The sequence below is a fragment of the Camellia sinensis genome, chromosome 13 (genome assembly GCF_055761805.1).
Source record: "Camellia sinensis isolate YWXY chromosome 13, ASM5576180v1, whole genome shotgun sequence".
Classification (NCBI taxonomy): domain Eukaryota; kingdom Viridiplantae; phylum Streptophyta; class Magnoliopsida; order Ericales; family Theaceae; genus Camellia; species Camellia sinensis.
In genome coordinates, this window is record NC_138973.1 from 145,621,485 (window position 1) to 145,765,663 (window position 144,179).

The 144,179-nt window shown below is 34.3% G+C and overlaps 2 protein-coding genes, 2 long non-coding RNA genes and 1 pseudogene across 14 annotated transcripts; all 5 read left to right on the top strand.

Moving 5' to 3' along the window:
- Nucleotides 1-32,926: 32,926 nt before the first annotated feature.
- Nucleotides 32,927-35,091, top strand: LOC114299781 (TMV resistance protein N-like). Its single transcript, XM_082900975.1, has 4 exons — nucleotides 32,927-33,439; nucleotides 33,728-33,890; nucleotides 34,187-34,287; nucleotides 34,576-35,091. The coding sequence occupies exons 1-4, from the start codon at nucleotides 32,927-32,929 to the stop codon at nucleotides 35,089-35,091; spliced, it is 1,293 nt and encodes a 430-aa protein (XP_082757101.1).
- A 7,850-nt stretch (nucleotides 35,092-42,941) lies between these two features.
- On the top strand, nucleotides 42,942-54,115 carry LOC114299772 (uncharacterized). 9 transcript variants are annotated; one of them, XR_014349744.1, is made up of 6 exons: nucleotides 42,942-43,178; nucleotides 48,876-49,247; nucleotides 49,386-49,654; nucleotides 50,518-50,571; nucleotides 52,624-52,723; nucleotides 53,772-54,115. It is a non-coding gene; the product is annotated as an uncharacterized LOC114299772 (long non-coding RNA). The 9 variants fall into 9 exon arrangements; XR_014349743.1 differs by having other exon boundaries at nucleotides 42,943-43,178; nucleotides 48,876-49,301; XR_014349742.1 differs by having other exon boundaries at nucleotides 42,943-43,178; nucleotides 49,373-49,654.
- Nucleotides 54,116-74,970: 20,855 nt separating this feature from the next.
- LOC145805772 (uncharacterized) lies at nucleotides 74,971-84,884 on the top strand. Its single transcript, XM_082900976.1, has 3 exons — nucleotides 74,971-75,366; nucleotides 75,454-76,110; nucleotides 84,792-84,884. Exons 1-3 carry the CDS (start codon nucleotides 75,295-75,297, stop codon nucleotides 84,882-84,884), a joined length of 822 nt encoding a protein of 273 aa, XP_082757102.1. The 5' UTR covers nucleotides 74,971-75,294.
- Nucleotides 84,885-84,920: 36 nt separating this feature from the next.
- LOC114299770 (TMV resistance protein N-like) lies at nucleotides 84,921-104,318 on the top strand (annotated as a pseudogene). Its single transcript, XR_014349753.1, has 6 exons — nucleotides 84,921-85,627; nucleotides 88,739-89,833; nucleotides 89,955-90,263; nucleotides 90,389-91,251; nucleotides 94,863-95,557; nucleotides 104,100-104,318. The product of XR_014349753.1 is annotated as a TMV resistance protein N-like (transcript).
- Nucleotides 104,319-107,606: 3,288 nt separating this feature from the next.
- On the top strand, nucleotides 107,607-112,486 carry LOC145806488 (uncharacterized). 2 transcript variants are annotated; one of them, XR_014349754.1, is made up of 5 exons: nucleotides 107,607-107,949; nucleotides 109,831-109,884; nucleotides 110,020-110,058; nucleotides 111,027-111,126; nucleotides 112,197-112,486. It is a non-coding gene; the product is annotated as an uncharacterized LOC145806488 (long non-coding RNA). The 2 variants fall into 2 exon arrangements; XR_014349755.1 differs by lacking the exon at nucleotides 107,607-107,949 and adding an exon at nucleotides 108,642-109,323.
- Nucleotides 112,487-144,179: the final 31,693 nt, after the last annotated feature.

Consider the following 144,179-nt stretch of genomic DNA (forward strand, 5'->3'; position numbering starts at 1 on the left):
GTTTTAAAATGAAATAATATGCCATTATTGTTTATAAATTAATAAGGAAATGTTTTCAAAAAATTTTACAATATAATCTTTTTAAAAATGCTTACACAAAAAATAAATTGATTTTTTAATTTCTAAATCCTTCTAAAAATGTTTATACAAAATATAATTTGTTTATATTTTTCTTATAAGAGTATTAGATAATTTATTTTTACATTAGGACAAATTACAGCAATGGTCTATATAGTTTATCTGTGGTTTCATTTTGGTCCTTGTACTTCTACTTGCATCAATTTTGCCTCTACAATTTGATTTTTGACTCTATGTGGTCCAATAATTAACAATCATCGACTTTTTGAACGGAAACCGGGATGAAACCAGTCAATCTGTAAATGAGACCACAGGGGAAGGTCTTTTTTTCTCTCTTTCCTCCATTTCTCTGATTTATTCTTTTTAGTTCTCTCTCTCTCTCTCTCTCTCTCTCTCTCTCTCAATCAAACACTTCTCTTTCCAAAGCCATCAATGGCAGTCTTTCAAAAGCCCATTGTCAAACATTTTCTTTGGCTGGTAAGTTTGTTTTGGTAGAAGAGATCAATCTCTCTGTTCTATTATATTCTTCATTATATATTTGTATATTTTGTATCTACTAAAATTTAAATTCCCACAAAACAAAACCCACCTCCCAAAATAAATATTATTCACAATATATTAAATTTTCACTTCCAACAAATCTCTCAAACCCAATCATTCACTTGTAGTCAAACTGAATTTAGCTTCAACAAAACATATAAATTTCTTTCCCTTCCTTTCTTTTTCCTCATGAATCTTCGAAAGTGTTGATGTAATTACTAGAAAACAGAAAGAACCTAAAAATCCTAAAACAAATCCAAAAAACAATCATTTGAATACAAATGGTAACATATATAAACTTCTTTTTATTTTTATAAACAGTCATTTGAATACAAATGGTAACAGATATAAACTTCCTTTTATCTTTATTTTTTTATTTTTAACAAACAATCAAATAATCATAACTAAAATCATACATACAAACCCATATAGGAAACTAAACTATAATCTCAAATCAAACACAAAAAGCAAAGACCTTGAATAACAATCTCAATCTACAGACAATATATAGTAGATATAATCCATGTATACAAAGGAAACAAACCAGGCCACATTGGGCTAATCTCATAGAACCACCCAGGTATAACAGAAGATATATAACCGGTCTCTTTATTGTTGTTATTATTCAGTGTGTTTGGTTTGAGTTTTTTGGATTAAGTTTTTTAAAAATTGAGTTTTTTAGTTTTTATTTTTTTTTTTAGTGAATATTTTTAAAATTTTAAATATTTTTTTTACTTTTTAGAGGCACCTTATTTAGATGTATCTAAAAAATAAAAAATTTGTGAAAAAATATTTTAAAAAATTAATAAATACATAAAAATACAAAAAAAATTGTACTGAATTCTCGTAATTTTTTTTTAATATTTTTGGTATTTAATGAATTTTTAAAAAAAAAATTCACAAATTTTTTATTTTTTAGGTATATTTATATTAGGTAGGTCTAAAAAGTAAAAAAAAAATGCTTAAAATATTAAAAAAATTCAGTAAAAACAAAAAAATTACGAAAAATAAGAAAGTAAAATTAATCTAAAAAGTGTTTTTTTGAAAAACCAAACCAAGCAAGCTGTTATTGATGTCATCCATATCTACAGAAAACATAGACTCCGTTTTCTTTGTCTTCTCTCGGCCTCTTCACTGCTCCATTCTCCTCCGCCATCTTCTCTTAGAAACAGAGACTCCATTTTCGGTGAAAGCAAATTCGATTTCTGATTCGAATTCGTCACAGAATTTGTTGAATGACTGAAACAAAGGGAAATTTGTATATTTTTCCAACAAGATAGAAGTAGAGAACACATCGGTATGAATACCCACACCTACAAAAGTGTAGATAAGGTTGTTGAGGAAGTCGAAGAGGGATTGGGGGATTTGGGGGAGTAGATGAGTTGAAAGATGAGGCATTGGCGGCCGACGCAGAGTTGGAGACTGGCTGTGGAGTTATTATGGAAACGGTTCTTGGGTCGCCACTCGATGTCGAGGCCGATGATGAGGCGGTGGAGAAAGGGACGATGGATGGCTGTGATTTCGGAGATCCAGGAGTCAACAAGGAAGGAAGAGCGAGTGACAAGGGTGTGGATTTGATTAGTGAAGAAGGTTACGTCGTGGGTGTCGTTGGGTAATAGGTAGTCGACAATGCTGAGATTTGTGGTTGCTGCTGCCATTGATGGCTTTGGAGAGAGAAGGGTTTCATTCACACACACGCACACAAAGGCCCTGTTTGGTAGAGCTGTGGGAAAGTACTTATAGCTTATGCCTAAACAGCTTATAGCTCATAACTATGAACATAAGCTGATTTCTGACTTATATATTAAGCATCTCCTGCCCCACTCAAAGAATAAGTTGATTTCTGACTTCCAAAAAGCTATAAGCTATAAGCTATAAGCTAAACCAAACACATCAAAATAGTTTAAATTAAGCTGAAAGCTGAAATAAGCTGCTTTTAAGTTCTGCCAAACAGGCACAAAGAGAGAAAAGACCTTCCCTGGTGGTTTCATTTATGGATTGACTGGTTTCATCCCGCAAGGCACGCATGGGTTTCCGTTTAAAAAGCAAACTACTGTTAATTATTGGACCACATAGAGCCAAAAAATAAATTGTTGGGGCAAAATTGGTGCAATTAGAAATATAGAGACCAAAATGATATCACGGGTAAACTATAAGGATCATTGCTGTAATTTGCCCTTTACATTATGTTTAATCATTGCATTAATTATGACATCATTTTTTTTTCCTCCCTAAATTACCTTACCATTTCAGAATTTTATAATATATATATATATATATATATATTTTTTCCCTTTCAAATACCACTATTATGCTCAGAGTCTTACATTTTTTATAATTTTTTTAACAGTTTTTCTCTGAAATATTTATTGTTCATAATAATACAGTAAGGTGAGATATGCAATGGTTTGATCAATTATATTAACTTAATATTACAATCTATCTAATAAAAAAATAAAAATCTATCTAATAAAAAAAATAAATGCTATGATTATTGTTTTTTTTTTTTTTGGAGAATGAAAAAAATAGAACTAATTATTTTATATAGACCATCTGTTATTTATAATTTAACTATTTTAGAAAGTAAATTTTGTTGGGTGTTGAATGTTAAAATTTTCAATCATTTTTTGTCATAATTTTGATATTGAAAATCTTATTAATTATGACCCATATTTATATCTACTAACTTGGTGTTTGGAATTAGCTTTTTTTAGTAGCTATTTTATTAACCTTTTTTTTTTTTTGGTGATTTTTTTTTTAAAAAATTTAAAAATTTTAAACGTCTAAGTAATATTAGACGAATCGAAAAAATAAAATTATTAAATACAAAAGAGTTAAAAAGAATTTTACTTTTTTAATTGATACCAAACAAAGACTAAGCCTGATTTGGGAAGTTAATATTTTAGCAAAAAAGTCAAAAAATATACAACAAAAAATTTCTTTCTCTATACTTTTTTACACATTTTTCACAAAAAGTAAAAAAATTCTTAAAAAAAATCAATTCTCAAAATTTTATTTTAAGTTTTCATTAAAGTTGGCATCTTAAAATATTATTTAAAAAATAAAATTACGTCAATGAGACAATGAGACAATCATTTTTATGGAAACTTTCATTTTTTTTTTAAATTTTAGAAGAAAAAATAATAATTAAGAATATTGATATAGCGATCCCGGGTTTGTCCCCTTTATGTACAGTGTTCCAGTCTTAGGTTCCGTGGAGTTGGTGGTTGTATGTCCTGTTGTTATCCTTTAGATTCCGTATGTCTGAGTTTTAGGATGTGTTGGGCTTGTTTCGAACAGGATGGTTGAGCCTTAGTCCCTTTCCTTGTTGCCCAGAGTTTTGATGGTACGCTCGAGCGGGTACCTTTACGCTCGAGCGGAGTTGGATTTTTGGTTGTACGCTCGAGCGGACCATATCACGCTCGAGCGGAGTTTTCACACTTCTAGTATCTGTGTCTCTACAAAACTTCTGCAGATGTGTTTTTCACGCTCGAGCGGGTCACGCTCGAGCGGGTCTGTTGGTGCTCGAGCGGGGTGTTCATTGTCTGCGAAAGTTCTGAGAGGGGGTAATCTACGCTCGAGCGAACTGGTTTTCGTGCTCGAGCGGATGTATTTTGTTCTTGTGTCTTAGCGCTCGAGCGGGTCCAGTTTTTGTGCTTGACGCTCGAGCGGATCATGCGTATATCAGTTGGCAGCTGTGCATTCTTGAATCACTTTTCAACTTCCACTCTCTCTCTTACTTTTCCGAAAAGCCATTTTTGAGAACTCCTCTCTCTAGAATCTCCCTTCTCTCTTAGGATTGATCTAGTTAGAGTGTTCTTCTACCCTTTGGCCTTTACAAAAAGTGTGTTGATCGTCGAGGGCTACGTTTTGATCCGAAAAGTTTGGAGTTTGGAGCACTTTGAGTTTGGTCCTCTCCTCCGTTTGAGCTCTAACTTCGAGGTAGGGATATCCTACTCCATCTTATGAGCTTTGTCTTTAAATTTTAGTATTTTGATATGTTGGGGGTTGTTGGGTAATTTTGAGAAAGTTTGGGGGCCTTTGTGTAATTTTCAAAAGATGGGTTTTCAAACATATAAACTCTTATGTATGTAATATATTGGAAAATGGACTTGGTGTTGGATTGTTGATGAAAAAGGAACCTTAGGGTTGGTATTTTGAATTTGGGAAAAAGCCCTAATTGCATGATAAATTAATTGGTATAATTAATTTTGGGAAATGAGAAATTGAGTAGGAAATATTCAAATTAGAATGGTGTGGGATTAAAGGGTGTAGTTGGATTAATTTATCGCTCACCTAAGTACATGTTGATATTTTATCCATTTGGTGCATTTATTTTCTGTTTATAAATAACTGCTTTGGGCTATCGGTGGAGGATAGTCTTGATTGTTGTAGACAATGCATGATGATTAGGCAAACTAAAACTAATCAATTGAGTACGTTATCGAATATAGCGGTTGGCATAATACACCAAATTTTGTATTGATTAATTGAATTTGTATATGATAATTGCTTATATACATTGTTTTGTGTGGGAGGAGATGGGGGATGTACTCCACGGTTTAGGGGAAGATGGGGGATGGACCTCTAGACCGGATCTTGTTTGACATTGATACAGCACTACAATGTGTATCGTTTGTGAAGTATAGAAGTGTTTCTATGTTTTATTGATGCAGCACCAAAATGTGTATCAATTGTGAAGTGTTCTTGTTTTATTGGTGCAGTACTGCAATGTGTATCATTTGTGAAGTACATAAGTGATTTTATGTGTTATTGATACAGTACCAAAATGTGTATCCATCATGAATTTCGAAAGTATTTTAATGATGAGTTATAATCTCATTAAATTGTTTGGCCAAGTTCTGAGCCTTGTTTTCAAACTTAGAGTTGAAAAAGAAATGGAAAATGAATTGTAACATGGACATGACTGTCATGAAACTGTAATACGATATAAGTTGGAGTCTAAGTATGAACCATCTATCGAATGCTGTTATTTTTGTCATTGTTTATAGTTGGTTTAGTATATTTCTACTGGGCTGTGGCTCACCCTATATGGGACATCATTTTCAGGTTCAAGTACTATGCCGCCCCCCAGATCTTAGCTTGGATGGTTGTGGGAATTAAAGACTCTTTTGTTAATTTTTTTGTTGTATTACATGTAAATTCAAGCCAAGGGCTTAATATGTATTTGAGTTAGTACTCTTCTTATTGTAACCAAGTGTTAACTTGGAAAGTTATAAGCCCGTAGGGCATTTGCTTTTGCTGTTAACATGTAATATATTTATAAGTAATACTCTGATGATTGTAATATACTATCTCTTTTCTATATCTTGATTGTATGATATTATGGGTTTATTTCCAGGGCGTTACAATTGATGACTCATTAATAGATATGACTAAAAAAAAAAAACCACTCAACTTAACTGGATTAGATTGGAATGAGTTTTAGCCTCCGTTTGGGAAGTGGGTTGGCTTTTTGGCTTTTTGATTTTTTGACTATTGTAGCTTGGGGCTAAAAAGCCTGGTTTAGGAAGGACTTTTTGACTTTTTTTGTGAGAGAGGAGTGTAATGATTATGGGTTGGATTTGATGTTTTGTTTTTTGTGGCTAAAATAGCCTATTTTGTTTTTTATGACTATTTTAGCTCCTAAGAGCATCTCCAACGGTAGTAGGCATTTTACCTATCTAAATATTTCTATAAAGTATATATTTTATTTTACCTATCAACTGTTTTATGTTTTTACTCCAACCATGCTCTTTATTTTAGCTATTTATCCAAATACTATTAATTTTATAGAATGACACGTCAACAACAAAGATGGAGGGAAATGATCCTAATGATTGAATACATTTTGCCTAGTGTTGAAGGCTAGCTACATGTAGCTAGTGAATATGAATTGAGCCAAAATGCCTAATCATATGCCTAGTGCATTGGAATTGAAAAAAGTGAATCACACTAGGCATTTTAACTAACAAGTATTATATGCCTAGTGCATTGGAGATGCTCTAACCCACCAAAACCAATTTCCCAAACTTGTTTTTTGTGGCTATTTCATACCGACCATGTTATTGTCCTTAATCACAAAATTTTTAATCACATAATTTTTTTATTCAAATGAGTAGATAGACAAAAATACTTTAATACAATTTTCCTTTATATGACAATTAAAAAAATTCTTAAATTAACATAAATCATTTTTTTTGTGTGTGTGTAAGTTTCGCTGTATTTATAGGTTCAATGCGAGAGTTATATACTAGTAACAATAAAAATTAAAATGCTCTGATTGTGACAATTTTCCCTCAAACTCAGACTAAATTTAATTCGAGTTGGTAAATTTTTCCCTTAGTGTTGACCAAATTTTAAAAAAAGTCTTAAGACTCTAAAATTTTACAAACTTAAAATTACTTAAGTTGGGTCAATCCAAATTGCACCTCGGCTAGGTTATAAGGTAAATTAGATGGGGCTCTAAATTTTATGATCTAAAAATCCATGCAATGTTAATAAATATTTTTATCATATATCTCTAAATTCAAAAATAAAAATAAATTTATAATCTAAAAATTCATAAAATATTAATATATATCATTATCATATACATTTAGCTGTGCATAACACATCGAATGCTAATATATTTATGTTTAAGTTTTATATGGGAATTTTTTTTCGAGCTTCCTTATTAGGATGCAGTGTGTCAGTACTGTGCACTTACAATTCGGTTCTCATTTTCATTTTAATGATGCAAAACAATTCACTTTTTAGTTTGCGTTGAATAGTACATTTCTATAAAATTTTAAGTTGATTGGACATTGAAAAATCTATGATTAGGTCAAATCTTAAACTTGTGATTTAATTTTAATTTGAACTATTTGTCTATTTTCATTAAATAAAATTGATGAAAATACAATGAAGATAAATATTTTAGACATTTTATATATACTTACATTGAGTTTAATGACTAATATATATATATATATATATTTTATTAGTTTTACTTAACAAAAATAAATAAATGGCTTAAATTGAAAACAAATCAAAAGTTTAAGGTTTAAATTGACAAAATTAAAAAATTTGAAATTATTTTGTTACAAGAGTTAAACTCTGGGATTTTTTTTCGTAATTATACCAAAAATATAATATTTGCTTTTTTTAATCAATAGAATTGTTTTTTCAAATTTGATATTCAATATGAGTTGTGCTACATGCACTAATTGATATACTAATTAGTGTACTAATAATACTATGAGATTTTCATTTCAAAATTATAGACCCCATCCATTATACAAATTACAAGATTCAAAACCTCTAAAATTATGACATATCATCTGTTAGTATATTAATTGGTATATCAATTGGTGCGTAGAGCTTTATTCATTCAATATTCATTGTCTTAAAAGATAAATTAATATATGAGTGGTGTTACATCCTCCTAATAATCACTCATTTTGATCTCTAATAAGATAGAAGCGAGAGAATAGAGAGAGATAGAGAAGAAGGATGAAGCGTGAGGAATGGGGTCTATTTCACATTATTAAGATAGATTAGGGGTGCTTAACTAGTACTCCCAAATATTTTTTTTAATATATATCAATTTTTTTTAAAACGAATTTATTAAACTAAAGTTATGTGATTTTAAAAAATTTAACACAAAATACAAAAAGCATAAAAATATTAACAACAATGATTCATCCCCCCTTTCCTCCCCACCCCCTTTGACCCCCTCTCTCTCTCATTGGTTACATTTTTTTTTTCTTTTTCTTTTTTTTCCTGCTCCTCCAATGACCCCCAAAAGGGGTCCCAAGCATTATTCAAATACCAATAATGTCCTTATCATCATATATTTAAAAGTGCCACGTGTCCTTTTTACCGACAAAGATGACCTCGGTCTTAAAACACTCTCACCAATTTTTCGTTAGGTTTATAACTATAAAATTGTGGGTAAATTATACTTCGCCCTTTTTATATCTAATCAATTTTTTTATTTTTTATTTTGGTTTTTAAAGTCTTTTTTATTTTTATTTTTTTATCACTTAGACCTTTCACATTTTAAATTATTTTTTAATTTACTCTTAAAATTAATTTATCTTTAAAATTAGATAAAAAATTTAACAATAATTATAAAATAATATTAAAAAAATATATTATTATATTAAAATTTGAATTTGTGTCAATGGTTTAAATTATATATAATAAAATATTTTTATGACATGTGATTGTTAATGTGTCATTTTCTTTAAAAATTTTAAGAGAAGTTAGCTTTTGGAGTAAATTGAGAAAAACTTGAAACATGAAGTGTCAAAATGAGAAAAAAATTAATTTTTAAATATCAAAGGGAGAAAGTGGCCAAATGTAAAGGGATAAATTGTAATTTATCCTAAAATTATTTAAAACGATGTTACGATATATGCAATGCAAGATATGATTCAAATATATATATATATATATATATTTGATTTGGAGGTATAGTCTTTGTGCAACTTAAATAAATATATAGAGAAATTCTACTATATACATGTTTGAACAATCTTCTGTATAAATAAAATAAACTAAAATAACTCAAACAAAATAAATAAATAACATACCGAATTTATTTCGTTGAACCGAATAAATAATTTAAGACCAAGTCGAGTGTGTGACACTCTGTCCTTAAGACAGATTCGACCCGCTACGGTACTTACGGTTGAGTGGCGTCTATCTCCTAGGATACAATGATCTTCACAAATTGTAGTAGTACTCCAAACAATTTGTTCGGTGAACCAAACCTGTGCTCTAACTCTCTGAATATTTATTCCTAAAACTAAAATGAAGAATAATTCACTTAAAAGAAAATGAACAGCAAAGGAACAAAATTTCAGCCTAAATTTTTCCTAACCCGGATGCTCTGGACTGCAGCAAAATGAATATATATATAGGCAACACAAAAGACCCGAACAGGTACCTATGTTTGAAGTGAAAAGGTACACCAATATGTTTAAACAGGAAACCAACTTTTCAAAGTTGGTTTCGACCGTTACACAAGAATTTGTTTGACCGTTGCACAAAGAAAACAAATTTGAAAAAGTTTTCATTGCTCAAACAAAGGAACAGTAGGTTGATTTATTAATTAAACTATTTCAAATATATATATATATATATATATTAAACTAATTAAATATATATATATTAAACTATTGAAATAGTTAAATAAATAAATAAATAAATAAAGAGGTACAAACTTTAGGAAACATTTAAGGAACCTAAAATTTAAATTTAGAATTAAATTAAATTTTAAAATTACACATTTTAAGAAACCACTTAGGAACTCAAAATTTGAATTTAGAATTAAATTAAATTCCCACAATAATTTTTATTGAAAAAATTCAAAAGAATTTTATCTAAAAAATTAATGTTAAACCCGAAAACGACGTCATCTTTCCATTCACTCATAAATGGTTTTGACGTTCCGTCTTCACCACTTCACCTCTTCGGACCCACCCCAAAAGACGTTTGGGGTCCACCCAAATTGGGTTAAAAAATATGCCTATATAAAATCATTTTTTCCAACAATCCCCCACATGAATGGAAGTTGACGGAGAGAAAATGCAACAACATGATCTAATCAGAGAGTACAGAAATTGAAAATATTTTGCAAAGGATAGGTAGCTTTTGGCTCTGAACCTTCCCTTGTGAGACACTATCGGATTTACTAGCTAACCAGTGAACATGATGTCTTGAACTGTTCAGCCGTTTGTGTAAACCAAGACAATAGAACTCACACAGTATATCTCCAGACACAGTTTAGTTCTCACTATTGTGTTCATTTTGACCCTGAACAACCTGGTCTTCATGAGTGCTTTAGAGAATTGTAGCCCTTCACAAATCTCATAGAACCGGCCCAGTTCACACTCATATAGGTGATTCTTATGAAAAGTATCCTGCCATACTCCACTAGGTTTACCTAGATATAAGAATCATTAAAAGTATTACTTAACCTAAATCGCTGCAGACATCACTTATTTCATCATAGAAATGGGTAGGAGGTGGACTCCACAGTGATCCTTCTGAGTCAATCACAACTCGGTTGTCCCTTTGAACCTAGATCTTGGGATCTCCAGTCAACTAGGTTGGGTTGCCGTTGTGATAACTCTTACTTAATAGGCTTAAGTCCCATTCCCCGCGATGAATTCTCAACTAACTCTTTTGCTAACCCTTTGGTTAGTGGATCCGCTATGTTGTCTTTAGACTTAACATATTCTATAGAAATAATTCCATTAGAGAGTAGTTGTCTTACGGTGTTATGTCGACGACGAATGTGTCGTGACTTACCGTTATACATATGACTCTGTGCTCTACCTATTGCAGATTGACTATCACAATGTATGCATATAGCAGGCACCGGTTTTGGCCATATTGGAATATCTTCAAGGAAGTGGCGAAGCCATTCTGCTTCTTCCCCTGCTTTGTCTAAGGCTATGAATTCAGATTCCATAGTAGACCTAGCAATACAAGTCTGTTTAGAAGATTTCCAAGATACAGCCGCCCCACCAAGAGCAGAGACATACCCACTAGTGGACTTTGAGTCTCTTGTATCCGATATCCAATTTACATCATAGTATCCTTCAAGTACTGCTGGATATCTAGTATAATTAAGCCCAATGTTACGAGTAAATCGGAGATATCTAAGAACCCTTATAATTGCTTTCCAGTGTTCTACTCCCGGATTACTCGTATACCTACTTAATTTACTTACTGCATAAGCTATATCTGGGCGAGTGCAGTTCATCAAGTACATTAAGCTTCCAATAATTTGGGCATACTCTAATTGAGAAATACTTTCCTGTACATTTTTAGAAAGATACAAATTAACATCTACAGGTGTTCTAGCTAGATGATCATCATCTTTGCTGAATTTGTCAAGTATTTTCTCAATGTAATGAGATTGTGACAAAGCATATCCTTCTGATGTTTTGGTAATTTTCATACCAAGAATTACATCAGCAATGCCCATGTCCTTCATGTCAAAATGTTTATTCAACATTTTCTTGGTAGTTTTAATGATATCATTATTACTACCTATGATGAGCATATCATCTACATAAAGACATACAATGACATAACCTTTATCTGTGTTTTTAATATAAACACATTTGTCACACTCATTAATTTTAAATCCATTTGACATCATTGCCTTGTCAAATTTCTCATGCCATTGCTTTAGCGCTTGTTTTAAACCATATAATGATTTAACCAATTTACACACTTTCTTTTCTTTTCCTGGAACAGAAAACCCTTCTGGTTGTTCCATGTAAATTTCTTCATTTAACTCACCATTTAAGAAAGCGATTTTAACATCCATTTGATGAATTTGTAGATTGTATAGAGATGCAATGGCAATTAGCATTCTATTTGATGTTATTCTAGTAACCGGTGAGTACGTGTCAAAGTAATCAAGACCTTCTTTTTGTCTAAATCCTTTGACTACAAGTCTTGCCTTGTATTTGTCAATTGTTTCATCCGCTTTCATTTTCCTTTTGAAAATCCACTTATATCCAAGAGGTTTACAACCTGGTGGTAAGTCCACTAATTCCCAAGTGTGATTTTGCAAGATGGATTCAACTTCACTGTTGACAGCTTCTTTCCATAAAGGAGCTTCAGGACTGGACATAGCCTCTTTAAAAGTTAAAGGCTCATTTTCTACTATATATGTTAGAAAATCTGGACCAAAAGATTTTGAGGTTCTAGCACGTTTACTACGCCTAGATTCTTCTTCTTTATTTTGATCTAACTCTTGTTCTTGATCATGTTCTTGATCATTACTAGTAATAGCATCAAAAGATCTTTTCTTATTACTAGTCTCTTGTCCAATCTTATTCGGAAATACATGTTCAAAGAATGATGCATTCCGAGATTCAATAATAGTATTTACATGCATTTCGGAATGTTCTGATTTATGAATCAAAAACCGATATGCACTACTATTCTTGGCATAACCAATGAAAATGCAATCAATGGTCTTAGGACCTATCTTAGTCTTTTTAGGACTAGAAATAGCCACTTTAGCCAAACACCCCCACACTTTTAAGTATTTGTAAGATGGTACTCTTCCATGCCACAATTCATAAGGTGTTTGATTTATTTTCTTTCGGGGTACTTTATTTAAAATATAATTAGCAGAAAGTATTGCTTCCCCCCACAAGTTCTGAGGTAATCCAGAACTGATTAACATGGCATTCATCATTTCTTTTAAAGTCCTATTTTTCCTTTCAGCAATTCCATTTTGCTGAGGTGAGTAAGGAGCAGTGGTTTGATGAATTATTCCATGTTCTTTACAAAATTCACCAAAAGGTGATTCATATTCACCACCTCTATCACTTCTAAGTTTCTTGATTTTCTTACCAAGTTGATTTTCAACTTCATTCTTATATTAAATGAAAGTTTCCAAAGCTTCATCCTTGGTTCGAATTAAATAAATATAACTATATCTAGTATAGTCATCTATAAAAGTGATTACATACTTTTTTCCACCTCTGGTTTGAATTGATTTAAAATCACAAATGTCACTATGAATTAATTCAATTGGTTCCGTACTTCTTTCAATTGAATGAAAAGGAGTTTTAGATAATTTTGCTCCAATACAAATTTCACATTTATGATTTGGATCAATGTCAAATTTAGGTAAACATTCCATATTAATTAATCTACGCAAAGATCCATAATTAACATGTCCTAGTTTACCATGCCATAAATTTGAAGACTCAAGCAAGTAAGAAGAAGATGTAGTATTATTAATAACTGAGGGTACAACGGTCATTACATTTAACTTGAAAAGGCCATCAGACATGTAACCTTTTCCTACATACATCCCGTTTTTGGTAAGTACAAACTTATCACTTTCAAAAACTAGCCTAAACCCATTCTTACTCAACAAAGATCCGGAAACTAAATTCTTGCGAATGTCCGGTACATGCAGCACATTGTTGAGAGTGAGTTCCTTTCCTGATGTCATCTTGAGTACAATCTTTCCTTGTCCTTCAACTTTAGAAGTTGAGGAGTTGCCCATAAAGAGTTGTTCACCATTATCTACTATAGAATAAGATGTGAACATCTTTTTGTCGGCACAGATATGGCGAGTAGCACCAGTGTCCACCCACCATTCTTTAGGATTTCCGACAAGATTTGCCTCGGAAACAACTGCAAAAAGATTGATGTCATCGACACCATTGGAAATATTGTCCACTTCAGTCATGTGGGCTTGAGCATGCTTCTTGCTTGTTCTTCTTTTGTTTTTGCCTTTGCTACGGCAATCTTTGGCCCGATGTCCCTCTTTGTCACAGATGTAACATTTGCCATTAAACTTGTACTTTTTATTTCCCCCCCCTTTAGAGCCTTGTGATGAACTTTCTCCAAAAGACTTTCGTTTCTTGGTTTTTGAAGTATGTTCCACCACATTTGCCTTAGACTCCATAGGAAGCTTACCAGCCCGCTTTTCAGAATTGCGGTTGTCCTCCTCAATCCTCAAACGCACAATTAACTCGTCCATAGAAATTTCTTTGCGCTTGTGTTTGAGGTAGTTCTTGAATTCCTTCCAACCTTTTGGTAATTTTTCAATTAAGGCTGCAACTTGAAAGGATTCACTGAGAGACATACCTTCTGCGTGAATGTCATGCAGGATGAGTTGGAAATCTTGAGCTTGGCTGATCACAGTTTTTGAATCAACCATTACAAAATCCAAGAATTTGCCAACCACAAATTTCTTTGAGCCGGCATCTTCCGTTTTGTACTTTTTCTCCAACGATTCCCAAAGTTCCTTTGCTGTCTTGATTGGACTGTAGACGTTGTATAATATGTTGTCAAGTCCGTTCAAGACATAATTCCGGCAAAGGAAATCGGCATGTTTCCAAGCATCAACCGCAGCAACCATTTGCCGGTCGGTTTCATCCTCTTTCAGGATAGGAGCATCTTCACGGAGAAAACGAGCCAGGTTCAGAGTTGTAAGATAAAACAACATTTTCTGTTGTCATCTTTTAAAGTCAGTTCCTAAGAACTTCTCTGACTTTTCACCGTGATTTACCGGTACTGTTACAACAGGAGAGGGGGTTGGCGTCATTGCAGCCACCACAGTTGTACTTGTTTGGGCATTTGTTTCAGTAACCATCAATTCGAATTTATAAAACAAAATTATAATTAGAATTTACACTACACAGAAAATTAAACCAAATTCACAGAATTAAATTCTGTAAAAATAAAAGAAACATGAATGTAACTTTTATTTTCCAATTAATTTGAAAATAAAATAAACTTTTATTTAAACAAATTAATTCCACACAGAAAATTAAATTCTGTAAAATAAAAGAAATAAAAACTATAACTTTTATTTTTCAATTAATTTGGAAATAAAATAAAATTTTATTTAACCAAATTAATTCCACACAAGAAATTAAATTCTGTAAAATAAAAGAAATAAAAACTATAACTTTTATTTTTCAATTAATTTGGAAATAAAATAAAATTTTATTTAACCAAATTAATTCCACACAGAAAATTAATTTCAGTAACACTTCAATAATTAAAATACTGAAAACAGAATTTTAATTAATGAAAACTCAGAAAAATAATTTCTAAAACCCAAAATTAATTTCTGAAAAAAAAAATCCACAAAAATATATTCTGAATTATTAATGACACCAGTATCGTACTACTAGTTGTTGTCAAAGAAAAGAGAGAGTATATTACTACTATCTGTCAAATAACATATAATCACTATTTGTTTTTCCAACCAGAATATTATTTTGTAAATCCACAGAAAATAATTTTCTTCCGAAATTATTTATGAAGAATGAAAAAGGAAAACAAACGAAAAATTCTGTAAACAGAATAATTCGAATCTGTCTTAAGATTGTTGGAACAATCTTCTGTGTAAATAAAATAAACTAAAATAACTCAAACAAAATAAATAAATAACATACCGAATTTATTTCGTTGAACTGAATAAATAATTTAAGACCAAGTCGAGTGTGTGACGCTCTGTCCTTAAGACAAATTCGCCCCGCTACGGTACTTACGGTTGAGTGGCGTCTATCTCCTAGGATACAATGATCTTCACAAATTGTAGTAGTACTCCAAACAATTTGTTCGGTGAACCAAACCTGTGCTCTAACTCTCTGAATATTTATTCCTAAAACTAAAATGAAGAATAATTCACTTAAAAGAAAATGAACAGCAAAGGAACAAAATTTCAGCCTAAATTTTCCTAACCCGGATGCTCTGGACTGCAGCAAAATGAATATATATATAGGCAACGCAAAAGACCCGAACAGGTACCTATGTTTGAAGTGAAAAGGTACACCAATATGTTTAAACAGGAAACCAACTTTTCAAAGTTGGTTTTGACCGTTACACAAGAATTGGTTTGACCGTTGCACAAAGAAAACAAATTTGAAAAAGTTTTCATTGCTCAAACAAAGGAACAGTAGGTTGATTTATTAATTAAACTATTTCAAATATATATATATATATATATATATTAAACTAATTAAATATATATATATATATATATATTAAACTATTGAAATAGTTAAATAAATAAATAAAGAGGTACAAACTTTAGGAAACATTTAAGGAACCTAAAATTTAAATTTAGAATTAAATTAAATTCTAAAATTACACATTTTAAGAAATCACTTAGGAACTCAAAATTTGAATTTAGAATTAAATTAAATTCCCACAATAATTTTTATTGAAAAAATTCAAAAGAATTTTATCTAAAAAATTAATGTTAAACCCGAAAACGACGTCATCTTTCCATTCACTCATAAATGGTTTTGACGTTCCGTCTTCACCACTTCACCTCTTCAGACCCACCCCAAAAGACGTTTAGGGTCCACCCAAATTGGGTTAAAAAATATGTCTATATAAAACCATTTTTTTCCAACAATACATGCCTTAAAAGGGATGTATCATATGCACTTTTAGTTATTCCTTTTTTTTTTAATTTTAATTATGGCTAATTTTCTTCTTTATTTATGATAATATTTTAGTTATGACTCATGAGATCTTTGGTTATACATCATATGGTGATTGGCATCATGTGGTGTTTGGTTATGATTTTTTTTTTAGTTATGACTAAAAAAAAGGAAAATTATGCTATTTTCTTCTTCAGTTATAAGATGTATATGGTACACATTTAAGGAGTGCATACCATAACCTTTTCCAAATATATAACATAGTTTTATATGATGTTGAATGTCATCATATTAAAAAATTAATCAGTTTGAAAGTAAAAATTGTTATTCATGAAACATTACAATATGCATGAAATAAGCGTTACCAAGTTGTCTAGTTTAATAACATTAATGAAAACGAAAAAATTGTCATCTAACCTACTCATAAACTGTGTTTGAATTTAGGATTTGGACAAAAATTTATGAAAGGAAATAAAAAGCTGAGAGGAATAATAGAAAAATTAACTTATATTTCATTTGTATTTTTTATATTTTTTTCTTTTTTCTCTACAAATTCTTATCAAAATCATAAATTCAAATATAACGGTAAAAGTTTTAAAGTTGAAAGACTAGAAATACAGTATACCTGTTGGATGTGGTGTAACGTCTTGAAATAATTATTATAAACTATCCACAATATTAATTACATAACAACACATGATAAGGTAATTATCTTCCATTAGTCCCAATCACTTTTATGGAAGAGTAACATATGCAAGTATACATTCACAAGGCTAACCCTGAATCTATAGCATATGTTATATAATGGAAAAATAGGATAAAAGTTAAACAAATAAGAAATGCCCTAAGGGCTTACAACTTCCCAAGTCAACACTTGATTACAACAAAAATGAATTTAAATCCAATATAGTTAAAGCCTTTGGCTTAAACAAAAATAAACACAATAAATACACAAAATGAAACTCTTGCTCTACGTCCTCCCAAGCTATTGCCTTGGCGGAGGTATGTCATCAGCACTTGAAAATGTTTTTCCCACATAGTATGAGCCAAAGTCCAGTAGAAATAATCCAACACAGTATATAAATCTTAACAAAGATATAAAATGAATGCATATGCAATACTCATACCAAAACATTTTATATCCCTTTCCAAAACCATGCAATGCCAAATTAATATCATAATTCATAAATTATTTCCTTTACAATAGAAAACATGGCAGTGAATCACGCTGTGGGAATCTCAAAACAAATACATCCTTTCAAGGAAATTTCATTCGCGGGAAACCGTAAACTAGCACCCATGTAAACGTAAGCTATACAAACACTACTATTGCCATTTCACAAAAATTTCGTCTGCAAAATTGACATCCATGTATACACGCGGTTTTTAGGACTTTCACCATAGATATTTAGGCCAACTTATTTCAATGAGACAACACATACTTCCCAGATTCACCAATTTTTCTCAAAACGATAAATATTTCTAATGTATAAATATGACATAATGCTCAATGCAAATGGATGAGATATTAGTTTCAATTCTCTTAATTCACATACAATTTTTACAACAATTTTTGCTATTATTCACCGATAGCCCAAAACAGATACCCCTAAATAGATAAACAATTTTCAATAAAGATAAGCTTTCCAAATTTCAAGATGTGAGTGATAATATATATCCAACTCTACCATCCTCATCAATATCAACCCAATTCCACATTTCCAACATCAATTTTATTTATCCTTTCAAAATCAACATTTGATATATTTAGGGTTGTCACGCCCCATTTTTTATGCTAACGGATACTAGGGGTGAGCATGGTCCGGATTGGATCGGATTGTGGTAAAACCAGGACCAATCCGTTATCTACAGGTTCTGAAAAATTGGAACCAATCCAATCCGTTTAAATCATGGAACCAATCCGAACCAATCCATTTAAACACATATCGGATCGGTTTAGGACCACGGATTCACATAATTAAATAACAAATATATATATATATATATTGAGAGGGAGATTTATGATCTGAGATTGGGCCGTGATGTTAGCCGGACAGATTTAGGCCGAGGTATTGGGCTCCAAGATCAGGCCGTGATATTGCTCGGTAATGGCAAAGCCCACGTGGAACCGAGTTATATGATCTCGGTTCCGCGAAGGCCGGACATGTGGAGGAACAACCTAGGTGAGGCTCCCCGGCTCACGCGTTGCAAGGTTGTAATGCACGCACCTTGACCCGGTAGGAAGGCCTGTGCTTGGAGCTTGGCCGAGAAGGTCTTTAGCTGACCGGCGTTACCAATCTCCAGCTCAGCTTCGCCAGAATACAGTTGAGCACGGCTGGAATTAAGCCCGGTAGTAGGAAACTACGACATCAACTGCACTTAGGCATGTTCAGTATAGCCGTTGATAGCCGAGATAATGTTGCCCGGCTGCCGTGCTCCCAGCAGAGTGGGCTGGCAGTTGGGTTAGGTGATGTATAGCAAGATTTGTGCTGACAGATGGGATAACAGAGCCACGTGTCGAGAGACCAATGGGAGTAGATTTGGGGTGCAGAAGGGTATATAAGCATGTCTGCGCCCCCCATACGCGATACAGGAACACTTTGTAAGGAAATTCTTACACTCAAACACTCCTCTCTCTCTCTCTATCCTGAGGTGTGCGCTAACTTGATCGTCGGAGGGTTTTTCCGGCCACACACCGCCGGGTAGCTCACCGTTATTTGCTCGCAGGTGACCGGATAGAAGCGGACCCTGGAAGAAAGGAGTGCGGGCTCGCCTGAATATTTGCTCCCCGTACATATATATATATATATAACACTTTAATTGCATAAAAACATAAACATAGCGCTATATTAGTTCCACAATAGCAATATGTTTTTCTATAATAGCAACATACTGTTCTAGAATTTAAACAACTATAAAAAAAACTAGTTTCACTATAAGTATTTAGACCATTACAAATTAAAACTAAAAACTAACAAACAAAAGTAATAAAAGAAGATATTATGCGGGTTTAGGTTTGAGTTTAGGTTTTATATGGAATAAGAGAAGATACTATGAGAGAGGATGTATAATAAAAATAAAGACTATTTGTATACAGTCTGGATCGGTTCTAATCTGGAACTGTAGAGTTCAATCCGGAACCAATTCGTAGACTACGAATTTTTAATTCTTCAATCTAGAACTGAACCACAGATTCAAAAAATCAATCCAAACCTACCGGATTGGACTGGACTGGATCGGATTACGAATTTCACGGATTCTTTGCTAAGTCCTAACGGATACCATTACCAAATCCTTTATTATAACACAATTTCAGAGATCATGCGCGGAAATTCAATACAATTTCAAAGATCATGCGCGGAAATTCTTTGGTTATGATTTTTTATTTTTATTTTTTAGTTATGACTAAAAAAAAGGAAAATTATGCTATTTTCTTCTTCAGTTATAAGGTGTATATGGTACACATTTAAGGAGTGCATTCCATAACCTTTTCCAAATATATAACATAGTTTTATATGATGTTGAATGGCATCATATTAAAAAATTAATCAGTTTGAAAGTAAAAATTGTTATTCATGAAACATTACAATATGCATGAAATAAGCGTTGCCAAGTTGTCTTTTTTTTTTGGGTAAGTAAGTCATAAAATAAAACAATGAAATTTACAAGTTTACAAGGGGCATACCCCAGGCATGCCCAAACAACAAATAAAAAACAAATAAAACCAACAAAATTACCATTACACCCCCTAAGAAAGGGGGTAAACAAGAAATTGAAAACACAATAACCCAACTTTGCCCATATATTCATTTTGTCCTTAAGTAACCCCTACCATCAGAGACAATAGAAGGGAACCTGAGGTGGATATATGGGCAAAGAAATACAAAAACATCACAAAGTTAAGAAACAAAACACACACAAAGACAAAGCAACAACCCTCAAGGCGAAACAAAGATGATGATCAACCCCACAAGCCCCCAGTCTCTATTGCAGAGAAAAACATGGAGTTCAGTAAGCGTCCCACTCCTCACAGCCGTGACATCCAAGCCACTTAACCAAAGCCGGGACGGAGGAAAAGATATACCCCAAGAGAAATCCCAGCAAAGTCACATGAAGCTAGCACGATCAAAAACCATATGCCACGAACTAGGGAGTTGAAGTAAAAGACAATAACCCCACAGCAACAAACCAATACACAGCCAACAAAATCATGAAATCAATCATCACATCCCCCAGTCCCTTCCTTGGTAGATCATAAGCCTCAAACCCCACGGCAGTGTGACCAGTACTCCATGTCAGGCGTGGCAATACGATCAATTAGGACGGGTCACATGAAGACAAGAAGCGACCAGAAAACCGATAGCTATCCTCCCGCTCATCTCCTAGTCTCTAACTCGGCTAGTTATTGAACCACTATTCTCCATAGCAGTGACTCCCCAATCACTCTTGGCGGAGATGGCTCAAAACCACCCTCATATCGAGTCACATGAGGATCACACGATCAATCACCATAAAATAATCAACTATAAAAGATCCGCCGCAAAGAGGTAAAACAAAAAGTTTCCAAAATAACCCAATTATGAACCCACACCTGTACGCATGCCTATTAGTGGCCCACAAGAAGAACTGAGGGCATTAAAGCACCAACACAAAACACGGCCCCAAAAACAAGATGATGGCTCCATTATATCATAAATAAAACCAATATACAGTGAGCCCAAGGAGTAGCCCAAAAAACGGACTGCCCACAGTGGGAAACAAGGGGCCCACCGCCCATTACCAAAATAACACCCAGCACAAGCAAACAGTCAATGAAAAGCCCCCTGAAAAGTTGACCATCCCAAGTGCTTCTCACCGAATTACATCATCAAAACCCACTTAATCAGGTTGCCCAGCCAATATATAAATATTTATTAAAATATATATATATATATATATAGAAGGCTACAAAAACCAAGGGCTAACAAGACAACCCACAGTCCCACAGAGTCCGGATCCTCGGCTGCCATTCTCAGCAGCCCTTCCCTGCAGCCCCCAAAACGACGTCGTTTTGGGGGCAAATTTTCACAAAAAAATGAAAAAAAGACCATGTTGTTGGTGTTGGTTTATGAATACTTGTGGATTGAAAATCTGAGGCTTTGACTCTGGGTTTTCAAGCTGGTAGATCAGATTGTTGATTGAAGAACCCAAAATGGGAATTTGTGTGTTGTTGTTGTTGAACCCAAGATTTGAAGCTCTGGGATTTCCTGTTTCAGAAGAAATTTTTGGCGTAGATGAAGATGAACGAGAACCACCATTAGAGACACCGTCCACGGCGGTGGAGCCTTGATCGACGACGGCGGCGAGGGCGACATTGCCGTCGTCGAATTCGGTTGCAATCCACCGGAGAATAGACTGATCTTGACCCGATTTAGACAACAAACTCTCCCAATCTTCCAACCCAATCCCAAATCTTTCGCCGCCGGAAACCTCCAGTGCCGCCGGAATCGGCTGATCTTGACCCATTAAATTGCATTCCTATCATCTAAACAAGTAAACACCCAAGAAAGCGAAGATCTGAAGGGTATGAAAGAGGGGGGGAAAATGGATTTGGGTGTTTCAGATCTGAAGGGTTTTTTGAAGTGTTGTTTAATGGGTTTTGAAAGGTTTAAGCTTTAAAACAACCTCAAAGCCATGAATCTGAGAAGAGACCCATTTACCCAGAGAGCTCACTCTGTTTTCTTTCCAGCCTTTTCTCTTCCTTTTGAGTGCCATATCACCATATGATGAGCTTCATTTACTTTGATTTTCTCCCTCCTCCTCCTCTCCCTTTGTTCTGGTTTTTTTTTTTTTTTTTTTTTGTGAAAATTTGCCCCAAAACGACATCGTTTTGGGGGCTGGGAAAGGCTGCCGAGAATGGCAGCCAAGGATCCGGTCCCACAAGCCTATGTGCTGCCGAAAAGGACCCCTGTGTGGTTCTTGAGCAGAGCAAAACATAGGTGATAGAAAAGAAAACCATGCAGGGCCCACCAACACCACCAAGTTCCAAACTAGCGGCGAAGCACAATTCAAACCAAAATATATATATAAAATATATAATGCTGATGAAGCTTTTACCTTCCCAACACACATCATGCACAGCCTGTATAAAGCAGACAGGCCATATCTCACGGCACAACCTTCAGAGCCACTCGCCCAGAGAGCGTGCAACTCAACCAGAGAAGCAAGTTTAGCACGAAGCTTCAACCTCGGCAGAGGATCAACGAACCCAGTAAATCACCATCGCTGGAACTGCGAACCAGCCATAATAACACGTTGGCAAGAGTTCCAATAGCAAGACGCCGGCGAGCAAACACCGACAGCCAAACGATAAATCACAAGAAATCAGGAACCCAGCGACACACCTAGAAAACATGCAGCTACCGCCAAAATTACAGCAACTGCAACCAGCATTGTAATAACGGCCCCTGTAACCCAGACGCTGGAAAACCTCGCTGCCATTGATGAAACATAAAGCTATCAAACAGCAAACTCGAAAATCGCCGATCACACCGCACCAGCATTGGCACCCATCATCGGCGTTAAACCTTCAGCAAGCCCAAAACTAGCACCGGTGAACAGACCAGTGCCAGGAAATGATCCATTCCGAAACGCTGGACTCCAGCCAAGAACACACACCGACTTCAAAGAAGACCGGTTGTAGCAACTTCAACATGGTCTGAACATTCCCTCTTGAAAACTCAAGCTGGACAGATCAAACATGTAAAGAATAACCCTCCAGCCAAACAATGAGATATGGCCGTAACAAAAGGCACTGAAACAGCACCATAACCTAAACTCACACAATTCACTCTATGGATAACAAACCAGCCCGAAAGATTTCACGAGACTGGTAACTCACACAGTACATTCTCCCTCAAGAGGTGAGAAAGACAATCGGACAGGGCACCATTTTCACTCCGGGGTGAGCTTTCTCTCTCTAGATTCTAGAGAGAGAGGCTCTGCTTTCTTCCCCTCTCTTTTGAACTTTTATCGATGCCAAGTTGTCTAGTTAAAGGGTCATGCTACATCCCCTAAAAACATCCCCCTAATCCCCTAATTTCCATATCAAGTAAAAAAAAAAAAAAAAAAAAAAAAGAAAAAGTTGCCTAAAATGGAAAATAGGGGGATTAGGGGATGTTTTTAGGGCTCCAAATCATTTCCCCTAGTTAAATAACATTAATGAAAACGAAAAAATTGTCATCTAACCTACTCATAAACTGTGTTTGAATTTATGATTTGGACAAAAATTTATGAAAGGAAATAAAAAGCTGAGAGGAATAGTAGAAAAATTAACTTATATTTCATTTGTATTTTTTATATTTTTTTCTTTATTTCTCTACAAATTCTTATCAAAATCATAAATTCAAATATAACGGTAAAAGTTTTAAAGTTGAAACACTAGAAATACAGTATAACTGTTTGATGTGGTGTAACGTCTTGAAATAATTATTATAAACCATCCACAATATTAATTACATAACAACACATGATAAGGTAATTATCTTCCATTAGTCCCAATCACTTTTACAGAAGAGTAATATATGCAAGTGTACATTCACAAGGCTAACCCTGAATCTATAGGATATATTATATAATAGAAAAATAGGATAAAAGTTAAACAAATAAGGAATGCCCTAAGGGCTTACAACTTCCCAAGTCAACACTTGATTACAACAAAAATGAATTTAAATCCAATATAGTTAAAGCCTTTGGCTTAAACAAAAATAAACACAATAAATACACAAAATGAAACTCTTGCTCTACATCCTCCCAAGCTATTGCCTTGGCGGATGCATGTCATCAGCACCTGAAAATGTTTTTCCCACATAGTATGAGCTAAAGTCCAGTAGAAATAATCCAACACAGTATATGAATCTTAACAAAGATATAAAATGAATGCATGTGCAATGCTCGTACCAAAACATTTTATATCCCTTTCCAAAACCATGCAATGTCAAGTTAATAGCATAATTCATAAATTATTTCCTTTAGAATAGAAAACGTGGCAGTGAATCACACTGTGAGAATCTCAAAACAAATACATCCTTTCAAGGAAATTTCGTCTGCAGGATACCGTAAACCGGCACCCATGTAAACATAGGCTATACAAACACTACTATTGCCATTTCACAAAAATTTCGTTCCCGAATCGGCATCCATGTATACACACGGTTTTTAGGACTTTCACCATAGATACTTAGGCCAACTTATTTCAATGAGACAACACATACTTCCCAGATTCACCCCTTTTTCTCAAAACGATAAACATTTCTAATGTATAAATATGAAATAATGCTCAATGCAAATGGATGAGATATTAGTTTCAATTCTCCTAATTCACATGCAATTTTTACAACAATTATTGCTATCATTCACCGATAGCCCAAAACAGATACCTCTAAATAGATAAACAATTTTTAATAAAGATAAGCTTTCCAAATTTTAAGATGTGAGTGATAATACATATCCAACTCTACCATCCTCATCAATATCAACCCAATTCCACATTTCCATCATTAATTTTATTTATCCTTTCAAAATCAACATTTGATATATTTAAGGTTGTCACGCCCCATTTTTTATGCTAACGGATACTAAGGGTGAGTATGGCCCAGATTGGGGTAAAACTAAGACCAATTCGTTATCTACAATTCCTGAAAAATTGGAACCAATCCAATCCGTTTAAATCATGGAACCAATCTGAACCAATTCATTTAAACACAGATCAGATCGGTTTAGGACCACGGATTCACATAATTAAATAACAAATATATATATATATATAACACTTTAATTTCATAAAAACATAAAGGGCAAATTATATATACCCCCTCGAGGTTTAGCTAAATTACAAATACCCCTCTGAGGTTTGAAAAATTATAAATTCTCCCTGAATGCTATATTTGCATAAGAAATTAGGGGGTAATTTGTTATGAAATATAAATCTCATGGGGCAAATTGTTATGAAAATACAAACCTCAGGGGGCGGGATGTAATTTCTGAAACCTTAGGGGGGTATTTGTAATTTAGCTAAACCTTGAGGGAGGTATATGTAATTTGCCCAAACATAAACATAGCGCTCTATTAGTTCCACAATAGCAACGTGTTTTTCTATAATAGCAACATACTGCTCTAGAATTTAAACAACCATAAGAAAACTGGTTTCACTATAAGTATTTAGACCATTACAAATTAAAACTAAAAACTAACAAACAAAAGTAATAAAAGAAGATATTATGCGAGTTTAGGTTTGAGTTTAGGTTTTATATAGAATAAGAGAAGATACTATGAGAGAGGATGTATAATAAAAATAAAGACTATTTGTATACAGTCTGGATCAGTTCTAATCTGGAACTGTAGAGTTCAATCCGGAACCAATCCGTGGACTACGAATTTTTGATTCTTCAATCTAGAACTGAACCACAGATTCAAAAAATCAATCCAAACCTACCGGATTGGACTGGACTGGATCGGATTATGGATTTCACGGATTCTTTACTCAGCCCTAACGGATACCATTACCAAATCCTTTATTATAACACAATTTCAGAGATCATGCGCGAAAATTCAATACAATAACGAGTACTATTATTAAGGGTTCTCTCATTCGAATATGCAATGAATACAACATGAGCTAAAATAAATAAATTGCCCATAGGCTTACATCTTTTAAATTAAAAGAGTGGGTTTAACCCTTTTACATCAATAGCATTTCGCCTACAAATAAAAGGCCCGTGGCCAACACATAAAAAGGATCCTCAATCTTAAAACACTTCTCGACGTTCACCTGAAAAGGAATTAGCAACGTGGGATGATCATAAAGTCTAGTAAGAATCCCAATATGATCTTAACAATAACAACAGACAGATAGTTATGATCACAAATGCTTTAAATCATATCACATACACAATGTGACGGTTTACACATAAATATACGTATATAAGAACTTTTCTCAAAATCATTCATTTCATTCAAGAATGCAAGCAATTCACTTTTCTTTTTTCTTGTTACCTTTTTCCTAAATTCTTCTAACAATAACAAATTTCTGAAAACAATTTCAAAAAGCCCATTTCGTTTTCTCTCACCTTTTGGACTTACACCTGGTTTGCCTTTTTGAAACATGTTCACAAGTATCCGATGTCCTTCACATTATTCATAATCTTAATACAGCACTTACGTCCATTTCTAACACATTTATATCTATGCATATATACCTTTAGTACAAAAGGAAAACAACAAGCAACCAGTAACTATTTACTCAACAAATGAGGCAACTCAGTCTTCTAGAACCATAACCATCATAACCCATAATATACACAGATACACTGAAACAATAATGATAAATAAGTTCTCCTCTACCTGCCTTAAACATGGTAAGCCAATGATACACATTTCCATAACAAAACACCAATTTACCAAACACCGGCTGGAAGGTAATGGTACCTCTGCCAAGTTTTCCAAGCGCTAGCTGGAAGGTACTAGTACCTTACATTCTAAGCGCGACCAATTCTCCAGGCGCTAGCTGGAAGGTTGTCACGACCCAAACCCGACCCTATGGGTTTAGCACCGTAATCGGCCAGTATTCCGTGATTACCGAAGGCCTGCTTAACAGTAATGACAGTAATATAGAGTAAAGGGGCTGGCGGAAGTCAAAACAGTAAATAAAAGATGTCCAATGAGCTGTAACAGTCTGAATACAAAAAGACTTTATATATATGCAACCAAAACATATATATATGCAACATATACACAAACATCCATGTCAGGGATCAAATCCTTAACTACAACTGTACAGTCAAGTCTTGTTCAACTATTACAAAACAGAAACAAAAGGGTGAATCTGAACGCCCCAAAACAGCCGTGGCTTGGACGGACTTGGAACCTCGAGGTGAGACACATAGGTTGGCTTGACAAAACAAGAGCTAACCCGACGCTCTTAGCTCCGGTCCGGTGCTTGGACACCTACATATATATATATATATAAACAGTGAGCTAAAGCCCAGTAAATAACAGTTATGTAAAGGGGTTAAGAATGAATGCCCTTTCAGTAATTAAACAGTCATATCAGTCACTTAGAAACCATAGCAATCATATGTGGTGCATCCCATAGCAAAACAGTACAGTAGGTCTTAACAGACCGAACAGTCAGTTGATGGCCATCATAACAGTAATAGTAATGGTTCCAAACATGGGAACCAATAGAGATCTCTGTGATAGTAGCAGTAACAGTACAGTAACAGTAAATTGCTATGGATGCCACAGATACAGTTTATAAATCGGACAAACATTCATTCATTAAACAATAACGTTTCCGTAAGTAGAACAGTTGATCATTCAGAAGATAATCAAAATTGAACATATCTTTACAACATTGTTACTCACAGAGCACTAAGCTATAGACAAGCTAACGAGCGTCCTCGGATGCCAACCCTACAGTTGCAGAACGAACACACACTCGGGATTAATAACTTAGCCCCTAATTATATATGGTGTGGTTCTATAACATTATCCTCATTAAGATGCCTTAAACTTGGCCTAGGAATGCCTAGGATAGAATGAGGATGCAAAAATGCACTTTAAAACACTTTTCAAATTTTTGCTGAAACAGAGGTCTTGCTCAAGCGTGGCTTTCTACGCTCGAGCGGACATGCAAACAAAGGAGCTCCGCTTGAGCATGACTTCCCTCGCTTGAGCGGACTGTAAACTCATGAAAAAGTACTGAATGCACGATTTTCATGCTCGACGGATGCTCGACCTCCGCTCGAGGGTGAGGCTCAGATCCTCGCTCGAGCATGAATTCTCTCGCTCGAGCGGACTGCAAAACATATGAACTTTTGGGCATATGCACTTCACGCTCGAGCGTGACTTTCTACGCTCGAGTGGAAGTACATGTACTCAGAGTGTATGCTCGAGCGTGAAGTCCTCTGCTCGAGCGTGGATCCAAAATCTGGAATTTCCAGATTGATCCTCAAGCACAAAATTCAACTTCTAAAGCTTCAAACTCGATTCTTTTAGGCTAATTTTCTGGAAAACACTTGAAGACTCATAGTATAACATGTCTTTGAAGATCAATTTGTAAAATCAAGCCCAAAGGTAAGCCAATTTGAACACAATTTCAAGGAAACTTGAAGAACAATGCAAGAATATTACATGCAAGTGTTCTAATGAATTCCAATGCTCCAAAATGTAACCAAATGCAAGTTTGAACTCCAAAACATGGTGAATTCATGGGTTACAACCAAGATGTGGACATGCATGTGAGGATTTCATGAAGAACAACTTCAAATTTCAAGAACATGTACATGCATGCAAGAATTCACTCTCAACTCAACACTTTAAATCAAATCTTGACTTAGATCACTAATTTTCCCATGAATCATGCAAGAACGACTTAAATTCACAACCAAGAAGGTGAATTCTTTACCTTAAGTCTTGAATTCCAAAAGTGCTAGCTCAATTTTGCAATTAACCTTCAAATCTTCTAAGTTCAAGCAAAATCTAGGTGAATTCAACCCTTTTCTTCTGCTCTTCTTCTCTCATACGGTTTGGGTCTAGAAAAGGCTGAGGAGATGATATGAAATGCAACAATTAAGTCCAAACAAAGTTTGTAGGAAATGGCCACTCAATAGCAATTTGGTAATAACCTCAAACTAATGTGATTTAACTATATTTAATCTAATTTAATCATTCCGAATCAAATTTCAATTAAACCTACCATAAAATCACATAAATTCTAATTAGCATAAAACACTAATCAATTTCTGGTTCAGTCGCTGATAAGACCTTCAATTCGCAGTTCAAAATTAAAACATGAATAGATTCATTCAGAAATCAAACAGATAGAAATGCATTCAAAATAATACACTCATACAATCAGTTCAGAATTTCATTCTCATCAGTTACTTATCATGCTTAATCATAGATTAGCACTAATCAGAGGTGAGGGTTGTCACAAAGGTAATGGTACTTCTCATTCGAAGCGCCAGCACATTTCCAACCATCTTAACATACTAGAATGCATAATAACACAAGTGTAATACATACACGATATTATTCAACACAACAATGCCATCCTTCACCGATGACTAAGGACAAAATCTCTAAATAAATGTATTAAATACTCGTAAAACAACAATCCAATTCTCGCAAGACTTTCAGTCCAATAACAATGATAATATATAAAGGTTCCAAAATTCGACCTCAAGTTCATTATCAATTTGTGAAGGGTGATGATTTCATTTTCTTTCAAAAAGACCACTTTTCTTTATTTTCCAATCCACACAACTCCAACCATTTTCTAAAAATTCATTCTCGTCATTTTACAAAACCAAAACCAAATCCATTCTCTTTATTTTACAAAACCAATTCCATCGGTATCAAAACCATAACTCAACTCAACTTCACATGATTAGTCTAAAACAATACCAATACTGTGGGTACTTCTCTTTTTATTTTCTTTTGATATAAACACAATTATACAATCCATATTAGCAAAATGCAAAGATTATTCAACTTCCTCCCTTTTAAATCCACTAAATCAATAACATTAAATTAGGGCTTTCCTCTCTCTTCACAAACATATTAAATCATTTCCCAATTAACCCAAACAACAAACAACTTAACAACTCCAATCACAAATATCAAACTCTAGATCTCCTTTCATGGCTTTCAAGAAAATCTATAATGAATATGATTTTTATGCAATAAAATCTACCACATATCTATCTATAGACGAGGTATTGGAAATGAGCAAAGAAATCCCTACCTCTTGAAGTGAAGAGGAGACAACCCAAAAATCACCAGCAACGAAACCACGAACTACTTGGATCAATAGAAAGCCCTTGACAAGATCTACAACCTTCCCAAAGGACCAAGGTGAAAGGATAGCTCTAGGTGAGTAGATTTGAAGATCCAAGTGCGAAAAATCAAGTTTTAGAGAGAGAAGAGAGAAATCATGGTTTGAGAGGAAAAAAGAATGAAAAGTAATGAGAGGAAAGTGTTTTGGAACCTATTTATAGTGGCTAGGCACTAATAAAACAATAGCCCCAAAGTCAAATGAAAAGAACAAGTCAAAAACCCCCCAAAAAGTAGGGCCAAAATTGACCCAAAAAGCTGAAATTTACATGCAGGGGTCAACCCTTCAAACAGAGGTGTCAACTCTTCAGGTAGAAAAGTAAAGTGTGCAATAGGCAAGGTGTCGACACCTCCCAGACTGGTGTCAACACTAAATTTCAACAAGCATTTCCAGATTCAACAATAGACAAGGGTCGACCCTTTCCAGACAAGTGTCGACTCTTAAGGCCAACAACAAAAGCAAGTGTCGACACCACCAAGATTGGTGTCGACCCCAAAATAAGATTTCTAAGATCCCAAACAACTTTTCAACGTAAACAAACGTGAACGAACAATCCCATTAAGTTTAAATTGATTTGTACTCCTCCAAAACTAAGATACAACAACACCAAGGATTCTCGAAATAAAATAAAATAAAGGATTCAGATACACTTTCCAAAAGTTTTAAAGGATACAAGTACTACAAGGGTGAAACCCCCATTTCTTTATAAACCAATTTCAAAGGTAAAAATTCACTAATTTATCACAACTCAATAATAAATACATTTTCTTAATCATTTTCAACAAAGCATTTGAAAACCCCTCTTTTGAAATCAAGCCAAACCCTAGGTTTGTCCAAAATTCCTCCAAATCACAATGTTGTTTTATAAAGACAAATATCTAAGTTGAAAATCATTAAAAAAAAAGTACGGAGAATCCCTACATCAAGCTTAGAAGATGAGAGAAAGAGTGAAGAAACTTCAACAATGCTCAAATCCCACTTCGTTCGGATCAAAAGGAAGTCCACGGCGTGCTCTATCTTTGTAACAAAGGGACACGGGTGAAGAACTCAACCGATCTAGGTGTATTTGTAGAGAGAAGTTGAGTTTTAGAGAGAGATGGTGTAGATCTAGGGTTTTCAGAATGTTTAGAGAGAGAGAAATGAAAAAGTGACTCAAAAATGATTTTTATGAGCTAATATACGCACAGATCGCTCGAGCGCAAGAAGTGTCGCTTGAGCGACCAAACACAATAAGTTGCACTGCTCAAGCAAAGAATACCAACTCCTAGAAGTTTTACAGAAAAAAGACCAACGCTTGAACTCAAGAAGGGTCCCTCGAGCCAACACCACTTGAGCGAAGAATACTACCTCCCAGTAGTTTTGCAGACCTACAAAAGTATTAAGAGTTCACAAAGACCACTTGAGTGCAAGAAGTGTCACTCGAGCGAAGGAGCAAAATTCTGGGCAACAATAGTTTGAAAAACAAGCTACCAACTTGTTCCAAATGCAACCAACACATCCCAATAGCCAAACTCAAAGAGAAATAAGGAAAAACAAGACATAAGCAACTATATAAGACAATAAAACCCGGATCCAAAACATCAAATGGATCGGGTCTAAACTAGAATCGCTATATGTGGCTTCTAACAAGCTAAAGCTAATAATCAAAAGCAGAAACTAAATACCTTTTCCCTTGCTTGTTAATAAAAAAATATTTTGACTATTTATGCCTCATAAGTTGGAAACAAAAGCTCACCAAACATTATTACACAAATTTTTAAAGTAGAAATAATTGAAAAGTAGAAACTAAAATACCTCTACCCTTGCTTGTTAATAATAACTTATTTAGACTATTTATGCCTAATAAGTTGTAGACAGAAGCTCAACAAACATTCTTACCCAAAATTTTAAAATAAAAACTTGTTGTAAACAATTCTATAAACTACACCAAACAGTTTTATTGAGGTTGGGGAGGCTTATGGGACACTTATCCTAAGTTCTCTAGTTCAATATCACCTCCAGACCAAAGAAGATATTAAAAAAAAAAGAAGATTAAAACCAAAAGGGGATAAAGAATAATAACAAATGAAAAAACTCAAAAATAAAAATCTTCATGAGGGTTTTTGACAATAAATTAAAGTAGAATTGAAAAAGTGCAGTTTAATAACTAGTAAAGTAGATCAATTGTGGGGAAATTTAGAAACCCAATGTGCCATTCAAATAAAGCAAATAAAGACTTTTCATGTTTTTCTTTCTATTAAAAAATATTTCAATTGCAATGAGTAAAATTAATCACTATTTTACCAAAATAAATTTTTCTTCTTATTGCTCTTTTGAGTTTTGATGAATAAATTTATTACTATCCCCCTAAATCTGTAGGTCTGAATCAATGTTCATTCGAGAAGTTATTAAGATACTTTTTACAAAATTAATTCGTACATATTCAAGCGTTGTCAAAGACCTAGTTGGGATGGATTCTCGTATGTAGAAGGTGATTGAATTGCTAGGTTTAGGGATGGGTGATGCTCGTGTTATAGGAATTTGGGGAATGGTTGGAATCAGTAAGACTACTATTTCTAGAGCTGTTTATGACTGTATCTCTTACCAATTTCAAGGCTGCAACTTTATTGAGAATGTTACAGAAGTATCAAAAAAATGTGGTTTAAAAACTTTGCAAGAACAATTAATTTCTGAAATCTTAATGGAAAAGGATTTGAAAGTAAGAAGTGATGGTTGTGCAGTACAGATGATAAGGCATATGGTATGCCATAAAAAGGTTCTTATAGTGCTTGATGATGTGGATGAATCAACCGACCTTGAAAAATTGGTAGAAGAGCACAATTGGTTTGGTTTTGGAAGTAGAATCATTATAACCACTCGAAATAAACATGCGTTAACTAGATATGGCATAAAACATGTCTATGAGGTTGAGCAATTAAGAGAAGATGAAGCTATAGAACTCTTTGTATCGAAAGCCTTCAAGAAACACCAACAAATGGGAGGCTATGAAGAGCTTGTACATCGTGCAGTAAAGTATGCAAAATGAGTTCCTTTAGCTCTCAAAGTTTTAGGTTCTTTCCTTTGTGGTCGAAACAAAGATGAATGGGAAAGTTCATTAAGCAGACTGAAAAAAATCCCTCTCAAGGAAGTTCGACAAGTACTTAGAATAAGTTATGATGCATTAGATTGGGAAGAGAAGGAAATATTCTTAAATATTGCATGTTTTTTCAAAGGGAATAACAAAAAGGATGTAACAAAAATTCTAGAAAGTTGTGGCTTCCACGCATTTATTGGAATAAATGTTCTTGTTGAAAAGTCTCTTGTAACTGTCTCATACAATAAGTTGTTGATGCATGATTTGATACAAGAACTAGGGCAGTATATTGTTTGGGAGCAATCACGTAAAGAGCCTGGAAAGCTCACTAGGTTATGGCTTAATGAAGATATAAAACGTGTATTGATGGACAATACGATAAGAGGTCTTATAAAAAAGCATGAACACTCAAAAATTGTTTAATTAACAAAAGCTAGTTCTGCATAATTTTGTCAGCCTTCTAATATTGTGTTCTTGTTATTTGCATGTGGTTATTAGGGAACAAACAAAGTGGAAGGCATATTTATGCAGTATAGTGACCTAGGAGTCTAGATCAATTGCAGTTGAGGCCTAAAGCTTTTGCAAAGATGTCAAGCTTAAGGATTCTCAAAATTTGTTGTACGCAACTCTCAGAAGAACTCAAATATCTTTCTAATAAGTTAAGTTATCTTGATTGGTTAGGATACCCCATGAAATACATGCCTTCGGCATTTCAACCAGAGCATCTTGTTGAACTTCACTTAACCCATAGCAGCATTGAACAACTTTGGGAGGGAACAATGGTATGAATATGCATTCTCTTTAATTACTTTGAATAAGATGCAAAGTCCTTGAAACAATTTAATTTCTGTAATTTATTTCTATTTAAGTTCTGTAATTTTTTTTTTCTTCAACAACGTCTAGGCAAGTTGAGGATCATGAATCTTAGTCACTCAACAATTCTAACGAAGAGCCCAGACTTTACAGGGGTCCCAAATCTTGAAAGACTAATTCTTGAAGGCTGTACAGGGTTGGTTAATCTTTATCCATCCATTGGAATTGTCAAAAGGCTTATTTTTTGAAACTTGAAGGACTGCAAAAGTCTCAAGACTCTTCCACATGGCCTTCAATTGGAATCTCTTGAAGTTTTTATTGTCTTTGGGTGCTCAAAGCTTGATAAAGTTTTGGTCAGCTTGGAAGATATGAGATGTTTATCAAAGCTTCGTTTAGATGGGACTAGTATCAGTGAATTTCGATCTTCAGTTGGACATCTTACCAATCTTTATTTCATTAGTTTGAGAGATTGTAAAAACTTGAGAAGTATTCCAGACAGCATTTGTCAGTTGAAAGATCTTAGATTTTTTATCCTTTCTAGTTGCTCCAAACTTGACAAATTGCCACAAGACTTGGGTGGTTTGGACCGTTTATTTGAGCTTTGTGCAGATTGGACTGCAATTAGACAACTCCCATCCTCCATTGGACTTCTGAAGAAGCTTGGAATACTAACGCTAAGAGGGTGTAAAGGAATATCATCTAATTCATGGAGTTCTTTCTTCTTGCCTTCATTTAATTCATGGAGTTCTTTCTTCTTGCCTTTGTTTTTATGAAAAGAGAGAGAGATAATTCCATGGCTTCTGGACTAGAAGCTTTGCCTGGGTTAGGGTCTTTATTTGAACTAGATCTCAGTTACTATAATTTAAAATCTATCCCCACAGCCATTGGTCACATCTACACCTTGGAAGAATTAAATCTTAGTGGAAACAATATGGAAAGTTTACCTGCAAGCATGAATCAACTTTTAAGGCTGTCAAAATTGTATTTGAATGGTTGCAAGAAGCTTCAAGAATTGCCAGAGATTTCATCTGAAATACAGAAACTACGAGTTGCTAATTGCCCATCATTAGGAATAATAAGGAGTCCGTCCAAATACAATAATTTTGCCGAACTGTCCTTCAAGAATTGCTTCAAATTGGTTTAGAATAAACAAAACCACAGGCTAATAGAAAAAATTCTTTCAAATCAATTTCATGTTCTCTCTCTCTCTCTCTCTCTCTCTCTCTGGTACTGTGAAACGGCGGCTCTACTCTTTTAGCTAATTAAACACCCTGATTTTTTTTTACTACTAATACATATATGTTCAACAAGTTCACTCATTTCAATTTTGAACACCCAGCCACTCCTACTTTGAACACCCAGCAATGAGTTTCTTAAATTTAAAAAAGAAAAAGAAAAAGAGCACTGGCATTTGAGTCCATTGTTTTCGTTTTTATTTGGATATATATAGGATAAATTACAATAATAGTCCCTAAAATTTTATACCTTTTTCATTTAAGTCTCTAAAGTTCAATTTTGTCAATTAAGTCTCTAAAGTATTTAATTTGAATCAATTTAGTCTTCAAAACAATATAAACATAAGCCTAAGGCTGTGTTTGGTACTTAATTTAGAAAGAGATTTGAAAAGGGAAGGAAAAAGATGTGGGAAACATATGTGAAATTTAGTTATATTTCACTTACATTTTACCTATTTTTCCTTTCTCTTTCCAAAACTCTCCCCATATCCATGAACCAAACACAGCATAAAGGTTATAAAAAATTGTGATTAGGCCTAGCTTTTAATTTATTGTTAACTTAATTATCCTCTGCATATGTATTTTTATAATTGGTATATTTCTCGCAGACTGATTAATTCTAATTGCTTATATAGGTCTTCTTCTATTTCTATTCTACTATTATTTATTTTTTTCTAATATATAATTATCCATTTTATCTGATTTTTTGACTATTTTTAATATTATTTTATATTTCATTTCATTATTTTTTTTCTTGTTCCACCATTATCTTTATAATTCATCTAGACTATAATTAATTAGATCTTTTTTTTTTTTTTCGTGATATTAATTTAAAAGATTCTTTTGGAGAGTTCCGTTGTAAGGATAATGATAATTATATGTATTATTTTCTATAGGAGCTAAGTGCTTAAATCATTAATAATTTTTTAAAAATAATTACAAATCGGTGATAAATTTATACATATTAATAATTAAAATTTTAATTTTTTTTGTATGAATTTGTAATTATTTTTTAAAATTTATACTAAATTATGAATTTTCAAAAAAAAAAAAAAAAAAAAAAGCCTCCAATCTCCAGACTAGGTGTGAGTCCTATAACTTATCAAAAACAATTTACATAGTATTGTATTTTGTTGGATTGAAACAAAAATATTAGAGATAATTACAAAAAAAAAAAACTCTAGTGTTTGAGTTTTGTAACAAAATAAATCATGAATTTTTTATTTTATTAATTTAAACTTTAATCTTTTATTTTATTTTTAATTTAAACAATTTGTTTATTTTTGTTAAGTAGAAAAGACAAAAAAACATTTAATCATTAAAATACTCATTTTTTTTTTTATTGATTTTACTTAATGATAGGCAAATGATTTAGATTAAAAATAAATCAAAATTTAAGATTTAAATTGGTAAAATTAAAAATTTAGGGTTAATTTTGTTATAAGGTTCAAATTCTAGTTTTTTTTTTTAATTTTAATTGTCCCAAAATATTAATATATTTATAAAAAAAAATAGCTATAATTTGAGAAGTTTAAAGGGTTAATTTTCTTGCATCTAAAAAATAATATATAAATTTCAAATACACCCTCTGCATTTTTCTTAAAATAGGGATTACTCTTTGTATTTTGAATAATTATAAATAGTCCCTTGCTAGAATTTTTTTATTTAATAGAATTAATTGAAAAATAAAATTTCCAAATGTTCATATATAAATAATAAAATTATTTGAATTAATAATTGAAATATATTTCTAATATCATTAAAAACTAGTAATTGATTTGATGATTTATGAATAAAATGAGCCATTTATTATGAAATTAGAAATATCAATGGGTGGAATATAATTTTCAAAACCGCAGGAGTGATTTGTATTTTAAGCAAAACTCAAGAAGTGTATTTGTAATTTATCTAAAAAAAAAAATTAAATTTCTCTCATGTTGACTATCAACATGACAGAATTTGAGGGGTTCATGAGGCCTACCATGAGTCATGTTTGATAATTCGAATTGTTTTTTTCGTAAGGCACTTAGGCCCCATTTGTTTTGGGAGATAGAATGAAGGGGATTGATAGTGAGGGGATTAATAGTGAGGAATTATTAAATTATTTTTATATAAAATAATAAAACAAATAAAAAATATAAAAATTAAACATTAATATTTAAAAAAAATTCCCAATATATAAAAAATAAAAAAATTTCTAATCCCTTCATTATTTTTCTAATACCATCTCTACCTGCTCCTTACCAATCCTCCTTCCTTCTCCTTACTAGTCCCAAGGGATTACTAGTCTCCTCCCTATCTCTCAAAACAAACACCGCATTCTCAATCCCCTCCTCACTATCAAACCCAATCCCCTCCCTATAACCCCAAACAAAGAGGCCTTAATGTAACGCCCTGGAATAATTACAATAAAACCATCCACAATATTAATAAATGACAATACTATTCTGAATACAATATCCTTTCCATTTCATATAATCACAATGTACAAAATGTAGCACATGCATTTATACATTTACAAGTCCTAACTCTGAATTTATAGCATGTGTTACAAGTTAAGAATATGAAATAAGAGTTAAACAAATAAGAAATATCCTAAAGGCTTACAACTTTCCAAGTCAATGCTTGGTTATAACAAAATGGATTTAAATCCAATACAGTTAAAACCCGTGGCTTGTACAAAAACATATACAACAAATAAACAAATGAAACCTTCAGCTCTAATGTCTTCCCAAGCTATTGCCTTGGCGGAGGCATATCATCAGCACCTGAAAATGGTTTTTCCACATAGGGTGAGCCAAAGCCTAGTAGAAATACTCTAACACAGTTTATGAATCTTAATAAAGATATAAGGTGTTATGCATATGCGATGCTCGTGTTAAAACATTTTATACCTCTTTCCAAAATCATGCAATGCCAAGTTTATATCTCAATTATGAAATTATGTCCTTTACAATAGAAAACAAGGCAATGAATACGACTCTGTGAATCTCTAGGTACGTGTTTGCAAGTAGACATACAAGTATTATCAATTTGCTATTTTTGCTGGTATTAACCGAAAGACTCGACACCTATCTGCGCGGGTTTCTAGTCTTTCACTAAGGACACACATGCCAACTTAATATTGTAACCACACTCCCTACCCAAATTCACCAAGTATTCAACCATTTTTCTCCAAACAATAACATTGTCAATGTTTTCAATATGCAACAATACTCAATGCAAATGGATGAGAGATTAGTTTCAATTCACCTAATTCTCATGCAATTTTTACAACAATCATAGCTATCCTCTACCGATAGCCCAAAACATATATCTCTAAATAGATAAATAATTTCCAAAAAGATAAACTTTCCAAATTTCAAGATATGAGTGGTAATACATACCCAACTCCACCATCCTCAACAATATAAACCAATTCCACATTTCCAACATCAATTCCATTTGTGATTTCAAAAGTAACATTTAACATTTCTAGGGCAAAACCCCCTCTCTCTTTGAAAACCAATTCTAAGGATGAAAACACATCATTTTATCATAACTTATCATCATTTACAATCTCATAAACCTTTTCAAGAATGAAAACTCCTATTTTTAATTTTAAACAAAAACCCTTGTTTGCTCAAAAACCTCCAAATCCTAATGCCGTTTTAGAAATAGCAAATAACTAAATTAAAAATTATAAGAAAGTGCGGAGAATTCCTACCTCAAGCTTAGAAGACAAGAGAAGAGATGAAGAAATTTCAACAACACCCAAACCCAACTTCGTTTGAATAAAAAAGAAGCCCCCGGCGTGCTCTACTTTTTAACAAAGGGAGTAGGGTGGAGAAATCAACGAATCTAGGTGTATTTGTAGAGAGAATGTGAGTTTTAGAGAAAGAGAAAGAGTGTAGATTTAGGGTTTTTAGAATGTTTAGAGAAAGAGAAGTGAAAAAATGACTCAGAAATGTAGCTTTATGAACTGATATACGCGCAGCTTGCTCGAGCGCAGGAAGTGTTGCTCGAACAACCAGACACAATAAGTTACACCACTCGAGCGTAAGAAGTATCGCTCAAGCGGAGAATACCATCTTTCAAAAGTTTTGCATACAGAAGACCACCGCTTGAGCTCAAAAAAGGCCACTCGAGCCAACACATCTTGTGCAAAAAGTGTCACTTGAGTGAAAAACACCACCTTCCAGTATCTCTGTAGGCCTGCAAAAGTACTGAGAGTTCTCAAGGAGCGCTCAAGCGCAAGAAGCTTCGCTTAAGCGAAGATGCAAAATTATAGGCAACACAATTTTGAAACACAAACTACTAACTTGTTCCAAACGCAATCAAGACATTCCAATAACCAAACTCAATAAGAAATAGGAAGGAATAAGACATGAACAACCATATGAGACAATGAAACCGGATCCAAACATCAATGGTTCGGGTCTAAACTAGAATCGCTATACTTAATGTATGTCATCTATGAAAAAAATTATGTCAGTCTGATAATCATAACATTTTCATTTTATCATATCTGTTTGTAAAAAATGAATAGTCTATTTTCAAAAATATATTTATCATCTATTTTTTCAAAGATAAATGTAAAAAAATGAAAATATTATGATCATCATATCAAACTAATTTTTTCATAAATAATATAATAAATTGAAAATTTTACAAAATGAATAGTTCAGATTATTGTCTGTGAGGCCAGACCGCTCAAATTCTCCCATATTAGAGAAACCAAACCAAAGTTTAAATTAACATGTTAACAGAAAGTGAATGATAGATATAGACAAGTGTGATTTTTTTGGGGGGTAAATTATGCTTTGCCCTATTTATATTTGGTCACTTTTTCATTTTGGTCGTTAATATTTATTTTTTTGCACTTTGGCCTTCAATTTGTTTCTTACCTTACTTGTAAAGTTAATTTCTGTTAAAAATTAGACAGAAAATGACACATTAATAGTCTCGTAGCATAAAAATATTTGATTATATATGATTCACACATCTGACATAAATTTAATAACTAATATAATAATATATTTTTATATTATGTGATAGTTATTGTTGTATTTTCTATTTAATTTTTAATAAAAATTAATTTCAGGATTAAAATAAAAAAATTCAAAAATAAAGTATCCAATTGAGGAAAAAATAAACTTTAAGAATCAAAGTGAGAAAGTTGCCACAAAAAAAAAAAAGATAAAATATCAGTATCCCTTTTTTTATATCTATTTATTCTATTATATAAAGAGAGGTCTTAAAAATATAAAATTATATTATGAGGGACTAAGATTTGATTAACATTGGCGGTGTTTGGGAACTTGGTTTTTAGATTTTTTTATTTTTTATTTTTTCACTAAAAGACAAATTGATTACAAAATTTAAAAAAAAAAAAAATTCAAACAATATATCACGTCAAATCCCATAATCATTTCATTTTTTCTCTTACAAACATCACATTCAACTATAAAAAAAACCAAACTATCTTCCCAAATACAAAAAATTTGTTCTCCAAGAATATCCTATAATTAAAAAAACCTACAAAAAAAATTCACTTTCCAAACACCTACATTATTACCACTTGAATAACACATTATATATGCAATTTTTTATTGTTATCATTATTCTTGTAATATTACTTAACATAAATTATAATTTAAGATTTTGCATGTGTAACCTAACATTGGGTTGATTTGGAATGAGATAAAAAAATCAATTTATTAGAGCTCGTTTGGAGAGTGGGTTGATTTTTTGACTATTTTAATTTTAAGCTAAAAATTTTTTTTTGGAATGAATTTTTTGAATTTTTTGAGAGAAAAAATATAATGATTAAGTTTGATGTGATATTTTATCTTATTATGCTAAAAAGCCTATTTTATTTTTTTTGTGACTATTTAAAAAAAAAAAAAAAACCTGAGGTTTTTTCTTTCCAAACGGAGGCGTTGTTTGAGGTGTCCTAAATAAGTACACTTTTTATCTTTTTAGACTAAAAAGTTGAGGAAAAAAATATAAATATTTGGGTTAACTTTTTGACTTTTTACGAAAAAATGTGTATTAAAAAATGTATAAGAGAAGTTAGTGATAGATCCTACAGCAGTCTGGCAGAGCATTGGCATATTAGGAAATAGGAAATTATTGCCTCCTTCTCGGGCTTAAACTGGCGGTGTTGTCCGGCCCTTGGGGGCCCACCACGAGTCACGTTTTGCTAATCAGAACTGTTGAATGTGTAGAACTCGTCGAGTACTATATTCTTGTAAAAAATCATGTTGATCGGATATCGATAACTATCTGATCGTGTTAATTTTTTGTCAATCGTTAATTATAATACCATCTATTTTTTATACAAAACTAATTTGATCATATAGTTAAGGATATCCGATTAATGTGATTTTTTACAGACATATAATACTCGACGAGTTCTACACCTTGTCGGTTCAAATTATCAAAAAGAGACCTGTGATAGCCCTCAATAGCCCAATATTACCCTCCAATTTAATAAATAGATATACTTAATTTTTTTTACCCATTGATAGCCCAATAAACTGCACCGCCACCACGGGTATCACCAGTCACGTCTTTGTATGGTAATAGTGAGTAAATTAATATTTTTATATTTTTAATTTATAAATAATAATAATTTTTTTTAATAACTTTTTGACTTTCTCTTGAGATATCAAACTTGGCCATAGTTTGTTTATGATACACCACTTCTTTATATTTTTTTATATATTTTTTTTTATAATGATAAAAATAACGACAATGCTACGTAGCTCAAATTTTGTGGCTCAAAAGTGGCTCAAATGGCCAAAACGACGTCGTTTTGAGTACAGAACAACATAAAAATGGCAAAAACGACGTCGTTTTGGCCATTTGAGCCACTTTTGAGCCACAAAATTTGAGTTACGAGACATTTTCCTAAAAATAAAATAAAGGTTGTTCAGGTCAGGCATCAAAGTAGTAGGGGGTCTTCTCTTGGGTATCTTTTCGGTTGCCTCAACTCAACATTGGTTTAACGACAGGTTCTTGGGATTTGCTTTCGCCCATGTTAGATTCAAAAAGGGTAAATCCGACTATTGGAGTTGGTGTATTGATATAAGCTTTAAGTGCCACGTTACTCCTCCGGGGATCATCAGAAGAAAGAGAGGGTCCGATTACTGCACCTGTTAATTTTGGAAATTTGGTGGTTATGGGTATCCCACGCGGTGCATTTAGGCGAATCATGGAAGATCGTTTGGAGCAATCAAATGAGGGTGGAATTGAATTTATACTGTGTTTAGTTGAAGAATTTGGGGAGGAATTTAAAAAGTGTAAAGAAAAAGATGTATGAAACTATGTGAAATTTAAGCATATTTTATTTTTATTTCACCTACTTTTTTTTCATTTCTCTTTTTAAATCCCTTCTCAAATCTCCAACCAAATACAGCATTAATGTTTCTTTTGAAAAAGCAAGTCGGTTTTCTTATAGAGATGATGAAACAGGGGAACGAGAGTTGTACTACGTGTTCCAATCCGGAGTGGTCGAAAATGTCGGTGTCCATGTCGTATACAAGGAAGCTGAAGAACAAGCATTGAGTAGTATATACTACAACTCCGAAGAAGATGATCAAAGAAGACCACCTCTACAACCTCAACAGCAAAAGGCGTAGGTAAGTATATGTCTCTTACAATTACAACTCAGTTACAGTTTCTTCCAAATAAGAAAATGCCTTCCAGCTCACACTCCCACTGCAAATTATAAATAAAATTATAATAGACATAACCCATTACATTTCAAATTACTCAAAATTGATCTAATTTCTAACGTACTGTCTATTATTTACTTATGGTTTTCTAATTTATGTGCACTCTGTATCACCTTTTTTCTTGAGTTTTTAGTTTTGTCTATTTGATTTGGTCCCTATACATATATGACTAAGGTGAAGCATGGCCTTATAGTGTTTAGGGGTGAAAATAATAAAATTGAAATTTTGGGACCAAAATGACACTTTAGGGAGATATTCGGTTAATGGTTTGGAGGACCATTTAAAATTGAACCGATTTGACTTGGATTGAAAATTTTATAGATGAAATTGACAAAATTGAAACTTGAAGTACTAAAGTAACATGGTAAACATACCTTATTGAGAATTTCCCTTTTGTGACCAAGAATTTTTCTTCAATGCTAACCTTTAGGGTATGTTTGGATGACATTGCTAGGATTAAAAATCACATGTCAATGTTATTCAAGTGTTTTGTTTGACTAGGAATTCTGTACGAGAGGATTATGAAATTTTAATTATTATGGGCCCATTTATTTATTTACTCTTAAGATTGTTTACATTATCAGTAATGCTAGGAACACAGAAACCAAACACAGAATGTGACACAAGGGGTGTGGGACTCACTCCTTGTGAGAAGGTTGTGTGCACATAGACTTATTGCTTCACCTAATTATGCATTGCTTATATATATATATATATATATATTCCTCTTGCTTTGTAGTGCTTTTATGGTTTTTTTTCTCGTTTTCTTTTCCCTTCCTTTTTATGGTTTGGGATTTTATTTATTTTTTTGTTCTTTTGTTTCTTGGAGTTCTTTGAGGAGGCTTCCTAAATTGAAATTAATTACGTCTTGTGTGACACCACAATGATGACAGACAAGCACATTTTTTAACTCCTTTTTGAGACTTGCAACTCAATTTTTATTTTCATTTTTTTCAGACTTACAATATAAAGAGAATTACATCCAGACAATTATAGTCCACTAATTTTATTTATCAAAAAAAAAAAATTATAGTCCACTAATTTTAGAACTTCAACAACTAGCATGATAAATAGTGCTATAATGGTGAAGCAACACCAACCCAATAATCAATCAACCTAAGAAAGGGTCCTGTAAAGAGGAAGAAATGAATTCTACAATAAAGAGTCCCCACAATGAAGATGGAATTATCAATCCTTGAACTCCTTTTGAGACTTGCAAATCAAACTTGATAGTACTATTATGCAAGAACGTTTAGGGGGCTTACTACTATTATCAACGTTTCCAACTGTTAAAATTAATGTATTATTGATTGATTTATATTGATATCTATTACAATGATTCATGATTCCTATATATAGAAGAGGGTGAGTGTGTAGTAGGTAAGGAGTAGGTGAAGTGGAGGTGGTAGTGGTGTAGTGGGTTAGGTTTAGTGGAGTAGGTGAGGTGGTAGTGGTGTAGTGGAGTAGGTTTAAGTGGGTGAAGGTTTAGTGGAGTAGGTGAGGTGGTAGTGGTGTAGTGGGTTAGGTTTAGTGGAGTAGGTTTAAGTGGGTGAAGGTTTAGTGGAGTAGGTGAGGTGGTAGTGGTGTAGTGGGTTAGGTTTAGTGGAGTAGGTTTAAGTGGGTGAAGTAGGTGGAGAGTAGGTGGATTTTAACAGCCCCCCGCAAACTCAAGGAGGATAGGAACTAACCAACTTGAGTTTGGAGAGAGTAACAAAACAAGAAAATACATAAAAATAAAAGAGGATAAGAGACACTGTATGGTCGTGTCAGACCATTGGTGAAGACACTGGATGGTGGTGTCATAACGTTGTAGAGGACACTGTATGGGGGTGTCATAACCATGTAGAGGACACTGTATGGTGGTGTCATAACGGTGTAGAGGACACTGGATGGCGGTGTCAGACCGATGTAGAAGACAGTTTATGGGGTCATGTCGGACCGTTGTAGCAGACAATGTTGTGACAGTTGTGGTGACAGTTTACGGAGTCTTGCTGGATCCTTGTAGAAACTAACCGGAATCAATGTCGGGACAGTTTACAGAGTCTTGTCGGACCCATGAAGGAGCTAACCGGAATCAATGTCGGGACAGTTTACAGAGTCTTGTCGGACCTATGAAGGAGCTAACCGGAATCAATGTCGGGACAGTTTACAGAGTCTTGTCGGACCCATGAAGGAGCTAACCGGAATCAATGTCGGGACAGTTTACAGAGTCTTGTCGGACCTATGAAGGAGCTAACCGGAATCAATGTCGGGACAGTTTACAGAGTCTTGTCGGACCCATGAAGGAGCTAACCGGAATCAATGTCGGGACATTTTACAGAGTCTTGTCGGACCCTTAAAAAGTCGCACCCTCAAAAGGTGTGCCCAATCTTTCAAAAGGCGTGCCCAATCCATAAAAAGGCGTGCCAGATATGATGGCGAGGCACGTGAGTGCCTTGGCTGGCGCGCCCATTTGTCGTCTGGCGTCAAGTGGCGCGCGATACGTGTGGCTGCCTCGGCTATTTAACCAAGACGGAGGCTGAGGCTGAGGCAGAAGCTGAGACAGAAAAACTGAGAGAAACCTCTGAAAAATTCTTCCTTTGCTGAGAGAGAAACTCTGTAATACGCTGTAACACTCTGTTGCCCAGAAAATGGCTTCGTCTTCCCGTGGGCTGCTCACTCTCTTTCCCGACCTCAATGAGTCAACAAGAGAGAGAACTGGTGCGGTGGCCAGTGAACCTCAACCAAACACCTCTGTGTTTGCTCCGTTGAACTTTCCGATGCGGTCGGTGGAGCAAAAAATGGCGGTGCAAACTGATATTGAGGCCAATCAGTATACTCTGAAGTCATGTGTGGAAACCATGACTGCAGTCACAAACTTGTCGCACCGGCTGCAGAGCAGGACAAATGAGGTGCAACAGTTAAACTCCCAGCTGGCTCTGCTCCAACGCATGTATAAGGATGCGCGAGCAGAGATAAGTGTTCTAAAGGCAGAAAACAAGGAGCTGAAGCGGAAGGCCACCGTGATGTTCCGATTCGGAGGTCCGCCATATGCTGTAGTGGAGGAGCAGGGAGGAGGCAACTTGCTTGGTGGTCTAGGAAGCACGGAGGCTGGGCAGTCACGGGACACCCAAGAGAAAAGCAAGAAGAAGAAACCGGTAGTAGAGTAGAGAAGGGAAAGAAAAATCCCGCCTGTTGGTGTGGTTGGTTGTGTATTTGGTTTTTTTTTTTTTTTTTTTTTTTTTCGGTGATGGTGGAACATGGTGATCGGGGTGAGCCCTGACATGAATAAAATGAGTTTGGTGTGCAGTTCTTCTTCTTCTTCTTTTTTGTTTGTTTGTTTGTTTTTTTGTTTTTTTTTTGTTTTTTGTTTGTTTTTTTTTTTTGTGTGAAAATAAAAGAAAATAACTTTGAAGAGAAGTATTTGAATGGGAAAGTAATAAAAAAAAAAAGAAAGAAAGAAAGGTGAGAGCCAAATTTGTAAAAGAAACAAAATAAATAAATAAATAATGGTGACAGTGTTGTGTTTGGGTAAGATAGTATAATAAAAAAAGATAGATATATAGATAGAAAATAAAGGAAGTTGGGTATTTAAAAAAGATTAAAAATAGTTTGAAGAAAATAAATAAAAATAATTGAATTTGAAATCAAACGGAAGAGAGAGAAAATACAAGCCCATGTGATAAAGTGGAGAGAGAGAGAGTGTGGTGCATTGTAAAGGAAGATTCAAGTTTGATTTTCCCGTTGATTTGGAGTGTATGGGAGGTTTTTAATACCGTGGGCCGGTTTTGGCTATCAAAATATAATATATTATATAAATATTATGTTAACTAAATATTATGTTAACTATTATATAATATAATATATTATATTTGTTTGTGGAAGTGTGCAACAGCTGGGCCACTTTCCTGATGAGTTTGAGTGGGATGGTAGATGCCTTCCCAATAGTATCACGTGGGAATGTTTATTTATTTATTTATTTATTTTTTTTTGGTTTGGTTTGCTAAAACCAGATATAGCCCGCACATGAGCCAAAGACGTGGAATCAAAACCTTGTAAGTTGGATACACCTGTCACCAGCCACAATAGCTCTGTAGAGGAGCTAGTTCCTAAGCTTGTCGGCATGATGGCCTCTCCCTTGATGGAAATCACCTTGGAAACAGAAAGAGCTTTGTCAACAAGGTTACAGCTCAAAAGCACCACTCCTGAGAGGCCTTGAAGGTCACAGCGTCTGTAGGAGGTGGAGCTGAGTTGCGCAGAGAGAGCCGAGAGGGAGATGCTCGACTTTCCATGGCTATCGACGTGCGAGGAAGCGGTTAGATCGACTAACAGGGCGGCGAGGACTCCGATTAGAGTGACGAGGTCGGAGAAGGGGAAGTCCTTCCAGGGGTGTTGAGACGCCACCTGGCAGTCGGCGAGGGCGTCGAAGGCGTCTGGGAGGACGTGGACGAGCGATGTAGAGAGAATCACTCCGGCCGCGAAGCACTTGATTATGAGGATCGCCTTGTCGTAGACCGACTTGCCGTGGAACAGCCGAGCTAGCATTACCGGCGATGATATGCCGATTACGCTTGTGAAGAAGATCACGAAGATCGAGATGAGTTTGAGGTTCGACGCGGCGTGGCTGTTTCGGCAGGAAAGGGCTCGAGTCGTGTCGGTGACGCACACAGCCATGGCTCTCTCTCTCTCTCCGATGATGAATTGAGTTGAGACCAGAAACAGAGTTTGAAGAATGGTGGTCCTGGTGCCGTGTGGACTGTGATTACTGCTTGCAGAGAGAGAGAGAGATTTGAATTGGTTGAGATCCGGCGAAGAACAACAAGAAAGGGAACTTGAAGGTAAGTGTAGAGAATTTTAGCAGACTAGGTTGAGGTCCGGCGGGCGGTCAAGGCGAGTTTGCCGCCGCCGGTGAAGCGAAAAATACTAGTTCTTAACCTTGCTCTGATACCATGTTAAAATTAATGTATTATTGATTGATTTATATTGATATCTATTACAATGATTCATGATTCCTATATATAGAAGAGGGTGAGTGTGTAGTAGGTAAGGAGTAGGTGAAGTGGAGGTGGTAGTGGTGTAGTGGGTTAGGTTTAGTGGAGTAGGTGAGGTGGTAGTGGTGTAGTGGGTTAGGTTTAGTGGAGTAGGTTTAAGTGGGTGAAGGTTTAGTGGAGTAGGTGAGGTGGTAGTGGTGTAGTGGGTTAGGTTTAGTGGACCAACCCAGATTGTCAGTAACAGCCTATGAATTTTTAAACAAGCTTTTCAATTTTTCTATTCCAGTGATCATCTTCCAAACGTTTTCTTTTGAACTAGTCAATTAAATTTGAAGGTTTTTTGTTTTTTGTTTTTTTATTCAAACTTTACAATGGTGAATGATGATTCCATTTTCCAACATTTTTTTTTTTTGATTGAATCAAACGTGAGAGTGGATGTTATGATGGAATGACCATTCCATTCCATATTCATTTCAATGAACCAAACAATATCTAAATTATTTATAATAGGTATCTGCCTTTCTTGCATCATATGTAATATATGCCCATTCATGATTCCATAATTCAAGTCATTAATTTACTGAGATATGTAAAACTCATCCATTTACTTCTCTTTTATTTTATGTTTCAGGTTGAATTCTGATTGAGATTCATGGATATTTTTGTGAATATTTGCAAAAGGAAGACTTTGTCTCATTATCTCATACAATTGAAGACTGTATAAATAGATTTGAAGGCATGTAAACTTTATTGGGATGTGTTTCTTGAGTAATGATGCTCCTTTCCAAGCAACTTTCTTGTGGGGGGACACAGAGTTAAAAAAAGAAATGTCCATATGTTCAATTGGAAGGAGGTGTCTACAAGCAAGGAACAAGGTGGGCTTTAGTTAGAAGAATTAGAGATGTAAATGATTGTTTGCTGGTGAAGTGGTGGAGGAGATTTGGATCTGAAGACTATGCTTTATGGAAACGTTTGATTTGCAGCATTTACAGAGTTGAGAGAGGTAGATGGTTCCCATCTTATAGAGCTAATTCTTCTTTTTCAAGGATTTGGAGTGGTATTATTTCTATTGCTTTTTCCAATCCTAATTTACTCTACTTTTTTTTCTTGCCAATACTGATGTGGTAGGTGATGGGAACAGAATTCGCTTCTGGATTGATAAATGGCTTGGCAATGTTAGCCTTAAAGATGAGTTTCCTAGACTTTTTAGCCTTTCAACAGATAAGGAGTGATCCTTGAGGATGTTTATCCAGAGGAAAGACAGCTCAGGCAAATGGAATCTTTGCTTTGGAAGATCTCACTTTGGTTGGGAGCATAATGGGGTGGTCAGAATTTATGGATTGCTGTGTGCAGCTCCATCGCTTAGAGTTGGTTTTGCTGATCACATTAGATGGGCTGCCTCATCCTCAGGTCAGTTCATGGTGCATTCAGTCTTTATGTGGTGTGAGTCTGCCCCTGGTTTGAATGTCTCTTGTCCTGGGATGGTATTGCATAATGTCATTCCTCATAAAGCTCAATTTTTTTGCTTGAATAGCATGCAAAGGAAGAATTAAGACTTCAGAGTTTTGCAAAGAATTGGTGTAGGGAATTTGGATGCTAACATTGCCTGTGTGTTTTGTAATTCTGATGCTGAAACTCTGAATCATATTCTGCTTTTCTGCCCTTTTGTTTGGAAAGTTTGGTCTGAAATGATCAGTTGGTGTTGGTTTCATTGGGTAATACTAGCGTCAATGGAAGGCTTACCACAATGGTGGCTGGGTTCAAGTTCAGTAAGTTGGAATTGTATATTTGGAACGCTGTTCCTATAGCAGTATTTGGTCTGTTTGGAAGCATAGAAATGATTGCATCTTTAATGGCCATTAACCGAATTTGGGTGAACTGTGTGAGCTTATAAAAGTAAGAGTAGCTTTATGGGTGAAGTTTCAATGATCTGATATATTCTTCTCAGTGAACACCTTAAAGTAAGAGTAGATTTGAGTTTGCGTCTTTTGATATTAGGGACTAGTGGGACTAGTTTTTCTTGCTTTGATATTCTTCTGGAGGTATAAATTCGTCAGAACACCTTAAAAAAACCAAACAATCTTTCAAAACTTCTCTTCTAATATTTGTCAGGTACTTTTTTTTTATAATAAAAAAACAAAAACAAAAATCTTTACCTGACAATAAAGGTATGCCCATGTATTGTGCATGACAGCTTTGTTTCATTTGTCCAATTCATTAAAAATAAAAACTAAAATAGCTATAAATTGACAGTTTTCATTAATGACAATCAAGTTGTACTGATGCTTTCAAAAATGGGATCTTGTTCGGTGGATGTTTTTAGAAGGGTAAGACTGCAATTCTTTATTCGTCATGGTACATTCCCCTATGGATGAACTGCATGATGGCCTTCTTAGTTAACTAGCTCTTGAAAAGTTTTATGGCTGGAGACCTTGTCTCTTATGAAGATCTCTGAGTTTTATATTAGGTTTTAAGATGTATTAGATAAATATAATTAAACTGCTTGCTACCTTAAAGTAAGAGTAGCTTTGAGTTGCATCCTTTGATATTAGGCACTGGAGGGACTAGTTTTCTTGCTTGATATTCTTCTATTGATTTAAATTCGTCAGAACACCTGAAAAAGACCAAATAATCTTTCAAAACCTCTCTTCTAATATATATCAGGTACCTTTTTTTTTTTTTGTAAATTAAAAACAAAAATCTTTACCTCGCAATAGAAGTATGCCCAAGTACTGTGCATGATTGCTTTGTTTCATTTGTCTAGTTCATTAAAAATAAAAACTGAAATACATTTAATTTGACGGTTTTCGTTAATGACAATCAGGTTGCACTGATGCTTTTAGGACTGGGATCTTCTTAGGTGGATGTTCTTAGAATGGTAAGACTGCAATTCCTTATTGGATGCTGTACATTCGCCCTTCGGATGAACTGAATGATGGCCTTCTTAGTTAACTAGCTCTTGGAAAGTTTTCTGGCAGGAGACCTTTCATGAAGATCTCTGAGATTTATGTATTAGGTTTTAAGAAGATCTATTAGATGAATATAATTAAACTGCTAGCATACTTAAATATTTTCATTATTAGTATATTTGATTTCTATTTTTCATCAAATTATTCCAAATGTGGCAGGCAACCTCTTAGTTAACTAGCTCTTAGTTAGTACATTCGCCCTTCGGATGAACTGAATGATGGCCTTCTTAGTTAACTAGCTCTTGGAAAGTTTTCTAGCAGGAGACCTTTCATGAAGATCTCTGAGATTTATATTAGGTTTTAAGAAGATCTATTAGATGAATATAATTTAACTGCTAGCATACTTAAATATTTTCAGTATTAGTATATTTGATTTCTATTTTTCATCAAATTATTCCAAATGTGGCAGGCAACCTCTTGATGGGAAAAGAGACAAGCGAAAATCTTCGCAAGAACTTTGATATATTTTTTATTTTTTTTCTACTTTGTTCATTTTCTTTTCCATTCCTTTCCTTCTATATTTTTTATTTTTTTGTCGGTTTTTCTGTATTGTACTTCAGCTATTATTTGGTGTCTCAATATTTTGCATTAGTTTTTTTTTTTTTTTTTTTTTTTTTTTTGGCTTATTATAAAAACCTTTTCTTGTTATCTTATTTATTCATTAGCAAAGCATGGTTAAGCTACATTGCTTAGAATTTCATATGTCAATTTGAATAACCTTTTGTCCCCAGAAAATGCCATTAGCTTTTTTTAGTAATTAGGCCATCTATCGGATACTTGCAGCAGTAACATATAAGTTCTGTTAAATCACTTAAAGTTCCTAGCATAAGGATACTTTTCTACACCTCTGGATATAGGGCACAGTCATGGTGCTAAATCTGCTGATCTGTATGACTTGGCTTCTATTTGGTCAATCAATGTGATCGATATATCATGTTCGACTACAAAATGTGGACAATAATTACAAGATTCCCAAGATAAAAGAACAAAGCCAATGAAACTATTTCATACTGAACTACAAATCAAAAGGAAGAGCATAGGAGTGTGTAATTCGAGAAATGAGAACTGCTCTTTCAAAAAATTCAAGAAATGAGAACCATGTTCCAGGAGCTTGGCCCAAGTTGTTTGATAACAGAGTAAATAGAAACAATTTTTGTATTAAGGAAGCAAATTCTAAACAAGCCACAAACACAAAATGGCAATAGAGTGATGGCATGCCAGTTGAGACACATATTTCATACCTACGATTTTCTTTATGGTTTGACCTTGGATATATTGTCTATAGCAATTTCATCTTTTAATGCTGCTCATATTTGTAATCACCGGGTGTAGTTGTTATATTCATTGATTTCTGTTATTATAACTGAAATTAGTGTTAGGTTTGACAAATGGCTTATACATTGTGTCCAGGAGAAAGCTAAAGTGAGGATGATGAAGCAGAATGCTTCTGATCAAACCGAATCATATTGGAACAATCTCTGGGGCAAACCCAGAGGCCATCAAAGTACAGGTATCAATAAAGAAAATTGCTAATTTATTAGTCCCGATATTTAAAATTATGGAAAGGGTTCCCTGTAGCATTCTACTTATTATTCTGATATAAATATTTTGTCAAGAACAGATGTCTGATTTGAAGGATTGAGCCTAATGAAAGCTTCCCTGTAAATATTGGGGAAAGGCTTAATTGTTACGGGTTTTTTTGAGTGAGAAGGTAGAAGTTGATGTTTAGAGTAGCTTTATGCTTGAATTTGGCCTAGTTTAGGATAGATAGTAGCAAGGTTAATGTTGTATGATTTATTTTCTAAGAAGCACAGCACCACACTCCAAGATTGGTGTTTTGTCAATGTTTGATAGACAGGACACGGGTGTCAATGTGTTCAACATGCCACATGGCGTTCAATTTTTTAATCTTTTTTGTAGAATATGCCGGGGATTTTTTATAGACACTCGTGTCTTGTGATTGGACACTCTTTAGCACACCTTTATTGTTTTTTATTTTTTTTGACTAAATAATTTTAGGAAGCTGATTTGGTGCCAAAGTAAATTATATTGAAATAAAGAGAGAAAAGGTAGGGGGGAAGAAAACAACACCCACATATGCCTCTCATATCTATGTATCCTAAATTTTCTATTAAAATAAATATTATATAAAAATATATATATCTCTTGCCGTATTCCCGCCTCATTCGTACCATAATTTTTTGAGAATCATGGTGTCCCGTGTCCGTGACTATGCTTTATAGCTTCCGCACATAGTATTGTCACTAGTTTTAGCATTTGTAAAGATCCAAAGAGGCTAGAACTCGAGGCACTTGAATCTTTAGTGTTCATTGGAAATACTAGGAAAAAAAAATTGAAATTGTAAATGTGCTACACTAGTGCATTTAGTAGAATAGAAATAAATTTTCGCTCCTTGAATGCTTATTATTGTGGTGACTATAGTAAATTATGTTGATGGTTGAATGGTTTCTGCATTAATACAAATCACATATACGACAGAAATTGCCTCACAATATGGCCAACACTTTTTACTTTAAAATTTTATGTGGTGGTTGCAGAGGAGGAAGCAAAAGAGAGAGAACGAAGAGCTGCAGCAGAATCTTGAAGATGAAGAGGGTACTCAAGAAGGGGTGTTGGTAAACCTCCCACCTTTAAACTTCTCGAGGCTGTGCTAAACAACGAAAAATAACCAGTAAATTCTGATCTTCTTGATTTTCTATTGTTAGATGTAATTCATGTATTCAAAATTTATTTATTGAAGACATGTACAATAATATTTAGATTTTATGTAAGATGCGTAAAATTCATATTGATCACACTGACTGTGTAACTGGGATTAGTTTAATTGCAGTGAAATTAGTAAATAATAAAAAATATGAAATATAGTACTAGTATGCTATTCTGTGGCATGTTCTTGCATGAATGAGTTATATTTATTTGGTTCTTGTTCGACCCTTTGTTTGGTTGTTGAGAGAAAACTTTGTTAAAGAGAAGAAAATAGAAGTTTACTGCTTTTAATATATAACACTTTCTGAAAAGATGAAATATGAACCGAGTGAATCAATTCCAAGAACTGTTCTCTATTAGGGGACTGTTTTGGCTGTTTTCATTTTTTTTGTTTTCATATGTCAATGTAGTCTGTCAATAAATAGATGTGGGTAAAACCATTGTGTACTTCCTAATTTATTTAATTTTAAGATTTAAACCAAGAAAATGATAATTTAAATGTGAGAAAAAAAAAATGCAGAGTGAAAATGATAGCAGTTTCAAGTGAAATTATTTATTTTTTAAGATGGAGTAATAATTTTCCGTAAATGGGTAAAATGATAATTTAATTGTGAGGAAAAAATGATTTTTGCTTTTCATATTTTTTTCTTATTTATTAATAATTTAGAAAAAGAAAAAAAAAATACTGTTTTTCAATTTTTTTTTCTTTTAGTTATCTATTTTCTATCCATAAATCTCTTTCCAAATTTCTGAACACAACTTATGTGACAGTTTAATGAAACCTTTATGGGTAAATTACACGAATACCTTCTGAAGTTTATGTTTATTATAGTTTTTCCCTCATATTTAGAAAATTACACTGACTTTCCTTGTCAGTGTAATTATTTAACGGTGTTAACTTTTAAGTTAAAATGATATATTTATCCTTAACTTTTACATATATTTTCAAAGGGTAAATTACATTAACACCCCTGAGGTTTCAATTTAATATGGATCCCCCCTGATATTTAAAAAAAAAAAAAAACTAATTTAATAAAAATAAATATGAAGAAATATGTTTAATTTGTAAAAAATTATTTCTAACCACTCGAAAGATAAAAATTATATAAAAATGATAATTATTTTTTATTTTTTATTTCTTAACCAAATTAATTTTTAATTTTTAATTTAAAAAAAATTTTAAAAATCAAACTATACATAGCCTAAGAATCTTTTGATATAAGTCATTTCTTACGTTGATAACTTATTTAATTATTTATTAATTTTATGATATTTTTACCATCTGAGACTTGTTTGGTAACCATTTCGTTTTTAGTTTTCAAATTATATTTATAAATTTTTTAAAAACTGTCATAAAAACTTGTTTGATAATTTTTTTGGTCTATAAATGGTTGTCTCAGTTTGTAAATTTGAAGAAAAAACGTAAATTCAAAAAATGAGTTTACGTTGGTTTTTAAATAGAAATTTAAAATTTTGAATAACAAAAATTTTTTCAATTAATTTTTTTTTAAATAAATTTTTTTTTCAAATAAATTTTTTTCCAATTAAATTTTTTTTTCAACTAATACTAATCGAAGGGGCAATTGGTAATGCTATTTTAAACTTTGGGGAGGGGATTGTAATTTCTAAAATATGAGGGGGTGTCAATGTAATTTACCCAGTGAGGGCAAAATTAATATTTAAAAAAAATAAATTGCTGACATCAGCAAAATCTGTTAGTTGACTTAACAGCCAACCATCTGAAGGAACAATCTATAATGAAACTTTAAACTTCAGGGAGGGGAATGTAATTTTCAAAAGGTGAAGGGGAATGGTAATAAATATAAACCTTAAGGGGTGTCAATGTAATTTACCCAACCTTTTATTGAAGGCTAATTTTGGAAAAATGGCTAAAATTCAAAAGTTAATTTTGAACTTATTTTGGATTATATCACCCTCTTTATTTTTTTACACGCTTTTTTAAAAAAAGTAAAAAAAAAATGGTCATTATTTTTTTACATTTTTTTTTATGAAAAAAAAAAGGTCAAAAGAATTAACTTTTAATTATCTTTCCAAATTAATCCTGAATGTGATAGTTTTTGAATATAAGGAACATTACTTAAAATAAAATAAAATAAAGAAAAGGCTACAGTTTATAAAAGTTCATAGTTTTTGAATATGATAAAATAGATATATTTACTGTATTTGGTTTTAATTTTCTGAATTTAGCTTTTTAAAAATTGAATTTTTTATTTTTTGTTTTTTTATTTTTATTTTTAGTGAATATTTTTTAAAGTTTAAACAATTTTTTTTTATTTTTTTAAATGCACCTTACTTGGATATATCTAAATAATAAAATATTTGTGAAAACATATTTTTAAAAATTAATAAGTACACAAAAATACAAAAAAAAAAATGCACTGAATTTTTTGTATTTTTTTTTATATTTTTTGGTATTTAGTGTATTTTTTCAAAAAAAAATTCACAAATATTATATTTTTTAAGTGTATTTATGTTAGGTGTGTCTAAAATTTTAAAAAATTCCTTAAAATATCAAAAAAATTCATTGAAAACATTAAAATATGAAAAATAAAAAAGTATAATTTTCTGAAAGCTCTTTTTTGAAAATCAGAATCAAATAAGTTGATTAATTAATTTTTTTTTGGTAAGTAGATATATTAATTTTACATTTTAGCACATTGATAAAAGATAGTATAAACTGTCAAAAAAAATATATATTAAAAAATTTAAAAAATATTATTTTTTGGTTTCCATGCAGAACGGCTGAAAAACTGGCGAAAAGATGAAATTGCCCTTTTTTTTGCAGGTTGTCAGATGTCATGTGGCAGCTGCTGAGCTCTGCTGCCAGCTGCTAAACCCTAAATAATAATAAAAATAAAGAAAATGAGTGAGATCTCTTTTTTGAAAACCTCTACAATTCTAAAGTGGTTCATACCATTTATGCATGTGTGGAGTTCATTCATGTGTAAAACTTATATCATGAGTATTGTGAATTACTTTGAGAATTGTGAGATCTCAAAAAAAAAAAAAAAAAAAAAAAAAAAAAAAAAAAAAAAAGTCTCTATTATTATTGTAAAAATAAATAAATTTGTCAGTGGACATTTGAAAAGTGCTGATTTGATTTAATAGGACATGACATTAGGAGTTATGTTATGCTTTGCCAACCACATGAAAAACTTTTTATTTATTTTGGTTCATATTATTTTTTATATTTTTTATTTATAAAAAGATATAATAGGTTAAAAAAGTTAAAAAATTAATTTTTTATTAACTTTTTAAAATACCACTTAATAATTTATCAAATTTTTTACAATAATAATAAAGACTCTTACAAAATATAACCCTCACAACTTTTAAAATTATCTGAATTATTCATGTCACTGTCAGACATAACTCTCTAAAAAAATTTAAACTCATCAATGGTCAATATATCAGTAAGGATTATGAGAGTCCTCCCAAACATTTTCCAACTTTTTATTTGAGTATAAGATCACTCATATATGTGGGTTTGTATGGAATTCACACAGATTTAAAAAAATTGATAAATTATTTGAGATTAATAACATTTCTCATGACATTAGGAGTAAAATTTTAAATTTTAAATTTATTTATTATTTTATATTATATTTTTTCAAAAAAAATAAAAAATTTATCTCAAACTTACAATTTTTTTATTTATTATTTTAATAAAAAAATTTAAAAATACACTTGTTTAAATTATTCCAAACAACTCTCTAAAAATAAAAGGCTATAATCTACATTTATGAGAAGAAAAATGCTTCATACCACTAATTTGGCACCACTAATGCACCACTAATGATGTGGCATTATGTGGATCACATCACTGATGTGATAGTTTGGCCTTTGTTTTGTTTTTTTTTTTTTTTCTTTACATTGCCATCTCATTAATGGTGTTTTAAAAACTTCAAATTTAGTGCTCTAAAATACCACTCTTATGAGAAACCTTAACAGAGGTAACGGTTATAAATTTTTTTATTTTTTATTTTTATTTTTATAATGATTGCTTTATTTGAAATTCAGAACATTCGAGGAAGTTATCAAGAGAAGTGGTCGCCTTTTTCTAAATTGCTTGCAAATAAAGCAAGAAATAGAGCTGGCAATTTTTTAGAGAAAAATACTTTGGAATTCTACTTTTTGAGTTCTAAAGTCCGCTTTAACAAGTTGGTAGTGGATTTCATTCATTGTGATATGATGTTTTGATCTTAATTTTTTTTTTTTCTCCGTATCATATCATTAGTGCTCCATTAAAACATCAAAATTAATGCTATAAATCATTACTGCTTTTTAAAACTGTTCCAGTGCAAATTGAAATAGTTTATGCCTATTGCATAAGAAATGATAATGGAAATAGCAAAGAAATGATGATGGAAATATATAGCACATCGATTTTTGTTTGCATTTTGGTTTATTTTTAATATTTTAATTAATTAATTTAATTTTTTAGATACATCTTGATTAACTGTATTTAATTTTTTAGATACATCTTGATTAACTGTATTTAAAACATATATAAAAAATTAATTAAAATATTAAAAAAAATCACTTAAAATAAATAAAAACTTATCTAAAAATAATTTTTAAAAAATAATACTAAACAGACACTGTGTTGAATATGAAAATTGGAAGAGAAAAATGAGACAAATATATATGTTCGAAAATTATGAACCGATCATGATAAATTTAAGGGTTCTTCTATAGTGTGCATCCCCATGGGAGTGTATATCATATGCATTTCTATTACAAAAAGTGTAATTTTATCACAAGATTCGTGACATCAATTACAAAAGGTGTGAAATCTCGCCATAAATTGATATAATAAAAAATATCATAATCAAATTATAAATTTTTATCACATCAACCACAAAATTGTGAATATTTTGTTATGTCAATTTGTAGTGACGTTACGCATTTTGTGGTTGATATTACAAAATTTTGTGGTAAAGTTACACCTTTTGTGGTAGGGTGCATAATAGTATGCATTCTAAAAAGGTGCACACCCTAACATTTCTAAGGTTTATCTAAAATACAGATTGCCCAATTAACAAAAAATTCTAATTTACTAAATTAATAATAATAACAAAATTCTAACTACTCTCCTTTGTAACAATAAAATTACTAAAATTATTAATTAAAATATATTTTTAATATTATTAAAAATTGTTAATCGACCTAGTAATATTAAATTTAATTATGACTTTAGCATTAATTTGAACCAAACTAACGGACACACATCTCCAGGCAAGGTTATTAATTGTTATGATACTCTCCAACTCGTTTGGAGGCTAACATTTTAGTTAAAAAGTTAAAAGATCACTATAAGTTGTTACATCACTCTCTCTATTTTTTTACGCGTTTTTTTATAAAAAGTCAAAAAGTTATTAAAATATTATGTTCCCAAACGAGGAGATCCAACTCTACGACCTCTTGTTTATCAAATAACACTGCTGCATTCCTTAATTTATCATTTCTAAATGATCTGTGACATTAAAATTATATATAATTTTTAGAGATAATAAATTAAATAACTTAAGTATTTTTTGTTTATTAAGGCCTGGTTTGGCATGTCTTCAAAAAGTTAAAAAGTCAAAAAGTTATTTAAAAAGCTAAAAAGTTATTCACCAAAAAAAAATACAAAAAAAAAATAAATTTACTCATAAAAAAATACAACTCAACTCTTTGCTGAAGTGATGGGCTGTCCGCGTGATTGGTCTGCTGTACTGGTCTAGAAATGATTGTCTCCTTCGCTAATAATCATTTAGACTGTGTTGTTCGGCCCGTGGGGGCCACCATGGGTCACATTTTGATATCTGAACCGTTCAATATATAGAACTCGTTGAGTACTATATGTCTGTAAAAAATCACGTTAATCGGATATCGCTAACTATATGATCAAATCAGTTTTGTATAAAAAAAAAAGATGGTGTTATAGTTATAACTGGTGAATAAAAACTAATCCGATCAATGTGATTTCGATATCCGATCAATGTGATTTTTTACAAACATATAGTACTCAACGAGTTCTACATATTAAAACGATTTAGATTATTAAAATGAGACTCATGGTGGGCCCCACGGACCGAACAACACAGTCCAAATGGTTGCCCGCGAAGGGGGTAATCATGTCCTTATCTCCTACACTCTGCCCAGAAAAAGGTGTCGTACAGCCTATTACACTTATTTTTCCTATACACTTATTTATACAATTTTTTATTACACATTTTTTCGTAAAAAGATAAAAAATTAATCAAAATATCCATCTTTTTTTCTTAACTTTTTAGTCTAAAAAGATAAAAAATATACTTATTTAGGACACCCCAAACAACCCTTTACTTGAGGGTTAACCCTTAATCACTGGGACATTACTATCGAGCACCATCAGATAGAGGTGGACATAGGTCGGATTGAAATCTAATCTTATTAGGCTCATCTTGTCATGTGAATTCCAACCACTTAACTTGAAATATGAATTTATAATATTTTTTAATTTTTTATAACTTTCAATTCATTCTATTATTTGATTTGTGAATCACTCACAACAGTCAGCATCTAAAATTTTGATTTTAATAACTTTGATTATTAGGTCGGTGACCATTCTGGGTTGTGTTTGGCTGATTATTTGCTGACATATGATGAATTTTTTTTGCTTGCTTTTACTTTTGCTTTTGCTTTTACTTTTGCTTTGCTATGCTTTATTCATTTTTTTATTTTTAAACAGGCTTTTGCTTTGTTTTATTGCTGCAACTTTTTAAGCCCCATATTCCTTTTGAGAAAGGAAACGCGTAATTGTAGAAATCAAGAAAGAGCAAGGAAGCAGAGGAATATATCTTATGAGGAAAAGAATAATATTATATGTACTAATTGGTATATTAATTAGTGTATTAATAGATTATATGACAAAATTTTAGAGGTTTTGGATATTTACAATTTATATAATGGGTAGAGTCAATAATAATATCATAATACATGTTAATATAATAATTGGTATACTAATTGGTGTATGTAGCACCACCGACCAAGAAAATAAGACAACACGCGTATTGCAGTACTACACTGTGTGCCTGTTTGGTAAAGTTTTTTTTTTTCCAGCTTATTTCAGCTTTTAGCTTAATTTAAGCTGTTTCATTGTGTTTGGTGTAACTTAATAATACAGATTATAACTTTTTGTAAGTGAAAAATCAGCTTTTTCTTGGAGTGCCTGTGGGGGTGCTAAACAGATTCAGCTTAAGCGGCAAGCTAGGAAGGGAGGGGTAAAATTACTTAAACGTCCTTCATCAACTTCAACTATTACCAAAAAACCAATATATATACCCACAACCAAACACTGTTCACTTTTGTAGAGAGAGAAAGATTAAGAGGTGATTTTCGGTGGTGTAAACCAAAACTAGCTCTCTCTCTCTCTCTTTTTTTGCGATCGCGACAGATCTCTCTCTTTCTCTCTCTCTCTCTCAGGCGTTGTTCGTGTTTGCGATCGAGCTAAAACCTTTCCATGCCTTCACGATCTCAAACCCTAGCGCCGCCACGTCGTCGTTGTGCCTTCGTCATCGTCCTTCATCTACCATCGCGATCGATGGAGAAGTGATCTCGGTGAAACTCCCTTTTTGGTGAACCAGAGCTCTCTTTCTCTCTCTTGTTGGCGTTGTTCCGTGTCTGCCGGAGCTAGGGTTTTCAGTGTTTTTTAATAAAAATAATAATAATAATAAAGCATTTTAAGCCATTAATGAAATAAATTTTATATTAATTAATACTAATTAATAATTTTATATTAATTGATAATAAATTAAATTAAAAAATATTAATAAATTGGTATATTTTGTAACAATTTTGTAATAATAAATTAAAAATATTAATTGGTATTTGTAACATTTTTCAATTAATTAAAAAATATCAATTAATATTCATATATTCATGAACTAAAATGAATATAAATTGAAAATTTTAATTGGGATTTCAGCATTTTTTTAAATTTTCTCATGATCAATCTCACCATGTATGCACCACTTCTAATTTGAAAAAATAAACTATAAACTAAAGAAAATAAAATAAAATGAAGAAAAAAAATTAAGAGAAGAAAAGAAAGAAAAGAAATAACGAAAGAAGAGAATAAAAAACAATTACGAGAAGAAAACAAGAGAAAAAAAAATAAAAAAGAAAGAAGAGAAAAGAAAATAAGGAGAAAAATAAAATAAAATAAAATAAAATGAAGAAAAAGAACAAGAAAAAAATAAAGATAAAAAGGACATTACATAGCAAAAAGTTATTTTACAGCTTATTCAACCAATTACTACTCTGCTAATTAAATCCATAATCTTATAACTGCACTGGTCCCGTTTGGTAGAGCTGTGGGAAAGTGATTATAATTTATACCCTAACAGTTTATAGCTTATAGTTGTGAACATAAGCTGATTTTTGACTTATAAATTAAGCTTCTCCTCCCCCACTCAAAGAATAAGTTGATTTTTGATTTACAAAAAGTTATAAGCTGTATTGTTAAGTTGAACCAAACACATCAAAATAGCTTAAATTAAGTTAAAAGCTGAAATAAGCTGGAAATAAGTCCTACCAAACAGGGCTACTAAACTGGTTAACAGCTTAAACCTATAATCTACAATCTATAATCTATTAAATTATAATCTATAATCACTTTCTCATAATTCTACCAAACGAGGCCACAGTGAATAGGATAGGAAAGTAGTTGCAGTGACCTCTCGTTTTCTTTGAATAATAAAGTCGGGCAAGTTGCAAAGAAAATAGTTGGCGTATTATGCTTTACTAGATAAAATAGGATTGTGTAAAATATCATTTAATTTGTTACAATTTTATCGATTTGTATTAATTTACATCTTTTTATCTGTTAATTACAGATTAAATTTTAAAATTTGTAATCTACCTTCAAAATTGTTCCACTCCGCTATAATTATTACATAAATATTTTTTAACTTCTAATGAAATATCAAAGTAAAAATGAGTATGAGAGATTTAAGATGTGAAATATATTACAAATTAATAATTATATGTATGAAATATTGGCAATTCTTAAGTGTACAAGTGAGTACCATATGCACTTGCGTAAGTTCTCACAAATATACGTAATTTACGTATATTTGTGAGAACTTACGCAAGTGTATATGGTATGCACCTTAGACACCCAAACACTTCCTATGAACATATTATATAAAATTACTTTGTGTTATATATATATATATATATAATATTATACAAATTAGTGTTATATATTATGTAAATATTTGATAATTTGTTAGAATATTCTTTAATCCGAAAATCCATCCAAGACCACTCAAATCGCAATTCGCCAATCCACTAATCCACTATTTGATTTGTAATTTTACTCCTAAACTGCACCACGTACACCTTATTTGCAAGTAACGCAAATGTCACATTACAAATAATAATAATAATATAAAAAACTAGAGAGAAAGGGAGAGATACTAATTTTTAGGATAAATTACACTTATCTCCTTGAAATTTTTGACAATTATGGGGAGTTATTTATTTATTTTTTTTTTTGTGGTTTTAACAATTATAATAACCTCTCTTACTCTTGAAATTATTATAAACATTTTCCCACTATTAGGATATTTAACAGAATTTGCTAATGTCATGCTGATATCATACCAAAAATGACGAAATTACCCATTAATTACTTTATCTATTCAAATGAGAAATTTCACTCATTTTTCTTGAGGTTTGCATATATATTATCAAAAATTTATACATATTTTACCATTAGTTAATAAAATTCTTATTTCATTCAATATTAAATACAATATTTAAATTGTTAAAACATTATTAAATCATTTAATGCAAAAAAATAAAAATAAATATATTGATTAAATACTTAAAAATAAATAATCTCTCTAAAATTAATGTATCCTAATAATTTAATCTAAGACTTATTTCATGGCACATAAATAATTTAAAATTTATTATTTTAAGTAATGCATTTATTATTTGATTTTTTTAAAAGTTAAAACAAATAGATTTATTTTTTCCCCGATAATTTGGATTACTTATTTATTCATATGTAAAAAAATTATTATTTGTCTTTTCTCAATCATCTATTATTCTCAAATTTTTATTTTTATCTTTGAGTTATTAAATTTCTAGTTGATGCATATTTAAAAAAACGCAAGTTAATATTTCTTACATGATTAAAAAAAATTTAATCGCCTCATAATAAAATAAAGGGCACTTGAGCAATAAATCCAATTGTCAATTTTCTTTAGCTAAAGATCTAGGCACTAAAATATTATGTCCTTAAGGACATCATTCTGCGAAATGACCAGAATATTCATGATATATACAGTCCAAACATATCCACACCACTCACTTTCTCTCTCTCTTTGCTTCTCTCTATTATCTCTATTCACCTCACCCACTTATCACTATCTCTCTAGAATTCGCGTAGAAATTTGCGATGAAGACTGAGCCGCCCACCACAGTTCCCCCACCCTAGCCGCATTAGGACTTTACGACAACGACATGGCTGACGATGCTGGCAACGTTTCTAGGGCGTGCGACAGAGCAGAGAGGAACCTTCTCTCTCTCTCTCTCTCTCTCATCCTCTCTCTCCTCTTCTCGCCACCGACTGACAACTACCTCATTCGCCACCGCCTCTCTCTTTCTCTCTCTCTCTCTCTCCTCTACTCGCCGCCAATTGACCACCACCTCCGCCTCTACCGCCTTTCTTTCTTTCTCCTCTAAGCGCATTGACAATCGATGTGTTAGTGGGTGTGCTAGTGTCAATGGCCAAATTTTGGCCAATTAAAAAATATTGTTTTGTGCTACAATGGAGCTGCTAACTTGTGTGTTAGTGTCAACCATTAGTGCTGTGTGTTAATTATGGCTAGCGTTCTAGCCACACACACACACACACACACACACAGAGGGTGTTGGGTTTGCTGCAAATCCAAAAAATATAATATTTTTTTTTCAATAACAACCCAGAAAATAGCATTAAAAAAAAACAAAAATGCAATAAAAAAAAAACACATTAAACATTAATGTTAAAAAAACAATGCCCAACGAGTTTTTTTTTTTTTTTTTTTAAAAAATTCAATTGATCGTTTGATCGGCCGAACGTCCAAGCAGATGTCTCGCGGACGACCCAATCCGTTGTGGTGCGCATTTATATATATATATATATATATATTCTTAGCACACACCTTAACCCATCCATTGCACCACCACTCACTCTCTAAAATTAATAAACTCTTAACACACCTTAACACACATTTTTGGATTCCACTTTTATCACTTTTTGTCATATAACACAATTTAACAAACAATTTTAGCCATCCCATTGTGGATGCTCTAATCACCTACCGTACCACCATTCTCTCCCAAACCCCCATCGCTACTGCGCCGATATGAACCCTAATGATGATGGCGACAAAGAGAAGATCTGAACTGTAGTATTCACATCTTCCTCAACTCCGACATCTCAGCCTTCGCGACCTGAGCAATCTGAACCCTAGACTCAAAGTATTCTATAGATCCACATACTATCTATCTCTTCCTATTTCCAACTCTTCAAATTCTCTATCTGTTTATCTGTCTCTCTCTCTCTCGATTTTCAAGTTCTTGAAACAATCTCTCGAAGATAAATGGTAATCACTTTGATTCTATGTGAAAATCTCCAGTACTCATCTTGGTATACTATTTGTATGGAGTAAGTATTTCTAGTCTGCAGATCTAGATATTCTTTTAGATCTGAGTGATTTGATCTCTTTTTATTTTTTATTTTTTATTTTTATGGTAGTAGTTGATGAGGTAAAATCTAGATTTTCAACAAATTCCTCTTCTTTTTTTTTTCTTTTTTTTTCCTTTTTTGGTTGTAATTATTGTTGTTGTTGGTAGTGGGGCTGGTCGTGAAACATATTAAAATAAAAATTGACAGATAAGAAAGATTTGTTCAAAATTTGAAAAGATAGTGACTTTGTGTATTTCAATAATAAAGATTTGAATTTCAACAAATTACAAAAAAATAAATAAAAATTAAAAGGACTTTTCAATTGTAACGCCTCAAAATAATTGACATAAAGATAAAATCCTTTTGTTCCATTCGAACATAACATTTTCAACTCAAGAGGTGAAAATCTCTACAGCACCATTTCGTAGCTCAAAAGATTGAGGCTCGAGTTGGCCCGAGTTCTTTCTACACCCACCCTCATTTCTTTGTACAGATCAGCTGTGTTAGAATACAAAACTCAGACATTTCAGTTGAAATAAAAAAAGAAAAAGAAAAAAGAACAGAGTAGAGAGACTCAGAGAGAGGAGACCCATTAGCGCCGACGACGCTGTGTGTGCGAAAGGGTGCCGTCGATGAGGCTCTTACTGCTTCTACTAGTACCAACGGATGTTGCCGCTACTGCTGTGTGTGCAAAAGAGTGCTGCCGCTGCTGCTGTGTGCGCTGAAAGGTGTCGTCGATGCTCCTTGATTCATGCTGCCTATGATATTTTTATGTTGCTTATGATTCATGCTCCTTGATCCATTAGTTGGTTTTGTTTTGTATTTAGGGTTTTGCATTGGGAGATTAAGGATTGATAGCAGAAATGGATCACAAGCCCCAAAAATATGTTATTTGAATATATTCTGGGCATTGGGTGAATATATATGTTTGACAACTATATATGTTATGGGCATTGAATATTGAATATACTCTGGGCATTGAATATGTTCTTTGAATGTATATGTTTCTAAGAATTGGGTGAATATGTTATGCAAAAATCTGCTCTGTGTGTGGAAATATTTGACAAATAAAAATAAATGTTCTTTGAATATATTCTGGGCATTGGGGGAATATATATGTTTGACAAATATATATGTTCTGGGCATTGAATATGTTCTTTGAATGTATATGTTTCTAAGCATTGGGTGAATATGTTATGCAAAAATCTGCTGTGTGTGGAAATATTTGACAAATAAAAATAATTAAGAAGATGGCTGGTCATACTCATATGATTTTTGCACACATTGTTGATGAAATATGTTGAATCTTCTGTTAATAAGGAACACTGTGTGTGCAAAAATCTGTTAGACCCTATATTTTTAAATTTTCATAAGTCATTGATTAATCCTTACATATTTTGATGGGCAAAAAAAAAAAACAAATAGCCTTGATTTCCATTCTCATTGGTTCGCACAATGTACATGGCGGCTGTTCTTCCACAATCACACAATCTTGACTTTAATCTTATGTTGCTATTATAAGTGGAAGACGAAGCCATTTTTTTATCTGCATATAAAAAATACGAACACATTCAACTACCTAAACTGATGGACAAGCCTCATACTGATGCACCTTCTTGGTTTTGCAGTCAAGGAACAAGGAGGAAGGAAGGACACTATCCAGTTCTAATAATACTTGTCTGGCATTCTTTTAACTCTTAACAGCCAATCCACTCAACTCACATGTTATTGATTTTTTATTCTGTTTTTCCCTCCTTAAATTAAAACTCCAAGGTTCTTGCACCATATTGTTTCCAAGTTCATGCACCATATTTTATTCTGTTTTTTATTCTGATTTTTTATTCTGTTTTTCCCTCCTTAAATTAAATCTTTCATGTATTTTAATAAATATATCATGTTATTTTTTACTTCATTTGAACATTATATTATGATATTTTTGTCAATTTTGAAGTGTATCCAAGGGTGATAGTGAGGAGAGAAGAACAAGATGACTCATTCACATTGCCATATAACAGCAACTCCATTCCACTTCTTAAGAATGTTTCCCAATCTCCTTCTTTACATAGTTCCACTGGTACTTAGATTTTCATTCCTAGTTCACACAACACACACACACACACACACACACATATATATATGAATGGTTGAATTTCATTGTGTCATGATAATTAGGGAAACATCTAATCTTTTGCAGTGAAAGAAAATCAAAATGACTCTTTGCCATACTTTTGGCGGGTTTGTAGGAGTTAAAGCAACACCCACATTGTTTAAAGAACAAATTCAAAGAACAGCTTCACTAAACAGATTTTTGCACATGTTCAATTTAAAGCAACACCCACATTTCAAACAACCGATTCAACAAATTTCAGCAATAGATTTCCATACCAAATGCACAAAGTTCAGAAGTTACAAATTTGGTTTCAAATCAAAATCAGAATCAAAATAACAATGTGGAATTGAAGGGAAAACCCATAATAACAAAATCGACGAATTTGTATAGAAATTGAAGTCAAAACATAAACCCTAGTTTTGTTGAATTTGGGTTTACCTCAGATTCGTTTTCTTTTGGTATGTATTGACAAGTTTCCGGCGTTGTTAGCGTATGAGAGACATCGAGCTCGTAGGTGAGGAGTTTTAACCGAGCTCGTCGTTCGTCGTCACTCGTCGTTCGGCTCCGTTAGTGTATGAGTACAGAGGGAGGTTTAACAGAACTCCCAGAGGGAGGTTTAAGAAAGATGAGGATGAGAGGGATTAGAGGATTTCAGCGCACGGATGAGAGGGATTTGGGCATCGTCGTTATCGTATGAGTAGAGAGGGACCTGGATGATCAGCGATTCAGCGGGGAGAGGTTTGGTTTTTTGTTTTGGAGTGTCAGGCGGAGAGAGAATATAAGTCATGTTTTGGGCCATTTGAGTCTCGTTTTCTCGAGCTACAACATATTATTGAAATCTCTATATTTGTATTCTATCCATGTAAGAGATTTACAAAAGTGTTCATATGCAATACATATTCAATCTTTTAAAAGGATGAATTCATAGCATGTGTGGCAACTAGAATTAGGAAAAACAATAATAAAATAAATGGCCAAAGGCTACAAGTTCTAAAGCTTAAGCTTGGTTATACAAAAATGATTGTCAAAACCCATACAATCTAAGTCATTGGCTTGTCAAAAATAATCATAAAAGAAAAAGAGCCTCATGCTCTCAAAAGGCTTTCCACGCCTTCAGTTAGACTGTAATGACCCAGATTTTTTTTTTTTAAATAGTCAATGCATAATTTAATTGAGTAAATTTTTAGATTTGGAGTGCAGTGTATATTCTGTATGAAAACAGTGCGGTTTTGTATTTTTTTTTTAAATAGTTCCCAGTCTCAGAAAATTATGAAATGTTTATATGTTGTTCACATATGAGTCTAGCATGTTGGATAAAAATTTCAGAATTAAATGATGAGTATTTATTTTATGAAAATTCGTGAACTGATTGGTGTTCAATTTACTTTATAACAGAATTTTGTTATTTAATTTTGAATGTTTAGACCATGACTTGAGATAAATTTGTTGGGTCTATTTTGGTATATAATTGGGCCATGTTTGGCTTATGGGTGAGAATTTAATTCAAGACCCATGGCTTAGATTCAATTTAATTTGACATTGTTTATGACTCATGTTTAACTGTTTGGTCCTTTTTAATTATGTGATTGGTAGTGACCATATTGAGAGTTTTGATTATTTATTACATATGGTTATAATATATATTTGAAAGTTGAATTTATGGTGTGTACCATAGAAAAATTATATATTTTATAGTGAATGAAAATGTGTATATATTTTGTAGTGGACAAAATATTATATTTTGTTGTGTACAAAAATATTATATTTTTATGGTGAAAAAAATTATATCATGTTATATTTTATGTTATAAAATTTTAAGATATTACTATGAATTTATTTGTATCAATTGATAATTAAATAATACAATAATTAAAGTGGGTGACAAACCCACGAAGGGTTGCCCCCTACGCCCCATCTACTTGCCCTCTTTCCCATTTCTTCTTCTCTGCCAAGGCAGAGCAGACTCTTGACTTCCCTTACTATTTTTTTTTTCTTGGATAAATTATATTGGCATCTCTGAGATTTATATTTATTACAGTTCTCCTTCACCTTTTGAAAATTACATTATCTCCATGAGATTTAAAGTTTCATTACAGATTGCTCTCTCTAACAATTTAATTTTTTTAAATACCAATTTTGCCCTCACTAGGTAAATTACATTGACACCCCTTACATTTTAAAAATTACAATCCCCTCCCCAAGGTTTAAAGTAGCATTACCAATTATCCCATCGGTTAGTATTAGTTGAAAAAAAATTCATTGAAAAAAAATTTAATTGGAAAAAAATTATTAAAATTAGTTTGGACTTTTCAACAATTTTCTCTAAATTAAAATTAGTTGCTGGGGAATGAAAGATCAAGAAATCATTTGAGAATAATAAACAATTCAAACAATTTGTCATTTCTTACATCTAAAATTAAAATTAATCTTTACTTGAATGGAGAAATTATTTGAGAATAATAAAATACTCAATTAATTTGTTATGTATGATACTTAAAATCTATTACTCCATCTTAATTATCTCATTTAAACTATTTTTATTAAATTAGATCTTAAAATTTATTTCTCACTTTCATTAATGGTTGAATTTTTACTTCATTTTTTATTTATAAAAGTTCAAAAACTTGTTATGGAAAAAAATAGAGTCAAGAAATCTATTTCATTGTGTTTTTAAATTAATATTGGAGTTTGATTTCTCAATTTTATCAATAAAATTATAATAGGTATTAGATATATGGAAGAAATACAATTAGATAATTTAAATAATAACACTCGCCATAAATAATGATGGAACAAAATAAAGGTGAGAAATTAAAAAATAAAGTAAAAATTTAGTTATTAATGAAGGCGATAAATTAATTTTAAGATTTAATTTAATAAAATAGTTTAAAAGAGAAAAATAAAGATGGAAAATTATGTTTTAAGTATCATACAACAAATTAATTTAGTATTTTAATATTCTAAAATAATTTCTCCATTCAAGTAAAGATTAATTTTATTTTTAGGTGTGAGAACTAAGAAATTGTTTGAATAGTTTATTATTCTTAAATAATTTCTTAATCTTTCATTCCCTATTAACTAATTTTAATTTAGAGAGAATTGTTAAAAAGTCCAAACTAACAATTGCCTAAGGCATTAGGTCCAGTGAATATGTTTTGTTGGTGGCAAGTCCACACTTCGTGAAATAGTTTGCTGAAAAATCTTTTTGTTATTTTTTAAGAACATTTTGTTTCCAATTTTACTCTTCTCTCTATTGAAATTTTTTTATTCTATATGTTGAACTTTTTTTATCTGTTGAATTTTTTTTTTTCGATCTGTTGAAATTTTGATTCTATCTGTTGAAAATCTATCTATGTGAAATTCTATTAACTAAGGGGCAATATAGTCATTTTGGATAGAAAAGTAATGGCGTTTCTGCTAAATTAACCGATTGATATAATGTAAAGAATAATTTGTATTTTAAACACATATTGAGAAATATATTTGTAATTTAATTATGAATTTGGAAAATTTGGCCAAAACCCCTTGTGCCCAACATCTTAATCTGAAAAGGACAGTCCTATTTATATATTTATTTTTTATCTTTTAAACCCCCCTCAAATAGTCCCGTTTCTTTCCAGAAGGACAAAAAAAATTATTTTTAATTTTTTATAGACGATCTTACCCTTGATATATATATATATATATAGTATAGATCCTAGTGGACCTGTAAAATCACATAGCAAAAAAGCCTTCCCGTTTTCCCTCATCAAGCTTCGATTTGCAATCCGCAATTTTTCGGTTGCTTCATTCCTACTTACAACGTTCCAATTTGGTGGTTCCTATACCATTTCTTCATTTTCAATTTTTGAATTTTTATTAGGTTCTCGCATGTGTTGAGGAACAAATTAAAGAAGTTAAAGACATGGCATGAGTGACCTATTCACATGGCTATTGTTCTTTTTCCTCATAGTTCTCATCGTTATTTTTGTTGACCAGGTCATGTGCTTGGCTGATTTGGGATTCAATTACATTAAAACATATGACTCTGCATTTCCAATAAATAAAGTGGTTCTGCCAGAGTTTATCATTTAAGGAGTCTTGTGCTTTTTTTATCTAATAACTGGGCACTGGTTTATGTCACTGTTGAGTGTTGCATACCTGTACTACAATGTGTGATTGTAAGTCTTGTTCTTCCTCTTAGTAGGTTTTTTTTTTGTTTTTGTTTTTGTTATTGATGCTGTACGGGGAGGAAATAATTCTCCTCGTATAATCCTGTTGACCAAGTCCACGCTCCTCCGTACGACGTCGCTTTGTCACCTGAAAACACAAACGTGAGCTAGCCGGCGGGTGTGTGCCGGAAACCTCTCCGATGCCTAAGTCAGTAAGCTTGACAAACAGACAAAGATTTATGCTCTCAAAAAGATTGTGTTCAATTACCTCCTCCAAGGTGATGCTTGTGAGCTTTTATAAGTTTCATATGGCACAATCCTAGTAGGACTTGTATTTCTCCATACAGAGTCCTCCTAGGATTCAATCTCTTAAGGATAATGCTTATCCTTTTACACCCTCCCCCACTGCTTAAACCAAGTGGGATGGTTTTCTTTACGGCCGAACTTCCTTTTGACCGAAGTAAACTTGGCTATACCGAGCCACAGAAGGCCGAACTATCCTTAGTTCGGTCTTCTCCTCCAACTCTTTACTTCGGCTGCCCTGTTCGACCTTGATGCGCTTAGATCAAACTTCCAGGTAACAAGTTCGGACCGACCTAACCAATATAAGTCACGACCGGACTAATTCCGACACCGGCCTTCTTAGAACATACTGCGACCGGACTAACTCTGAGACCGGCCTAACTGTGAATTGCCTCCAGACCGGAGTAATTTTACTCTTCCTCGGGCTGAAGTAACGATCTCTTCTTGAACCGGAGTAATTTCGTCTCCTTGGGCCGAAGTAGCTTTGTCTTCCCAAGGCCGGAGTAATTTTGCCCTTCTGGGCCGGAGTATTCTGTATGGCCTTTTTACCTAGTCCACTGCGTTTTGGGCTTCAAAGCTCAACTTGCAGCTCGGCCCAATCTTTCCCAAAAATTACCCTCTCAATTGCCCCTTAATTCCATCTGCATAGCATGATTGGGATTACCAGTCCACTGGCCGAGCTAGTGTCGTTTTAAGCTTCTCCAGCCGAGCTAAAAAATACTTTAGCCTCTCCAGCCGAGCTAAAAACTCTCGAATTTTAAGCCGAGCTAACTTTACTCCTGGCCATGTTTTGTCCGGTCAAAAACGTCTCTTCAATCATAAGGTCTGTAACGCTTCCCATTCTTATGACACGTGGCATGTTTTGGTTGGCTAAGGACGGCTGTCACGCCGTCTTCGTGCTCCGTGATTTTGAAACAGTTCCCGCTTCTTCCTTTCCTTTTCCCTCTCTCATATTTCACAAAACATCCTTTCCTTTCTAAAACCTTCACCTGTATTCACATTCCCTATCTTCTCTCTCTGTCTTCATTTCTTTGCTTCCAAATCCGTGCTTTTCGTTGCTGCTACTGTTCCACCTTTAGCTTCTTCTACTCTAATCTGGTGAGTAAGCCTACCCTTTCTTGCTTTTTTGGTTGTTCTTCCATCTGTTTTTGTTTTGTATGCTTTTTGTGAACATTTTTCTCCTTCTATCTGCTTGGCTTTTGTACTTTTTTATGAAGAAACCAGTAGAACTCTATGTATGTATGAACTATTTCGTAGAAAAATAGTCTTAGATCCAAAATCACCTAGCAACCGGACTAGGAAACTGTTTGTGTTATGTATGTGGATAGATTCAGAACGTAACCGAACTAGAACTTGTAGGAATATCAGTAGTTTCTTCTGACCCACTCTAGCCAAGATAAGTTCACCGAACAAGCTTGCTCATACCGAACTAGGTACTTCGGTCTATAACCGAGCTAAGATTTTAGGGCTAAGCCGGCTTTCTTAGTCCTCAAACCGAACTCAGAAAGCCGCCCCTAAGAGCTCAACCGAAGTAATTATACTGTAATCGTTTTAGGCCTTGGGACTAAACCAGCTTTCTTAGTTTTTTTTAGACCGAACTCAGAAAAGCTGCCCCTAGACGTTAAACCGGTCTAAACTGCTCAAAACCGAGCTAAGAAACCTTCTGATGAGCCAAGGTAGAACCAGCCAACTAAGCCGAAGTAGGATTTGTATATCTTGCTTATAATTTGTAGCGCGGTCCAACGATCTGTGCTTAACCCCCTTGCTTTCTACTTTGCAGACTTAGGTTGCCCAGGCACTCCTGCGTGTGCTAAACCGAGCTACTGAGCCAAAATTTTGTACCGAAATAACTTATCCGTAATTTATACAACAAATGGGTAAGTATAGATATTTAGTCGAAACCCCTGGTGGCATAGCCGAATTCAGGCAGGACTACCAGATTCCTGATGATGTCCAACTGGAGTTGGCCAAGAAAGATGCTACTCCCTGGGACAATGAAGGCTTCGTCCCTTTCACCCTTCAATCCATAATAGAGACCGGACTACGGTTTCCTGTCCAGCCGTTAATTTGCGAATTTCTTAGACAGACTAGGTTATGTCCCACCCAACTATCCACCAACACATATCGTATTATAATGGGGATAGCCGCATTAAACCATCAAACCGGACTAAATCTTGGCCTAGCCGAAATATTCCATCAGTATTCCATCGGTTCGAAGAATGCTGGGTGGGTCTACTACCTTAGAATTCGTCGCCGTCGAGAGAAGATAATTAAACATACTCCGGATAAAGATCTAAATGATGATGATTTCTTTTGGGTCTCTGGGAACTTTGAGGATTTTCAAGCTCAAATTCCTGGCCGACCTATAAATTGGAAAATGGGAGAGCCAGGTAATTTTACTTTGGTCTTCTGCTTTGTAAGTTATCTCGGTTGTTTAGTCTGTTAGCCGAACTAACACTTCTCTTTTTTGCAGATTTTGCCCATCTCCATTCCCTGTATAGCTATCCTAACCTCGGAGTCTTGCGAGCCGCTTTTCGGGTTAAAGAAAGGGATTGGGCCAAGCTTCTAAATTTCGAACCGACCTACCGTTACAGCGGTCGACGAAAAGCAAAGGTGACTGACTTCCTTCTTGAAGAGGCACCGGAACCGGACCCAACTCTGCCCGAGATAAGACTTGTCCCTTTATCCGCAGAAGAAGAGATGGCGAAAAGGAGTAGAGTCAGGCCCTTCTCACCGAAACAGCTAGGCCCGAAGTGGCGCCTTCCAGCCAACCGCAGCCTGCTGTTGTCGCCCTTCCTTCCCAACAGCCATCCTCTTCCCGCCGAACCAAACGTGCCCGAACTTCCGAACCCGAACGGGTTTTGATTGATGAAGAAACTCCTATTCAGCCGAGCTTACCACCGAGCCCCCAACCGGAGTCTTCCGACCGAACCATCGGCTGCTGGGCACCGAAATTAACCTTCAACGACCGGGACATTCTAGACACAGACTCGGTCGTTGCTGAGAAAGACCACCTGTTGGCCATCAACCTGGCCAAGAGCGTGTGTCTGCCCAAAGACATGGAACATCACCAAAAACAGTTAACCACCGAGCTGAAGTCCATCCGGTCTGCTACTAAGTCCATGATTCTGGTTAGTGACTTCGGTTGCTTTTCTGTTTATGTTTCTTTTTCTTTTTAACTCTTTCTTCGGTTAAAGGGAAGTTGTTTGCTTTGTCAGGCCATTCAAAAGAACCAAATCACCCACAGGAGAGTACTGGAGCTGAGGAAAGTGACAAGGCAAGCGGCGGCCGAGGCAGAGGCGAAATCGGCCGAACTAGAGTCGGCCAGAAAGGAAATGGCCGAACTCCGAGGTGAGGTCGGTCGTTTGACCGGAATGGTTAGTTCGGCCGAGGCCGAAAAACAAAAGACTGCCATTGTGCTGAAGGACAAGTACTTGCGTGAGCTGGTGAAGCTTGAAAGAAAGAAAGACGCCGAAATGAAGGAGAAGGCGAAGGAGGCTGAGAAACAAGGTTTCAAGAGGGCTGAGGATGCTTACGCCCAACAATGTGACGCTGCAAAGGAGCTGTTCTTCAAATGCGGCTGGAGGGCGGCAGTGGAGAAGCTCGGTCAAGATCAACAGACCGAGGTCTTCAACCCTCCAGATTATTTTATACCGAAGTCCCTGGCGGAGTACGCGGCCGCTCTGCAACAACAGTTTTTGGAAGGCTCTGACTCTGATGATGCCTCTGATGAAGATACTCCGGCCGAAAATGTGGACCAGCCAGTTCGGTCGGTGCCCACTGCTGAAGACCTAACTGTTGATCCTCCCAGTGGAACCGTAGCCGAAGTGGCTCACCCTAGTGTGAATGAGCTCCCTTCGGAGACCGGTCTTCAAGTTGATGCCGATGCGGTTTTCGATGCTGAAATTGATGAACTTTTCTCTTGACTTTTTTACTTTTTCTCCTTTGTAACCGAACTAAGCCCCCTTGTAATTGACTTCTTTTTGAATGAAAATTTTGCTTTTCTTATTCCGGTTATTGTGTGTATGCTTGCCTTTTGTAATGTCTTCTATTACTCCAAGTGTTATTTCGGTTTTTGGTTGGTTAAACTATACTTACCAGCCAACCACTCCTTAGCCGACATAATTACTTCGGCTGAGGAGTATTAAGTGTTGGTTTAATCCAGCCAACCACTCTTCAGCCTTACACTTACTTCGGCTGAGGAGTATTAAGTGTTGGTTTAATCCAGCCAACCACTCTTCAGCCTTACACTTACTTCGGCTGAAGAGAAACAGGAGTTGGTTTATTCCAGCCAACCACTCTTCAGCCTTACACTTACTTCGGCTGAAGAGAAACAGGAGTTGGTTTATTCCAGCCAACCACTCTTCAGCCTTACACTTACTTCGGCTGAAGAGTAACAAGTGTTGGTTTATTCCAGCCAACCACTCTTTAGCCTTACACTTACTTCGGCTGAGGAGTATGAAGTGTTGGTTTAATCCAGCCAACCACTCTTCAGCCTTACACTTACTTCGGCTGAAGAGTAACAAGAGTTGGTTTATTCCAGCCAACCACTCTTCAGCCTCACACTTACTTCGGCTGAAGAGTAACAAGTGTTGGTTTATTCCAGCCAACCATTGAAGTTAGTTTTTCCAGCTAACTTGGAATAGAATGCTTGCAATAAACTTAGTCTCTAAAGCTAACTTTTACAAAGAATAATTTGTGCTAAAAAGAATCTCATTTTATTGAAGGAAGAGAAAATTACATAATGTTCGAAAGAGAAAAGCTAAAAGTAAAATATCTTGAGATTGGCCGTATTCCATGGCCTAGGGATTGCCTTGCCATCCTTGTCTTCTAGGTGGTATGCCCCTTTGCCGGCTAACCCAACCACTTTATAAGGACCTTCCCAATTTGGGCCTAACTTGCCGTCTCCTGGGACCAAGGTGTTTCCCATTACTTTGCGCAATACCCAATCGCCAATTTTGAATTGTCTTGGATGAACCTTTTTGCTGTATTTTTTGATTAACTCTCGTTGGTACGCGGCGATGTGGACCAATGCTCTTTCTCTTCTTTCTTCTGCAAGGTTGAGTTCTAAGGCTATGGCTTCTCCATTTAAGTCTGGATCAAAATTTTCGCTTCGAATTGTGGGGAGGCCAACTTCTAGTGGGATCACCGCTTCCATTCCATATGCTAAGGAGAATGGTGTTTCTCCTGTTGATCGCCGAGGTGTGGTGCGGTAGGCCCATAAAACATGAGGAAGTTCATCCGCCCACTTGCCTTTTGCTTTCTCTAGCCTTTTCTTTAGTCCATCCAAGACGACTTTATTTGATGCTTCTGCTTGCCCATTTGCTTGGGGATATGCCGGTGTGGAATTGTAGAACTCTATCTTGTACTCTTCACAAAAGCTTCTAAAGATCCTGCCGTCGAACTGAGTTCCATTGTCTGAGATCAGTACTTTTGGTATGCCAAACCGAGTGATAATATTTTGCCAAACAAACTTCTTCACATCTTTTTCTTTGATTGACGCCAATGCTTCTGCTTCTATCCACTTTGTGAAGTAGTCTGTTGCTGCGAGAAAGAATTTTCTGCCTCCGGGTGCTGTTGGAAGTGGTCCTACTATGTCTAAGCCCCACATTGCGAAAGGCCATGGGCTAGTTAAAGGTAGGAGTTCTCTTGCTGGTTGATGTATTTGGTGCGCGAATTTCTGGCATTTTTCACACTTCTTCACATATTTTTCTGAGTCTGCTTGCATATATGGCCACCAATATCCTTGCGAAATAGCCCTGTAGGCGAGCGACCTTCCCCCTTGATGACTTCCACATACCCCTTCATGTATTTCGAATAGGAAGGCTTCTACTTTGCTGGGATGAACGCACTTGAGGTAAGGCCCAGAGAATGACTTCTTGTATAATGCCAAAGATGGAGATAGCCAAAATCGCTGCGACTTTGCCCTTATTTTGTTGGCTTCTTTTTTCTCTGCTGGGAGGATGCCGTCTTTTAGGAACAGGATGATGGGATCCATCCAAGAGGGCCCTAATTCAGTGCAATATACTTCTTCTGCTTCGGGGTCTTCTATACTTGGTCTTGGTAAGAAGTTGATGAGTAATGGATGAGGGATCGATGTATCTGCCATTGAGGCCAGGCCTGCTAGCTCGTCCGCTCGGCTGTTTTCCTCCCTGCCAATTTGTTCTATCCTTACCACATCAAACTTCTTGATCTCTGTTCTGACTAACTCTTGGTACTTGGCCATTCTGTCGTCCTTTGCTTCGTATTCGCCCGAAATTTGGTTTACCACCAGCAGAGAGTCACTGTATACCATTAGTTCGGCTGCTTTCATGAAGTGTGCTGACTTGAGTCCTGCGATAAGCGCCTCATACTCTGCTTCATTGTTGGATGCTGGGAAGCCAAGGTTGATTGCTTGCTCTATAACCAGGCCGTCTGGAGAGATGAGGACTATGCCAAGCCCTGCACCATGTCGGTTGGATGCTCCGTCCACAAAGAGCTTCCACATCTCTCCAACGAATAGTTTCCAGCAAGTGGAAGGATCAGATGATGTCGTGAGGTCAAGAAGGGTGTTTTCTTCAAAGTCCTGGTTGGCTGTCTGCCCTTCGTCCTCTGTTTGAACTGCTGGTGAGCCTTTATTCGTCTCTTCCTTGTTGTCCTTGGTGTGGTCTGCCTTGGTGTTTGATTGACTACCTTCCACTAGGGGTTGCGATATTCCGGCGTCAACTTCCGTCCCTAGTTCGGTTAAGTCAGTCAGGTCGACTGGGCAGATATGATGACTTCCAGGAGTAAACTCTGCGACGAAGTCTGCCAAAGATTGAGCTTTTATTGCGGTCTTTGGTTGGAACTTGATATCGAATTGTCCCAACTCTACTGCCCATTTCAAAATTCGCCCACTGAAGTTCGCCCTTTCAAACAGAGCTTTTAATGGAAAGGCCGTGAGGACGACTATGGTGTGGGCATGAAAGTAGTGCGCCAATTTCCTGGATGCCATCATTAATGCTAATGCTAGTTTCTCCAATGGTAAGTACCTTGTTTCGGCTCCCAACAATGTCTTGCTGACATAAAAGATGGGCAAGTGTTGTATTCCTTCTGCACGAACCAACACTGCGCTGACTGCGTGTTGAGAGACTGCTAGGTATAAAAAGAGTTCTTCACCAGGTACTAGAGTGACAAGTAGTGGTGGGGAAGACATGTATTCCTTCAAGCTTTCCAGAGCTCGGTCGCATTCTTCATCCCACTCAAACTTGGCCTTTAAAGCTTGGAAGAACGGTCGTAGTCTGTCCGACGATCTGCTTATGAACCGGTTGAGTGCAGCCGCCATACCAGTAAGATGCTGCACTTCTTTGACTGAGTTTGGTCTCTCCAACTCCTGGATCGCTTTGATCTGAGAGGGGTCGGCTTCTATACCTCGGTTGGTCACCAGGAAGCCCAAGAATTTGCCAGATCCAACTCCGAATGCGCATTTGGACGCATTGAGGCGTAGCTTGTGTTTCTTCAGGATCTGGAACATCTCGCCTAAGTCTTTCAGATGGTCATTCTTATCCTTGCTTTTGACCACCATGTCGTCGATGTACGCCTCCATTGTTCTGCCTAACAATGGTTCAAACATCTTGGTGACCATCCTTTGGAATGTCGCCCCTGCGTTCTTTAGGCCAAAGGGCATGACCTTGTAGCAATATAACCCCCTTGGTGTTGTGAAGGAAGTGACCTCTTGGTCTGGTTCGTGCATGGCGATCTGGTGGTAGCCTCTGTATGCATCCAAAAAGCTAAGTCGGTTATGTCCTGCCGTTAAGTCCACCAGTTGATCTATCCTTGGTAGAGGGAAGCTATCTTTTGGGCACGCCTTGTTGACTGTTTTGTAGTCGACGCAGACGCGCCATTTACCATTCTTTTTTGGCACTACGACGGTGTTGGAGATCCATTTTGGGTAGTGCACTTCCCTTATTGCTCCTGCCTCCAGCAGGTTGCCCACCTCTTCAGCCACTATTTCGGCGTGGTGGAGTGCCGATCTGCGTGTACGTTGAATAACTGGTCTGGCGGATGGGTGGACATTGAGTTGGTGACTGATGAAGTTTGGATCAATGCCTGGCATGTCGTACGGTGTCCAGGCAAATACTTCGATATTAGAGGTCAAGAATTCCATGACCTCTAATCTCTCAGCGCTGGACAATGATGAGCCAAGCAAGAAGAACTTATCCGGGTTCTTCTCATCTATTTTTACCTCCACCAAGTCTTCCACCGCTTTCTGATCAGCTTCTTTGCCGACGTCAGCGAATAGTTCATTACTCTCTGGTTCTTCCACCGAATGAACGTATCCTTTGGCAGCTCGGCTTCCATTTGCTGTGGCGAAGCACTGTTTTGACATGATCTGATCGCCATAGACTTCTTCAATTATACCGGCGTCATTGGGGAACCGCATTACCTGATGGTATGATGACGCCACCGAACGCATGGCATGCAGCCATGTTCTGCCCAGGATGATGTTGTAGGTGGAGGGGACCTTCAATACCCAGAACTCCACCTGTTTTGATACACTTCCAGCTCTGACTGGAAGGATTATTTTGCCGACAGGCCACTCTGGCATGGAGTTGAATCCAATCAAGGGAGAAACTGCGGGTGCCAAGTCTTTGTCCTGCAGCTTTAGTTGCTTGAATGTGTCGTAATACATGATCTCACATGAACTACCCTGGTCAATCAGAATCCGCTTGACGTCAAAATCCTTGACTCGGAGAGTGACAACCAGGGCATCATTATGGGGGCAGTAAATTCGCTCCAAGTCCTTATCCGAAAAGGACATGACGTTTGTTGCCTCTGTCCTCCCCTTCTTGATGGCGGGTTGGGAACTTAATACTTCCCTAAAGTGTTCAGCCTTCTTGATTGAACCTCTAAGCTCGCATACGCGCTCAGGTTCAAAAACTCCATGAATTACATTGATAATGCCTTGCGGTGGTGCGTCGTTTGGCATTCTGTTGGGTTGGTCATGATCTTGGGGGGCCGGTTGCGCTCCTCCTTCAATGTATTCGTCCAAGTGGCCTGCTGCCACCAATTCTCTAAATGTTGTCTTAGGGGCGTGCAATTCTCAGTTCGGTGCCCCTTTTCTTTGTGGAAGGTGCACCGTGATCTGTCGTCGTAATTCTTCTGAGCTTCCCCAAGCTTGGCTGGCCACTTGACAAAAGGCTCATCCTTGATTTCGCTCAGAATCCGATATATTGGTTTTTTGAACACCGTGGTTATGGCAGTGCGAATTCTCAGCCATCTTTTGTCTGGGTCTTCTCCGTTATCTCGTCTGCCACGTCCGTTTTTGTTACTTCGGTCCACCGTATTAACCTTTGTTGAGGTTTTCTTTTCTGGTACCGTGGCCGTACTTGTTTTGGCTTTGGAACGTGCGCCATCTTCTTCTACCCTGATGTGCTGATGCACTCTCTCCATCAAGGCTTCCATGGTGAGGGGTGGCGTCATTGTAATTGAATCCCTTAGTCTATTCCCTACTGGTAGACCTCTTTTATACTGCGCAATGGCTAGATTGGTTGGGCAGTCTCCAATTTGGTTGAATGTCTCCCAGTAGCGACTGTTGTAAGATCTGAGGGTCTCTTTTTCACCCATGTCGATGGAGAGTAACTGGTCTATTTCCACCGGTGTTTTTGTGTTTGTCCGAAACCTTGTTACGAACGCTTCTGCCAATTGGGCCCAGGAGGCTATGCTACCCTCTGGGAGCTTTTCGAACCAAGTCAGGCCCAGGTCGCCCAGACTTGATGGGAAAAGTATGCACATTAAGGCCTCGTTTCGCCTGTATACGGCCATGACTTGGCGAAAGTGGCTCAAGTGTGAATACGGGTCCGTCTTCCCTTCATATGTATTGAACTTCGGCTGAAGGAAGCCTGATGGTAAGGGTGCGTTTTCGATCGCTGGGACAAACGGCGAGGTCTGTAGTCTTGCCAACCTCGACGCTTCCGTGCGTCCGAGGAGCCAACCGTTGTAAGGCCGAAACTCGGTGTGGATCCCTTGCCCTGGCATCTTCTTTGCATCGTGCTTTTTCTTCTAGCACGGTTCGTAAGTCGGATGACCTGGGTAGCTCGGTTTGTCTGGATCTGGTTTGGTGTGAATGTGAAGGCCAATACGTGCTTCCTTCAGTGTATGATCTTTCGGATCTCGTCCTCTCAGACCTGGAGTGACGAGTCCTTGAAGATAAGGAGTGAGTGTCGCCTGTCCTGAGGCTTCTGCTCTCTCCTTGAGAGGGTGTAGTATTCCTACTACGACTTTCTGAGTGGCGAGGGGGCGTCTTGTGCTTGCGCCCCTCTCCTGTCGCCACATCTTTGGTCTTCATCTGGCGTTTCAAGGCCTCCATGTCCGCCGCCATCCTTCGAATTAGTTCATCTTGTTCCTTTACGCGATCTTCCAGGGCTTGAGGATCAATCCTCCTCCTTTGCCTGTCGGGACTTTGAGAGTGACGAGGGCTGCCATTCCGCCTTCCTCTGCCACCCCTCCTGGAATTATGTTGTTGGGGCTCCAAGTCCGCCATGGGAGGGACGGCAGGTAATCCTTCACGCCTTGCGCCCCCTTCTGGAGTTAGTCCGTCGACGGCGGACTGCGGCAAGTCTTCAATGTGTGCCATTGAATGAGAAAAGGAGAAGCTTAGTCAAGAGGTTTTTGTTCTTGTCTGTTATTCCCACAAACGGCGCCAATTGTACGGGGAGGAAATAATTCTCCTCGTATAATCCTGTTGACCAAGTCCACGCTCCTCCGTACGACGTCGCTTTGTCACCTGAAAACACAAACGTGAGCTAGCCGGCGGGTGTGTGCCGGAAACCTCTCCGATGCCTAAGTCAGTAAGCTTGACAAACAGACAAAGATTTATGCTCTCAAAAAGATTGTGTTCAATTACCTCCTCCAAGGTGATGCTTGTGAGCTTTTATAAGTTTCATATGGCACAATCCTAGTAGGACTTGTATTTCTCCATACAGAGTCCTCCTAGGATTCAATCTCTTAAGGATAATGCTTATCCTTTTACACCCTCCCCCACTGCTTAAACCAAGTGGGATGGTTTTCTTTACGGCCGAACTTCCTTTTGACCGAAGTAAACTTGGCTATACCGAGCCACAGAAGGCCGAACTATCCTTAGTTCGGTCTTCTCCTCCAACTCTTTACTTCGGCTGCCCTGTTCGACCTTGATGCGCTTAGATCAAACTTCCAGGTAACAAGTTCGGACCGACCTAACCAATATAAGTCACGACCGGACTAATTCCGACACCGGCCTTCTTAGAACATACTGCGACCGGACTAACTCTGAGACCGGCCTAACTGTGAATTGCCTCCAGACCGGAGTAATTTTACTCTTCCTCGGGCTGAAGTAACGATCTCTTCTTGAACCGGAGTAATTTCGTCTCCTTGGGCCGAAGTAGCTTTGTCTTCCCAAGGCCGGAGTAATTTTGCCCTTCTGGGCCGGAGTATTCTGTATGGCCTTTTTACCTAGTCCACTGCGTTTTGGGCTTCAAAGCTCAACTTGCAGCTCGGCCCAATCTTTCCCAAAAATTACCCTCTCAGATGCTCTGTTTAGAACATATAGTAAAATAGTGCTGTTAACTAGAGTAACATTTTACTCTAGTTATAATGATCTTAAATAGAGTAATATGTTATTGTCAAACAGAATAACATGTTACTGTTTACGTCAATTTCAAATGAATTTTTTTTTATTTAAGAATTTCATAGTCAACATGAATCTTGTTTGATAGATTTTGATAAGAGAATTCTAAAAATACTAATTTTATTTAAAATCAACATTTAAATCAAAAGTTGTATCATTTTAAAATATTAAACTACTTATTAAGGATATTTTGATAATAGTGATGTGTGCTAAACTTATCAATAATTTTTTTTTAATACTTGTTGTTAATGCATTGAAATTCTTAATTCAAACCAAACTAATCGATGCACATCTCCAGTTAAGATCATTATAATTGGTACGAGTCACTTTAACAACTACCAAGAAATTTGAATTCTACAACCTCTTATTTATCAAATTAATTGAGGGTTAACCCTTATTACCATCAAGTACCATTGAGTAGAAATGAACATAAACCGAGTTTAAGTCTAATCTTATTGTGTGAAGCCTAACTACTTAACTTGGTATATGAATTAATAATTATTTTATTTTATTTTGTATTAAAAATAAAATTTTATCATTTTTAATTTGATTATACAATTGGATTTGATTTATCACTTTCTTCCAACAATTCCGTCTAAAATGAACCATTTCTACCATTGCATCGTGTTTGGCTGATTATTTGCGGATATGTAACAAAAAAAATTTTGTTCTTACTTTTGCTTTCTTTTATAAAGAAGCGATACCTGTGCGAGAGTTGAGAAAAAAAAAAAAAAAAGGAAAATACATAAATGTCTTGTTCACATCAGTTGGGAGTTATGAGAATCATTCATTTTTTTTTTTTTGGGAGTCCCACGCATTAATCATAAAGAAACCATTACATGTCAATGCATTTTTTAAAATAAATTATAAAATAATAATAAAATTTATTAGTTTTAATAATTGAATAGCTGCTTTTTAAACCCTGTTCATAAGGAAACCAAGAAAAAGCAAAGAAGTAGAGCAATAATACCCTACCAACAACAACAAGACGCGTACTGCAGTACTACTACACAGCAAATAGGATAGGAACCTTTTCAAAAAAAAGAAAAAAAGAAAAGCAAATAGGATAGGAATGTAGCCTCCGTGGACCTTCTCGCTTTCTTTGAAGAATTCGTGGAAGTTACAAAGAAAATTGGTTGTTTATCTGTACCAAATTGCTTGCAAACAACGCAAATCTCACATTACAAAAAAGGCCACAAAGACCCCAGTTTCTACTTGTGTTTTCAATTTCCCAATTTTATCTCTCTCTACTAATTTCTTACACCAAACAGTTAAACAATGGTTTCCTCCTCTGTTCCATGTTCGTCTCAATCTCGATACACATACGATGTGTTCTTGAGCTTTAGAGGCGAAGACACTCGCAATAACTTGGTCAGTCATCTCCACACTGCGTTGGTTCAAAAGGGGATTAACACCTTCATAGACGATGAAAAGCTCGAGAGAGGAAAAGTGATTTCGCCAGAGCTCCGGAGGGCTATTCGAGAATCGAGGTTTTCAATTGTGGTTTTATCGAAGAATTACGCTTCTTCAAGATGGTGTTTGGATGAACTCGTGGAGGCACTTGAATGCAGCAACACAACTGTTATCCCGATATTCTATTATGTGGATCCATCGGATGTGAGAAGGCAAAAAGAGAGTTTTGGAAAGGGATTTGATGAATTGGTTTCCAAACAGGGAGCATCGGAGATGGAAAATGTTCGTAGTTGGAGGGAGGCTTTGGAGCAAGTTGGCAATATATCAGGATGCCATTACCCCAGTGATACCATCAGGTAACTAAGAGCAATACTAGGTATCATGAAAAGTTTTTCATGAAAATGATCATGAAAAATTTGTGACTTTTGGATTACACTTACAATAAAGCACCACACACTAATCAAGGTAATCTAAGGGTTACAAATTTTTCATGATCCTTTTCATAATAAAATTTTCATGATCTCTAACATTTCTCGCTAACTAATAATTAGCCAAAGGCGACTTTTTATATCATCTTTCATCACCGCATTATTTTTTATATTTTTTACATTTAAACAAAAACAAAAAACAAAAAAATCCAAAAATAGTCAAAAAAAAAAAAAAAAAGTTTTTAACTATTTTTTTTTTTCAAATTAACCTTAAAAAAAAATAGCATATGAACTGCACCGGCTAAATAAATGATTACAAATAATTTTAAAATTAAATAATAATATAAACTTTATTTTAAAAATATAGAAAAATATTTTAAAATGAATTAGATTTTAACTATTTTATTAGAGTATATATTGGAATTATTATGTCATTAATTATATATTTTATGTTCGTAATAAGAATAACTGTAACAATTTAATTAATAAAGATAAAAAAAATAGAATAAATTGAAAAATACATATATTTATGATAAAATAAAAATAAATTCGTTTTATAATTTTTTTAGTTTTAATCTATTTTATGTTACAAACAATATATATATTTTGATAAAAAAAGACTAATTAACTTACAAAAAAATTAATTAATTAAATTTTTTTAATTTAATTTAATTTTAAAATTTAAACTATTTTTAACTGAAACATGCACAATACTACAATATTAAATGTGAGCATAAATTTACTTTATATACGTAAACAACTCATTTTTCCCCCTCCCTTTTTTTTTTTTTTTTTTTCTTCTGATATGAGATTGTGTATAAAAATTAACAATTGTTCAGGTGGAAAATTTATTTAAAATCAAACAATATCAATCATTTAATCTTTAATTAAGTTTTTTTCGAATCAAACAAATCTAATAAATATATTTTGATAAAACCACTAAAATTGTGGTTAAATCAGCGAATCAGTAAATTGAAAACGGTTTAGCCTAATCGATTAAGTCAAAAGACCAACCAACTTATACAAAAATTAATTAATTAAACTTTTAAATATTATTTTAATTTTAAAATTTAAACTGTTTTGAATTAAATTATGCATAACACTAAAATATTAATTGGGAGCATAAAGTTCACTTTATATAAGTGAACAATTCATTTTTTCCTCATTTTTTTTTTGATGTTGGATTATAAAATAAAAATTAACAATTGTTTGAGCAAGAAATTTATTTCTAATTAAGCAATCTTAGTCATTCAATCTTTAATTAGATCAAATTTTGGTTTATTTTGAATCAAACAAATCTAACTAATATATTTTGATAAAATCGTTAAAATCGCAGTTAAACTACTGAATCACTCAAACCAAAAATGATTCAGAGCTAGGTCAAAAGACCAACCAACTTACACAAAAATTAATTAATTAAAATTTTTAAATTTAAACTATATTGAATTGAAACATGTACAACACTACAATATTAAATGAGAATATAAAATTCACTTTATATAAGTGAAACAACTTACTTTTATCTTCTTTTCTCGATGTGGGATTATCAAATAGATTATAGACTAATTAGAGTATTATTTTTATATGATTAAATAGAAACTAACTAATGAAGATTTTTTTAATTGTTTAAAATTTAGAAAATTAGTATGATGAGTTATTGAAACTCTCATAATACTTTTCACTAAAATCCCTCTTTTGCTTATACAATATATAAATAGATTATGAGTAATGATATACATCTCGCAAATTCATTCAAAATAATGCAACAAGAAATTGTATCATTGTGGGTAAATCGTGACAGTTGAAACATTTTTCAAAATACAGTCACTTTATATCAATATATATATATATATATTTGATACGAATATTGATCTTGAAACATCTCAAAAAGTTAAATTCACATATATTAATTTTGTTAAAAATAGATTTGTAGAATTAAACTTATTAGAATTTTTTTTTTAAAAAAGTACAAAATATACGAAGAGTAAAAATATCAAAAATTATTCTTATCACCGTGTATTTGAACTTAATAAGGAAGTGCTATGTGTCCTTGTAACCATCAAAGCTGACCTTCCTTTCAAAACAGTTTCACCAATTTTTCCTTATGTTTATGCAGATATAATTATAAAATTATTTAAAAAGAGGTTGCAACATATGCGATGCAAGATGTGATTAAAAAGAAAGAAAGAAAAAAAACATATGTGATTTCGAAGGATAATCTTAGTGCAACTGAAATAACTCTATAACATAATTTTATATTTTGTTTAATATTATCATATTCAAGAAATAATTAGTCTGATCGTAAAAATAATGATTTTAAGAAACATTATAAGTGTGAAATAAGTGTTGCCAAGTTTAATAATTAAATAACATTAATGAAAAAGGAAATCATCATCTAACCTTTGTGTTTGGATAGGGTTTGGACATGAATTTATGGAGAAAAGAAAAAGATAAGAGGAATAAAATTTAACTTATATTTCATTTGCATTTCTTGCACTTTTTCCTTTTCCTCTACAAATCCCTACTAAACTCATAAATTCAAAAACAACTTTAAGGTCTTAAAGTTGAAGGGCTAGAAATATATAGTCTAACTGATTTCATGCGGTTTCTAGCAAACTAAAAGTTGATAATCGAAATCTCTTCCCTTGTTAATAATAATTTATTTAAACTATTTGTAAACAAATGCTTCATCAAACACTCTTACACAAATTTTTAAAATAAAAAATACCATAAACAATTCTATAAATAGAAATCTTCCTAAGGGTTTCTGACAACAAATTAAAGTAGAATTGAACAAATGTAGTTCAGTAACTAATAAAGTTGATCAATTGTGGGAAAATTTAGAAACCCAATGTGCCATTCAAATTTCATGTTTTTCTTTATGATCATATCAAATACAGGAAAATTGTATTTATATGTCCTATTCAATTACAATGAGTAAAATTAATCACCATTTTACCGAAATAATGACACTTTTCCTTCTTATAGCTCTTTTGAGTTTTGATGAATGAATTTATTATTGTCCCCCTAAATCTACAGGTCTGAGTCAATGTTTATCCAAGAAGTTGTTGAGATACTTTTTACAAAATTAAATCGTACATATTCAAGCGTTGTCAAAGACCTAGTTGGGATGGATTCTCGTATGCAAAAAGTGATTGAATTGCTAGGTTTAGGGATGGGTGATGCTCGTGTTGTAGGAATTTGGGGAATGGGTGGAATAGGCAAGACTACTATTTCCAGAGCTGTTTATGACTGTATCTGTTACCAATTTCAAGGCTGTAGCTTTATTGAGAATGTTAGAGAAGTTTCAGAAAAATGGGGTTTAAAAACTTTGCAAGAACAACTCATTTCTGAAATCTTAATGGAAAATGATTTGAAAGTACGAAGTGACGGCCATGCAGTACATATGATAAGGAATATGGTATGTCGTAAAAAGGTTCTTATCGTGCTTGATGATGTGGATGAATCAATTGACCTTGAAAACTTAGTAGGTGAGCACAATTGTTTGAATTCTGGAAGTAGAATCATTATAACCACTCGAAATAAACATGTGTTAACTAGATATGGCATAACACATATTTATGAGGTTGAGGAATTAAGAGAAGATGAAGCTATATGGAGCTCTTTAAATCGAAAGCCTTCGGTAAACACCAACATATGGAAGGTTATCAAGAACTTGTACTTCATGCAATAAATTATGCTAAAGGAGTTCCTTTAGCTCTGAAAGTTTTAGGTTCTTTTCTTTGTGGGCGAAACAAAGATAAATGGGAAAGTTTATTGAACAGACTAAAAGAAAGCCCTATGAAGGAAGTTCAAGAAGTACTTAGAATGAGTTATGATGCATTGGATTGGCAAGAGCAGCAAATATTCTTAGATATTGCATGTTTTTTCAAATGGAAGGACAAAAATGAGGTTATAAAAATACTACAAAGTTGTGGCTTCCACCCAATTATTGGAATAGATGTTCTTGTTCAAAAGTCTCTTATCACTATCTTAGACAATAAGCTGTTGATGCATGATTTGATTCAACAACTAGGGTGGAGCATTGTTATCCAGCAATCACGTGAAGAGCCTGGAGAGCGCACTAGGTTATGGCGTGATGAAGATATACAAAATGTATTGATGAACAATACGGTAAGAGGTCTTATAGAAAAGCATAAACACTCTAAAACTTGTTTAATTAACAAAAGCTAGCTCTGCATAATTTTGTCAGCTTTTTAATATTGTGTCCTTTTTATTTGCTTGTGGTTGTTAGGGAACAAACAAAGTGGAAGGCATGGTTATGCAGTATAGTGACCTAAGCAGTCTAGATCCAAAGGACATTCGGTTTCTAAAACAATTGAAGTTGAGGCCTGAAGCTTTTGCAAAGATGTCGAACTTAAGGATTCTCAAAATTTGTTGTATGCACCTCTCAAAAGACCTCAAATATCTTTCTAACAATTTAAGGTATCTTGATTGGTTAGGATACCCTATGAAATGCATGCCTTCAACATTTCAACCAGAGCATCTTGTTGAACTTCACTTAACCTATAGCAGAATTGAACAACTTTGGAAGGGAACAATGGTATGAATATGCATTCTCTTTATTTACTTTGAATAAGATGCAAAATCCTTGACATAATATAATTTCGGTAATTTATTTCTATATAATTTCTATAATTTATTTATATTTTAATTTGTCTTCAATAGCATCTAGGCAAGTTAAGGATCATGAATCTTAGTCACTCGACATACCTAACCAAGAGCCCATACTTTGCCGGCGTCCCAAATCTTGAAAGACTGATTCTTGAAGGCTGTACAGGTTTGGTTAATCTTCATCCATCCATTGGAGTTCTCAGAAGGCTTATTTGTTTGAACTTGAAGGATTGCAAAAGGCTCAAGAGTCTTCCCGACAACATTTGTCAGTTGAAAGATCTTGGAACTTTGAATTTTTCTGGTTGCTCCAAACTTGACAAATTGTCGCAAGACTTGGGTGTTTTGGACTGTTTATATGAGCTTCATGCAGATTGGACTACAATTAGACAACTCCCATCCTCCATTGGACGTCTGAAGAATCTTGGAATACTAACGCTACAAGGGTGTAAAGGACTATCATCTAATTTATGGAGTTCTTTCTTCTTGACTTCCATTTTACGAAGAGAGAGAGAGATATGGCTTCTAAAGTAGCAGCTTTGTCAGGGTTGAATTCTTTACGGAAACTAGATCTCAGTTACTGTAATTTAAAATCTATACCCACAACCATTTGTCACATCTACTCGTTGGAATGGTTAGATCTAAGTGGAAACAATATGGAAAGTTTACCTCCAAGCATGAATCAACTTTCAAGGCTGTGGGGTTTGTTTTTGGATGGTTGCAAGAAGCTTCAAGAATTGCCAGAGATTTCATCGGGAATAGATCTCCTAGTTGCTGAAAATTGCTCATCATTAAGAACAATATGCAGTCCATCCAAATACAATATTTTTGTCGTACTGTCCTTCGCCAATTGCTTCAAATTTATTGAGAATAAGCAAGACAGCATCCTGACAGAAAAATTTATTTCAAATCAATTTCAGGTTCTCTTTCTCTCTCTGGCACTGTGAAGCGGCAACTTTACTCTTTAGCTAATTGAACACCTTGAATTTTTTTTTTTTTAATACTAATATATATGTTCAACAAGTTCACTCATTGCAATTTTGAACACCCAGCAATGAGTTTTTTGAATTTGAAAAAATAAAAATCACGCAGCACTAGCATAGTCCACTGATTTCGTTTTTCTTTGTATATATGTATATATATGATAAATTACAATAATAGTCCCTAAAATTTTATATCCTCTTCATTTAACTCCCTAAAGTTTTAATTTTGTCAATTAAGTTTCTAAAGTATTTAATTCGAATCAATTTAGTCCCGAAGACAATATAAAAATAGAACAAAAGCCTAAGGTGGTGTTTGGTCTTTCATTATTTTCTTCTTGTTCTGTCATTATTCATAATTCATGTAGACTATAATTAATTAGATCTTTTTTTTTTTTGGGTGATATTAATTCAAAAAATTCCTTTTGAGAGTTCATTTGTAAAAATAAAGATAATTATATGTATTATTTTCTATAAGAGCTAACTGCTGAAATCATTAATAATTTTAAAAAAATAATTACAAATTAGTGATAAATTTATAAATATTAATAATTAAAAGTTAAAAAATTTTCATGATCTGTAATTATTTTTTAAAATTTATACTAAATTATAAATTTAAAAAAAAAATGCCTTTTAAGCTCTAGGCTAGGTGTGAGTCGTATAACCTATCAAAAACAATTTACATTTTTTATTTTGTTGGATTGAAACAAAAATAGTAGGGATAATTACAAAAAAAACTTCAGAGTTTGAGTTTTGTAACAAAAATAAATCTTGAATTTTTAATTTTGTTAATTTAAATTATAATCTTTTGATTTATTTTTAATTTAAACAATTTGTTTATTTTCATTAAAAAAATATTTATCATTAAACCTAATGTAAGTATACATAAAATGTCTAAAATATATTTTTCATTAAAATACTCATTTTTTCATTGATTTTACTTAATGAAAAAGACAAATAGTTTAGATTGAAAACAAATCAAAAGTTTAAGATTTAAATTGATAAAATTAAAAATTTAGGGTTAATTTTGTTATAAGGTTCAAACTATAATTTTTTTTTTTTTTTTTTTTTTTTTGTAATTGTTCCGAAATGTTAATATATTTATAAAAAAAAACTATATGTAATTTGAGAAGTTTAAAGGGTTAATTTTCTCCCATCTAAATATATATATATATATATATATATATATATATATAAATTTCAAGTACACCCTTGAATTTTGCTTAAATTACATATTACACTTTGTACTTTGAAAAATTATAAATAATCTCTTGTAAGAATTTTTTATTTAATAGAATTAACTAAAAAATAAAATTTCTAAATGTTTTATCACACAATAATAAAATTATCTAAATTATTAATTGAAATATATTTTTAATATCATTAAAAATTATTACTTGACTTTATAATTTATTTATAAAATAGGCCATTTATTATGAAATTAGAAATTTTAATTAGTGGAATATAATTTCCCCACAGGGGTGCTTTGTATTTTAATCAAAACTAAAGAGGTGTATTTCTAATTTAACCAAAAAAAAAAGAGATTAAATTTCTCTCATGTTCACTCTCAACAAGAGAGAATTAGAGCCGATAAAAAAAAAAAAATGAGAGAATTAGAGGAGCTTGTGGGGTTCACCACGGGTCATGTTTTGATGATCCAAACTGTTTATGAAAAACATTATGTCAATCTGATAATTGTAATATTTTTATTTTATCGTGTTTGTTTTTAAAAAAATAAATGGTCTATTTTCAAAAATATATTTATCATTTATTTTTTTAAAAATAAATACGATAAAATAAAAATATTACGATTATCATGTCAAATTAATTTTTTTTTTATGAATAATATAAATTAAAAATTTTATAAAATAAATAATTTGAATTATTGATAGTGAGGCTAGACCTCTCAAATTCTCTCGTATTTAGAGAAAGCAAACCAAAGTTTAAATTAACAAATTAACGAAAAGTCAATGATAGATATAGATTTGAGGGGGTGGGGCACTTCGTCCCGGGTAGGTTTGGGGCAAGCTTCCCACATTGGTAGGAAGGCCTCGTTTGTTTAGAGTTATACGGAGGAAATTGGGTTTGATAGTGAGGTGAGATTATTATATAGAGTGTTTGTTTTGAGAGATGGGAAGGAGACTCCTAATCCCTTGATATTAGTAAAGGCCTTGGAAGGGGGGATTGAGAAGGAGGAGATAGAGATGGTATTAGAAAAATAGCGAGGAGATTACAAATTTTTTTATTTTTTTATTTTTTATATATTGAGAATTTTTTTTAAAAATATTAATGTTTAATTTTTTATATTTGTTTTATTATTTTATATAAAAATAATTTAACAATTCCTACACTAACAACTATCATCAAAACAAACACAATTTTACTTAATCCCCTCACTATCAATCCCCTCACTAACAATCTATTCACTATTAATCCCCTCACTATGAATCCCTTCCATTCTATCTCTGAAAACAAACAGGCCGAAGGTGTGTGTATTTTAATGAGCCACTTCTCTCACCTGGTCAGCAATTGCACAGTGCGCAATTTGTGGATCTCTATCAAAAAAATAAAAATAAAAATAATAGATATAGATAAGTGTATTTTTTTTTTGTTTTGTAAATTATACTTTGCTCCTTTTATGTTTGGTTATTTTTTTATTTTGATTTTTAATGTTTATTTTTTTTTCTACTTTGATCCTTTATGTTTCAAATTTTTTTCACTTTATTCCCAAAGTTAATTTCTGTTAAAAATTAGACAGAAAATGGCACACTAATAGCCCCGTAACATAAAAATATTTGATTATATATAACTTATACTTTTGACTTGAATTTAATGACTAATATAATAATATATTTTTTATGTTATGTGACAGTTATTGTGATATTTTCTATTTAATTTTTAACAGAAATTAGTTTTAGGAGTAAAGTAGAAAAAATTTATAGCATAAATGGTCAAAATGAGAAAAAATAAATTTTAAAAATTAAAATGAAAAAGTGACCAAACATTAAAGGGTAAATTATCATTTATCCTTTTTATTTTATTTTTTATTTTATAATATTTATCTATTCTGTTATATAAAGAGAGATCTTAAAAATATAAAATTATGTTATGAGGTGACTAAGGTTTAAGGAATATGTTACCATTTGAACAATATGTTTATATGATTTTTTATCATTATTCTTATAAAATTACTTAATATAAATTATAGGGCAAATTACATATATCCTTTGAGGTTTAGTTAAATTACAGTTACTCCTTAAGGTTTGAGAAATTACAAATTTCCCCTGAAGGTTATATTTGCATAACAAATTAGAGGTAATTGATTATGAAAATATAAACCTCAGGAGTATCTGTAATTTAGTTAAACCTCAGGACATATCTTATTTGCCGTAAATTATAATTTAAGATTTTGAATTTGTACCTAACTTTGGGTTGGTAAGGAATGACCAAAAAAAAGTCAATTTATTAGTTTGTTGATGTGACATTACTTTTTTACATTTTTGTATATTTTTTTTACAACACTGATTGAGAGACCAATCTCTATTGTACAGAGAAATTCTAGTGGAATGAATTGTTTTGACATTCGTTTTCCTGGGAGAGAGATTCCAAAGTGGTTCAGCCATCAAAGTAGGGGGCCTTCGATATCTTTTCAGTTGCCTCCGCATTGGTTTAACAACAGGTTCTTGGGAGTTGCTTTTGCCGCTGTCGGATTCAAAAATGGTGAATTCGATGATTTTGGTATTGAGATGCGCTGGAAGTGCCACGTTACTCAGAGGATCATCACACCATTTAAGACAGTGTTGGGACGTCTGAATTTTGGAAATATTCTGGTTGAGGGTATCTCACGCGGTGAATTATTGCCATTCACGGAAGATTGTATGGAGGAATTAAACGAGGGTGGAATTGAAGCTGAAGTTTCTGCATGCTACCGCTTTTCCAAAGAAGTGGCCGAAAAGATCGGTGTCCACGTCATATACAAGGAAGCTGAAGAACAAGCACTCACTAGTATATACAACTCTCAAGATAGCAACAACATCAACATGGATGTGTTTCATGGAGATTTGGACAGATCAGCAGGAGTACAAGTTGGTAGTAGTAGTAGTTGTGCTACTACATCAAAGAGAAGACGCGATGATGACCTCAACGACAATCACTACGATGCAGCAGCAGCAGCAGCAGCAGCAGGAGCCAGTGGAAGTCCTGGAAATGATGATCAAGAGGACCACCTCAACAGCAAAAGGCTTAGGTAAGTGTATATCTCTTTCAACTCAGTTACAGTTTCCTCCAAATAAAATTGTCTTCCAACTCAAGCTCCCACTGCGAATTATGAAATGAATTTATAATAGACATAACCCATTTCGAAAGATTCAAAATTGTTCCAATTTCAAACGTACTATCTAATTCCTTAACACAAGCACAATAGTAATAAGAATAATACTAAGGATCATGAAAAAAATATCATGAAATGCTTCATGAAGATTTTTCATCCCTTGATTAGTGTGTGGTGTTTTTTTGTATGTGTAATCTAACGGTGGAAAATTTTTCATGATCATATTCATGATATTTTTTTCATGATACGTAGCATTACTTTAGTAATAATATTTACTTATGCTTTTGTGTCACCTTTTTTCTTAAGTTTTTAGTTTTGTCTCTTTGGTTTGGTCCCTAAACATATATGCGGAAGATGAAGCATGGTCTTATCAGCAAGGATCCCCTCTCCCCAAAAATCCCTATCCCCATGTTCCAAATCACTCACAACCATTGGATCATTTGAGAATTTATATCCAATGGTTGTGAGTGATTTGGAATATGGGGACAGGCGATCCTTGGGCTGGTCTTATAGTGTTTGGGGGTGAAATTAATAAAATTGAAATTTTGGGACCAAAATGACACGTAATGCACCCTTTAGGGAGAAATGTGTATTTTATAATTATTCGGTTAAAGGTTTAGAGGACAATTTAAAATTGGACCGATTTGACTTAGATTGAAAATTTTATAGATAAAATTGGCAAAATTGAAACGTGAAGGACTAAAGTAACATGGTAATATACTTTATTGAGAATTCCCCCAACAAATTTTTGGCAATGCTAAACTTTAGGGTATGTTTGGATGACATTACTAGGAATAAAAATCATGGGTCAATGTTATTCGAGTGCTTTGTTTGACTAGGAATTCTCTACAAGAAGATTATGAAATTTTAATTATTATGGGCCCATTTATTTATTTTACTCTTGAAATTGTTTACATTATGAGTAATGCGAGGAACACACAAACCAAACACAGAATGGAACACAACCCTTTCCCCATCCCTTGTGAAAGGATCGTGTCCCATTCTGTGTTTGGTTTCTGTGCACATAGACTTATTACTTTACCTAATTGTGCATTGCTTATATATACATATATATAACTTATCAAATATATATATATATATATATATATGTATTCCTCTTGCTTTGTAGTGCTTTTATGGTTTTTTTTCTTCTTCTTTTCCCTTCCTTTTTAGGTTGGTTTGGGATTTTATCTTTTATTTTTTTTTATTTTTTTTTATTTTTTTTCTTGTTCTTTTGTTTCTTGGAGTTCTTTGAGGAGGCTTACTAAATTGAAATTAATTGTCTTATGTGACACCACAATGATGACATGCAGGCACATTTTTTAACTACTTTTTGAGACTTGCAACTCGATTTTTTTTTATTTTTTTTGAGACTTACAATATATAGAGAATTACATCTGGACAATTATAGTCCACCAATTTTAGAACTTCAACAACTAGCAGGACAAATAGTCCTATAATGGTGAAGCAACACCAACCCAATAATCAATCGAACTAAGAAAGGGTCCTATAAAGAGGAAGAAATGAATTCTATAATATAGAGTCCCCATAATGAAGATGAAATTATCAATCCTTGAACTCCTTTTGAGACTTGCAAATCAAACTTGATAGTAGTATTATGCAAGAACGTTTAGAAGGCTTACTACTATTATCAACTATGAAGCATGGACACGGCAAAATTAGCGTCGTGGCGGTGTCGGACACAGGGATACGCCGGGGACACGTACGGGACACTCCATCTGCGGTGTCCCTTTAATTTAATTATTTTTCTTGTAGGGGACACGCGTGTCCAGATCTGGACACGGCGCGAGACACAGCAAGGAGGGAGAGACAAAGGAGAGAGTGTGTGAAGGAAGAGAGTGAAGAGACAAACCTGTCACATGATATCATGTTCGATCGGAGCTCCATCCGGTCGATCCAGTCGAAAGCTCCATCCAGTCGAAGATTGAAGACTTCCAGTCGAAGCTCCATCCAATCGATCCAGTCGAAGATTGAAGCTCCATCAGCCGATCGAACAATCAAACACCCTAGACGATCGCGATCTCTCTCTCTCTCTCTCTCTCTCTCTCTCTCTCTTTCTCCCTCGCGATCGTGATCGCGACCCTTCTCCCTCTCTCTCGCCTTCTCTCTCTCCCTCGCTTCTGTCGTTTTATCTGAGTTAGGGTTTAACTATTATATAATAACTATTGTTAAGCGATGCGCAGAGAAGAAGATGAAGACAGATAACTGATAAATAGATGGAATAATATGCACACAAAATAATTAAAAAAAAACAGTTTAATGACTTACAATTGTTTACTGGAAGTAACTGCAGAGAGTTGCTTCAAAATACATAACTTGTAATTCAGAAAATAGGTTTTGAATAGCAAAGATAGGTGTTGGTTCTCACTTAGAGTTCCCAATTTCCTAACTCCTGATGCAAATGACTAAAACATTACAATTTATAGAAAAATTAATCCAACTATGCAGCATGTGACTTAATGTTGATCATGAGAGCAGTTGGCAGCACATGGGACTAAGCAGGCTGTCGGATACTTTCGGCTGATTGACTAAAAGTTGATGTAGCTTTTGACTATTGTTGATTGATGAACAGTGAAAGTGAATAGTAACTTTTACTATTTATTACTTTCGGTGGAGACATGTGACCAAAGGAATCAATATAAATACAAATCAGCAGCTTTTCTCAAAAGAGTATTGATTGGAGCTAATTTGTGTTTATATGGAATCCAATGTAGGGCTAACTAGGCATATGGATCCTGTGCATCTTGAAACTCGGGTCCATATGGGTTTTGGGTAGTTGAACCTTCAGAAGAATTTGAACTGTCTAAACTCTCTTCTAAACTGGACTGTTGGGCCGGTTTAGGAGGCTCATCATCAGAAGGTTCATCTTTTAATGGGGCTTGGGCCTGATCCATCAGGAGACAGGCCATTTTGAGCAGATCATCACTGGTTGAACCGAGTTTAACCTTGGGCTTTGACTGAGCTGACTTGGATTTATCCTTGGGCTGAACTGGCACTGTAGGAACTTTGGACTTAGCCTTGGACTTGGGTTTATCAATTTTGAGCTTTGTTGACTTGGGCTTGGAAGAACTTGAAGATGGGCTTCCAAGGTTGACTGTAGGAAGTTGGCTTCCTTGAGTGACTGAAGCAGTTGGGATCTGCTGAGCTTTAACCATGGCAGGTGTAGGAGCATGAATGTTAATTGGAAATTCAGTTTGAACAATTTCAACAATGCGTTGAACCTTGAAGTTATCCCACCATGTAACCATATGTTGACGGTAAATAACATCATCAGAAATACCATATTGCCATTTGAATATCCATGGAATTTTGTGTTTGGATATAAAAATAAGCAGTTTAGGAAATTTCTTTTGTTGTGGAGTGAATGGGAAAACAGTTGAGAAATAGTTAATCTGTTCAATCAGAATATCAGGGAAGATATCTGAAATGGTGCTGTACTGAGACCACCATCGCAAAAACCAAGTGGGTAATTCTGATTTGAACTTTTGATCAAACTGGAGAAACTAGGAGTGACTATATGTTTCAGTTTGATATAAGAAAACTTTGAACCAGGCTTCAATATAGTCATAATAACTATACTAAAGAGAGTGATTAGGTAAATCTCGAAGTTAATAAGGAGAACCCCATTCAATTAAGGAAACAATATTGTGAATATAAAGTGAATGGTAGACAACTTTACTAGTGTAAGTACGATCATAAATGGGTTTAATCACAATGGATTGATGGTTAAACAGGATGTCTTTATAGAAAGTAATTGTTTTTGCAGGATGGAGAGGCACAAAATGCCATCCAAGAGGAAAATATGATTTAACCAAGTCATGAACATATTGACTTTTTGGGTGACTTGGTTCTTTGAAAAAGAGATTAGTAGTGGTAGATGTAACATAATCAGAACGGGCTAATTTAATAGGGTTAAAAGGATATGGAGTAATTGCTCGGCTGGATGAAGCAAAAGGAACAATAGCCAAAGCAGATGTATAACTAGGTTTAGGAATGTTACCAAGAATCTGGTAACGGTTAACCATTTCAATAGGATGATATTGGGTGACTAACTCCAAAGGAGGAGGAACAAAAGGTTGACTAGATGGAACTAGGGCTTTGGAAGGAGGCTTGGGGAGAAACATCTGTTTAATAGAAAAAAAGATTAGCAACATAGATTAACAACCACTAAGGAGATCTAAATAAGCTTGATGATAATCCAAACAGTTGTAAAAATCAGCAAGTAAATGGCGACGAGCTTGAATTTGGTGATAGTTAATATATTGAGCACGTGCAGTAGTTTTTCAGGCTAATTTTAGTCGGGCAATTCGATAAGCAGTTTGGTGAATAAGAGCACGATAATAGGTAATTTGGGTTTTATGGTAAGCAATAAATGGAGTGGTCATCCCTATCCTCCCTGTAAAAATTCGTAGGGTAAGAAAATCAGGAATAGAATTTTGACAACCATGTATATATTCAATATCAAAATAAAAAATACTTAATATAGATTGCCATCGGGCAAAAATTTGCTTACCAGCAAGATTTTGAACATCTTTTTCTAGAACATATTTAGCGGATTTGCAATCAACACAAAGTAAAAACTTTTGTTTTAATATGTCATCTTGAAATTTACTAATACATAAAACATAGATAAAATTTCTTTTTTAATAGTACTATAATTTAATTGTGCTTTATTCCAGACACCAGAATGATAGCGAACAATTTGTGACTTTCTGAGGAAGAATGCCACCATAACCAATATCAGAAGCATTAGTTTGAATAATCTTGAATGAATGTTAAGTAGGAATACCAAGACAAGGGAGAGACTTGACATATTGTTTGACTTTTTTAACAATAGCAGTATGAGCAGAAGACCAAGGAGGAGGATTATCCTTTAACCGATCAAACAAAGGTTGACAAGTTTTCCTAAGGTCTTTATAGAATTCAACAATATAATTAAGTGAACCTAAGAACCGTTGTAATTGGGTTTTATCTAAGATTTCATCAAGAAATTTAGACGCAAACTCAATGGAACGACTAATAGGAAAAATAGTATTTTGGTGGATATCATAACCTAAAAATCTGACTTTAGTCTGAAACAATTTAATATTAGGAGCAGAAATGACTAGACCATGACTTTGAATAGTGTAAAAGAATGCAGTTAAATGTTTCCAATGTTCACTAATAGATTTAGAAAAGATTAGTATATCATCAATATAGACTATAGAAAAGTGACTAAAGGGATTAAAAATATTATTCATTATATTTTGAAATTCACTAGGAGCATTTTTTAATCCAAATGGCATGACATTACGTTCATAATAACCAAAAGGTGTAGTAAAAGCAATTTTATACCTATCTTTAGGGTGAATTTGTATTTGCCAAAAATCACTTTTTAAATCAAATTTACTAAAAATAACAGTTTGACTAAGTCTTTTAATCAAATCTATTTTATTAGGAATTGGATATCTGATCCATTCTAAGACTTTATTTAATGGTTTATAATTGATGATTAAGCGAGGGACATCTCTTTCTAATTCAGCATTTTTATTAACATAAAAAGCAGGACAAGACCATGGTGATTTACTAGGACTAATAATCCGATTCTTTAATAATTCATTAATTTCTTTTTTACACATTTCAAGTAATTCATGATTCATTTGAATAGGTCTAGATTTAGTAGGAATTTGTCTTTCATTAAAATTCTTAATGTATGGTAAGGTGACTACATGTTTTTTCCTATGCCAAAATGCAGTAGGTAAAGTAGAACATACATTTGTTTCTAATTTTAACTTAAATTCATTAATTTGGGAAATAAGTACTGGATCAGTTAATTGTTGATCAATTCTTTTATAATTGACTTCTTCTTTGAGAAAACGTAATTGACGAGTTAATCGATTAATAGTTTGAGAAATAGAACAGTCTTTTAATTGATTTAATTCTAAAACTTCTGATGGAGATAAGAATTTAAAAGTAACTGTTTGACCAAAAGCCTGAGTTGTTATTCCTTCACTAGATGTAGTAAATGGATATAATAAAAATATAAATGGTGTTCCTAAAATAACTTTATCAGTCATGTTTTTGACTAAAACAAATGAGGTTTTAAAACAAACATTATTTTGACATATATGAGCTTTGGGTAATTTATATTTAATATGCATTTTACTACCATTAGCAGAAGTTAATTTTTCATGACATTTTTCATAATATTTAGTAGGGAGTAATCCTTCTTAGATACAGTTAAGATCAGCACCAGTATCAATTAAAGAAATAATATTTAATTCAAAATCACCAATAACCAGTTTAACTTTTGAATACCATTTTTGAATATGAATTTTATTGATTAGATTTAATCTTTTATCTTCATGATTAAGAGATTGATGGGATCGATTATCAAATAAAAGATTATCAGGGTTAGTATGTTCAGATTCATTTTCAGATGTATTAGGAGATTTATCATTGTTTTCGTGAAAATTATCTAAACTTTTATTAAGTTTTAAGGTAATAATTTCATCTTCTAATGCTCTATCTTTACTCTGTAAATCTTTAATAGTTTGTTTAATCTGATTGATCTCATGTTGTAAATCTTGAAGAGTAACTTTTTTTTGTTTATTTTTAAATCTTTCTAAGGTTTTGGATAGACTAATAATTGGTTTATCAAACTTAGGTTTTCTATCAGCATTGGTTAATAAAGATTTTAATTTATCAGTATATTTTTGTTTTAACTCTGGATCTTCTAATCGACTAATTAATTCAATAAGAGCAGTTTCTTCTTGATTTTGTTTAGTAAGAACAGTGATTTGTTTAACTAGTTAACAACAAACATCATTGCATCCTAATTCAATATTATTATCAGAATCATCACTAGGTGAATGGTAATCAGATGACGTACTAGGATTATTAGAAGAGGAATTACTAACAGATTGGTTTAATTGGAAAATTGCGAATAATTGATTCTTAGATTCTTCATTAATTTGTAACTGATTAACATTATCTTTTAGTTTTTGTTTTTCTTTACATTTATTAGAATAATGGCCTTTTTGACCACAATTATAACATATAATATCTTTATTAGATTTAGATTTTGTATGCGATTTCTTACAATATTTCTTTTTGGGTTTAGTATAAAATTTATCAGTTGATTTAGAAGGTGAATAATTCTTTTTATATTTATTAGAATATTTGTAAGATGAGTTATGTTTAGTGTATTTATGTTTTTTACGGCGAGAAGGGACAACAGGAGGTAAACCATATTGTTCACAGAAATTACCTAATTCGTATTTAACCTTATGTTTATCTTTAGCAGCTTTTTGACTAAGTTTAAGATCAATACACATTCGTAATCCTTCTTTTTGAATAGTACTAATGATATCACCATAAGTTAAATTATCATATTCAATAACACCTGTTGGTTGACTAAGAACATCTCTAATTTTATGAGCAAAAAGACTAGGTAATCCATTAATGATTTTTTCTTTCCAAAAAGATTTAGTACAGTCTTCTCTTAACATAACTCTAGAGGTGAATACATCTTTATACCATCTAAAATCACTTAATGTAGGGCAAGTAAGGTTACTAAGTTGATCATGTATGCGAGAATAAATATTAGTAGGAGTTCCTATGAAATGTCTAACTATGGTATAGATTAAAGTGTTAATACCATCAGGTTTATGATAGTCAATAGTTTTATCAAATATAGGTAAATCATTTTCATCTTTTTGAGTAGCATGGAAAATAGATTCTCGTTGATCTTCGGTAAGGTATTTTTCCCACCGAGATATGAGCATACCGGTGAAACTGGAAGTGATTAAGGAAACAATTTCAGGTTGACTATAATTAGGGTAGTTACTAAGATAACTATTTACAACCATAGATAAATGATTTAATTTTTGAAGTATTTGATCTTCACTAAGACCATCAATATTCCATTCGTATAATTTTTTAGCAGATACAGAAAATTGATTATTAAGATTAGTTTCTTCATATTGGAGGTCGGGAGGAGTAGGTCTAGAATACCAAATTTTAGTAAGAGAAGTAGGATTAGGTTTAGGATAATGAATTTTATTAAGATTAGAGGATTGAAATTGTTGAGCTAATTGATTAATTTCATTATCAGTGGGATCAAGTTCAGATTGAGTAGAAACAGTATCTTTATTAGGTTGTTGGTTTAAAACAGTAAGACCTTTTTCACTAGAAAGTGAACCTTATTCAGAAGTGGTTAACTTAGTAAGTAAGTGTTCGATAGCTTTAACAGTAGACTTATCTTGGGTAACTAAACTATTTCTTCTGGAACGATTACTAAGTAAGTTAAGCAAAGGTTGTTCTAAAGATTGTTTAGTAGATGTATGATTGGGTGAATAATCATCTAAATTAGTTTCTATCTTATCTAATTGTTTACCAATTGTTTTTAAATATTGATTAGTGTAATTATTTTGTTCAATAACGTTTTTAATTTCAGGGTTAGTACCGGGCAACTTAAAAGGAGAGACTGGAACATCAGATCCTGGGTGTTCAATAATAATATTAGATAGAGGAGGATGACTAGAGCTAACAGTTGTATTAGGAGAAGTTTTCCATTTATGTTTTGTGATTGTATTGACTTTTTTGTAATAATTGTTTAAGTATTCAAAGAAAGGAATTTCCATACTATATTCAATCATAAAATCATGCCATTTACGAGTAATTTTAGATTGTTGAGCAGAATCATATTTGGCTCTATAAGCATGTCTTTTAGTTCTATTTTCTTTAGCTTTAAATTCAATATGTAATTTATCAAGATCAGGAGTAAAAGATTTACTAATTGTCATTAATTGAGGATTTATTGGAGGTATTACTTCAAAATCAGTTTGAGTTGGGGAATCTTGAGATTCAGTATCATCTTCAGGTAAATGTGTATGAGTAGAATAAACAGGTTTACTAATTTGAGAAGTTGTGGAGTTATCAAAACCTTTGAGTTTACTATGGGAAGATTGACCAAGATTGATTTGACTATTTTTTCGGAACAAAGGAGTATTAAAGATTTCATCTTCTGTTTCAGTATCAGTAGGTATACTAGAAGTACTATGTCTAGAGGATTGACTACGATTAAATTTAATACGAACTGAACCATCAGTAAATTGTTGAATATTTTGGATATCCTGACTAGTTGATTGTTGTTGATTATGCTTTCATTGACAGTAATCCATTGATCAGGGAGAGTAACATTTTTCTATTCAATCATTTGAGGAATATTAATATTAGTATCACTGCTACTACTTTGACTTAGGACTTTTATGTAAGGCTTGAACATTTAAATTAGTTTTAATACACTTATAATGAACACGATAAATTAAAGCAATATTATGAACTTTATCCTTCATATTTGTAAATGAACCATTTAGTTGAATACTCAAAGTTAATGTACCTAATATGTGTGGATCTCTAAGACTAAGAGTAAAATCATGAAAACAATTAAAATGCACGGGTCCTTTGTGAAGACCAATTTCCATCATACCCATTAAATTATCATTATAACCAATAAATCGAGCATCTCTTAAACATAATAAAACTGAAGTATTTTTACCTTTAGGGGTTAATGGTTTAATTCCAACTTGAATTAATCCTAAATGAATAAAATTGTGACCAGTTTGTAAATGTCTTTTAATAGTGTTAGCATCAAATAATTCACAGGTTTCTCGGGGTTTTGATAAAGCATAAACTTGTTCGAAAGTTTTAAGATGCAGATTAACTTTAAAAGTAGATTGTAAAAAAATAGTTTTATAAATTTCTTTAACTGACAATTTTGGGATATTCCAACTTAAATCAATTTTATCATTTTGTATTTCTACATCTTCTTCATTAATTACTAATCCTTGATTAAGCGAGGGACAATTATATAATAACTATTATTATTATATATATTATATAATAGTATTATTATATATTATATAATATATTTATAAGATAATATATAATACATATTATAAGATAATATATACTCATGCATATTAATAAAAAAATAAATAAACACATGTATGTAAAATAAAATAAAAAAATTAATTAGAACAAATTACTTAAAAAATATAATAAATAAATAAAATAATTAATGTGTATTAAAATAAAAATATTTATAAAAAAATTAAAAATTTTGCCGTGTCTCCATTTTTTAGAAATTGCCGTGTTCAGTATCCATGTCCTGTGCCCGTGTCCGTATGCGTGTCCATGTCCGTGTCAGGGCCGTCCCTGAGTTCATCGGGGCCTAAGGCGAATTTCGAAAATTGAGGCCCTTTTATATTGAAAAAAAATTCATGAATAAAAACGATAAGTTACAATTTTTTTATTTGTTTGTAACCATAAAAAAATTTACTTACACATATAATCATTAAAATTATAAATAAAACAATTTAATAAAACAAAATTAGAACAAAAAAATTATGAAAAAATTATTCAATTAAAATTGATAAAGACCTAGGTAAAAAAATTTGAGCAAAATTATTTATTCCACTAAAATCTAATAGATAAAGAAGGTAAAAATAAAAAATAAAAAAATAGGGCCCATATATTGTATGTATTATTTTTCTTGAGCCCAAACACTTTTTTTTTAATAAATATGGACCAAACTACACTTATAAATAAATATGGAGTAAATCATACATGGACCCAAAAAAATATTTTGGGGCCCTTTAAATTGATCCTAAAACCAAAAAAAAAAAAACATTGAGCCTATAATATTTTACCAAATTTAGGGGCCCTATTTTTGGGCCAAATTTAGGGGCCCTATGTTATATATGTTTATATATTTTACCAAATTTAGGGGCCCTATTGTTTTTTATTTATTTACTTATATATTTTCATTTTAATAAATATGGGCCAAACACATTTATAAATAAATATAGGCTAAATTATACATGTGCCCAATAAAACATTTGGGGCCCTTTAAATTGATCTTAAAACCAAAAAAAAAAAAGGTTGAACCTATAACAATTTTTTAAATTTAGGGGTCCTATTTTTGGGCCAAAATATGGGGCCTAAGGCACAAGCCTTACCTGCCTTAGGGCAGGGCCGGCCCTGGTCCGTGTCCGTGTTTCATAGATTATCTACATTTCCAACCAACCCACATTGTCAGTAACAACCTTTTGAGTTTTTAAACAAGCTTTTCAATTTTTCTATTCCAGTGATCATCTTTCAAAAGTTTTTTTTTGAACTGGTCAATTAAATTTGAAGGGTTTTTTTTTCTTCAAAATTTACCATGTTGATTGATGATTCCATTTATAATACATTTTCCAACCCCTTTATTTTTTTTGATTGAATCAAACATGAGTGGATGTTATGATGGAATGAATTATCTAAATTATTTATAATAGGTATCTGCCTTTCCTGCATCATATGTAATCTATGCCCATTCATGATTCCATAATTCAAGTCATTAATTTACTGAGATATGCAAAACTCACCCCTTTACTTCTCTTTTATTTTATGTTTCAGGTTGAATTCTGATTAAGATTCATGGATATTTTTGTGAATATTTGCAAAAGGAGGACTTTGTCTCATTATCTCATACAATTAAAGACTTTTTTTTTTTTTTTTTTGAACGGATCATACAATTGAAGACTACATAAATAGATTTGAAGGCATGTGAACTTTATTGGGATGTGTTTTTTGAGTAATGATGCTCCTTTTCAAGAAACTTTCTTGTGGGGGGACACAGAGTCAAAAACAAATGTTCATATGTTCGTTAAAAAGAAATGTTCATATGTTCAATTGGAAGGAGGTGTCTACAGGCAAGGAACAAGGTGGGCTTTAGTTAGAAGAATTAGAGATGTAAATGATTGTTTGCTGGTGAAGTGGTGGAGGAGATTTGGATCTGAAGATAGTGCTTTATGGAAAAGTTTGATTTGTAGCATTCACAGTGTTGAGAGGAGTAGAAGGTTCCCATCTTATGGAGCTAATTCTTCTTTTGCAAGGAATTGGAGTGGTATTATTTCAATTGCTTTTTCCAATCCTAATTTACTCTACTTTTTTTTTTCTTGCCAATACTGATGTGGTAGGTGATGGGGACAGAATTCGCTTCTGGATTGATAAATGGCTTGGCAATGTTAGCCTTAAAGATGAGTTTTCTAGACTTTTTAGCCTTTCAACAGATAAGGAGTGATCCTTGAGGATGTTTATCCAGAGGAAAGACAGCTCAGGCAACTGGAATCTATGCTTTAGAAGATCTCACTTTGGTTGGGAGCGTAAGGAGGTGGTCAGACTTTATGGTTTGCTGTGTGCAGCTCCATCACTTAGAGTTGGTTTTGCTAATCACATTAGATGGGCTGCCTCATCCTCAGGTCAGTTCATGGTGCATTCAGTCTTTATGTGGTGTGAGTCTGCCCTTGGTCTGAATATCTTTTGTCCTGGGATGTTATTGCATAATGTCACTCCTCATAAAGCTCAATTTTTTTGCTTGATTAGCATGCAAAGGAAGAATTAAGACTTCAGGGTTTTTGCAACGAATTGATGTGCTGAATTTGGATGCTATCACTGCCTGTGTGTTTTGTAATTCTGATGCTGAAACTTTGAATCATATTCTACTTTTCTGCCCTTTTGTTTGGAAAGTTTGGTCTGAAACTAAGAAGCACGGACACTTCTAAGAAAGTGGCGTATCCGTGTCGTGTCCGTGTCGGACACCGACACTCTTTGGACACTCTTAAGATACATGTCTGACGCTCTTCAAAACGTGTCCTATTTAAATTTTTTTTTTTAAAGACCTGTACACTCTTTGGACACTTGGAGGACACATGTGTCTATTAATTAGACATATGTGAAACTAATTATAACTTTGAATAAAACAACTTAAGATACAATAATAAAACAAAAACTATATAAATTTATAGGAATTAATGTTATATTGCATTTTTTATTATATTTGAAAGATATATTTATGTATAACATATAATAAATATATAAATTTATATATTTCATACGCGTCCTCCACGTGTCGTGTCTTGCATTTTTTGAAAATTAACGTGTCGGCGTGTCCGTGTCATATTTGTGCTGTGTCACGTGTCCGTGTCCATGCTCGAAATGATCAGTTGGTGTTGGTTTCATTGGGTAATACTAGCGTCAGTGGAAGGTTTACCACAATGGTGGCTGGGGTTCGAGTTCAGTTAGTTGGAATTGTAGATTTGGAAAGCTATTCCTATAGCAGTATTTGGTCTATTTGGAAGCATACAAATGATTGCATCTTTAATGGCCATCAACCGAATTTGGGTGAACTCTGTGAGCTCGTAAAAGTAAGAGTAGCTTTATGGGTGAAGTTTCATTGATCTGATATATTCTTCTCAGTGAACACCTTAAAGTAAGAGTAGATTTGAGTTGCGTCTTTTGATATTAGGGACCAATGGGACTAGTTTTTTTTGCTTTGATATTCTTCTGTAGGTATAAATTCGTTAGAACACCTTGAAAAGACCAAACAATCTTTCAAAAATTCTCTTCTAATATTTGTCAGGTACTATTTTTTTATAATAAAAAAACAAAAATAAATATCTTTGCTTGACAATAAAGTATGCCCATGTAGTGTGCATGACAGCTTTGTTTCATTTGTTCAATTCATTAAAAATAAAAACTAAAATAGCTATAAATTGACAGTTTTCATTAATGACAATCAAGTTGTACTGATGCTTTCAGGAATGGGATCTTGTTCGGTGGATGTTTTTAGAATGGTAAGACCGCAATTCTTTATTCGTCACTGTACATTCCCCTATGGATGAACTGCATGATGGCCTTCTTAGTTAACTAGCTCTTGAAAAGTTTTCTGGCAGGAGACCTTGTCTCTTATGAAGATGTACTAGATAAATATAATTAGGTTTTAAGAAGATGTACTAGATAAATATAATTAAACCGCTTGCTTACCTTAAAGTAAGAGTAGCTTTGAGTTGCATCTTTTGATATTAGGGACTGGAGGGACTAGTTTTTCTTGCTTGATATTCTTCTATTGATTTAAATTCGTCAGAACATAGTAAAAAGACCAAACAATCTTTCAAAACCTCTCTTCTAATATATATCAGGTACTTTTTTTTTTTTTTTTGTAAATTGAAAACAAAAATCTTTACCTCGCAATAGAAGTATGCCCAAGTACTGTGCATGATTGCTTTGTTTCATTTGTCTGGTTCATTAAAAATAAAAACTAAAATACATATAAATTGATGGTTTTCATTAATGACAATCAGGTTGCACTGATGCTTTTAGGACTGGGATCTTCTTAGGTGGATGTTGTTAGAATGGTAAGACCGCAATTCTTTATTGGACACTGTATATTGGCCCTTCGGATGAACTGAATGATGGCCTTCTTACTTAAATATTTTCAGTATTAGTATATTTGATTTCTATTTTTCATCAAATTTTTCCAAATGTGGCAGGCAACCTCTTGATGGGAAAAGGGACAAGCTAAATTCTTGGTAAGAACTTTGATATTTTTTTTATTCTTTTTCTACTTTGTTCATTTTCTTTCCATTCCTTTCCTTCTTTATTTTTTATTTTTTTGTGGGTTTTTCTGTATTGTACTTCTGCTATTATTTGTTGTCTTAATATTTTGCATTCGTTTTTTAAACTTTTTTTTTTTGGCTTATTATAAAAACTTTTTCTTGTTATCTTATTTATTCATTAGCAATGCATGGTTAAGCTACATTGCTTAGAATTTCATATGTCAATTTGAATAACCTTTTGTCCCCAGAAAATGCCGTTAGCTTTTTTTTAGTAATTTGGCCATCTATTAGATACTTGCAGCAGTAGCATATAAGTTCTGTGAAATCACTTAAAGTTCCTAGCGTAAGGATACTTTTCTGCACCTCCTGGATATAGGGCACAGTCATGGTTCTAAATCTGCTGATCTGTATGACTTAGCTTCTATTTGGTCAATCAATGTGATCGATATATCATGTTAGACCACAAAATTTGAGCAATAATTACAAGATTCCCAAGATGAAAGAACAACTTTTAATTGAACAAAATCTGCCAATGAAACTATTTCATATTGAACTACAAATCAAAAGGAAGAGCATAGGAGTGTGTAATTTGAGAAGTGAGAACTGCTCCTTCAAAAAATTCAAGAAGTGAGAACCATGTTCCATGAGCTTGGCCCAAATAGAGCAAATAGAAACAATTTTTGTATTAAGGAAGCAAATTCTAAATAAGCCACAAACATGGAATGGCAATTGAGTGATGGCATGCCTGTTGAGACATATATTCCATTCTACGATTTTCTTTATGGTTTGGCCTTGGATATATTGTCTATAGCAAGTTTCATCTTTTAATGCTGCTCATATTTGTAATCACCGGGCTGGTATAGTTGTTATATTCATTGATTTCAGTTATTATAACTGAAATGAGTGTTAGGTTTGACAAATGGCTTATACATTGTGTCCAGGAGAAAGATAAAGTGAGAATGATGAAGCAGAATGCTTCTGATCAAACCGAATCATATTGGAACAATCTCTGGGGCAAACCCAGAGGCCATCAAAGTACAGGTATCAATAAAGAAAATTGCTAATTTATCAGTCCTGGTGTTTAAAATTATGGAAAGGGTTCCCTGTAGCATTCTACTTATTATTCTGATATATATATTTTGTCAAAGTACAAATGTCTGATGACTGATGATGAAGGATTGAGACTAATGAAAGCTTCCCTGCAAATATTGGGGAAAGGCTCAACTGTTACGGGTTTTTTTGAGTGAGAAGGTAGAAGTTGATGTTTAAAGTAGCTTTATGCTTGAATTTGGCCTACTTTAGGATTGATAGTAGCAAGGAATGCGAGATTAATGCTGTATGATTTATTTTCTAAGAAGCACCACACTCCAAGATTGGCGTTTTATCAATGTCCGATAGACAGGACATGGGTGTCAACGTGTTCAACATGCACATGGCGTTCAAGTTTTTAATCTTTTTTGTAGAATATGCCGGAGACGCTTTATAGACACTCGTGTCTCGTGATAGGACACTCTTCAGGACACTTTTATCGTTTATTTATTTTTATTACTAAATAATTTTAGGAAGCTGATTTGGTGCCAAAGTAAAATATATTGAAATAAAGAGAAAAAAGATAGGGGGGAAGAAAAAAACACCCACATATGTATCCATATACCTATCATATCTATGTATCCTAAATTTCTATTAAAATAAATAGTAAATAAAAATATATTTATTGCCGTATTCTTGCCGCATTCGTACCATAATTTTTTGAGAATCATGGTGTCTCGTGTCCGTGTCTATGCTTTATAGTTTCCGCACATAGTATTGTCACCAGTTTTAGCATTTGCAAAGATCCAAAGAGGCTAGAACTCGAGGCACTTGAATCTTTAGTGTTCATCGGAAATACTTTAAAAAAAAAAAAAAATTGAAATTGTAAATGTGTTGCACTAGTGCATTTAGTAGAATAGAAATAAATTTTCGCTCCTTGGATGCTTATTATTGTGGTGACTATAGTAAATTCTGTTGATGGTTGAATGGTTTCTGCATTAATACAAATCATATATACGACAGAAATTGCCTCAAAATGTGGCCAACACTTTTTACTTTAAAATTTTATGTGGTGGTTGCAGAGGAGGAAGCAAAAAGGAGAGCACGAAGAGCTGCATTAGCATCTCGAAGATGGAGAGAGTACTCAAGAAGGGGTGCTGGTAAACCTCCCACCTTTAAACTTCTCGAGGCTGTGTCAAACAACGAAAAATAAACAGTAAATTCTGATCTTCTTGATTTTCTATTGTTAGATGTAATTCATGTATTCAAAATTTATTTATTGAAGACATGTACAATGAATATTTAGTTTTTATGTAAGATGTGTAAAATTCATACTGATCACACTGACTGTGTAATTGGGATTAGTTTAAGTGCAATAAAATTAGTAAATAATCGAATATATGAATTATATAGAACTAGTATGCTATTCTGTGGCATGTTCTTGCATGAATGAGTTATATTCAGTTGGTTCTTGTTCGACCCTTTGTTTGGTTGTTGAGAGAAAACTTTGTTAAAGAAAAATCAACAAAAGTTTACTGCCTTTTAATATATAACGCTTTCTGGAAAGATGAAATATGAACTGAGTGAATCAATTTCAAGAACTGTTCTCTACTTGGGGACTGTTTTGGCTGTTTCATTTTTTTTTTGTTTTCATATGTCAACGTAGTCTGTTAATAAATAGATGTGGGTAAAACCATTGTGTACTTCCTAATTTATTTAATTTTAAGATTTAAACCAAGAAAATGATAATTTAAATGTGAGGAAAAAAATTCAGAGTGAAAATGCTAGCAGTTTCAACTGAAAGTATTTATTTTTTAGGACGGAATAATAATTTTCCTTAAATGGGTAACATGATAATTTAAATGTGAGGAAAAAAAAATTATTTTTGCTTTTCATATTTTTTTTTCTTATTTATTAATCATTTTATTGGTGTAAACCTTAAAATTAGGTCAATTAGAAAACAAATGGTAATATACATATTTTCATATTTAATAATGGATTGGACTACATTGACTTAATTATGAAAGTTGGATGGCCTAATAGAAAAAATAATTGTTTGAGGTTTACGCTAAAATGTTCCAAGGTTGCATTGAAAATTAAAACAAAGACAGCTTAAATAGAAGTGCAGGTAATGGACATAATTCAGATGATATATGTGTTTTGCATCAGGCACAAGCAAGGGAGCTTACTGCAGCTGGTTTCTCACATTCAGTGATTCTAATAGATGGTGCATGGAAAACAACTACTACAGATGCAGGTATTCCATGGATATGCCTGAATGCTGGAGGTCACAAACTATATCAACAGGCTTTAGCTGTGCAGCCTCTCCCTACTCTGTTGGCAGCTGAGGCAATGGCATATTGGGAAGCCTTAAGGTGGGCAAAGGATGCAGGGATTGAAACAACTCGTCACGTATTGGTCACCATGCTTCAGCACAAAAAGGAAGTCCAAGATTGGAAAATTATGTATCTAGTTAGTGATATTATATATTAATTATAGTAAACAATTTAAATATGTTAGTATTTGTAAGGTCGAAAGGAATGTAATTCAATAAGCACATAAGCTGGCAACTGATGTTATTAAGTTTGGTATCTAATATAATGTGATGATTAGTACTCAAAAAAAAAAAAAAGAGTAAACATTGGAGGGTCATATTGAAAATTAAAACAGAGTTGGACGATTTAAATAATAATAAGAATAAAGCCTAAGACCCCGGGTACTGGGGGTCACTCCTGATTGGCCCAAAAAAACAGTTTTTTTTTTTTTTTTTTTTTTTTTTTTTTTCAACCATTGGCAGAGCACCATGTAGCACTGGGGGTCACTGAGGGTGCCCCCAGCTGGGGGTCGGAATCACGGCCGTAATAATAATAGCAAAAAAAAAGGTGCGGGGTCACATTAAAAATTTGGTAAAAGTTAAAAGGATTAATTGTTAGTTTACCCTTTATTTTTCTTTTTCTTTTTCTTTTTCTATTATATTGTTTGAGACTTGCTTATTATACACTTGTTTATGTATCTATATTATTCATGAAGACCAAATTTATGCTGTGTTTGGTTGGGGTTTTTGGGGTGAGATTTGGAAAAGGAATGAGAAATGTAATCCTATTTATGTTTGGTTATAATAAAAAATATATGGGAAAAGAAAGGGGGTGAGAAATAAATAAAGAAATAGGAGATCTTTTAGGGTATCAATTCTATTTTATAACCAACACAACCAAACATAGTTGGGATTTGGAATTCTATTAATTCTTTCTCCTTTTCCTTTCATTTTCATTTTCATTTCCCTTTCCATTTCCCTTCCCAAATCCCCCAACCAAACACAGAGTTAGTGTTCTTTGAAATCAAAACCTTCGATCGGGTAAAGAAGACCTTTATCACTTGATTGTATTTTTTTTGTTTTTTATCTGATGAGTGTGCCAACTGCTAATTATATATTATATATATTATAAAATTTTGATAATATAACATTGAAGTTGATATTATATTTTATAAAGGAATAAATTACTTGTGTGAATATGACTGAACCACTATTCTAACCTGAACCACGGTGAACTACAACAGGTTAGTTTGGTTTGGTTTGCTTCATATGGTTGATTTGGCATCTAAAAATTTAGACATGAATAAAATCTAGAATAATATGACTATTTTTGTTTTGTTTTGTTTTAGTACTAACCGAATTGACGGTTAGAAGACTCCAACAATGTTTAGTAGACTCAAACCCATCATTTTTTGTTGATCAAATTGAGAGTAAAAAAAAAATAATATTCCCTCCGTCTCAAAATATTAATTCCTTATTCCATTTTTCATTATCTCAAAATATTAGTCTTTTTTCAAAAATCAAGTACAAAAATAATATAAATTTTTTATTTTGTCTTTCTTTTAAATTCATTAACAACATAAAAAGTATAATTATGACATTGATATTTCTAAAAAAATGTACTATCAAAGGGTAATTTTGAAAAGAGGCTTCTGTCCAGTCTGGGATCGGACTGGACCGTGCTGTTGGGCCCGTGGGGGCCTACCACAGGTCCCGTTTTGATATTCTGAATCGTCAATGTATAAAACTCGTCGAGTACTATATGCCTGTAAAAATTCACGTTGATTGGATATCGATAACTATGTGATCAAAACAGTTTTTTGTCAACCATTAATTTGTTCACCGTCCAATTTTTTTAATACGAAACTGATTTGATCATATAGCTATAGATATCTGATCAACGTGATTTTTTACAAGTATATAGTACTCGACGAGTTCTATACATTGCGGTTCAGATTATCAAAACGGGACCCCTGCTAGACCCCCACGGGCCCAACAACATGGTCTAATCCGATCCCGGATTTGACAGAAGCCATACCCTTTTGAAAATTCAATTTTTTTAAAGTACAATAATTGTAGTACCAAAAAAAGTTGGATTCCTCAAAATGGACCATTATTTTGGGATGGAGGGAATAATAATTAATTTTAATCCGCTTACTTAGCTAGATATATGGATTATTAATTTTTTTTTGGTCAAGACAATTAAATGAATTTGGCCCAATTAACAAATATTTGAATGTGGACTTTATAACAAATGTTTAAATTAAATTCTTAAAAAGGAATATGTATATGATTTTTGTTTTTTTTTGTTTTAATGTTTTATAATTTACATGTAGCCAAATAATATAAAAAGTAGAATAAATATACAAATGGCCGGACTAGGATAGGTTATTCCAATCCTAGTTCAAAAATAAATAAGTTCATAATTTCAAGCTAATTCGGTCTTTTGGACTAAAATATTTACATCAAGTCTTAAAAGTATAAAGCTAGAACGCTTAGATCACCAGGCCAATTTTTTGATTAGCAAAAAGAAAGTTTTATTAATAGAAAAACATATAAAGTATGATAACATACATCAATAAAGAGGAGGGTGCAAAAAACTTTACAATGAAATATCAAGATCCCAACTAGGTTGGCACTTAGATGCACACCAAATCATCTGCTGGTACAAACTTCAATCTCCAAGTTGGTGAGTAACCAACATACAGAGCAGAAACAAAACTAGTAAACACTAGAAACCACATAACTGCAAACACCAGAAATCACCACAAGACATTTCTTTATAATCAACCAATGATAAAGATCACCCCTTGCAACTATTAAACTCCACCCATATCAGAGTTCAGCAATAAAGTCCCCTGTTGGAGCATCCAAAATCAATTCAGCAACTCCCATTGTAGTCCACGGATAGCAGATCATTCTACTAAGGGACAGAGTAGCAAAACACAGAGCAAATCATCAAACTTTGGCTAGAAGCAGACCATCAGCCAAGCATAGCAGTTCAGAAGCAGGACACTCAACAGATCAACACAATAGATCAAACCAGTAGCCCAGTATACCATTATTAGATCAACAAGCCAATGACCACCCCTGAAAAATCTAGAAATCCCCTAGATGTTGATTTGTGATTATGTATCAATTTTAAGCAGTAAACAACAATACCAATCAAACAATCAAGACAAATTGACACAACTATTTTATGTGAAAAAACCACAATTGGACACCTCCAATTGTGATAAAAAAACCACGGGCAACAACCACAAAATAATCCATTAAGAAGATATAAAGAAATTACACAGGTATACTCTTAATTACCTAGCGAATCCACGCTTGAATTGAACCAACCCCTATGTGTCTCTTCTAACCCCATCTTCACCTCGGAATTGTCATGACGATGAACCACTACAGAATCCATCAAAGCTTCATGCTCGTATTCTTCAGAATCCACCGAAGAACAACTCTCTCTTTTGTATAGAATTAAACAAAAAATCCTTTGATGTATACTCTTTAAACCATGAGTTGAATACTTGATCAAAACATCAAAGAAAATTAACAAAATATCTCCAGAGATAAACCTTCATATCCAAAAAGAAGATCTGGAGAAGTAATCCTAAAATTTGACAGAAACACGTACTTATAGAAATCTGAATCGCGACGCTCGCTTGAGCGAAGACTCTCTCGCTCGAGCGAGGAACCAAAAACGCGTGTTTTCCATAAGTGGCTTCGCTCGAGCGTAAAATCCTTTTTCTCAGGTTTTCTGCCAGACGCAGCCTTCGCTCGAGCGACAACTTCTTCGCTTAAGTGAGCAAGGGCGGACAGTAATTTCGAATGCAATTTTGCATTTTGCTTCGGGGGCGCTGCCCCTCGACCCCGCCTGGGTGCTACCTCGGACCCGCTAAGGGACGCTGCCCCCTCGACCCCCGTGAGCTGACCGGGTTGCTCGATCCCGTCATAATCAGCGAAGTGGCAATCTTGAAAGTATTAACATCACAAATTTCTTTGCAAGGCACAATTCGGGTTGGATTCACATTTAAACACTCATAACCTCACTGAAATAAAAAAGTGCGAAAATAAGTACAACTGAAAGGAGTTTTGTCGAACGGGATTGCCAAGAATAAAAACCTAACAATCTCCCCCTTTGGCAATGCCGTGACAAAACACATCTAACAAATAAAATCCTAATCACCCCAACCCATTACAGCCAACAAAAGTAAACTTCTTTACAAACTTCTTTCTCAAGGTCATGAGCTGCAAAACAACTATTAGTGCTACAATCTCCAAAACAACTATTAGTGCCACAAGAGTATATCAAAAAGCAATAAACATATGACAAGATTATCTTGAAGCATGAGATGGAAAACATGAATAGATATGACTTGGAGATTTTAAGAACATGTAGCAGGAAAACCTGAAACCTAAGACACATGCACCCGACACACATCACTCCCCCTTTTTGTCACGAATTGACAAAGGAAGCTCAATCAACTAAACCAAGATAAAAAACCACACAAGCAATGACATGATGACGTAAATATGAGGAGCATGCAAGAAGGAAACAATAAAGAAGCAATGCAAAGCAACATGCAAAACAACTAAAGCCAATCTCCCTTACTAAACAAATCAAAGTGATCATGCGAACAAACTCTTGTAATAATAAACCAAACTCCCTTACCAACCCGAATCAAGATGAACCAAACTCTCCCTCACTAAAAGCAACCACAAACACTAAAAACAGTGAACAAGAAGAAAAAGACAAAAAAATAATATGGTGGAGCAAGCAAGGAATTATAGATTTGTACCTTAAAACACACAAGATTATCCAAGAAGCACAATTACTTGAAAACACAATGTGCACAACCTCTAGAAAATTCCTCACAAAAGAAAGTAATGCATTATGTGAAAAGCATAGATCCCATGATAAAAGTGTGTGTGTGACTCTTGGAGTTCGACAAACACAAGATTCAAATCCGAGTAGTGATCTGATAGCTGAACCTCCGGCAAGAGAATCTAAGCACAACTAAGGAAAGTCAAACCACTAGGAATCAAGGGGTATTTGGTGAGTAAAGGCGGAGGCTCCCCCTCAATCAATGAATCCTTTATTTATTTATTTATTTATTTTACATCTTTTTCTTTTCTTTCTTTTGTACATCCTTTTTTTTTTTTTCTTTCTTTTGTACATTTTTTCTTTCTTTTGCACACTCATTGGCGGCTGATACGCTCAAGAGTATGGAAACCGAACCAGAGAAGCATGGATATAATAAGGATAGCCTGGTTGGTGACTCTGAGGTAGCCTTTTCCTCATGGCTAGACTACAAAGAATAGAGGGGAAAGCTGTGGAGATGCAAAAAGATAGAAGGTGGTTTAAGAGACTCAACATCACCCATGATATGCTAGTATAGGTCAATTCCTCTAGAAAAACAAAAGACACAATGCCAGAAGTCCATAGAAAAAAAATAATCACTAAGGCGGAAGACTCTGATATTTGCTAATTCAAGAGTGTGTACAAAATGAGACATACTAATAAAAAAAACACACACTCCAAAATGAGTAATGACCATAGAAAGCACACACATATTAACATGTAATGCATATTCTTATCAGTTCCAGTATGCACCAAGGACCGCTCAAAAATTTCAAACTTGCAAAACCATACTAACAAAATCTTTTTGGATTTATTTTTTTTTTCATTTTTTTTTTCTTAACCAAAGTAAGACAAAAAAATGAATATGCACACATTTTTTTTTTAAACAAAACATGTCAGAAAACGAATAAGCACACATTTTTTTTCTCATTAAAAAAAACACACAGAAACCCAAAAACTAAAATGACTAAACAAAAACACTACTTAACACAAGTCAAGTTTTCTCACCCAAACCGCTTTAGTATGAACAAAGCTGTGAGAATTGCAGTTCTTGAATGGTGTCTTGACGTTGTGGTTCCCTTCCCTTTCAATGGGAACCCATCTCGACGTGGTTTCCAACTTCCTACTTCTAGGTCTAGGCAAATGCAAACTCGTTCCATGTTTGATCTCAAGCACATCAAAATAACGAGGTCTAATATGACCCTTAACCTCATTACCACCAATGAAGTGTCTCCTACCCCACGAGATGTTGGAATTTCTTCCATCTCTATGAGACACTCTCCCATGCAATTCATAACAATAAGGGCGAATATGACCACGCATACCACAATGATGACAAATAAAAGCAGGGTGTACAGGACGTACCTTCTTTTCTTTGACCTTACCAACTCTAGGAAGATTGAGAAGTACATCCTCATGTTGAATTTTTTGTTCTCCCTTTCCTTGAGTTCTTGTATCATGAGATGTGGAAGCACTCTATTTTTGCTCTTTCTTACCACCAAAGCCAATGCCACTCTTGTCAGAACAAATTTGTTGAGACCCAATGATATTGTCCAAAGTCTTTGATCCTTTGTTCCAAAGACCAATGGTAGCCATAGCACACTTGGGTTCTTCCTCTTTCTTGATCATTAGTTCTTCCAAAGCAACTTGAGACATTTCGAGAGATTCAATCTTTCTTCATACACGGCATAGATTTGCTGTAGCTCATTCCTCTCTGTCTCACAAGTCAAGAGTTTTGCATGAAGAGCTTGTCGATCATTAGCTATCTTGATGGCATCAATCCTAGCCTCGGAAATCTCATTCTTTAGTTTGACATTCTCACTTTCACATGCTTTGAGTTTCATAGTGAGTTTGTTATTCAATTTGGATAACTTAAGAGATTCCTTATACAACTTTTCATAAGCTTGCTCAAGCTCTTTATCATCACTTCCCAAGGATTCATCATCAATGGCATTCTCAACTAGGCTCTTCGAATACTCTATTCGTCCTTCAGTTTCGGAAGCCGCCATGAAAGCAAGGAATTGTTTATGTCCCTCTTCGCCTTGATCTTCGTTGTCACTTTCATCTTCATCAGATTCTGATTCATCATCCCAAGTGATGGCCAGGGCTTTCTTCTTCTTCAAATGAGTGGGGCATTCTGAAGCAAAGTGACCAAATCCTTAGCATTTATAGCATTGGACTCTTTCAGAGTTCCCTTGTATCTTTTCTTTCTCCTTCTTGGCTATAGAATTAATTTTGAGTTTATCTTTGCCTTTAGATTTATGGGTATGAGTAGATTCCAAAAGATTAGGATTCTTTTTCAATTTTTTTTTTAAATTGTTTAACAAAAGTAGCTGTAATCTTGGAATCTATCTTACAATCCTTATCAGAATCCTCTCTAACTCTATGAGCACTACTAAAAGCAATAGCATCTTTTTGTCTCTTTTTGAAATTCCTATTTGCTTCATAAGTTTGGAGATTTCCAACCAAGTGATCTAGCTTGAGGTTGTCAACATCTTGAGCTTCCTTAATAGCTGTAACTTTTGGTTGGAACCAATCGGGCAAGGATCTCAAAATTTTTCCCACAACTTTGGATTCTGGTATTTTTTCACCTAAATTGAAGCTAGAATTTACAATGTCACTCAACTTTGCATAAAATTCATCAAAGGTCTCACTATCTTTCATTGAAAGGTTTTCGAAACTAGACGTGAGCTTTGAAGTTTTGAGCGTTTAACAGAAGGAGTGCCCTCATGAATAGTTTGTAAGACATCCCAAGCCTCTCTTGCGACTTCACAATTGCAAATACGACTAAACTCTTCAGGTGTGACAGCGCAAAAGAGAGAATTGATAGCTTTACTATTCCAGCTACTATTTTGGTAATCAATTGTGTCCCACTTATCAATTGGTTTTGGGAAAGTTACTCCATCAACGGTAATTATTGGTTCGGTCCACCCATTCATGACAGATTGCCAAACTTTTTCATCTATAGATTTCAAAAACGATCTCATCCGAGCTTTCCAAAAAGAATAATTGGATCCGTCAAGTAGGGGTGGTCGAACCATAGAATTTCCCTCACGAATTGAATCCATTATCACAAATCAAACAAGATCTCGCTCAAAAGTTTTAAAAAACAAACGAGCAACCCGCTCTGATACCAATTGAAAAATCTAGAAATTCCCTAGATGTTGATTTGTGATTATGTATCAATTTTAAGCAGTAAACAACAATCCCAATCAAACAATCAAGACAAATCGACACAATGATTTTACGTGAAAAAACCACAATTGGACACCTCCAATTGTGATAAAAAAATCACGGGTAATAGCCACAAAATAATCCACTAAGAAGATATAAAGGAATTACACAGGTATATTCTCAATTACTTAGTGAATCCACGCCCGAATTGAACCAACCCCTATGTGTCTCTTCCAACCCCGTCTTCACCTCGGAATTGTCTTGACGATGAGCCACTTCAGAATCCACCAAAGCTTCAGGCTCGTATTCTTCAGAATCCACCAAAGAACAACTCTCTCTTTTGTATAGAATTAAACAAACAATCCTTTGATGTATACTCTTTAAATCATGAGTTGAATACTCAATCAAAACATCAAAGAAAACTAGCAAAATATCTCCAAAGATAAACCTTAATATCCAAAAAGAAGATCCAGAGAAGTAATCCTAAAATCTGACAGAAACACATACTTATAGAAATCTGAATCGCGACGCTCGCTCGAGTGAGGAACCAAAAACGCGTGTTTTCTATAAGTGGCTTTGCTCGAGCCAAACAACCTGCGCTCGAGCGTAAAATCATCTTTCTCAGGTTTTCTGCCAGACGCAGCCTTCGCTCAAGCGAGAACTCCTTCGCTCGAGCGAGCAAGGGCGGACAGCAACTTCGAATGCAATTTCGCATTTTGCTTCGGGGCCGCTGCTCCTTGACCCCGCCTAGGCACTGCCTCGGACCCGCCAATGGGCGCTGCCCCGTGGACCCCTGCGAGTTGACCGGGTAGCTCGATCCCCGTCATAATCAGCGAAGTGGCAATCTTGAAAGCATTAACATCACAAACTTCTCTGCAAGGCACAATTCGGGTTGGATTCGCATCTAAACACTCATAACCTCACTGAAATAAAAAGTGCGAAAATAAGTACAACTAAAAGGAGTTTTGTCAAACGGGATTGCCAAGAATAAAAACCTAACAACCCTAACCATGGGGTGGTGTTTTACTAATTATTTACTGATATGTAGCGAAGATTTTTGACTTTTTTGGCTTATGTTTTCTATAGTTGAAAAAGAAGTTAGACACATAGTGACAATTTTTCAATCCCTATCTAGTTTAATAGAAAAATAAAGACGTGTATTGCAATAGACAAGCAATATCAAAATAGTAATGACAATGACAATGGAAATAGTAAAAAAGTAACAGTGATGATGACTCAATAAGTAGCCTCTAGCATATGAGAATTTTAAATATATATGTTCTTTTCGTTGATTAAAAAAATAATCAATGGAAATAGCAAAGAAACAACAATGCCAGTGGACCATATAGCTATATTATTATTTGGTAAATTATAAGGTAATTAGATTGACTTCTCTTGAAATTTAGAATCAATTATTTTTGCCCCACCATCCAAAGGTAATTTATCTTTGTATCCAAAACTATTTATCTTCTTGTGTCAGATGAAATAGAAATTATCACATAGATCAAGAGATTATGTAGTGGTGTGCGTATCTAATTTTAATTATCCTTATAATTATTATTCTTGTCATTGGTCGGATATATATCAACATGAAATTTTTAAAAGATAAAGACCTCATTGAAGTTATTTTAACCAAAAAATTATTAAAAAAATATTTAACTTATATAAAAAATAAAATAAAAAATCCTTCTCCTTCATTCTAATTTTTAACTCATATTTTAGTAAAAAAAAATTAAAAAATTAGTAAAAATGCCACTTTTCAAACCAACCCAAAAAATAATTAATCAAGTCAACAAACTAAAAAGGAAGAACCATTGTTCTCTAAAAAAAAAAAAAAAAAAAGGAGAAGAAGAAGAACCAAACAAACTAATTGCACTGACGGTGGTGTGGTTTGTTAGGAAAGGAGAAAAAATTTATTAAACGGATATATGATAATTTTGGATATTTGACGGTGGTGTGTAAGGACAGGAGAAAAAATTTATTTCAACGGTAATACCACAACAACATCTACATGTGTAGATCTGTAAACATATTGGCTTTTCACAACCTGAATCTGATCCATTTAGTTATTTATTTATTTTTCAAACTATGTTTCCTTCATGCAAATTGAGGATTCTAAAAATTATGTTTGTAACCATAATGGAATAGAATTTGAGAAAAAGATTCATCACCCATATTATAACAATATAAATTAAACTAAAAAAAATCATAAATATTTCATGAAAATATATATACATGAATTATAATTTGGAAAAAAAAAAACTACAGATAGCTAAAAATTTGGACAGCTTATATTCTAATAATCCCAAAAAAAGTAGATCTTCATCCTTTCAAACAAATTATATATTTTCGTTTTTCTTTTTCTTTTTTTATTTCACTTCCTACAATTTTCACTTTCCAATATCGATTTTCTTTCTAATCAAATAGGCCTTAGGAAGAGTTTGGATATTGAATAAGTAGATGAATTTATGAAGATAAAAAATGAGAATGGAAAAGAAACAAAATTTTAACTCTTATTTCATTTAAAAAAAATATTATAAAAATTGATAATCGATTGGAGTTTTGCATATCTGATCCGTTTAATAATTGAATTAAATGGATTTGAATTATCAAATTATTGAATTAGATTTTTTCTTTAACGAATTCGGATAAAATCCAATTTGTTGACAGACCTATACACCTTGTATTGTCATTCAATCATAATCTCCATTGTAAGCATGATAAATTCCACAATATAAATGTGGTATGTTAATGGGATGAGTTGAAAAGATCAAAACAATTACACTATTAAGTGGTGATGTGATATCACGTGTCAATGTAAATGATTGTTTGCTGGTGAAGTGGTGGTAGAGATTTAGATCTGAAGACAATGATTTATGGAAACATTTGATTTGCAATTCTTACTATAGTATATCTAGTATATTAAGATATATTAGGATATTATTTGTACCTATCTATTATAGTATATTTTCTGTGTATACTTATTTGCTCTCCTATATAAAAGAGTGTGTACCTATTCATTAACATAGATTGAATACAAAGAGTTCTCTTTTCTCTTCTCTTTCTACTCTCATAACAGGGTATCAGAGCTTAGGGCTTTTTCCTAGCCTCTTCTTCTTCTTCATCACGTTTTTTTCTGTCTGGCAGATTGCTTCCTGCTCACGTTGGTTTTTGCGTATCTAGTCCCTTCCTGTTTCAAAGATTAGACTATACCACCTTCTTCGTCTCTTTAAGATGAAGCCAACGCCACCAGATTCATCATCATCTGATGATCCACGCGCCTCTACGCACCGCCGAATCTTGGAAACGTGCTGCACCATTTTCCTACGCGCTTCACACGCCTTCTGCACTTGTTTCGCGCTATCGCGCGTTGCGGCCTCATCTGCTAACGTAAGCCGCGTGTTTCTGACGTCAGCCCTGGTTTCGTGCGTCACTGCTGCTCCTCTTGCTAACGTGCGACACACGCTTCTCTGCTAAGGTGCGCCACGTACGCTGACGTCATCTCCTTACTGTGACATCAGCCCTAGTTGACCAGATTGGTCAACCCACTTTGACCAGCCGTTTATGTGGCTTTCTGGGCGTGTTTTTGGTCCGTTCAGCCCTATCCCAACTGTTTTTGGCCTCCTAAATCTGCTGATGTGTTATGTTTTGGCAAAATTAGCCTCTATAAAGCACCTTCTTCTTATTTTTGCCCTATTTGAGCATGATGGATCATTCTGACAACATCCATTCCGTCTTTGTTACACTTGATGGGTCCAACTATGTTCTCTAGGCTCAAGCTCTCTCTGGATTCATCAAAGGGAAACGGCTTTGGCGTATTATCACTAGTGCTCTTTTTAAACTCGTCCAGGAAGAAAAAAAGACTGCATCTACTTTTGATGAGCGTCTTGATGAATGGGAAGGGAAGAACTACCAGATTATCATATGGTTCTGGGCTACTTCTGTTCCTTCCATTAACCTTCAGTTTGGATGCTTTCAGGATGATGAGTCTATTGTGTCTCCTACTAAGGCAATTTGGGATTTCTTGAAGGAACGCTATCAGACTACTGGCCATGCTCACCAATGTCAACTCCTACAAACTCTTCATCATATGCGCCATGAGCCTGGTCAGTCCATCAATGATTTTTTATCCCAGATGTCATCTATCTGGGACCAGTTGGCTCTTTTTGAACCTACCTGGGCACATTCGGAGGATGTACAGTTATTTATTGTTCATAGGAATCATCAGCAGCTATTGCAGTTTCTTATGGCTCTTCATAGCACCTTTGAGCCTGTGCGTGCTTCCTTGCTCCATCGTTTGCCCTTACTGACTTTGGAGCAAGCCATTACCGAACTCTTGTCAGAAGAAACTCGTTTTGGGATGCTCAAAACTCAACACTTGGATTCTGTTCTTACGACGCCATTATCTTGAGGTTTTTCATCTTCATAGTCTCCTTGCTCATGCATTTATTGTAGCAACCGTGGCCTACCTGCCAATCATTCTTTACTTCAGTGCCAAGTTCGTGAATGCTTGACTTGCCATAAGACTGTTCCGGGTCATCTTTAAGGCAATTGTCCTTAGGCTCCCCTTACTTTTTCATCCTAGAAAGGGTCTTCACGTTTTGGGCATTAGTCCAAATCTTCTCATGGTTCTTGTCCTACTGCTACTGCTATTGCTACCTCAGAGAGTTCTTACATTCCCCACTCTATTGCTCCTATTGCTCCATCATTTTCTATGAATGATGTTGAGTCCATTATCTAGCAGGTGCTTGCCAAATTCGGTACTTGTCACGTCCCAAAAATAATATAATAAATCCAACTCATAAGAGAAGTGATAACATAAATGATATGCCTTCATTCATCAGAGTTCGTGTTACAAAAGATAATACATGCGATATACATTCATAAATATACATCCTGAATCTATAGCATGTAATACCAGTTGATGATTGACAAAATAGATGCCCTACGGGCTTACATCTTTCCAAGTCATTACTTGGTTACACAAAAATGAGCCTAACTCAATATAGTTTAAAGCCCTTGGCTATACAAAAATATATAACAAAATAAAGATGCCCTCGCTCCCATGTATTCCTCCAAGCTATTGCCTTGGCAGAGGCATGTCACCAACACCTGAAAATGATTTTTCCCAAATAGGGTGAGCCAAAGGCCAGTAGAAATAATCTAACACAATATATGAAATTTAACGAAGATATAAGTACAATGTGCATATACAATACCGATGACAAAATCTCCACATTTATATAACCGAAAGACACCAAGTTTGTAACGCCCTCAAAAAACACATAATACCCATCAATCAGAAATGCAGTAATATAATAAAATCAACACATTTCCATTCATCAGAGTAGTTCTTACAACAGTATTACATGTTAACAACAAAAGCAAATGCCCTACGGGCTTACAGCTTTTGTAGTCAACACTTGGTTACACAAAAGAAGAGTACTAACTCTATACAAAATAAGCCCTTGGCTTGATATGCACGTAATAAAAACAAAATGATCAAAAGGAGTCTTCAACTCCCATAACCTTCCAAGCTATGTCCCTGGAGGTGGCATGCTACCTGTACCTGAAAATAATGTCCCATATAGGGTGAGCCAATGCCTAGTAGAGATATGCTAAACACAATATGAGCAGTAACTAAGACATTAGCAATTGATAAATGTTTAACTCCCATAAATCAATTCATAAACCATTTCCATTACATGACCATAATGTCTATGTTTCATTTCATTTTCCATTTCTTATCCAATTTCCAAATTTATACTCGATGCTCAGAACCTGGCCACACACTTTAAACGAAATAATAATTCATATTAAACGTTTCCCATTTCGCAATAGATAAGCATACAAGCTGTATCAACACCTTATCAGATAAGCATATGAGCTGTGTAAACACTTCAATAGACAAGCATATGAGCTGTATAAACACTTCAATAGATAAGCATAAGAGCTGTATCAACACTTCAATAGATAAGCATAAGAGCTGTATCAACACTTCAATAGATAAGCATATGAGCTGTATCAACGTAACACAATTTCCGGTCTAAAGGTCCAGCCCCTTTCTTCCAATAGACCTTCCGGTTTAGAGGTCCAGCCCCTTTCTTCCAATAAACCATTCGATTTAGAGGTCCAGCCCCTTTCTTCCAATAAACCGTGGAGTACAACCCCTTTCTCCTCCCACACAAAACAATGTATATATGCATAGGTCCTATACACAATCAATCAACACATAACGTTAATGTATTCTATCAGCCACCATACTCTATGACACATCCAATTGATTAGTTTTAGTTTACCTAATCATCATGCATTGTCTACAACAATCATAGCTACCCTCCACCGGTAGCCCAAAGCATTTATTTCTAAATAGATAATAAAAGCCTCAACAGATAAAATATCAATGTTTTCAAAGGTGAGCGATTTATAAACCCAACTCCACCATTTCACAATATAATGAATCTATTTCATTAATTCCAACTCAATTTCTTATAATCACAACCTTTCCCAAATTAATTATACCAATTTATTTATATAACAACTTAGGGTTCTCTACTCCATTTCCAAACATTGACCTAATGGTGTAAAAAAATCAACAACCAACAATAATAACCTCATTTTGAAACCCAATATACATTTTCAAGAATCAAATTGACAAAACCCCCATTTAACATTTTGAAACCCTAAGTCCCAAAGTTACCCAACTTCAACACCTTATCAAAACAACCAAAAATCTATGTCAAAGACTATAGGAGTGAGTAGGAATCCCTACCTCAAAGTTGACACCCAACGAAGAAGATGATGAAAACGAAAATGCTCCAAATCACAAGTTTCTCGGATCAAAAGATAGCCCTCGACAATCAATAACTTTTTTGTAAAGGCCAAAGGTGAGGAAACAACTCCTACTAGATCAATACCTAGAGAGAAGGCAAGGTTCTAGAGAGAGAGGCTCAACAATGGAGTTTTGGAAAAGTAAGAGAGAGAAATGGATGTGAAAAAGTGATTCAAAAAGTGATTTCACGGACTGATATAATCGATTCCCCGCTCGAGCGTGGAAACCCCTGCTCGAGCGTCAGACACAGACTCACGCTCTAGCGTGGAAAGAGCCGCTCGAGCGTAGATCGCACACTTCCAGAAGTTTTGCAGACAAGGTCCCCACTCGAGCGTCAAACTCCCCGCTCGAGCGGACGAACAAAATCAAAAGTTCACGCTCGAGCGTCAAAACTCCCGCTCGAGTGCACAAAGACCGGCAGAGGAAGATACTGGGAGATGGGAATCTATGCTCGAGCGTCAAAATGCCAGCTCGAGCGGAGAAGCAACAACGAAGGGCCCGCTCGAGCGTCAAAATCCCCGCTCGAGCGTGAAGCCCAAATTCTGGGCATCAACTCTAAGTTTCTAAGTTCAACCAACCTGTTTCAAACCTGCCCAACACAACCCAAGACTCAAGTACAAAGAGTAAAGGCCTGCAATGAGAATAAGACAACAACAAATCTACGGAACCGAGTCCGGATTATAGTTAAACAATAATAGGGAAAACCAGGATCACTATAAAGTTCATATCCCAATACATTTTATTTCAATTCATTCCAAGTTCATTCAGTATTCTCAATTCATGAGTCAATTTCATCATTTTTCGATAACGTAATTGAGGGTACAACTCAGTGGTTTTCCAATTCAATACACTACCACACAAACACTTCAAATCTGCCATTTTACGAAAATTTTGTCCGCAGGATCGACACCCATGCATACATAATATTTCGGGACTTTTACCCTGAACACTCCGGCCAACTTAATTTCCAATAGAGACCATCTCCTATCTCCTCCCAAATAATGGAGTACATCCCCTTTCTCCTCCTAAATATCATACATATACAATGTATTTAAACATAGTCATATTCAATGACAATCAACAATAGATTAGTTTCAATTTACCTAATCCTCATGCAATTTCTACAACAATCATAGCTTTCCTCCACCGATAGCCCAACACAGATATTTCTAAACAGATATAAAATCTTCTCGATAGATAAATTATTCAAATTTCCATAGGTGAGAGACTACTCGTGTCCAACTCCACCATTTATATCAACAATCATCCAATTTCACATTATCATTACCAATTTTAGTTATTTATACAAAATAACACTTTGACCCACTTAGGGCAAAACTTTCATTCTTCCAAATATTAACCCAAATGGCCCAAATCAAGTATTTAGCCACAATATAACCTCACATTCAACCTCATAATCATTTGTTTCACATTCACTTAGAAATCCATCTTTTTATTTCACACCCAAACCCCAAGTTTGCTCAAAACACTCTCAAATTCCACCATTATCGTACAAAGACAAATAACTAGGCTAAAAACCATATGAAAGTGTAGAAAATCCCTACCTCAAGAAGAGAAGACGAGCCAAGCAAAGGAGGAACTTCAAAGATGTCCAAACTCAACTCTATTCGGATCAAAGTGTAGATCTTGAGATGTTCTATCCTTTTTTCAAAGACACAAGGGTGGAGAGATCAACGGATCGAGGAGAAAAAGTAAAGAGAGAGAGATAGAGTATTTTAGAGAGAAAATGTCTCACTTTAGGGTTTTTAGAAGAAAAGATCTGAAAAAGTGATGTAAAAAGTCATTATCGCAATCTGATATACACACAGTCCGCTTAAGTGGAAGAGTTGACGCTCGAGTATCCGACACAATAAGTTGTTCCGCTCGAGCGTAAGAAGAGGCTCGCTCGAGCGTAAGAAGGGACGCTCGAGCGCCCACCCGCTCGAGCATAAGAAACGCCGCTCGAGTGTAGAAAACACCCCTCCAGTATTTTTGCAGACGTGTAAAGTACTGAGGGTTTGCAAACCCCGCTCGAGCACAAGAAAGCCCGCTCGGGCAGAGGACCAAAATTCTGGGCAGCACAAGGTTTGAAAACTAAGCAACCAACCTGTTCCAAACACACTCAACACGTCCAAATAACCAAATTTAATGCGGAATAAAGAGTAAAAGACAATGAACGATACTCAGAAACCATAAGCCCGAGTCCGAACTACCACAAGTGTCGGGTCAAAACTGGGATCGTTATAGCACTTTTCTTTCTCCTGCTCTTTCGGTCACATTAGGTAATCCTTCATGGTATTTTGATTCTGTCTGCTATAATCATATGACCTCTAATTCTACTATATTTTCTTATATCTCATCATCTTATTTTGTTCCCTGTATACATACTGCTAATGGTTCTCATATGTCTGTTAGTCACATTAGTCAAATTTCTACTTCCACTGTATCTCTTTCTAATGTTTATTCCATTCCTGCTCTTAAATTAAACCTTATCTCTATTGGTCAATTGTGTGAACTTGGTCTCACCGTCACTTTTTTTACAAATAGTTGTTTGGTGCAAGACCCTCAGACGAAATAGATCCTTGGGATAGTGTAGCTCAGCTTTTTCGTGTCCCCTTTCGGAAGGTTTGAAAGAAAGCCCTATAGTTCGAACTCCTGTGGTTTTGAATCTAATCTCACAAGTGTAATGTGAAATTGATAAACACCAAAGAGTTCAAATCCAGCAAACCTTTTGGAAAATCGATTATGGGATCAAAATGCGAAAATTGGACTGCTTTGCCAGATACAGAGTTGCCACCTAAATGCTTTTTTTTTTTGAGAAATTTAGGAAACCCATGACTTGTGCCGAAGGCCACGTGTCCGTCATCACCAAAGTTGCCTCGGCTCGGGAACTTAGGTACGAGTGGGGAATGTCATGAATTGAGCACCCCAGCTTGCCCGATCAAAGATCGGCTTCTACTAATCATGATATAATTTTTATCAACATTATGTGTTCTTATTCCAGTTATTTAGCTAGCTTTACTATGTGATGTGCACAAGAAAGTATAGATTAATTTGCCCGAATTGGAACAATTCAATTTCATGTTTGTTTTGTGAAAATGGTTTGAATTTGCCACCTCAAATGGGCTTAAAGTTTGCGAGTTTGCCATCTCAAGTGGGCTTAAAATTGTGAATTTGCCACTAGACATAGTGGGCTTAAAATGTACATTCGTGAATCATTCCAATTCAAGCAACAAGCCTTCATCCACATGCATTCAAACGGTTTATCAAATAAGCATTTAGCCTCATGGTAAGCATGCTAGTCATGGCAATCACTCACACTCATGCAAGTATGCTAAAGCACTAAAAACTTACCTAGTACTCCAAGCCAAAAGAAAATAAAGTTAGAAAAATGCATGATTCCTAACTATGCTAAATGGCTAACGCAACACATGCAATAATGCATGATTCCTACTAACATGCCATATGAATTCAAGACATGTGGTCTAAGAACGTATTCATTGAAGTATTGAAACGACAATGCAATTTGAATGATGCACCGAGCCTCAGTGCATGCAATACAAAATGAATGGATGCAAACATAAGATATGCTATTTGAAATATGTCTCCAATCTAACCATCGAAAGCGGATAAATAAAAGGGAGAAAGACGTGGGGTTGGAAGACATACACATTATTACATTTTGCTCTCACGAATGAGAGTCTGGATAAATAAAGCTAACTGACTAATTAAAGCTAAGCTAAGCTAATTAAGCTAATTATTACAAACCAAAATGAATAACTAGTTAAACTAATAAACTAATTATTATTACAACACTTGAACGAATTAACAAGTAAGCTAACTAATTAAAAGAAATTAATTAGGCTAAGCTAATTAAATATCACAACACCAAATAATTAGCTACAACTAATTAGACTATTTAAATATTACAACACAATTCATTATGCTAATGAAACAATTAAACGATCAAACGCATTCGATTATGTGCACCAAGGAAGATGGATGGAGGTTGTATGCACGTCGCCTAAAAGCTACTTTGTCTGCCCAGACCACCTCTGTTTCACCTTTTGCCATTGCCTCTGTTTCTGCAAAATTGCACTGCTGGCCACACACCAAGGGCTGGCCGTGCATTACTGATGGCCGGTCGGGCCTACAGAAGGCCAGCCGTGTATTGATTTGGTGCAAAACTCTGTTTCTGTGCTCTGAGGTGAAATCAGTGCAGACAGAGCATTTTCAACCTCTGTTTGTCCTTTATTCTTTCTCTGTTATAGGAAAACCTCAAGAGAAGGTTGGGATTGACTCCAAAACCATCAATGAGCAATCTGATCGCTTGATGACCTCGGATATCATTTTGGACCAAAAAAATCAATGAATGAAATGCAAATGGACCACCCATCCCTTTTTGTCATGGAATGAACTCAAAAAAGGAAGTTAAAACACTTCAAGGACATCAAAAACACTATGAATTGATACTTGATGACCCTTGACACTAGAGATTTGGCATAACGTCCGGCCAAGTTCAAGCTATTAAGCCATTTTCTTTAAGTGTGTTGATCCAAGTTTTAAGCCAATTGTTTAGGTCATTTCCATTCATTAGTCCATTTTTCCAAATGTGATGTTAAAGTCCTCTAAACAACAAATGATGTCAAACAAGAGGTCCTTCTAAAACAAGAGAAGGAGACTACACCATTGACAATGAATCTCCAAAGAGATTAAGCCATTAAGTGTAGGTCTCCTATACATGCATTAAACAACCTCAATTGGTTGAAACCATTCTCAAGAATGAAAGATATGGAATAATTGATTGATTAGTAAACTCAGGCTCCAAACATGCAAAATGAACAAAGAAAGCATATCAAACAAGAAGTATGCCAACTTAATGAGACCACAAGTGTATTAAACAAGGCATGAACCAATTACAAAGACCTAGACAACCTGAAAACAGCCCTAAATACATGAAAATCAGAGGTAAAACATGCAAGAAAGGGGCTGAAAAGCTAGACAATGAAGATTAGAATTAAGGCTAGTAAACAAAGATAAGGAGGGGTGGATAACCCCTCCACTTTTGAAGCTTCAAAACATGGTTTTAGCCTTTCAAAAGCTCTGAAAATCAGTGTAAATACCAAAGGAAAAGAGTGAAAATGAGATGGTTTGAGTTATAAATAATGGTATAGAAAGAGCAAGCTCTCTTTACCCTTTTGGTAACTTTTCAAACCCAACTCCAAACACTTCAAACAAGCTCAAATCAATCCAAAACAGCAAGAAGTATGAATTAAATGATAGAAATGAAGACAAAAGAAGAGAAAACAAGCTTATACTTTTCAAGAAGTAAGCTTGTTGTTGATTTTTCAAACTTAGTTTCAATGCACTCTCAAGCTTGAATTACACTTCTCCAAGATCAACCAAGGCTTTAGGGTGGTAAGACAAGGTTGTATATGGTGTGTATAGGTGGTATAAGCAAGCTAGGTTAGCTCAAAGATGCCTTGTAATGGAAGAAGGAGAAGTTAAGAGCTCTCAAGGTGTATATATCACTTCTAGAATTTTGTTCAACCCTCAAAACAATTCCAGAGCTTCAGTTTTATAGAATTCGAGCTCAAAGGTGATAAATATCTTCAAAAATGGACAGTCGGCAACCTTCTGCCCAGAACAATGTTTATTGCCATCGAAGGCCGGCCGGCCATTCATAGCCACGGTCGGCCATCACTAATGCATGGCCGAGCCTTGATGGCCTCCCCTGTTTTTTGGTTCAAACTTAGGTCAGGGTGAGAAATGATCCAAAAATGAAACTCATGGGTTCAAACAAGGTAAACGGTGAAGATGTGAGGTTGTTTCAGAAGCCTGATTGATTATGAATCGTTGCAAATTCACAATTCAACTTTCATCATCGAGTGCATTGAACCAAGCGTCTGAGTCTTACGGGCGGTCAAAAATAGGGTGTCTACAGATAGGCCATAGGTATGGACGCCTGTTTGAGCTTCTTCATCTTCGCATTCCATCTACATCATCCACTGTTGCTTCTGTTGCCTCTTCTGTTGATTCTACTTCTATATCTTCTTTTCATCTTTGGCATTGTCGTTTAGGACATGTCTGTTTTAGTCATTTAAAAACTTTGGTTTCTAGTGGTCGGTTAGGTCGTGTTGGTTCTGAAAATGTTGATTGTTTACCTTGTCAAATTGCTAAACAGCCTGCATTACCTTCTAATAAAAGTAATTCTGTTTCTCTTGCCCCGTTTGCTCTTGTGCATTCAGATATTTGGGGACCCTCCCCCACCTCGACCGTGGGGGGTCTAGATATTTTGTGATTTTTGTTGATGATTTTTCTTGTTATACTTGGATATTTCTTCTAAAAAATCAGTCTAAACTTAAACAAATTTATTATGATTTCTTTGCCATGGTCCATACTCAATTTTCTCAAACTATTAAAATATTTTGTTTTGATAACCCTATGGAATACTTGGATTCAGATTTTCTTTCCTTTCTTCGGGCACATAGTACCCAATCTCATTGTTTTTGTGTAGGCACATCCTAACAAAATGGTCGCACTGAAAGAAAGCATCGTCATATTCTAGACACTATTCGAGCCCTTCTCATCTCCTCTTCATGTCCCAAAACGTTTTGGGGGGAAGCTGCTCTTACTGCTATGTACACTAGGGGTGAGCAGCGGATATACCAATTCGCCAAAACCGACCGAACCAAACCGATCCGCCGCATTTTGGACGAATGCGTGATGACGAGCGGACGGTTGCAGATTGATATTCTCCAATCTGCCAATCTGGTGGACGAATGGCGGATTTGAGATTTCTTTGGCTACAACCGAACCGCCAAACCGTGAGCACTTCTAGTAATATATAAGACTTTGTATTTTCAATTTGTTTAAATATTCTGTTTGTGTTTTCAATTAAAAAAGAGTTTAAATATTCTATTGAAAAAAAGTTTTCAACTTGAATATCTTTTTTGAATTGAAAAAAATAAACGTATTATTTATCTATATTTTTTGGTTTTTAAATCTATCTCTAAAAATAATAAATAGAAAATATGATATATGCTGGTTAGTTTTTGATTTCAAAAACAGATATAAATATAACAATACAGAAACATACAATCTCTACTACTGCTATGTTCATGATTTTGCTGGTTTGAATTGTTTTTATATTTTAAGAACCGCAGATTGTAATACTTTGTGGGGATGAGGCATGCTGTGATTGTAGTATGTGGATGAGGCATGTAGTGATTGTGATATTCTAAAGTTTCAAATTTTCTTGCTTTAGATGAGGCATGCAGTGATTGTAATATTTTTTTGAGTCATTGAATGTAATACTTTCTTCTTCTTTTTTTGAGGAAGTGCACAAGTTGAATTATGTTGAAAATTTATAAAATTTTAAATTGCCAAACCGATTTGCATCCATCTGCCAAACGGCCCATCCGCTCAATCCACATCCGCCGGATTGACGGACGGATGCGGATTGATTTTTTCCAATCCGCTAATCTAGCGGACGGATGACAGATTGGAGATTTCGTGGCTGCAACCGACCCGTGCCCACCCCTAATGTATACCATAAATCGTGTGCCTACTCTTCTCATAGTCAATCTCACTCCTTATGAACGTCTATATGGTTCTCCTCCTATATACACCACTCTTAAAGTTTTTGACTCTGCCTATTTTGTTCTCCTTCAACCTCATGAACACGCTAAACTAGAACCTCGTTCTCGTCTTTGCTATTTTCTGGGGTATGGTATAAAACATAAAGGGTATCATTGTTGGGATCCAATCTCCAAGCGTCTTCGTATTTCTCGTCATGTGGTTTTCCAGGAACACAAAATGTTCTCTACTTTGTTTAAGTTTCATTTACCACAGTCCACCCATTCTCTATTTTTTACTGATCTTTTTATAGACTTGTTGTCACTTGAATTTGATGCAGATTTCGGTCCACTGCCTTCACAGCTGCCTATGCCTACCATCAATCATGAGGTTTATGTATTTAACGATGGTCCTATGCCTCCTTCATCATCTCACATGGAGCTTTCTCCCTCCCCGTCACTATCTCCTCTAGCAGATCGTCATTCCACTCGAGTAAAACAACCTTATGTTCTTCTCCGGGATTATATTGTTGGTTCCACTACTTTTTCCACTCATGAACCTATTCTTATTGTGAGGCTTGTTCTAACCCTCTTTGGCAGCAAGCTATGACTAATGAACTACAGGCTTTGGATAAAACTTATACCTGGGATGTGGTTGATCTTCCTCCTAGCATGACTGCTGTTAGTTGTAAATGGGTTTATAAGATCAAAACTCATTATGATGGTTCCATTGAACGTTACAAACCTCGTCTCGTTGCCTGGGGATTCACTTAAGAGTATGGGATCCACTGTGAGGAAACATTTGCTCATGTTGCTCGTCTTACTTCAGTTCATAGCTTATTAACATTTGCTGCTGCTTGCCACTGGAGTCTTTCTTAGATGGATGTCAAAAACGCCTTTCTCAATGGTGATCTCACTGAGGAAGTTTATATGCAACCTCTACTTGGTTCCTCTGTTCCATCCATCAAAGTTTGCAAACTTCGTCGTGTTTTGTATGGTTTGAAACAAGCTCCTCGTGCCTGGTTTGCCAAGTTTAGTTCTACCATTCGTGACTTTGGCTTCTCCTCCAGTGCTTATGATTCTGCCTTGTTTATACGTCAGACAGAGCATGGCATTATTCTTTTTTTTCTCTATGTGGATGATATGATCATTACTGGCATTGACACAATGGGTATCTCTAGTCTCAAACAGTTCCTCAGTCACCAGTTTGAGAAGAAAGATTTGGGTTTGTTTAGCTATTTCCTTGGCTTGGAAATTTCTCATGATCCTTCTAGTTACTTTCTAACACAAGCCAAGTATATCTATAATCTCTTGGCTCGTGTTGGTCTTACCAATTGCAAGGCTGCTACTGCTCCAGTTGATTTTCAGACTCGTCTCACACCTCTTGATGGTCACCTATTATCTGATGCTACTTTATATCGTCAGCTAGTTGGCAGTCTTGTCTATCTCACGGTTACTCATCCAGACATTGCCTATGTTGTTCACATGGTCAGTCAGTTCATGGTTGCTTCTTGCTCTCCGTGCTATGATGCTCTAGATTGCATTTTGCACTATCTAAAAGGCACTATGTTCCATGGTCTTCACTACTCAGCACACTCTTCTCTACAACTACATGCATATTCTGATGCCGATTGGGCCGGGGATCCTACTGACCACCGCTCTACTACAGGGTTTTGCTTTTTCTTAGGTGATTTTCTCATTGCATGGTGTAGCAAGAAGCAAACTCTTGTTGCTCGTTCTAGTAGTGATGCTGAGTATCATGCTCTTGTGGATACTACTCAAGAGCTTGTGTGGCTTCGTTGGCTTCTGACTGATATGAGAATTCCCCATCCTGCTACCACTACCCTCTATTGTGACAATCAGAGTGCTTTTCAGATTTCACATAATGATGTCTTTCATGATCGCACCAAGCATATTAAGATTGATTGTCACTTCATCCGGCAACACGTTATTAGTGGTACTATTCGTCTTATCTTTGTTAACTCTGTCGGTCAGACTGCTGACATCTTCACCAAGGCTCATCCTTCAAGATAATTTTTTGATTTACTTTCCAAGCTCAACTTGATATCTTCTTTACCACCTTGAGCTTGAAGGGGGGTATTACTATAGTATATCTAGTATATTAAGATATAATAGGATATTGTTTGTACGTATCTGTTATAGTATATTCTCTGTGTATACTTATCTGCTCTCCTATATAAAGGAGTGTGTACCTATTCATTAACATAGATTGAATATAAAGAGTTCTTTTTTCTCTTCTCTTTCTACTCTCATAACAGCAGTATTTACAGAGTTGAGGGAGGTAGATGGTTCCCATCTTATGGACCTTCTGTTTTTTCAAGGATTTGGAGTGGTATTATTTCTATTGGCTTTTCCCATCCTTAGAGTTGGTTTTGTTGATCACATTAGATGAGTTGCCTTATCCTTAGGTCAGTTTATGGTGCATTTAGTCTTTATAGTCTGAGTCTGCCCTTGGGCTGAATGTCTCTTGTCCTGGGATGTTGTTGCATAATGTCACTCCTCATAAAGCTCAATTTTTTTGCTTGATTAGCATGGAAATGAAGAATTAAGAGTTTTTGCAAAGAATTGGCATGCTGATTTTGAATGCTAACACTGCCTATGTGTTTAGTAATTCTGATGCTAAAACTCTAAATCATATTCTACTATTTTGCCCTTTTGGTTGGAAAGTTTGGTCTTAAATGATGAGTTGGTGAGGGGTTTCAATGGGTAACACCAGGGTCAGTGGAAGGCTTACTACAATGGTAGTTAAGGTTTAAGTTTAGAAAGTTTGAATTGTAGGTTTGGAAAATTGTTCTGTTTGGTTCTTTGGTCTGTTTGGAAGCATAGAAATGATTGCATCTTTAATAGCCATCAACCGAGTCCGGGTGAACTGTGTGAGCTTGTAAAAGTAAGAGTAGCTTTATTGTTAAAGCTTCATTCATCTGATATGTTCTTCTCGGTGAATGATTTAATATCGAATTTGGAGCAGGTTACATTTTGTTTTAACGGTGGTAGGTGATGTTCGAGGGTTTATGTCTAATGATGTGATCAGTTGCTGGTGTTTTTGGCCTAAATTGGTAGTAGTGCAGTTTTTTTTCTTTTTCTTTTACTTTTTTTGGTGTGTGTGTGTGTGTGTGTTGTTGGAACAATCTTCTGTGTAAATAAAATAAATTGAAACTAATTCAAACAAAACAAAATAAAAACTTACAGAATTTATTTTGTCGAACCGAATGGAAAAATAAAAGACCAAGTCGAGTGTGTGACACTCTGTCCTTAAGACAGATTCGCCACGCTATGGTGCTTACGGTTGAGTGGCGCTATCTTCCAGGATACAATGATCTTCACAAATTTGTAGTAGCACTCCAAACAAATTTATCCGGCGAACTAGAATCTTGTGTTCTATAACTCTCTGAATATTTCTCTAAATGACTAATATGAAGAATACTGTAAACAAATAAAATCTGGACAGTAAGAACAAAGTTTTTCTGATTGATTTTCGGATACCAAGACTGCTGGAAGTGTCAAGTATTTATAGGCACAAAATGATGTCCGAACAGGTATGAAAATATCCTGAACAGGAGCATTTTCAAACTGTACATGTATAGTTTGAATTTTAAACAGATCTGGCACTGTTTCAATAGATAACTGCTGGACAGTTTGAAACCTGTCCAGATTTAAACCTGTAACCGCCTGGGCAGTTTTGAAATGAATCTATCCGAAATAACAGATTGAAAAACTGATTAACCTTAGTTTTGAATCTGTTCAAATTGCCTAACAGATATGCAACTGTTATGAATAGATGTAGTTCAAAAACCTGGACAGATTTGAATCTGTCTGGGTTCAAACAGATTTGAAATATATGGACTGTTTAATCTGTTAGGAATAAAATGGACTGGAGGAGGAAAATTTAAATTCAAATTTGACTTAAATTCCCACAATAAATTTTGAAAAAATTTAAAAGAATTTTTGTCCAAAAAATTAATACAAGAACCGACCAGACCTGCAACCCACACCCGCGCCCGGCACGGCACGGCTCGGCTCGGCTCAGCCGAATGGACGGCGGCGGCGGCGGCGGCGTGCGCACTCATGTGTAGTGGTTTGGCCTAAGGTTCACTTTGTCCATAACTCCTCCCTTCTACAAACTTGGGGTGCCCCTTGGGGCCTAACCCAAGTGTTGTAGTCTAGAGCTTATATACACAAAAATGCTCTCTTAAAGTTTCAATGTGGGACAACCCATTAAAAGGAAACCCACATTTAAATCTTTAAATGTCCATTTCTCGAACCCAAAAATGACGTCAACTTCTCATTCACTCATAAATGATTTTGACGAATTGTCTTCACCGTGTGACTTGGCACACGGCAAGGAACACATCACCTCTTCGAACCCGCTCCAAAAGACATTTGGGGCCCACTCAATTTTGGGCTCAAAGTTGGCCCAAAATAAGCCTAATAAAACCAATTTTCCAACAATCCCCTACATGAATGGAATTTGACGGAGAGAAAATACAACAACATGATCTAATTACAGAGAGTACAGAAATTGAAAATATTCTGCAAAGGATAGGTAGCTTTTGGCTTTGAACCTTCCCTTGTGAGACACTATCGGGTTTACTAGCTAACTAGTGAACATGATGTCTTGAACTGTTCAGCCGTTTGTGTAAACCAAGACAATAGAACTCACACAGTATATCCACAGACACGGTTTAGTTCTCAATATTGTCTTCATTTTGGCCCTGAACAACTTGGTCTTTCATGAGTGCTCTAGAGAATTGTAGCCCTTCACAAATCTTATAGAACCGGCCCAGTTCACACTCACATAGGTAATTCTTATGAAGAGTATTCTGCCATACTCCACAAGGTTTACCTAGATATAAGAATCATTAAAAGTATTACTTAACCTAAAACGCTGCAGACATCACTATTTCATCATAGAAATGGGAAGAAGTTAGACTCTCCAGTGATCCTTCTGAGTCATACACAACTCGGTTATTCCTTTTAACCTAGATCTTGGGATCTCCAGCCAACTAGGTTGGGTTGCCATTGTGGTAACTCTTATTTAATAGGCTTAAGTCTCATTTCCCTCGATGAATTCTCAACTAACTCTTTTGCTAACCCTTTAGTTAGTGGATCCGCTATGTTATCTTTAGACTTCACATATTCAATGGAAATAATTCCATTAGAGAGTAGTTGTCTTACGGTGTTATGTCGACGACGTATGTGTCATGACTTACCGTTATACATATGACTCTGTGCTCTACCTATTGCTAGTTGACTATCACAATGTATGCAAATAGCAGGCACCAGTTTTGGCCATATTGGAATATCTTCAAGGAAGTGGCGAAGCCATTCTGCTTCTTTTCCAGCTTTGTCTAAAGTTATGAATTCTGATTCCACAGTAGACCTAGCAATGCAAGTCTGTTTGGAAGATTTCCAAGATACAGCCGCCCCACCAAGAGTAAAGACATACCCACTGGTGGACTTTGAGTCTCTAGTATCCGATATCCAATTTGCATCACAGTATCCTTCAAGTACTACTGGATATCTAGTATAATTCAATCCAATATTACGAGTAAATCGGAGATACCTTAGAACCCTTATAATTGCTTTCCAGTATTTTACTCCCGGATTACTCGTATATCTACTTAATTTACTTACTGCATAAGCTATATCTGGGCGAGTGCAGTTCATCAAGTGCATTAAGCTTCTAATAATTTGGGCATACTCTAATTGAGAAATATTTTCTTGTACATTCTTAGATAGAAACAAATTAACATCTACAGGTATTCTAGCAAGATGACCATCATCTTGGCTGAATTTGTCAAGTATTTTCTCAATGTAATGAGATTGTGACAAAGCATATCCTTCTGATGTTTTGGTAATTTTCATATCAAGAATTACATCAGCAATGCCCATGTCCTTCATGTCAAAATATTTATTCAACATTTTCTTTGTAGTTTTAATCATATCATTATTACGACCTATAATGAGCATATCATCTATATAAAGACATACAATGACATAACCTTTGTCTGTGTTTTTAATATAACACATTTGTCATACTCATTAATTTTAAATCCATTTGACATCATTGCCTTGTCAAATTTCTCATGCCATTGCTTTGGCGCCTGTTTTAAACCATATAATGATTTAACCAATTTACACACTTTCTTTTCTTTTCTTGGAACAGAAAAACCTTCTGGTTGTTCCATGTAAATTTCTTCATCTAACTCACCATTTAAGAAAGCGGTTTTCACATCCATTTGATGAATTTCTAAATTGTATAAAGATGTAATAACAATTAGCATTCTAATGGATGTTATTCTAGTAACTGGTGAGTATATGTCAAAGTAATCAAGACCTTCTTTTTGTTTAAATCCTTTGACCACAAGTCTTGCCTTGTATTTGTCAATTGATCCATCCACTTTCATTTTTCTTTTGAAAATCCACTTGTACCCAAGAGGTTTACTACCTGGTGGCAAATCCACCAATTCCCAAGTGTGATTTTGCAAGATGGATTCAACTTCACTATTGACAGCTTCTTTCCATAAAGGAGCTTCAAGACTGGATATAGTCTCTTTAACCAAACATCCCCACACTTTTAAGTATTCGTAGGATGGTACTATTCCATGCCACAACTCATAAGGTGTTTGATTCACTTTCTTTCGAGGTACTTTATTTAAAAAAATAATTAGCAGAAAGTATTACTTCCCCCCACAAGTTCTGAGGTAATCCAGAACTTATTAACATGACATTCATCATTTCTTTTAAAGTTCTATTTTTCCTTTCAACAATTCCATTTTGCTGAGGTGAGTAAGGAGCGGTGGTTTGATGAATTATTCCATGTTCTTTACAAAATTCACCAAAAGGTGATTCATATTCACCAACTCTATCACTTCTAAGTTTCTTGATTTTCTTACCAAGTTGATTTTCAACTTCATTCTTATATTGAATGAAAGTTTCCAAAGTTTCATCCTTGGTTCGAATTAAATAAACATAACTATATCTAGTATAGTCATCTATAAAAGTGATAAACCACTTTTTCCCCATCTCTTGTTTGAATTGATTTAAAATCACAAATGTCACTATGAATTAATTCAAGTGGTTTCGTACTTCTTTCAATTGAATGAAAAGGAGTTTTAGATAATTTTGCCTCAACGCAAATTTCACATTTATGATTTGAATCAATGTCAAATTTAGGTAAACATTCCATATTAATTAATCTACGTAAAGATCCATAATTAACATGTCCTAGTCTACCATGCCATAAATTTGAAGACTCAAGCAAGTAAGAAGAAGATGTATTTTTATTAATAACTGAGGGTACAACGGTCATTACAATCATCTCAAAAAGGCCATAAGACATGTAACCTTTTCCTACATACATCCCATTCTTACTAAGTACAAATTTATCACTCTCAAATACTAGCCTAAACCCATTCTTGCTTAACAAAGATCCGGAAACAAGATTCTTGCGAATGTTCGGTACATGCAGCACATTGTTGAGAGTGAGTTCCTTTCCAAATGTCATCTTCAGAACAATCTTCCATTGTCTTTCAACTTTGGAAGTTGAGGAGTTGCCCATAAAAAGTTGTTCACCATTGTCCACTGTTGAATAAGATGTGAACATCTTTTTGTCGGCATAGATATGGCGAGTAGCACCAGTACCCACCCACCATTCTTTAGGATTTTCAACAAGATTTGCCTTAGAAACAACTGCAGAAAGATTGATGTCACCTACACCATTGGAAATATTGTCCACTTCGGTCATATGGGCTTGAGCAAGCTTCTTGCTTGTTCTTCTTTTGTTTTTGCCTTTGCTACGACAATCTTTAGCCCAATGTCCCTCTTTGCCACAGATGTAACATTTACCATTAAACTTGTACTTTTTATTTCCCCCTCCCTTAGAGCCCTGTGATGAACTTTCTCCAGAAGACTTTCGTTTCTTGGTTTTTTGAAGCATGTTCCACCACATTTGCCTTAGAGTCCATCGGATGCTTACTAGCCCGCTTTTCAGAATTGCGGTTGTTCTCCTCAATCCTCAAACACACAATTAATTCTTCCAAAGACATTTCTTTGCGCTTGTGTTTGAGGTAGTTCTTGAATTCCTTCCAGCTTTGTGGTAATTTCTCAATTAAGGTTGCAACTTGGAAGGATTCACTGAGAGACATGCCTTCTGCATGAATGTCATGCAGAATGAGTTGGAGATCTTGAACTTAACTGATCATAGTTTTAGAATCAACTATTACAAAGTCCAGGAATTTGCCAACCACAAATTTCTTTGAGCCGACATCTTCCGTTTTGTATTTT

Excerpts from the sequence above, each read along its gene's own strand:
- LOC145805772 (XM_082900976.1), top strand. The coding sequence starts at position 75,295 with ATGGAACATCACCAAAAACAGTTAACCACCGAGCTGAAGTCCATCCGG. Across the intron at positions 75,367-75,453 it reads CTACTAAGTCCATGATTCTG|GCCATTCAAAAGAACCAAAT; the intron begins GTTAGTGACTTC and ends TTGCTTTGTCAG. Across the intron at positions 76,111-84,791 it reads CTTCGGAGACCGGTCTTCAA|GAAACCAAGAAAAAGCAAAG; the intron begins GTTGATGCCGAT and ends CCTGTTCATAAG.
- LOC114299781 (XM_082900975.1), top strand. The coding sequence starts at position 32,927 with ATGGGTGATGCTCGTGTTATAGGAATTTGGGGAATGGTTGGAATCAGT. Across the intron at positions 33,891-34,186 it reads GATGGACAATACGATAAGAG|GATACCCCATGAAATACATG; the intron begins GTCTTATAAAAA and ends TTGATTGGTTAG. Across the intron at positions 34,288-34,575 it reads AACTTTGGGAGGGAACAATG|GACTGCAAAAGTCTCAAGAC; the intron begins GTATGAATATGC and ends TGAAACTTGAAG.